Here is a 144,179-nt window from a genome sequence, read left to right as displayed (position 1 = left end):
TTCAAAAATTAGGTAGCAGTGAAATGGTGCTGCCTAAATATATACAAAATTCAACAAAATTTATCAATGTACCTGGTCTGTATTCTGTAGACATGCATTTTGCTGAAGATTTTCAAAATTGGATTTATGAAGATGATTTACCATCAATTCATAAACATGGAGCATATATAATTAAAAAAGAAATAAAAGAGAATTATAAATGTCAAATAACTCACTTAGAAAATTTAAATAAATTCGAGAAAATCACATGGAATAGTTAACAATGCATTCAAAATAGTATAACAAAGAAACAAAAAAATAAATCATTTATTACCTCATTTTGTTCCTCAAACAGATAAAGTAAATTTAAGACCATCCTTCATTCTTTAAAATTATTTGATGATGAATGTGAGTATGATAATTGTTTGATTAGAACTCTGATGAAAAATTTACGAAAACAGTTACACAGAATCTAAAGTAGAGGAGGAGATTAGTGTTTAACGTGCCGTCGACAACGAGGTCATTAGAGACAGAGCGCAAACTCGGGTGAGGGAAGGATGGGTAAGGAAATCGGCCGTGCCCTTTCATAGGAACCATCCCGGCATTTGCCTGAAGCGATTTAGGGAAATCACGGAAAATTTAATCAGGATGGCCAGAGACGGGATTGAACCATCGTCCTCCCGAATGTGAGTCCAGTGTGCTAACCACTGCGCCACCTCGCTTGGTCGAAGATAGACATCCTAAGATAGACATCCTAATTGTGAACAAGTGTTGAGACTTAATTACAATTCACATTCAATCAATTTATACAAAAGAATGAAGGAAACCTTTAGAATTATTTATTGGCACATTTATTTCAATATTATGGATGACTATAAGCAGGAACAATTGATTAATGGTATTAATACACTTCATCAGACTGAATTAATATATGTTTCACCCCATCTATAATATTATATGGTCTTTATTTACCCAACTCTTGTGTGAATTATCAAATCCCAAACATCTGACATAAGCTTTATGTCCTTTTTCAACGAGATATACATCTGGATATTTTGTATTCTGTAACTCATTATCATAAAAATTTCCTTTTATTTCTTCTCTATCCAATGATTTTAATTTATTTGTGATTGTATTAGAATGAATAACACATTTAATTTCAAAAATTTCTGTTGACCAGTTGGCTGTATATCCTTTTTGAAATATTCCTTTAATTTACTACTTCTAACTATATCGCCTTTGTTAAAGTTATTTTTATCGTTAGGTACAATGGTGCCAATCGTACAGTTCTTTTCACTTACTGCTATTGGTTTCATTTCTATAGATGAATGTTTTGTGTTATTGTATTCATCAATTTATTTCGAAACTAAGTGAACCCATGAAGAGCAAATAGCTTCCACATCTTTTCCTTCAATGTTCTGTTAAATCTTTCAACAACAGATGCTTGTTTTGTGTAAAAGTTGCATAGCGATTAATGTTACATTTTTCATTAATTCTTGAAAATCTTTATTATTATTTACCATTAACAGTTTACAATTTTTTTGAATTTCTCTGAGGCAACAACTATTTTCTTTCCTGTTTTATCTTTCACAAGGATAGGCCAAGAAAATTTTGGAAAAACATCGTAACACTCAATAAATATTTTTATGCTTTGTTAATCTCCTTTGAGATTACCAGTGTCCATTTGAACTAGATCTGCTTCCCATAAATCATCTATACCAAAAGAACAATTGTTCATTTAAATCTTTTTCACTATGGTTTATGTAATTCATTAGTAATTTGTTCATGAATATGTTCTTTAGGATGTAGTTCATTTTCAATGAATGTATTTAGACCATCACCTACAATTTTTTTTTACGAATTTACTCTTTGTAGTTTTACAAATTGAACAAAGAGCTTCGATTCTTTGTCTCCCATTTTTAGTTGTCACTCTGTTAGGATTATGTGTTTTAGTAAATTTTTTACTTATTATTACCTTGATGATTCGGATTAATTTTTTCAATACACTGTGCAAAGTGACATAAGTGTCGAACTGCATTGAAACACTTGTGTATTTTGTAAAATATTTTGTATAGTAACTGCATCATAACCACTTACCAGACCTTTTATATCTATGAGTTTTCTACCATTAAAATCAATAGAAGTTTTAATTACTTTAAAATTTTTGTGAATTTTTTTATGTAGATATTTGATTAAACTTTCTATTTTTGGATCAATTTCGCTTTTAATTTTTTCTAGATCTCCATTCTTTAATTTCCCATTATTTAATTCACCTTTAGGCAGTTAATTTCCAAAACTGTCCAATTATTAGATTAAATGTATATTAAAATTATAATTATCGCACACTAGTTTTAAAATAAACAGACACAAATGTCCACATATTACTTCATCAAAATTTTGAATTCGTTCTTCATTATAATACAGTTCATTTGATCCGAGATATTTAACCAATTCTTCAGGAATATTTCAGCCAAATGAAGCAAAAACAAATTTTTTATCATTATTCCTATAATAACCAATCCAGTGAGTACTAACATGATCAGATGTATCTAAATTTACTATTCCAGATTGAAATTTTTTTGGTTTGTAAGGCAATTCAACGCCCCAAAAGTGACTGATTTGTGATTGTTCAACTAAATTTTCTATTTCAAAATTAGATGAGCGAGAATTACATTTTCTGATTATTCTTTCGAAATTTTTTTTGTTTTTTTTTTAGTCTAGCACAAGCTTTCTTATCCATTGCTTCCTTATTTCTTTTTTGTTCTTCCAATGCTGCATCAGCTTTTTTCATTTATATTACAGCATTTGCAGATGCTGCAGATTTGCCAGCAAGTGAACCTATTGTTGCATGATAAGGTAAGGCTGCTGAAAGTAAAGAACGAAAACCACCTTCGTGTTGTGTTAGTCCATTACCTTCTTTCTTTTTTTTAGGTACTCAAGAATCTTTTTCACAATGGGAGTACCCAATGTAATAATTAAACTTCCACCATTTTTTTCTCTTTCTTTCTTTTTTGAACATCAGTTAAATAGCTTCAATACTATTAAACTGATCATTATTCAGTTTAAGTCTATTTGATTTTGGTTTAGTTTTGCCACTTTGTAGCAAAGTATTATCAATAGTTGTGACAATCCCCATCAGCAACATCCGAACCCATTCCCAATTTTCTCTGTCTACACATTATGCCTTTAACTGCAGTTGCTGCTAATTTTTTTCCTAATGAAGCATCACTTGCATGCATTCTCTCTTTTGCAACTAACTGAAGTTTTTCATCTGCTTCATGTCTTTTTTCTAATTCTTTATTACCTCTATAAGAAATATCATGTTATTTAGGTGATTCATCTAATGGATTAATTCCTTGATCTCCTTTAGCTAATCTTTTTTGTAATTTGGTTCCTGGAGAACAAAATCGCTCACCAGCATGATGCATCTCGTATAGTATTTTGTTAATCAAAGTGTTTACTAATCCTTTTCCATATTTTTCACTTTTCCAAAATGTATGTGGCAAATTATTCTAAAATCTAATAAAAAATGGAATTCCTTTTGGATTATAGATTAAAAAATCACTAAATTTCTTTGTCAACATCTACTTTATTCCAACTTTCTCATTATGACAGTTTTTATTTTTTATTTAACCCTTTACCCATGTTTTCAGATGAGCTTATTTCTGAAGTATCTAAAGAACCTCAGTCTGATGATACTTGATATACTTTTGGGAAATAGACATTAACCATTTCTTTTAACAGTTTATTGTATTTTTAAATCAACTTGATTTTGTTTTATTTGGATTAGTTTCCGAATAACGTGCTCCTGAATGGAACAATACTTCAGCATAATTTGATAAATGAACAGAATCAAATTTTCCCCAATATCAACCATAGTAATTTGTTCTTTAGTTACAAGATTCATTAATCCATCTGTTCCTTCCCATTCTTTGCCATCAATTTTTAATTTATGGCCATTGAATTCAATCGCAAAATGGCCAACAAATTTAAATCTGTCAACAGGATTTAGTCCAAAAGTTGGATCTTCACTATGAGTAATATACCTTAACAATCTTTCACTTATATTTATATTTCTGTCAGCTTCCTTTATTTCTTTATCATCACTCATTGCTCGACCGATATTTTTTCTACTTTAAGTTTCTTCTTTTTTTTCTACTTTTAGTCTCTTCTTCATACTCTTTCAATGCATCTTAAATTACTGATTCACTTAATGTATAGTCCTATTTTCCTGAAATATCATCAGACCAATTGTGTAATTGTCTAATTGGTGATAAATCTCGAAAATCTTCTGTGTGATGACGATATGGAATAATCTGTTTTTCAACTTCTCTGTTTTCTTCAATAGTTTCCAAAACATCGTCACCTAATGATTTGATTCCTTGTTCAAATTGTTCAGTATCATCGATAACTTGTTGATCTTCTTTTTTATTACATTTTTCATATTTTGTTTCTGGTTGTTTTTTCCAATGCTGGAATTGTTCGTTCAGTTCTTCAGTTTGCTTTCTACTTTGTTTGACTTCTCTAACAACCTCCTCATCGTATTTTGCAAACATTGATTAAATACGAAAAACATTAATAAACATTTAATGTTTATGTTGAACATTATGTTTTTGTTCCCTTTTGTTGTTATGAAATGTTGTCTTTTATTTCTGAACATCCCTCCATTTGGTTTTCTAGTCATATCTATTGCAAAAAATCCAAACTCGTCATTCCAACATTTAGTACACATTTCTTTGAAATCATCCAACTTTAAATCTCCACCAACAAACTCATTATGAATATGATTTAAATTTGTGTCATCTTATCTAAATATATTTTAAAAATTTAAGTTATCTTAGACTCATTGTTTCGGTATTTTTGAATAAGTTTGACCTAAATAAAAATAATCTATTCCTTTATGTCATCCTCTAGTAACATATTCTCTAGCTGTATCCTGATTTTCAAAAGTAAAGTCGCCGAAAACAACAACTGAATTATCTAGACATTGAATTAGTGGAATAATTGCATCATTATTTTCAATAAATGTAGTAACCTTCTAATTATTTTTATCATCAACTTTTTACACCTTCTTATAAATTCAGAGTATTTTGCCTGATCCAAACTTTATGAATAAACGTGCAAAGATTATTGTTATTACAATTCAGCAATCCTGGAGCTAGAATATAATTCTCAATCAGTAATGTTCTTTCTCCACATCCACTTGGGCCAATTATTGCACATCAAATAGAATTAGTTAAGAGTTTATTGTGTCAATTTTTAAGATTTCTATTCTGGAATTCATTTATTTAAAAAACTTATTAATAAATTATTAGTAAATAATTACCTAATTCAATTGAGTGGTAAGTCATTTTTTCTCAAAAGAGATTGACTGTAACTATATGAGATAGTTATACTAATGTTTCACTTGCTGGTTTACATAGAACTTTTTTAACTCCAAATATAACATCGTAAAATAATAAATTATATACTGAAGGAGAAACGATAGAAATTCCTGTTGGTCAGTTTAGTTTAAAAAATTTAGAAAAATGTATAAAACCAAACACTCACACAAAAGCAGATGAAATTATAAATAGAGGTACTATTGAGAGTGGTGTTAAATTATATATAAATAAGGAAGATTGTGTTAGCTAAGTTCTAAGATTTAATTATCAGATTATTGAGCCTAATGAGAAAACTGTTGCTGAAGATATTCCTAGTAACTCTACCATTTGAATAAATAAATATAAATTTTAATTCAGCTGATTGGATGTTTGTTAAACATACACGTCATTTTCACAGAGAAACAAATATTATTGTTTCATTTAAAGCAAATGCTGACTTTGTTGGACCATTAATTCATGAGCCACATTATCCAGTAAATATTCCAATTTTTTTTCCTATTCAAGATTTAAAAATCACTGTAATTGATGAAAATGGTAATTTAATTGGCATTAATGAAGCTACAGTAACAATTGTTTTAGAATAGTTTTAATCTTCATAATTTTTTCCATAATAAATCATGACTAAAGTCGAGAGATATTAGTTCTACTCATTCCCTGTGAATGAGAAAAATAGAAATAATTTAAATGCACCAAATAAGGATACAGAAAACGAAATTAATATGCTCAACTTTATATGAATTTCTGTATTATTGGAACTGATGGAACAGATTATCCTACAAATTATAACCTTGAAGAAAAGAAATTATATTTTATGTAGAATCGAACACTTTTATTTCCTCATCAGTTTTAGAAGGGCATATTCTTAATAATGGAAAAATAAAGAGAAAGAGAAATGAAGTGATTTATCCATTATCAATGCCTGATGGATTTTTTAAAGATTATAAGGTAATTATGATGGATGGAGATTTAATAATAATTTTTACTAAAAGTTCAAGTTCTGGAGATTCTATTCTTCGATGGTCTGATTATAACGATGCTGGAACTGAAATAAAAGACACTCTTCTAAAAGAAGGTAAAGTTTGTCAGAGAATCGATGGAAATTCATGTACCAATTGTTAAATGTCAACCAAATTACGAGTTAGAACAACAAGAAAATATTCTGAAAAATCCAAAAATTCTGATATCTTTTTATGAACTACAAGCTGTGGAAGTTGCTGAATTAACGGCCAAGAAAATTACAAACTAGATATCATGAATTACTATTACTCAGTGGAATTTGATATGCCATATTTGTATTTGTTACATTTCAGACAAATTGTAAAAATAATCAGCTAATTGATTCATCATTATTAGATCACGTTAAACTATAGAATATCTGTATGAAAAATGGAAGAAACGAATTTTTCCCACACAAGATGTATATTAATCCTCCAGACAATTTTCTTAAAGCATACAATGCTTTTCTTGATTTTAAAAGAGTTACTCTACTAAAAGGGGATGTAAATATTAATCCATTTAGTTTCATAATAAATTATCCGATTTATGTGATTAACATGACTCAAAGAAAAAATATTGTATCTTCACAGGAAATGACTATGAAACTTTGTGCAACTTTTAGTGAAAAAATTCCTCTAGACACTTTAGGACATAAATAAGGGGCATTCAAAAGAAATGAGTTGGAGGCATAATTACAGAAACCAGTACCTGTATCTGTATTGCCCCTGGCTGTTGAGACACGTGTCCAAATGTGACACAAGGCAGTGAATGGCTGTCTCACAAGATTACTAGGGCTGCAATGTTAACCAGTTCTGCATGTACAGCTGGACGTCGTCGTCTGAGGTGAATCGTTTGCCCGTAAGAGCCTTTTTAAGGGGACCAAAAATGGCGTAATCTCAGGGAGAGAGGTCTGGACTGTATGGAGTGTGGGTGGGAACCTCCCAGTTGAATTTCTGCTGGAGTGCCATGACTGTGTTGACCATATGACGCTTTGCATTCTGGTGAAGCAGAATGACCCTATGGGTGAGACTGCCTGGTCAGTTTGATTTGATATCTTGGTGAAGGGTGATCAAGGTTTCTGAGTAATGCTGGGCATTCACTGTTGTCCCATGCTGCAGAAACTGAATCAGAAGGGGTCCATCTTGATCAAAGATAAACATCAGCATAACATTTCCTGCACTCGTGTGGATGGCCTTGGCTTTTTTTGCTGGTGGTGACCATGGATGCTTCCACTGGAGACTTTGTCATTTTGATTCTGTTTCGAAGTGATGACACCATGACTCATCTCCAGACACCACCAGTGCCTGGAACACGTTCCTTTCCCAATCTTAGCACCTCAGATGAGCAGGACAATGGGCCATTCGATACGCTTTTTGGTGTGATTGAAGACTGTCTGACACCCATTGGGAACACATTTTGCGTTCCTTCATGATGATGTGAACACTTCTGACGCTCAATCCGACTGTGGCGGCTATGACTTTCACTGTCAATCAGCAGCCCTGGTTATGACTACATCCACCAGCTGGATGATGTCATCGGTAATGCAGTGTGGTGCTGCAGACCGTGCATCATCAGCCAACAAGACCCATCCTTCCCTGAAGAGCTTGTGGCACATCTTGAACCTTGCAAGGTCATAATAATGTTCACTGTACACATGTGACATTTGTCAATGAATGTCCATTCCTCCCTCCTTACGCTGTCAGAAAATGAACAACACCTCTTTGCTCTCCTTTTGAAGCCTCCATGTTACTGTCTGCAATGTGACTGGCAGCGGTGAACGATTGATCCACGCCACGATATTACCCTCCTGTCACCGGTTTGCGCATTAGAGACTCTGGCTCGTTTCTTTTTGAACATCCCATAAATGTATGGGAAGAAGAATCTCTCATACGATTCACAACATAGAATACTTACTGAAAAGTTTTGAATGGGTCTATATGTTAGCACTTTGAATTTTTAAAATCGGTTAATATTTGGCTAAAAAATCGATCTATTCACTAACGATACCTATCGCACAATATTAACTGAAAATTTTTAATTATATTTTTTCCGGATAGCTCTTTTGGTGTAGATTATGTTAGCACTTTGAATTTTTAAAATTGGTTAATATTTGGCTGAGACATTACCTTGTGATCTGGATGAATAAAATAAGCATGGGTCTTTCTCAATCAGTGGCTTTGAGGCGACTAACAGATGGAGAATGTGTATTCATTGAATGTCTAATTGCGCGTGGCCTCTGACCTCAGATAAAGATATCTGACTATCTCAACGAATGACAAGTGATATCTCAAGATCGAATTCCATCTTTTGTAAACTGGCGACTAGGCAATTAGCGAGCATGAGGAAGTGATTTTAGAAGCCCACAACCTGTTTAGACATTCTGCTCTCCTAGTACAGCGACTCACAATATTCAGTATAAGTTAAAATTAGTTCGAAATTCTGTTAACAGATGGCAAAGCTGTTTGTTTCATTTAAATTAATATGGGAACATTCTTGACTTTAAATTCGAATAACTTTTTTTCTGATGATAATTTGAGTATTTTAACCATCGTTACATTTTATTTACAATTCGCGTCTTCAAATAAAAGTATATTTTGATAAATTAATTCGTGTTTTACTCAAAATAAATTGATGGAAAATGGCACTTTTCGGAAGTACTTTGTCACTTGAATACCAGCTATATATACAATTTGTAAGTAGAATTGCTTTGCCCTATGGGACAAAAAGCTGGATTACTACAGAACTGGTTTGGCTGACCAATACTATTGTAATTTGTTATCGTCGTTCACCACTCGAGCCCATCAATAAGAAGATGCCAACGTCAGTCATCAGTGGTTCTCCTATCTGTTCAAGAGATAGATGACAAGATGCAGCAAAAACAAAAGGAGATGATGGGTGAACAGCGAAGCAACCAAAGTTACAGAACAACAGCAACGTTTGGCGAAAAAACCTGGAGAGTGAATATGAAATAATGAGAGCACCATCAAGAAGAAAAAAATACCTCTAGGTTTCCCTCAGTTGGCGCCGAAGGTTTTGCATTTTTTGAAATCAATTTAATTCATTTTATTTTTTTCTTACTGTATTTAAATTCTTTAAATGGAACAGCTAAAGCAGTGTGGTATGTGTGTAGAATAAGAGAATGTTAGTGAATTTTACAAGGAAAAATATCGAAAAGGTGGATAATGAAGAATGTGTATAGAATGTGATAGAGAATATCAGATAATTAAAGTTACTTGAGAATGTGGTAGAACTGTATTCAAGAAATCACTCAAACAACATAAAAATTCAGCAGTTCTTAAAAATATTATCACTGCTAAAGAAGAAAGAATTAGGAAAATTTTAGGTAAGGAATAGATTGCCATAATTAATTTTCTTACCTTCACCTTTAAATTTTTAAATTTTCCTTCATTTTCTTACATTCACCTTTTATAAAAAATTATATTACATTTATTTTCTTACATTCACCTTTTATAAAAAAATATATTAATTTTATTTTCTTATGTTCAACTTTTAAAAAATATAGTGAATTTGGGCTGAAAAAATATATTATAGTAGCTAAAAAATGCAGGTTCTGGGTAAATAGCTCAATTTTTGGTGAAACCAAAGGTTGAGCCAGAAATTGAGCTATTGGACCAGAACCCGCCTTGTTTCGCTACTGCCCAAATTTAACACAAAACTTGACTACATAACGTTGATCTAAGTTTCTCTGATTCATTTTCGTATACACAACAAGAACACAATTTCACTGACGGTGGTCTCAAAAATCATGTGATGGCTGTACGGAGCTGAAATTGGGACTTTGTATCTGGAAGGGATGAACACACAGGTATACACAAGAAGGAGAACACAGTGTTGCTAGATCGCTTGCAGTGTTGTCGGTCTCATTACTTTTCTAAGACACCTCATATGCCTTTGTCACCTGGTGGCAAAACAGCTCAGTGCAGGTGTGCCATAAATAGGCAGGTACGATGAAACAACAAGCAGGAAAGAGTGCAACGACAGATCTCAGTGTATCTGTATCTTGACTCAGACAGACTCTGCCAGGTAGCCACCAGCCATGCCCCTCAGGGTGCAAAGACTGCCGCCGCCAAGCTGTTCACAGGATTCTGCAAATGCAGTGGGCCATTAGAAGTCGCCACTGGCTCCACTGACCATGCAATTCCTGCCTGTATGTAGGCTGTATCAGGTGGCCAGTACTGTAGACCACCATCAGCGCACCATATGATAGTAGCGAGAGATTCAGGCACGGCCACCTCCACTGCTCTGGCATGAAGACGTTATGGGTTGATGCCAAGCTGTGTGCACCAGGCGAGGGCCTGCACCAAGCTCACTCTAGCTTGATGAATTAATGAAGAGTTTCCAGTAATTATTTATTTCACTGTGGTCTCCCTCACCTTTGACAGAGTCCTGACTCCCTCGCCTGCTGATTAAATCTGCTACAGCTGAGTCAGAGAGAGGTTATGTCATCCTGACAGACCAAAGCAATGCTCCTCAACCTCTCAGCGATAGACAGTGGAACTGGTCCTTTACAACTGGCGTCAGCAGTATCGACGGATTATAGCTTTTATAAGAATGGTTGGCAGACGCCATTATTATTACAACTGGAGTCAGTCTCAGAGGGTCAACAGACGTGGCTTTTACGCAGGTGACAGATGGAGCTGGAACTGCAACGGCCCACATTCATAGGCCTGTAGAGCCTTTTTGTACTTTTCATTGTATTCCTCCTGTTACTTTTCCTTTCCCATCCAGTGCTGGACGACTGCAGCAAGAATTACGATTGATACATAGGACGAGAAAGTGACTATAGTGGAGGGTATCCAGTGCTCCACCCGTTCAGGTTACCCAGATGCAGACAGATAATACTGAGATGGGTAAGGAGTTAGGAAAGTTGTAGGAAGAGAGAAGGGAATGATCTTTTCCTAGTGTTTCCTCATCCTTCATAAGTTGTAGTACCAATACATTAGTTACTCCTTTACAGGCATGTCAAGGAAAGATATTGTGGTGTTCGTGGTCAATGAACACACAGTTGAAAATTAGAAGGATGGGATAATGAACACCTGTTAAATATTGTTCGATGAAAATTAATGGAGAATGGAAAGTCATATGTTATGTGACATTAAAAGCTGCAGGAAGCTCATTCATCTCAGGAATCAGGATGTGCAGGAAGGATTATTGGAGAGCTCCTGGAGGGCAAATACATCTATGTACTATCAGGAACAGCTAAATAGCTCGTCAGAGACAATGGGACTGCTTAGAAAATTTTTTACACTAGGTTAGGAAACTGAATATTACTGTCTATGAGTTTTAGGATAATGGAAGTGCTTATAAAGCCCTACTAGAAGAAATAGATGCTTTCCTGTGTGTTTGTCTGCTGAAGTTCCCCATTATGTACGAGCAGAGTTCCCAAAATTGTTGACTGAAGCTGTGACAACTGTAACAACCATCCAGGAAATAAAAATAGCGATCAGATGTAAAAAGAGGAGGAAAGTGTTTAACGATGAAGTAACATGTTATCAGAGTAACCGGTCTGGTTACATTCTACCTATCTGCAGAGAACCCCAGGTTACTAAATGTAGATAGAGCGACCACATTGAATGGGAATGTCATTAGAAATTTACACAGGAAGAAGGCAGATGGACATGAGGCGCATTTCGGATCCCACTGTTAAGCGAAAATGGGAACACTGTGCGCCGTTCCTTATAAAAGTAAATCCCAAAACCAATATCCAAAATCAGAGTCAAATTACTGTATGCCCAGCTCTGAATGAGGAAGAATATGCAAGTGTTTATTGGGTAGGGGATTACAGGATCTGTCGAGTCAGGATGTGTAGTTGGGGACAGATTTCGTGAGAATCCTCTTCTTTTCGTTATACTGATCTGCATAGATTTACTGTTTGTTACACAACGTAATGGACATGGGGACATAGTGCTACCAATATACTGTCAACTCACTATACCTCAAGTTTACCTTACAGGAATCAAATAGTGATACGCCAATTGGACCAGAGTTATGAGTTCACAAACAACGAATTTTAAGCAAAAATAGCTTTTCAAAAAGGTCAGTTTTCTTCTATCATAACACTTAGAGGGAAAATAGTCATCTACAAATATCACACCCAGTAATAACAACTTTCTTCGCAATGTTCACTTTTTTTAATGACATGTTCTTCAATTTTATTTTTCTCAATTGTTTTAAGCTCTTCACGACTGTCACTTAGATCAAACCAGACAGATGGTATGGACGTTCGGTGGGTTGTTAAGCAACCAATAACGATATATTCAGAAAAGGTTGACACAAAACCTGTGATTATATTGCTTTACTGGAAGTAACATGATTCTATGTCTATATGCAAACCAAGTTATGTCTAACAGTTTTACTCATGTGTGCAGTGCTTGATTGTCAGCTTACTTTCATATAGCAGTCTGCACAACACCAAGGGAAGGCCAGAACTCATTCTCAATGTCGCAGACAGATGTAACGAAATTTTGAGTAAAATTTCATCGTGGACTGAATCATATTCAGCCACATCTAGAATATTACTTAACACTGCAGACTGTACTCACAATTATACCTTGATGAGTCTTATATGAAAATTCTGATAGCCTAGAAGCCATGTCAGTATGAAGTTAACAGAGATTAAATAAAACAATTACTACCAGCTGCAAGGCACTGCATAAAAACTGTGTCCAATATTAAGAATGGTGCTCATCTAAGTATTATTTTGCTTTTTCCCGTCTAATGAATCTGAATAAACCTATTTGTGAGACGTTTTTCGCTTTTACTGCAAAGAAACAGCGGTGGCAGCATTCTTATTAGAATAAATAAATTACTCTAGACTGAACCACAGTTTTACTGATTGATAACACAGTCTAGACAATACGGTCAGTATTTAACATTCCCTTCTACAAATTCTGGGACAGCTGTTACTCCCTTCGTGCCAAACGACCATGGAATAGTATTTGCACTGCACACATTGGTTGGTTCAATTTCTGCATGGGTTTTTGAGGCCTGTTTGTTGGTCATTATACACGGTTTCCTCGCAACATTCACGTTATTGATTTGAAACTTTATGTTATTCATAGCTTTGGGGTAGTGCCAATGGAAGTATTTCTAGCCGGCCGGTGTGGCCGAGCGGTTCTAGGCGCTACAGTCTGGAACCGCGCGACCGCTACGGTCGCAGGTTCGAATCCTGCCTCAGGCATGGATGTGTGTGATGTCCTTAGGTTAGTTAGCTTTAAGTAGTTGTAAGTTCTAGGGGACTGATGACTTCAGATGTTAAGTCCCATAGTGCTCAGAGCCATTTTGAAGTATTTCTAAGAAAAACAAATAGCCAATATAGCAAAAAGTGTTATCTCCTCATAAAGATATACAGGGTGTCCCATTAATCCTGACCACCCTAAATAACCTTTTGTCCAGATACAAATTACAGAGTATTTCTAGCAAATTTTCTTTAACCGTCAGGAGGACATCAATCAGCATGATTGCCTTCGTTGTAACTTTGTTTCTTATAAAAATATGAACAGTGGTATGACTTTTTTAAATGGCACCCTGTATTTTTTATTTGGTAATTCATTTCCTCCCCTAATGACCTGTTCAAAAATGTATCACAGTGTACCATTCACTGAGACAGAACGTTATTAATTACGTAACACAACACTGACGTTGACACTTCCAGCACTTAAAGTGCTGATACTCGAGGTAATGGAACACATTCACGTGCTGGCGTTGACAGAGGACAAATGTAAACGTAAGTAGAATGCACACCCGTCATTCCATCAACCATCGTCAGTTAATGAGTTGTGTGAGTAGAATGTACATCAACGAAGAGAAGGTAGAAATGCTACTCATCTATGGGGAATGTAAGTTAGCAGAACAGTAGTTGCAATACTGTTTTCTTATGTACGGGTACATTTAGTACAGTAGTTTAGTCCTTTTAAATACCGTTGTGTTGAGTAGGCACACAGTAAAGGGTGTCCTTCCTACAAACTGCATCGACATAACGTTTCTTTTTTTGTTCTTGTTGCGAAGCTACAGGAAACGGAAGTTTCAACCCACAAAAACGCAATCGTCGTGGCACTTGCACAGACGAAGCTGCCAAAGTTACTGTTCTCGCTTCTGTTGCTGTGAATCCACATGGGAGCACACGACAGCTTGAACACAAGATTGGCATTCCTAAAACCAGTGTACATTGTATTCTTACACTTCACTGGTTCCATCCTTACCATGTACACCTACACCAAGAATTGCATGGGAATGATTTCCAGAGTCATGTACAGTTCTGTCAGTGGGCACAGCAGCAAATCCTCGCCAAACAGAACTTCTTCTCCAATGTTCTATTTACCGAGGAATGTTCCATCTCAAACAAAGGACAGGTAAATACAAGGAACATGCATTATTGGTTCAGTGACAACCCATGAGGGCTTAGACAGGTGGAACATCAGCATCAATGGAGAGTTAACATCTGGTGTGGGATGCTTGGTACTACAATTATTGGGCCTTATTTCATCAATGGTAGTCTAAACGGCACAGCGTATGCCAACTTCCTCAGATGAATTCTTCCTAAGAACTAGAATGCTTATGTGGTATCAACACGATGGATGTTCAACACACAATGCCTTGCACGCAGGTCGTGTTCTGAACTGAAGGTATTCCGACAGATGGATTGGTCGAGAAGGAACAGTTACTTGGACTTTTTTCTTTGGGGATGCATTAAATACGTTGTCTATCGCGATAATCCAACAACTCCAGAGGACATGCAGGAACGTATCGTGCTTGCCTTTAATTCTCTTCAGCAGGTCACACTGGAAGCAGTAAATAATTCTTTCATTCAACGAGTGCACCAGTGTATCGGTGTCCAGGGTCACCATTTGAGCACCTTTGAATGTTCTACTCCTGGTCAATAATACAGGATAGTCAAAACAATTTTCTGTTACGTTTTTACTTGGTTTTCATTTGTTTTCTGACAACTGGAGCAAGTGGACGAGTTGTGATCCCAGGCTCAAAGTAAGTGTTGTGTTATGTAATTAATATCGTTGTGTTTCAATGAATGGTACACTGTGATACATTTTTGAATAGGTCTTTAGGAGAGGAAATGAATTACCGAATAAAAAATATAGGGTCCCATTTAAAGTCATACTACTGTTCATATCTTTGTTAAAAAGCAAAGCTACAACGAAGGGAATCATGCTGATTCATGTCGCCCTGACAGCTAAAGAATATTTGCTTAAAACATTTTGTAATTTTCATCTGAACAAACGGTTATTTAGAGTGGTCAAGATAAATGGGACACCCTGTGTAACCGTGGAGGTAACGGAAAATAACAAAATAAAGAGAATCACCTCTAGTGAATAAGCCTTTCTGTTTGGAGTACACTGAAGATGGAACAATACAAACAGCTACAGAAGCTACTTCAAATGTAGGCCACCCAAATAATTCCAACTGCTCTTGTTTATGACATACAGGTTGCAGTTAGTGCATCTGAATATTAGTTGCAACTATGCTTTAGCACTGACCACTGGTTATAAAAATGAGAATAGAACTCATTGACATTTTCATTTGGTCTTTTGGCGCTTGATCAACCCAGCAGCTTGCTGCACAGCGTGATTGGTGTGCAAGCTGTGCACCTCTAGAAAGTTTGGCTGTGATAACATCCCTGCCATTCATGTGCCTGGGTTGTGACAAGCCTGTAGAATATATTTGGCAACTCGGTTAACATCTTGTTACTTCCTGGAGTGGCTCAGAATTGTTGTTGTTGTTGTGGTCTTCAGTCCTGAGACTGGTTTGATCCAGCTCTCCACGCTACTCTATCCTGTGCAATCTTCTTCATCTCCCAGTACCTACTGCAGCCTACATCCTTCTGAATCTGCTTAGTGTATTCATCTCTTGGTCTCCCTCTACGATTTTTACGCTCCACGCTGCCCTCCAATACTAAATTGGTGATCCCTTGATGCCTCAGAACATGTCCTACCAACCGATCCCTTCTTCTAGTCAAGTTGTGCCACAAACTCCACTTCTCCCCAATCCTATTCAGTACCTCCTCATTAGTTATGTGATCTACCCATCTAATCTTCAGCATTCTTCTGTAGCACCACATTTCGAAAGCTTCTATTCTCTTCTTGTCCAGACTAGTTATCATCCATGTTTCACTTCCATACGTGGCTACACTCCAATCATATACTTTCAGAAACGAATTCCTGACACTTAAATCAATACTCGATGTTAACAAATTTCTCTTCTTCAGAAACGCTTTCCTTGCCATTGCCCGTCTACATTTTATATCCTCTCTACTTCGACCATCATCAGTTATTTTGCTCCCCAAATAGGCAAACTCCTTTACTATTTTAAGTGCCTCATTTCCTAATCTAATTCCCTCAGCATCACCCGACTTAATTAGACTACATTCCATTATCCTCATTTTGCTTTTGTTGATGTTCACCTTGTATCCTCCTTTCAAGACACTGTCCATTCCGTTCAACTGCTCTTCCAAGTCCTTTGCTGTCTCTGACAGAATTACAATGTCATTGGCGAACCTTAAAGTTTTTATTTCTTCTCCATGGATTTTAATACCTCCTCCGAATTTTTCTTTTGTTTCCTTCACTGCTTGCACAATATACAGATTGATCAACATTGGGGAGAGGCTAAAACCCTGTCTTACTCCCTTCCCAACCACAGCTTTCCTTTCATGTCCCTCGACTCTTATAACTGCCATCTGGTTTCTGTACAAATTGTAAATAGCCTTTCGCTCCCTGTATTTTACCCCTGCCGCCTTCAGAATTTGAAAGAGAGTATTCCAGTCAACATTGCCAAAAGCTTTCTCTAAGTCTACAAATGCTAGAAACGTAGGTTTGCCTTTTCTTAATCTACCTTCAAAATAAGTCGTAGGGTCATTATTGCTTCACGTGTTCCCATATTTCTACAGAATCCAAACTGATCTTCCCCAAGGTCGGCTGCTACCAGTTTTTCCATTTGTCTGTAAAGAATTTGCGTTAGTATTTTGCAGCCGTGACTTATTAAACTGATAGTTCGGTAATTTTCACATCTGTCAACGCCTGCTTTCTTTGGGATTGGAGTTATTATATTCTTCTTGAAGTTGGAGGGTATTTCGCCTGTCTGATACATTTTGCTCACCAGATGGTAGAGTTTTGTCAAGACTGGCTCTCCCAAGGCTGTCAACAGTTCTAATGGAATGTTGTCTACTCCCAGGGCCTTGTTTCGACTCAGGTCTTTCAGTGCTCCGTCAAACTCTTCACGCAGTATCATATCTCCCATTTCATCTTCTAATACATCCTCTTCCATTTCCACAATATTGTCCTCAGACCATCGCCCCTGTATAGACCTCTATATACTCCTTCCACCTCTTTGCTTTCCCCTCTTTGCTTAGAACTGGGTTTGCATCTGAGCTCTTCATATTCATGCAAGTGGTTCTCTTTTCTCCAAAGGTCTCTTTAATTTTCCTGTAGACAGTATCTATCTTACCTCTAGTGAGATAAGCCTCTACATCCTTACATTTGTCCTCTAGCCATGCCTGCTTAGTCATTTTGCACTTCCTGTCGATCTCATTTTTGAGATGTTTGTATTCCTTCTTGCCTTCTTCATTTACTGCATTTTTATATTTTCTCCTTTCATCAATTAAATTCAATATTTCTTCTGTCACCCAAGGTTTTCTACAAGCCCTCGCCTTTTTACCTACTTGATCCTCTGCTGCCTTCACTACTTCATCCCTCAAAGCTACCCATTCTCCTTCTACTGTATTTCTTTCCCCCATTCTTGTCAATTGTTCCCTTACACTCCCCCCAAAACTCTGTACAACCTCTGGTTCTTTCAGTTTATCCAGGTCCCATCACCTTAAATTCCCACCTTTTTGCAGTTTCTTCAGTTTGAATCTACAGTTCATAACCAATAGATTGTGGTCAGAGTCCACATCTGCCCCTGGAAATGTCTTACAATTAAAACCTGGTTCCTAAAACTCTGTCTTACCATTATATAATCTATCTGAAACCTGTCAGTATCTCCAGGCTTTTTCCATGTATACAACCTTCTTTTATGATTCTTGAACTAAGTGTTAGCTATGATTGAGTTGTGCTCTGTACAAAATTCAACCAGGCGGCTTCCTCTTTCATTTCTTACCCCCAATCCATATTCACCTACTACGTTTCCTTCTCTCCCTTTTCCTACTCTTGAATTCCAGTCACCCATGACTATTAAATTTATGTCTCCCTTCACTATCTGAATAATTTCTTTTATTTCATCATACATTTCTTCAATTTCTTCGTCATCTGCAGAGGTAGTTGGCATATAGGCTTCTGCTACTGTCATAGGCGTGGGCTTCGTGTCTATCTTGGCCACAATAACGCGTTCGCTGTGATTTTTGTAGTAGCTTACCCGCATTCCTATTGTTTTATTCATTATTAAACTTACTCCTGCATTACCTCTATTTGATATTGTATTTATAACCCTGTATTCACCTGACCAAAAGTCTTGTTCCTCCTGCCACCAAACTTCACTAGTTCCCACTATATCCAACTTTAACCTATCCATTTCCCTTTTTAAATTTTCTAACCTACCTGCCCAATTAAGGGATCTGACATTCCACGCTCTGATCTGTAGAACGCCAGTTTTCTTTCTCCTGATAACGACGTCCTCCTGAGTAGTCTCCGCCCAGAGATCTGAAGGGGGGACTATTTTACTTCCGGAATATTTTACCTAAGAGGACGCCATCATCATTTATCCATACAGTAAAGTTGCATGCCCTTGGGAAAAAGTACGGCCGTAGTTTCCCCCGGTTTTCAGAATTATCCTGCTGTATTTGTTTTATACTTTCCTGACATTTCCTTTAAAAATTCTGATTTATTCTCAGTTAATCTGTGACACTGAAGTAAAACTTTTAGTTTCTGAGTCTAGGAAGGTCATTCCATGCAGAAATTACAACTAATCTCAGCTTTCATGTAGCAAAATGTCTGTCTAAACTGCCACTGGGTCAATCACAGAGAGTTAAATATTGTAGTTGTTCTGTAATATAGTAGTAACATGCTCGCACAAGGAAAGCCATGCCGCCTCTTGGTTCAAGTCTTGCTGGAGACAAAATTTTTACATCTAATGTGAGATAGCTACAAGTGGCCAGATCGAAAACTAGGAAGAAAGAAAAATCCATCATAAGACATTTCGCTGACACGATTTAGTGCTGAACAGATCAAAAAGTGAAAAACTTGTTGTATTGCTGTAATAAACATTTTTTAATGTTTACATTTTTCTGCATTTGTAAACAAAATTTTTAAGTTTTTTAGGCTACACAATTTTATTGACAAAACTATTGCACACAAATTTGTTGACTAGGTTTCATAAAGTGTCTAGTCCAACTGTCACATTTCCATACCTTTATTTAAATTCAGAAACGCTTCTTCAGTATGATGCAGGAATGCTTTTAAGTCAAAATTTTGTAATAATTTATTAATTCGTGAAAGTTTTGGCATGCTCATGTTACAAATACTTAATGTCTTATAAAAACATTGTTTTGTTGTTAAATTGTCACAAACATTTGTAATTCATTTGTATTAGTACAGTGCATATTTTAAGGAGGTCCTTCATTAGTTTATTGGACACAACAGATAATCATAAGAGAGAAGTTAATCATCAACAATATATCTTTCACATAATGGAAACAGTCTGACAATACTCAGGCAGTTTACTCATTCCATTCCTGTACAAGCTTATTAATTCAGTGTTCCAAATTTGAACCTCATTTTTGCCCAGGAAGTGATTTTCTTCATAGTTGTTCGATAGGCATTATAAAAGGTAAACGTTTTATGGCGGAAGATAAGAAGAACGATTTCCAAAGCAATCTCCTGGACAGATTTTTCTCTGAAACTGGCATAGTGCTGGTAGGCCTTATCATACAACAACAAACTTTGTTGCAATCTTCTTGGTCATTTTCCTTATATAGCGACCAAAAGGAGTCTAAATTATTGCCAACAAATGCCAGATACAGTGCACATACCCTGGGAAGAAACTTGTAGTTTGCAACACCTTTCTCCCATCAAATGTATAACATTATCTTCTGAGGACTTACACAAAACATTGCTTCGGATACGATTTTGTTAGGATTCAACAGTGAATTGGTTTTTCGTCATTGACATAACGTACCATACCTTGTCACTACTAAAGATATTCAACAGGTATGCTTCACAAGGCAGATGATGACATTCAAGTAAAAATGGATAAATGCAGTACCCTAGCACCTAACATTTTATTGGGGCATATAGTGGTGCAAATCCACAGCCTACCTGGATGATTTAGTTCCATCTCTCCACAGTTGTTTGGAAACCACATTAAGCACTATGTGTCCCCTCCACTGTCCACCTGGGAGAAGTCTGTTCAGATCAGACCATGACACAGACAGACATCGCAGCAAATATGAATTTTGTATTTTGCTTACACACGAAATTTACTGTTTGTGTCATTATTGAAAAATAAAAAGTAAAAAATATCGTTATGTGTTATCAAAATTATTATAGTCAAACACAGTTCGTTGATGCACATGTTACATGTCTATTCATCTAGATTTTTTCGATGCTACCGAATAAGATTGTGAATGACCATATGAATTTCGTTATGTTTTTGATCCTGTAGTACTATTAAACATACAAGTTTTCTTTGAAATGACAAAAGCATAGTGAGAACCATATGAAAGTGTAAGTCATGGGCAGAACAGGAGCTTTTGATGTTTCTGTTTTTTGACCAATTGTATGTCAGCTGGTTTGAGTTTTTAAATAAATTCACCATTTCTACAGAACTCGATAGTCTAAGTTTTGGTTTCATACACTCGTACATATTAATATTAGGCACCAATAATCTATTGGATGATTCTTATTAATTGTTTTAACAGAATACGAAATTTGGATCTGTTAGATACGGTTGTAAGCGTGGACCATCGATTGTCAAATTTGTAGTTGTGGGCTTTGATGTGTGGCAATAATTTAAAAAGAAATTACAACATTTGTTTCCCTACTATTTGTGTGCACTAAAGATAATATAATAAAGCTAATGGCCACTGCATTCTGCACCTGAAAGGTTTATTTTTGTTTGGGTGCAGTTAGAACTATTGTTCCAACATTGATTCAGGACATCCAGTAGGTTACTATATCAATTATACATCTATAAAGGAAACTGTCATCAATTTAGTCATAGCTAGCTTGTATTTCTGTTATATGTAAGTTAATATTTTAGTTCTACATTAACCTCAAGTATTAAAACTAATGGCGACAATGCTTAGAAGCTGTCCTAGCGACTGAGAAAACTGATAGACTGTCTGAAAATTATGTGGCTCCTTGGCCTCTAGAGATTCATAGCAAAGAGTGTAAAGCAGTGCCCACTATAACTGTCTGACAAATGAATGAGGGTACAGCAAGCATGCTGATGCAGTGTGTACCAGTTAATGAGCATTTTTGTGCCAAGCGAGATCGATACATCATAAATTTTTCCTGGAAGACGGCATGTGTCGCAACACTTCGAAAGTCAGAGTAGCGACCACAGATATACGTTGGAGTGTATGCATAGTTTAAGATGTTGGTTCATCAGACTGGATAGGCCAAAGTCATCTCGGTAGACTGTGGATCATTTGATCCAATCATGCCCACCAGCCGGTGTGTGAGTCTTGGGTGAACTTGGCACTGGTTATCAGCTTTCAGTTTAGGTGAATGTTTGACATATAGGAACAATAGGAAAAAATTACCTGGCTCCTAATGCAACTCTGAGAACGATCGTTAGACATAACTTGGTTTGCATACATACATAGAATCATGTTATTTATGGTATAGGAATATGCTCACAGGTTTCGTGCGATCCTTTTCTGAATGTACCATTATCGGTAGCTTAGAGACCCACCGAATGTCCATACCCTCTGTCTGCTGTGATGAAAGTGGTGGAAACTTACAACACGAGCAACTGTTGGTGTTTTGTTTCCCATCATTTAATTCACAGAATTACATTCCATTGTGTCTGAAATGCCTGACTAATATGTCTGAACTGCAGCACCTCAAGCTGTCTTCATTCACTGAATTTACGATGACAGGGACATAGGAAAGAATGTGTCAGTCGTGAAGAGCTTAAAATGCTGCGGGAAGAATAAAGCTGCAAACCATTTGAAATTCCATTTACCAGGTCCACATCGTGTCATAAAAAAAACGCCCATTGTCAATAAAGTTGTTATTATTGGCTCCAATATTTGTAGATAACTATTTGCCCTCTACATGCTATAATAGAAGAAAATTGACCTTTCTGTAAAACTATCTTTACTTAAAATTTGTTCGTGAAGACATAACGTTCGTCCATTTGGTATATCACTATTTGATTCCTGTAAGGCACACTTAGGATACATGTGAGTTGACATTATCTTGACACCACTGTCTCCTTGCCTATTAAATTGTGTACAGAGAGTAAAGTTTTGCAGCTCAGCATAATTAAAAGGCAAGGAGGTGTCCCACAAATCCTGTTAATGACTGTACATGAAGTAGGAAATTTGGAATGCCTCATTATAGAGTGAAGGCATGTAGGCACATGTAAGGTGCATTCTCTCAGTTAAGCAAGAGTGAACTTCCAAGTGGTGCAGAGCTTCCTTGAGTTGGTGGCAGCTACAAAGTTATACTACAACTGGATTTTCTGAGTAATCAGGAGTCAGTTGTTGCCCATCAGTGTAAAGGTACTGAAAGAGGAATATTTGGATGAGAAATTAAATACAGATTCCCTTAATATAGGATAGTTAAAAATGTAGCCACCTTGGAGGAGAAAATGTTGCATTTACTTGGAAGCGATAGGGAGTGAAAGGAAAAGTCGTTGGAAGAATGTGCAATATTGTTTAACCATCCTGGACCATTGCCAAAAACTATGATAGTGCAGCGTGGGATTCCCACAAGAAATGAACTCCTGGTGTACAAACTAGGGCAGTGTCGATATTTTATAACATGGATTTGCAAAGTGCGCACCATCAAGATGAAAGCAGCAACAGAAGATCGACCTAAGACTGTATTTACAGTTCCACCCAGTCATTACCAGTACCACCTAATGTTATTTGGATTGAAGGATGCACTGACAACTTTCAAATACATGTTAGATGGGATGCTACAAGGACCGAAACCAAGGCAGTGTATGCTTTATTGGGATGATATTACAGTGCTTTCAAAACACGTCCGAGAGCATGTGTGCAGCTATGGAACGTGTTTGGTTGACTGCAAGCAGCGAAGCTAACACCAGGTTTGAGGAATGCCATTTAATCCTAAATTAAGTTAGCAATTTAGATCGTACTATCATCCATGGTGGTGTGCAATCAGATCCCTAGTTTTGACAAACTGAGAAGGAATTTGCTACTCGTAATACAAACAAGAAACTGAATGCGTTTTCAGGTTTGGCTAACTATCACCGAAATTTGCAGAATTAGTGACACCACTCAGACGTCTGAAGAAAGGGGAAAGGTTTCAGTGGATTCTGGACTACATAGATGTGGAGTTGCAGGAATTATTGACCTTTAGTCCAATTTTCACTTTCCAGATTATCAAGGGCAGTTTATATTGTCATACGATGCCAACAACCATGACTTAAGATGCATATAAAGTCAAGAAGTAAATGGAACAGAGCAGCTGATAGCCCAGGCTTCTAGGTAATTAAAAAAAGACAAGAGAAATTATTCTACTACAAAAAAGAGCCGTTGAGCTTGATTTATAGTATCACACTTTTCTGTCTCTACTTGTATTGCAGATGCTTCAAAGCAGGGATGGATCAGGCAGCATTAAAATGTCTTATGGGCCTGAAGGACTCGAAGAGCCACTCAATATGTGTAATGTCTTAGTGAATTTAACTTTGAAGTTATACATCGTCCCGAGAAAATGCATAGTAGTGCTGATAGCCTCAGTTGAAAACAACACAGAACTGAGTGTGTTAGCACTTCTGTAGATGAATGGCGAAAAGTGCAGGGCGCTGATCCAGACTGTCAGTGATCCCCCAACATAAACACAGTTCTATGTCGATGACAGGATACTGTAGAAACTGACCAAACGTAGAAACAGTATATTCGTACCAGTGGCGTCATCTTACAAAGTGTTGAGATCCACTTACAATTATATCCTGGGAGGACATAGATGGCAGCAAGCAATAGTCCGGAAGGTTGCAGAATGTCTGGGCATTGTGGGATGAAGCACAGCACTTGAGTGATGCCATGTCGATGTTTCAGCTTGTACCTCATAATAGGAAAACATACAACGAAACCTTGGGACAACATAGGATATTGTGACCCCCTTTTGACAATCTTTGAGAGCAACTGCGACAGCCCATGGAACATATACGGCAGACACTGCATTGGCAGAAGAGATGGTGGTTCTATGTGGAGGAGAGATTCCGGCCTTTGAGACACCAGACTTCACAAACAGACACAGAAGCCTATTGTGTAACAGTAGATTTGCGTGTCATCCAACTGTTAGTCTTGAAGAACAGTGTGTTATATGAGATACCTCCTCAGTTTAGCTGCTGCACAAACAGCTCACATTTTGGAGATGACCATCAAAATGAAGCAGGATCTGGTGGTCGTCAGGGTCTGACTGGACATCGTCGATATTCGGCTGTCCATCACGAGGTTTCAATGAATTCTTGTAGACAGCATCTCAGAAACTCCCACTGAAGGATCCGAGCTGTAGGAAGCCCTCCATTGTACTGTCACACAACAGTTAACTCCGACACTGCAGCAATTCCTTGCAGTGTTACAGCTGGAGCAAGAAAGGCTACTTTGGAACTATTATCGGCCCCTTTTCTATCATATGTTTATAGAAGAGATAACCACTGATAGCACAAAGGTGCTGAAACACACAGAATGTCAGTACAAATGTTGTATTATACACTACAACCTGGTTGTATGGCGGATGCTGAAAGAGTCCGTAGTCACAGATGGGAGGAACCACATTAATTACAGCCCAAAATGATTGTAGTGCTGAGCTGAGAGGATGGAGGATGCCTTGCCAAACTTACTTTTACTGTACTGGGATCGTGCAAACGCAACTTATTTCACACCAAAGTTCGCGCTAATAACTGATACTGAGAAAGTCTCGCCAACTGTACCTACCATTTTTAAAAAGTGGGACCATACTAGTTGCAATCTATTGCTATAATCCGTGTTCCAGCGGAACACTGTATAAAGCTGGAGGGCAACGAATTGTTGCTCAGAAGGACTCATTGCGATGTATCTGGACCTACTTATTGGCTACCAGTGGGCATAACGCAGACCACTAAGTAGAACATCACAATTTCCCTGTTCTATTTGCCTGATTTTCTCTTTGAATCTTGCCAGCCAAATATATGACCTTAATACTACCTTAGATTCTACACCTTATGCTCACTGGATCAATTGGCTGCTACAAGGAAGAACTGAATTATCATGGAACACTTATAATAGAATGTGAATCACAATTGCAGGAACCAGCAATTACCTGCTGTTCTGGGAACGGCTACTTTCTTAGTACTACTCATTGCTAGCACAGATTACTTCTGTAATAGACAGAAAGTCACGCAGATGTCTCCCCTGCTATCCTTCCACCAACAAGCCTATGCCACTGACGCACCAACAAATTCCAGCCATTGACTAAAACTCTACCAACTCTGGAGAGAACTGCAGCTTTTTAATATTACTATGTGTCAATATCTAACAATTTCTCAGCGCCACTCTAACTCTGGCAACTGAACTTCTCCAATGAGCCGAGGTAAGTCTTGGAATATCCTGACACAGAGAAATATTGAGGTATGGTGATCCAACTATTGTCGCTGACGGCATGCATCTGATAACACATGTCCACTCCAACTCATTGTGTCAATAAAGAGTTTCATAGTGATCCATCAGTCTCGCTGGGACCATCATCACCTTTGGCTGAGTCCAGACTTTCCTACCCATTCAACAGACCGCAATGCATGGGTGGAAAAGCAGTTACACCACTCTGTAAGTAGGTTGGGAGTGAGGGTCTGCATTGCTGCCAGATTTCTGACGTCATGCATTTTTACCAGATTTTCCCCTTCCCCACCTCATCTGAAAGAGTTCAGTTGCCTTATGTATAAAATGACGGGAAATTCAAAAATGGTATGAAAGTAGAAATAGCCCAATTGTGCTACAGAGGTTGCCCCATTCCTATGATGTGAGTGCAAAATTAGGGCTGTTGTCCTAAGTATAAATTGACGAGAAATTCAAAAATCAAGGCTGGGACAGTGTTCAGCTGGCGTGAAATTAAAAAAAAAAATTTCAACATGGGGATCCAAGATGGCTGATCAGGGATACTGGTGCAACTCTGTGATTGCAGAATTCTAGATGGCGATCCGAGATGGCTGACCAGGGATATTGTCGGAGTCTGCATCATTGGGGGATTTCCTGAGTTTTCTCAAGTCCTTTTGTCAGTCTTAGCCTGTAAGCGCTGATTTTCACATCCAGGGAAAAGGCTGTTTGTTCCTCCTGAGGTCAAAGCCCGCCTGTTGGCTATTTCCAGTACATGTAAACATGTTTTTCACCATACAGGTTGTAACTGGTATGATACAAAAAACCACTTATCATGTACCCTCCCCCCCTGCAGTTATTACTTACTGATATCTGTAGGGATGTGCATGATTATTTTTATAGCAATCAGGTCTCTTAGAGAATCCCTCCCCCCCACTTGATATCACATGCACCATGTCTGCTAAGTTAAAGTCCAGTTCCCCTTTGAGATCACTCTAAGTTTTGATTTACATCTAGATCTGATCCATACTCTGCAAACCACCATGTGGTGTATGGGAGAGAGTATGTTCCATTGTACCAGTTATTAGTGTTTCTACCCATTCCATTCATGTATGGAGTGTGGGAAGAATGATTGTTTGAATGCCTCTGTGCATGTAGCAGTTATTCTAATATTCTCCTCATGATCCCTATGTGAGCAATACGTAAGGGGTTGCAGTGTATCCTTAGAGTAATCATTTAAAGTTGGTTCTTGAAACTCTGTTAACAGATTTTCTCGGGATAGTTTATGTCTGTGTGCAAGTGTCTGGCAGTTACGTTCTTTCAGTACCTTTGCCACACTCTTCCATGGACTAAACAGATCTGTGACCATTTGTGCTGCCCTTGTCTGTATACATTCAGTATCCTCTGTTAGTCCTACCTGGTACAGGTCCCACACATTTGAACAATATTCTAGGATGGTTTGCACAAGTGATTGTAAGCAATCTCCTTTATAGACTGATAGCACTTCCCCAGTATTCTACCAACAAACCAAAGTCTAGCACCTGATTTATCCGTGATTGAGCCTATGAATCATTACATTTCATATCCCTACAAAGTGTTACACCCAGGCACTAATATCAGTAGGCCAATTCCAGCAGTGACTCGTTGCTATTATAATCATAGGACACTATGTTTTTATTTTGGCAAAGTGCACAATTTTACATTTCTCAACATTTAAAGCAAATTGTTAATCTTTGCATCACTTTGAAAGCTTATCAGGATCTGACTGAATATTTATGCAACTTCTTTCAGATAGTAATTCATTATCTGCAAACAGCCTGATTTTACTATTAATATTGTCTGCAAGGTAATTAATATACAACATCAACAAACACACTTCCTGGGGCACACCTGAAGTTACTTCTACATCTGATGATGACTTTCTATCCAAGATAATATGCTGTGTCTTTCCTACTAAAAAGTTCTCAAACCAGACACAAATTTCACTTGATACCTCATATGATAATACTTTTGAGAATACACATAGGTGTAGTACTGAGTCAATGCCTTTTGGAAATGAAGAAACACTGTGTCTAACCTACGTTACGTGAGAAAAGTGTGAGTTGGGTTTCACATGGTTGATGTTCTCGAAATCCATGCTTGTTGGCATTTGGGAGGTCATTCTGCTCTAGATATCTCATAATGTTTGAGCTCAGAATATGTTCTAAGACTCTACAACAAATCGATGTCAGGAATATTGGATGGTAGTTCTGTGGATCACTACTACTACCCTTCTTGTAGATGTGTGACTTGTGCCTTTTCCCACGAACTTGCCATGGTTTTTTGTTCAAGAGACACTAACACAGTTGTAAATTCTGTATAGAGTGTGACAGGGATTCCATCAGGGCCTGGAGCTTTGATCAATTTTAATGAGTTATCTGTTTCTCAACACCACTGACACTAATACTTATTTTATTCATCTCTTCAGTGGTACTAGAATTAAATTGGGGCAGTTCTTCTAGGTTTTCCTTTGTGAAGGAACATTTGAAAATGGAGTATTTTCATGTCATCGAAAAGTCCTCTTGTGCTATGCAGAGAAGGATACGAGTGTTTATGTCTTTCAGTATTTAAACAAACGGCACATCAGTGAAGGGTGCTTCTTGTTCCATGCCACCACTGCTGTTGCCAATGCCATCTTGTGCCATTACCACCACCACCACCAACCCTGCAAGTAAGACGACACTGGATCGTAAGTCGTCAGCCAGACAGGGCCAGGCAGCTTGATGATATGCGCATGCTGATGCTGTCATTGCTGCAACCACTGGCTTGACCGTGACCAAGAAGTACTCCAGCTCATCACAACGCAGCGCAATGCGTTGTGTGACATCACTAATTGCCCTTGTATTTCAAAGGCTGGTGCAGCGAACTTCAATGGTCGACTATCCTGTTATCAACAAGAGGCATCGATATCACACTGCATTAATAGGGGCATGAGACTAGGAAAATAGGTATTCACGTGCGATTGGAATTTTGGATTTATTGAAGCCTGTCTGTTATCTGTGATGCCAGGTTACCCTCTGTTTGCAGCTCACCTACCTGTCCATGCCATGGAAATACTCTTAGAAACGTTGCTATATAGCTAAGGTAAAGAATGCTTTTCTAAACTTGCCGGATATTTCCAGGATTCATAAAAATGTTTTAGACTCTGCACATATCAACCAGTCCGCTATCTACGCCTGCCCTATTCTGCATCATGGAAAAGACTCAGACATATTATTCATTCAGAAATGATATTTAGATAGTAAACAGTCTGTTATACATTGGCGACTACATGAAAATCCTCTTAACATGTTTAGCCCCAAGGAAGAAAGTGCTCAATCCCGTATGGACCTGGAGGGCTGTTTACACCACTCGTTAAGACGTGGAGATCGACTCTATGGAATAATTTTGGCGATATAAAATAGCTGAAGATCGCAGTCCTTCTAAAACCTGAATGATGCTCAGCGCATAACTCACCCAAAAAATGAATAAAAACAAGTTGTTGGTTTAGTCATAATTGTAATCGGTTCCACATAGAAATGTGGTAGAATGTCCATTCCATATAAATTCAAATAGTAGATCTTCTACCCCAGCTAAGAGTCCAACATTAGGTTTCTTCCCCCTCCCTTCACAGATTACTGTCATACATCGAGCACACACTTTTTTCATGTAGTTAACTACACTGCATACCAAAAATAATTCACTGCATATATAACACTGATAAGAAATGATTTTCAGTTAGCAATTTGTGATCGGGGTGTTAACAGTCAACATCCTGTACACATCATCATGTTCTTGTATATATGTGTGTGCTATGTGTGCATGGTTCAACTCGTTTTATTTTGTTGTTTCCAGATGATGCGAAGTATCCTGTGATGAAGATATCTCAGCAGGAGTAAATAATCATTTTGAGTATGTCTTGCACCGTAAACTGAAATGGAAGCATCAGAATGTTGTCTGACTGTGAATTGAACACAGTTGAGATTTTGGAAAACCTACGTTATTGTGGCACGAAAGTAATATTGCGCTCTGTAGACTGGTGTAGGTCATATGACAGTTCAATAGCGATTGCAGTATGTTTACTCATAATAGTCAAACAACACCTACAGTGGTACTGGGTGATAACAACATTTTAACGAAATGGAATCGACTCACATGCAGGAACAAACCTTTAAGAATTTCATGTACAACAGTAACGCCTTACAGAACACATTCGATCAGAGACTGATCTAGCAGTCTGAGGTTTATAGCCTCTACAAAACATTGGTGACCAGTTTACAGGAACATCTGCAGCAAATTCCAAATCCTATGGAATATATTAATGTGTGTTGCTTCTCGATATGCAGGACTTGATGAAGGCATAAATAACGTTCTTATTTGAATATGTATATATACCGAGCTATCTGTAGAAATAATTGGAGTGTGTATATGACATCTGTGTGCTTTTTTCCTATAAAAACCACTATATTCTAGTGTAGTCATATAGTATGAAACACCCTCTTCACAAGGACTTCAGTATGCCTCATTGGTCTGTGAATATACTGCTGGACAGTATCAGATCGATTATTATTGACCCATTTGACTGTGGGAAGGCGAAAGTTCTCATGTCCCTGCAATTGCGTCTCGATGGTTTTCGTTTCGATGAAGTATATGGATTTTAAAAATACTATTGCAGCCCAAATATCAGCTACTTGAGGAAATACAGGACGGAGCAAGTAAAGGTGGCCAAGATAGGTTGTGGCAGCATTAAGGGAGGATGAAAAGATTTACTGTTACTTTCAACACGATGGAGCAAATGCCCATACAGCACACCAAACCTTGGTGCACATTTTCACAATCTTCAAATCTGACAGAGTTGTTAGCAGAGGTCAGTCTGGTTGCGGCCTTAGCCGGCCACCCAGGTCACCTGATCTGTCAGTTTGTGATTGCTTTGTGTGGGGAACCCTCAAGTGTAAGGTGTATCATAACAACCCTCGCAGACTTCGAGAACTACAGCAGAACATTTTGGTGAGATTGCAGCAATTCTAGCAGTCCAGATTCGATTTGTGTTCAGTGAATTGGTGACCAGTGTCTTGGTGACTTGGTAACCTTGGTCACTTTCAATATCTACTATAGTCAGGTTAGTACTGTATTTCCTTTCTCCTCTGCTGTTCTCCTATGTACCCTGGAACTTTGTTCTCTAGGCCACTTTTATTTGCCCCAGCCTGTACTTTCAGATGTTCACAGTATTACAAATAAGACTTTCATCCAAAGTATTACAAATAAGATGTTCATCCAAAGTGAACTGCAAGGGTAAAACTTAATACAGTATTCATATTTGATGATATCACTGTGGAAAATCAAGATCAAAAATGGGAATTTTTTGTTTTGCTCACCACAGAGGCGATAATGTCTTCTAAGTCAGACATTTTACAAGACCCCAAAGCAACTGATATGAGATAATTTGAACCTTATTATTGTATTTGAATGCATGGTGTCTGTTCCTTTGAAAGAACTGACACCACACAGATCACACAACTTGGAATCACTGTATGTATCGTTGTATTCAAACAGGATAATATGAATTTCAAACTCATTTACCAGGCACATGTAACAACTGCCACCGCATTCAATAATTTACAAATTTGCGTAGAGATTGCTGGGATAATTCACAGTACAGCTCTAGTTATCAATAAAACAAGACTGTTGAAAGATGGTTGATACCAGTGGAACTTTCAGAAGGTTTTTAAAAAGATGATGCCATTTGTGTATGCATAGTGAAACAACATGGTAATTACGTCATTGTAGTTTACAGTATGGACAAGTTCATTCATACATTCAGCCACAATCAGTCTGAGAGGGGAAGGCACAACGTTCGTCTGTGCTTTAACTCGAAAATTCAGACACTCAACAAAAGTATTAAAGGTCGTACTACTAGGCATCAATCACTCAGCAAAAGTATTAGAGCATTACATACCTATTTTCAGAAGGTTGATGTAATTGAAAAGATGACAAGTGAGTTAACTGCGCAGGTTCATGTAACTGAAAAGAAGACAAACAAGGTAACTGCACTGATTGGCGTAATTGAAAAGAAGGCCAAGGAGAGTTTATACAATGGCTGTTCAAAAAGTATCTGATCCTATTTTTCATTGTTGAAACTAACATGGTGTCAGGGCACACAGGCCATCTATGTTTGCAGGCGTATGTAGTGTGCATACCTGTTTTATTTCACGATTGTGGGAACGACCAGTCTCTGGATAGCCTTTGACATGTGATATGTGTAAGTGGTAGTCGTGGGATTCTGTGTTGTGAGCAAAATGACAGAAAAAGTGGTACAATGTTACTGTATCAAATTTTGTTTTATGCTTGGTGATTCTCTAGTTGAAACACTCCACAAGATTCGACAAGTGTTTGGTGTCAAAGCAATGGGTATCACACAGATAAAGGATTGGTACAATAACTTCGAAGTTTGACACTCTTCACTGCAGAGTGAAGCGCATTCAGGTAGGCCCCAAACATCTGTAGTCGAGGTTGTTATTGATCACATAAAGACTTTTGATGCAGGATAGATGGTTCAGAATCAGAGGACTTGCCAACAGGTTAAAATTAGTATTGGATCCATTAATTCCATTCTAACAGAACACCCAGACATCAGGAGGATTACAACCAAATTTGTGCCAAAGTTGCTAATAACTGCGGACTAGCAACTTCGTTTGGAGATTGAACATCACACTCTGGACATTGTGAACAGTAATCCCAACTTCCTTAACAAAGATACCACTGTAGGTGAATCCTGGATTTATGTGGACAACCAAGAAACAAAGTTCCAGTCATTGCAATGGAAGCATACCGTACCCCAGAGACCCAAAACTGTGTAGCAGGTTCACAGCAACGTGAAAGTCACGCTAACTGTCTTTTTCGACTCTAATGGCGTGGTTCACCACGAATACACCCACAAAGCCATTAATGTCAATAAGGAGTAGTACCAAGAGATTCTTTGCTGCCTTCACAAAGAAGTGAGAAACAGCCAGACTTGTGGGCAGCGGGCAATTGGCACCTTCTCCACGACAACGCACTCGCTCGTTGTCATCAATGCCATGAATTCAGTGATTTTTAGTCAGACACAACACAGTGAAGGTCTTCTTCAAGATAGTGTTATTCACTATTGCTTCCAACTGCTCATTCGCTTCAGAAAATTCCAATTGCGTGGTGCCTACCCTCTTTCGGACAGTGCAGCTAAGTGCAGCTAGCAATCGGTGGAGGTACGTACAGAAAAAATGTTTCCTTACTTTTAAACAGTATAGTTTATTTATATGTGCTGTGCCTGGTCATCTATAACCCGTAGCCTGTAATGTGTCAGATCCTGAAGCCAGTGAGAGGGTAGTTTCATGTAATGAATGAAAGCGAGAAAATACAATTTGCTTTTAATGCCGATTTCTGTCTTGAGACTGCATGTAGAGTTTAGCTCTGATTGCCGTGAGCAAAGCGAGTGTGATGAATAGTTCTGCCACAAGTTGGTGACTGCAGTTTACTCAGATATATTGTATATGATGAATAGTTCTGCCACAAGTTGTTGACTGCAGTTTACTCTGATACATTGTATATAATGAGGTTGTGGTCACATTAACAGTTGAGTCATTAGTCACTTAAAATCAACTGTCGACAGAGTATCTCATATTCCCATCATATCTCACAGTAGCTGCTGCTAATATTGCTATGCACTACATGCAAGTCATGGGGCCCTCATACATTCAATAATATTGTCAATCCATCAGTATATTGACCGCCTGAAGGCTCATACTGACGTATTGTCAATATTAGAAATACTGACGATCAGGATAGATGGCTCAAAAAATATTCTTAATATTGTCAATGCATATTGAGCATGTGAGATCGAGCATTGATGGTTTGACAGCATTTGCCATTCAGTTGTTTGCAAAATTCGTGAATCAGCCAACCAACATTAGAGTGCAGTGTTTGTATTTTCAATGTGTCATTGAGTCAAACATCTCTCAGTTTCAATTTTTCGAGTAGTCGTTTAACACAAAACAGTTACAATAGCTCTATGCAATAGTAGTTATGTTTGCCATTTTACAGTGACCAGTAGAGGATTCACTACATAAAATATGTTTTTTTTACATTTTGTGCTAATGTTATGAGGCTGAAATGTATTTTGCAGTCATTGCATATTACGAAAATAGTTTATGGTATTTTTTGTTTATGCAGTTATTATTTTATTCAGTAATTAACATACAACAAGTCATTTCTTTGTTCAGCCATTCTCAGACTTATTTTCTCTTTTTCTTTGTTTTCTGTTGTTTACCAGCTATAGCTAAAATAATTACACTGTGCCCTTTCTTTTGGGTGTTCAATATCTAGACCATGTAAAATCGTGTTGCCAACTGACAGTACCAACAATATTATTCATGATGTGAAAGTCGCTTCATTATAGTGGAAGTATAACAAAAAAGTATTGATAATATATATCGAATGTGTGCAGGACATTTACATACACTGTCATACACTGCCTATAACTGAGAGCCACCTGGCAGCCAATGTGGGAACACCGTAGCAGCAAGTGGCAGACGTCAACTATCAAGTAATTTTCATTGGACTATAGTTCCTATTATCATTAGAGATTGCCCCAAATGGAGTGAATCTGTAAAGAGTGGTCCTGTTGATATAATCGTATTGAATATGAAGCCCCTCAGAATTTCACATCAGGTACAGCAGCATTCACATTGTTACTACAAGATGATATCATCAACTACAGCCCATTTACGAGAATTGTGTAGAGACTTATATACATTAATAGGTGTAACACAACAACTGAACCATTTCACAATGGCACCTCAAACTGCTAACATGATAATCGATGTGCAAGGCTTCCTCATCGAAGATGTCGCATTTATCACATTAACGATGAGGGGCAAGTTATCACATCTTTCACAACTGTAACTTCAAATAAACATTCAAAGACGACAGGTGCCTCAAAACTCGTAAAAGAGCTTTATGGATGAGTCGAGATTATCATGACATCAACTGGGAGAACAGCTGAATTATTTTTGAAGATATCGTGACATTATTTCGAAATTTCGATCATATAGACTCGATTGTTTACAAGAAAGGTAGCAATTAATAGAACAACATCGTTTGTATGTGCATTTGATAATGTAAAAATACTGTTTCATTGGATTACAAATAAGTTATTTTTTAAACTATCTCTCATGCCTTCTTATTTTACAAACATGCCTGTAGCACTCTGGCCCAGGAGCCACCATGCCATGCATCCATCTATTCCCTAATGGAAGCTGGATGGTAGTGGCTGAGATGCTAGCCTCATCTATATAAGACTCAGTTTCACTTTAATCTGCCTTCACCCATTCGTCCATCACAATACTACCAGCCTTAGCATCATCATCATCATCATCACCATTATGAAGAGGTCATGCAGGGACACTGGTAGCAGTAGCAACAAGTGCCCTCATTTTCAAGGGAGGGTGATGATGGCAGTGTACCATCATTCCTCTTCGGTGATGATATATATGCGGATTTAATGCATCCTGTTGAGGGGAGTCAGGATCTCGAATATGAGTACCATTCGTTTCTTCTGTGTGTATGTGTCTGTATTTTCAATACTTATTGTCCATTATGTTGTTGTTTTTTGGTACTGATGAATGACTTTACTTTACACCATCCTTTGAAACAGGTGATGATGCTGGTATATAACAATATTTATAAATGTGCAAGTGTATGTATTTTCGCATTTTACTTAGCTAGTATTGTTCTTGCTGTTTCAGAATCGATGAATTATCATATACCACTAACACCATTCAAAGCTTTGACAGTATCAGAGGGTTGGCGTTGAAATGCCATCCGATGTATTGAGATACTGGCTACAACATCACAGGTGAGCCTTCTATATACATGCCTGTGTCACATTTTACTTGGCCAGCATCGTTCTTGCTCTTTCAGGGTCGATTAATGTACTGGCGCTACACTGTTTTCAGCATCATCAGTCGACAGAGCTGGCAGCTAAACATTAACCCATGCACTGGGATGCTGGCCACACTATCCCAGACCTCTAACTATGTTAAGGAATGTATATCTCTTTCTCTACATACATATGTGGGCACATATACATACTGATGCTATTGTTTTCATGTGTACTTAACAAAATACCACTGTTTCGTTATTTCTAGTGAGCCAGATGCAGCAAGACATGTATTCTGTTATGAGACAATGGATTCATGCAGGCCAACACACTGACTGACGATGATGAGATGATTCCCAGAGTTTATGTATCTCTTTTACTTGTGTGTGTGTGTGTGTGTGTGTGTGTGTGTGTGTGTGTGTGTATGTGTGTCTGCATGTAAATTTTATAGACTGCTGTGCTGGTTTTTTCAGAAATGCTTGACTAATAAGAGATGCCACCCCTATCGCCAACAATACAGCTTTTATGATAGGCAGTGTTCGTGTACAGCATGCACCCAGACTTCCACCACTGGCAGTGGCAATGCCCGCACCACTGGTGGCTGAGGCACAACCCACATCCTGACTTCTACAGCTGGCAAAAGTCATGCCAGAGTCTATGGCATCCAGGAAACAGCATGCAACCAAACTGTCTCGAGTAGTAGTGCAATCGACACTTGCATCACCAATGTCATAAGCAGCAGCAGCACCATCATCAACATCTAGACCATCTGAATGGGATCTCCGACGTTGAAAGGTGGCTACACTGAGCCACAGCGCCAGAGATTGCGCCAAAGAGTGTTATTCAGCCGCCTCCACTGGCAGTTCTTGTCGAGAAGTCGTAGTGGAGAGTTCTTGTCGAGAAGTCGTGGTGGAGAGTGCTTGTTGAGATGTGGCAGTGGTGAGTCGTTGTTGAGAAGTTCCCATGGAGAGTGCTTGTTCAGAACTTGTAGTATTGTTTTGATGGGCTAGACACCAGATGTTGTTGGATTAGGGATGCTGTAATGTGCTTTTCGTCAATATATATGAAGGAAAAAAAATTCCTTTTTTTTATTATTTCAATGTCTTAAACAATAATGCCTATTGGTCACAGGTTCAGTCAACAAAGCATCTGGCTTGTGTTCTTGTACTAGACTGTATTTCTGGTTTCTATGTGCAATTATAGTATTTGTGTTTATTTTTTTTAATTACTTCAGTATAAATGGTATTTAAAATATCTTGTCGTATTGAGGAAGAACCGTGCCAGATGTGTACGTTGAATCACACTTCCACATACAGAACAGCGACACTTGTGCCTTGTTGTTTCGTAGGTTTTATAGTTGCTGGGGACTTAATTAATTAATTGTGTTAACAGAAATTTCCTTTCATTCCTTGTTGTTATTCTATGCAGTCAGATTGCGTACAAGTACCAGTCAGGGCCAACCAGTACGAGACTTCGTAATCGGACAGACAACTACTAAAAAAATAAAAAAAATATTTGCATTATAAAATAATTAAGCCCCATGCAACGTATTAACGAAGATCAACTGTGATTCAGCAGTAGCCTCTCTTCCCGTTCTGATTACTTGGAGACAGGATCTTGCTTACCCGCACCTGTAATGTGGTCAGATACAGAGATCTGTCCATTTCATGAAAAGGTGACTGTTAATGGCACTGCTGTGATATGCTGCGAGTTCACAAGTTCACTCTCCCGCCTAAGAAGGATGTCTCGAAGAATGTCTTTATATATAAGCAAGGTGATAATTTCGAAATATTGCAGGGCACTTCAGTTGCTAAGTGATTTGATGAGCTTTCCCTCAAGCCATTACAGGCTCTCTGAATTCCAGCAAAGAGGTTCGGGTAAAGCTCTCTATAGAGTTCTGTAAATGGACATTCACATTCATATACATGATACAGTATGTGATGGGTCCTGCAATATCCTCCTTCCAAAAGAGATAACTGTTATTAACGTCGAAACTAACGACAGGTACTGCCTTCCGTAGTCACCACTGGGTTGCAAGTGTAATCATAAGAAAAATTCACATCGTCCACAACAATATGATGTTGATTTTTTTTCTCGCAATAGGCTTTTTGGTGGTGACCATTCAGCCATCTCAATAGTGAAACGTCAATTATGACGATACAAATGTAACAACAACACAGCACCCTGTCCCCAAGTGGTGAAAATCTCCGACCTGGCCAGGAATCAACACAAGAACCCTTCGCTTAGCAGTCTGCTGTACTGACCAAGTAGCAACCAAGGCGTTTTACCATTTGGATGCTTGTGGATGTTACAAACATTCTGCTATTAAATTCTCCAAGGGCCTTCAGTAGTCAGGAAATTTGAGAGGCAGAATACCCATGTATCTATTCTTGTATGTGGCCTGCAGGAATGCAAGTCAGGTGATGATGTTGTTGCACACAAGATCGTGGGATCCCTTTACTTTTCCAAACTCACTGGTCAACGTTAGCAACATGTAGATTTTCTGTTAATCTCTGAGGGTGAGAGACCATACTTCTGATGGATCAAAAGCGTGCCCCATCAACTCTCCTCCCAAATGTTGAACCATAATGGTAAATGGCACTTTTGCCCTTTAGCCTCATTAAAGTTACTGGTTAATTGACATTTCACGAGTTGGAGCTGGTTTCCTCCAACCAGAGCGTTGAATGTCACTCACAAACCGTATGCCGTTACCAAACTGACAACAATCGGTCACTTAACTTGCAATTCCTAGTTCAGAAGTCTTTTGTGATGTGTTTGCAGCCAGAATCATGGGTCTGGCACCTTTATTTTGTATTTCATCATGCATGATAATCATACTACAAACAAGACACACACATAACGTTGCTAATGAAATTTACACGTTTCACACACAGTACTAACCAAACACTATGGGGCGCTTCTGCACAAGACGCGAATCGGCGTCACATATGTGGTTATTATAGTCACAGAAGTCAGCTTACATAAACTTTGTACAACAATACATGAAACTGAGTCTTTGAAAGCTCCAATTTATCATTGGGCCTGGGTGATTACAGTAAAAAATATACCACTTCATACTGTGTTCTAGTTTAGGTCAGCCAGCATGGTAGCTCAGTGTGTGCGGTCAGAGCGTTAGCTGCCCTCTGTAATAAAAAACTAAACGATGAACTTGAATGGGTGTCCTGGGACGTCCGCCCTGAACAAATGCAACGAACAAACTCAGATAACAAAAAGAAAGGTTAGAATGTTAGCCTACAATGCTGAAGGTTGTAGGTTCGAATATTGTCAATAGTCCTGACATTTTTTGTTTTTAAATCTAATACAAAGAGTTTGGGTATCATTTTTATTTAATTAATTAGTTTAAATGTAATATTAAATTTCTAATTCTTTTCCACAGCATTTTCTTCTTCGTATTGGCTTTTCTATTTGCTCTTATTTTTCTACCTACCATTCTTTTTTCGTCTGGAATCTTCCTATGTCATCTATAACCTTCAACCAAGTTCCAATGAGAACTGCTCATTGGTTGGTAGCATGGAAGTTTGTGTAGCCAGTGAGAGGGTAGTTTTCTCGTCTGGAATCCTCCTATGTCATCTATAACCTTCAACCAAGTTCCAATGAGAACTGCTCATTGATTGGTATCGTGGAAGTTTGTGTAGCCAGTGAGAGGGTAGTTTCATGTAACTCGAGACAGTGAGAAATTACAGTTTGTTTTTAGTGCTGATACCGAACTTATTATGTCTTGAGTTTGGTTGTGGAGATTAGCTGTAATAGCTGTGAACAAAGCGATCGTGATTTTAGTTCTGCTGCAGATTTTTGACCACTGCTTTCTCAGATACGTACACGTCACGAGACGATGGTTGTCTAACGACGTGAGTTTAAATTAGGACTACAAAACGCGTCGTCTGCTGCAGTTTAGTTATTAGTCAGTTAAAATCAGCTGTCGACAGAGCATCTCGCCTTTTCGACACACCTTGCTGGGGCCACTTCCAAAATTGCTCTGTGTTACACCCTAAAAGGGTTTGTAGAGTGACTTGCCGTATTTGTGTATTGCCGAAAGCGAGCGGTAGTCTGTGGACGATGTGGCAACATTGTAGCAGCAACTGACAGATGTCAACTATCAAGTAATTTTAAATGGACTATTGATGCCTGCACTCTGTTATTACGAGTGAGCTGTTAACAATGAATCTGGTAGATTCGTCTATCAAGTACTGGTATGTGAAAAAATGTCTACTAAGGAGAAAAAATTCTTAAAGTTAAACGATTTTCTCCATGAGTAGCGAGTACCCTTTGCCGTACATGCAGACTTTGAATGTAATCTCGCTCCTGTGGTGGGCTGTGAGGGTGATCCCACTGCCTCACATTCTCATCTTATAGGATGGCATGAACCTTTTGTGGCAGCATATCAAACTGTATGCGCATATTATTCTAGTCTTAATAATTTTGGTTCATACCTGGGGATAATTCAGTGGGATGGTTGCTCTCTGAGCTTGTAATCCTGGAAGGAAAGTTGATGAGATCTATAGCACTGCCGTTTCTGTGACCAAAATGCAGGAAGATAAATTACTGTAAAGGAATGCAGACACAGAGGCAGCAACATCACATAGAGATTATTGCTACTTATCGGGCAAATTCCATGGTACTGCACACAATGCATGCAACTTGAATCAACAACTCCCAGGACACATACCTGTTTTCATCCACAATTTGTGGGTATATGCTTACCTCCTAGTCCAGCCCTTGGCTCATTACAGGCTCATCAAAATCAGGGTAGTATCCTGCCTAACAGATAAATTTCATTTTGGAAGAGAATCACAAAAAATGTTAGACTAGATTTACTTGACTCACTGGTATTCTTGCAGGCACTACTACAGAAACTTCTTGAAACCAAGCATTAGGATGGTTTACCTCTCTCGAGCGATGATTTTAAGTTTCAGCTCATAACGGAGAAGGAGGTTTTTCCCATATAAATATCCGGTTTCGAGGGAGAAAATAAAGCCATATTGCCTGACATACCCGCATTCTCCATAAACTTTCAGGCATTTATATAGTAGATGCTTCATCTCTAAATTACAGAAATATGCAGAGTTTTGTGTGGCCACAGACGTGCACTTGCTTGCAGACATTTTTGAACGATTCTATTGTGTATGCCTGGAAACAAACTACCTGGAACCTGTCTACTGCTACGCTTTCATGGGACGCCATGTTGAAAAAGATATGTGTCAACATTGAACTCTTAACTGCTGTTGACATCCTGCTATTTTTCAAATGAGGTATAGTGGGAGACTTTGCCCATGTGTCCATAGGTACACCAAGGCACATAGTCGACAATAGCATGAACAGTTCAGTGCATCTGGCGATATAAGTTACGTAATGTACTTAGATGTAAACATCTTGAATGTACGTACATGCCGTGGAACAATCTCTAGCTACTGAAGAGTTTCTAAAGCTGCCTGATAAAGAAATAGTCAGATTGGGTAAAAAAAATCAAAGATGTGCTGACAGATTCTGAAACGTGTTAAATTTGGAGGTGCAGTTAAGGTATCCTATAGTTTGCGTGTCCAGAGCCCCCAGTTCTGGAAAATGGTTCCCACCTCAACCAGATGACAACACTAGAGGAAACAGCAAGATACATACTACATTATCGTCATCTCCAGCAATGTCTTAAGTTTGTGTCGCTACTGGATACAGTCGCCCACTTCACATCCTTTAAGTGGTGCCCTGGTTGAAGCAATACATTGAATTAAATACCAAAAAAAGGTCTCCGAAATTTGTGTATTTGAGAAAGGGCTTTAAAAATATATGATAATGAGGCTCTTGGCACAACTGTGCAAAATATCCGAGAACATTGTGAAACTCAGTTAGTTATCCATTGAGATGGGCATTGTGATGCAGCAAATTGTATCGCCAGGACAAATTTTAAATGGGCCACAGTGTTCAGTAAAGTTATCGTTGAACTGAGAAACTGTGTGGGGCTCAAAACTGAACTGAATGGGACTTTGCAGTACAAAATTTATTACGTACATCAGACGACGCATATGAAATATGTACTGAGATGTAGAACAACTGGCTGCTTTGCCAGTGGATGAGACATCAGCACTAATGGAGGCTTTTAATGCTGCATTAAAAACATGGGACGAAGCTGATCATGTAGCGAGTCAGATTATTGTCAGAACTATCAAAGGAAAAGTGATGGCATTGTAACAGAAAACAAAGCAAGCTGCACATTCTATTCAGTCAGAATTCTTCAATTTTCACATGCGTTCAGGTGATGATATGATGACACATATCACTCGATTTCAAAACTTGGTTTTGCGAATGCAACACCGCACTGTGAAACCTGATGAATAATGAGTAATGGTGCAACTACATGTCACACTGCCTGACAGTTACGGAAGTGTACGACAGTCATAGAGGGCAAAAAAATGGTTCAAATGGCTCTGAGCACTATGGGACTTAACATCTGAGGTCATCAGTCCCCTTGAACTTAGAACTACTTAAACCTAACTAACCTAAGGACATCACACACATCCATGCTCGAGGCAGGATTCGAACCTGCGGCCGTAGCGGTCGCGTGGTTCCAGACTGTAGCGCCTGGAACCGCTCGGCCACTCCGGCCAGCCCATAGAGGGCAATATTCGAAGATTAACAGATACCAAAACATTTATTGGATGTATTAAATCCTAACGACAGTCGTCGTGCTTAACGGAGAGGGAAATGAGATGAGTTAAATGCATTCTTCACTATCAAGACAAACCTTAAAGAATCGAAAAATGCATACCACACCACTGGCAGGAATGTTATTTCATCAACTAAATACGAATACTCGACTAACAAAAATAAGCTGAAATGTTTCGGTTGTGGTTGATTTGGTCATATAAAAAAATGTGTCCAAATCTCAAACACAAGTAAAAAAACTGTTTATAATCAAAATAAAACTGTAGCTTAGGCAATTACAGCTAAAAGCTTGTATAATGTGAAGGACAATCAAACAATTTAAAATCTGATATGGTAAAATAATCTATATTAAACAGAGTGAGAGTCCAAGAATTTGAACTTCCACCCAGTTTAATAGAGACCATTTTATCGTCTCTGATTTTAAATTGTTTGATTGTCCTTCACATTGTGTAAAAGTGAAATGGCTGAGTAGACCTTCAGTGATGAGGTAATGAGTTCAGAGTAGGATGAGAACTCGTGAATAGCTGATTGTGGAGCAAAATGGCCAAGAAAACTGAGTGGTATACATTGTTTATTAAGTTTGCAAAATCACTGCAGATATGCATGGGGAATGATTTGACTCTGAATACACTAGGAAATGGCACTATTTATTTTGAAGCCTTCATTGAGAACAGAAGTAACGTCATATGGATATGTTTTGTGTACTCCAGAAGGTCGAAAAAAAATCTACTTTCTGTGTAATCTGCCATGGACAAAGGATTAGACTTTTATTCATCGAAACAGAAGTGTGTGTTTCGAAACAATGTGTTGTAAAAGCATGTGGTATACACAGTGGCAGCTTATTGAAGATGCTGACTTGAGTGACAAAACAAATTCATCCTTGTAATCCAGAGATAAATCTTGCATCAAAAGAATCTCTGCTTGGGTCATCAGAATAAACATCATGCCCAACAATTCCTGACACAATGCAGTGTTGAAGGTGAAGACTTTCTGGAAAAAATTTTGTGAGGCAGTAGCATCGATGCAGTTTTCAGTCATGACTGTAGCAAGCCACGCAACGTGGAGGAATGACTAATGCTGATCTGTATTAACTTATGGAGTGTAAGTCATTGGGAGGAGCTGAATGATTTTTCTGCTTTACTTGTGATTTTTCAAGGTAACACTGGTACATTATCTCAAGCAGAAGTCTGAGACTGCAGAGAAATTTGCAGATGTGGTGAGCATTGTGAAGAATTTTTGTTCAACTACCAGAAACATTTCAATGTGATGGCATACGAGAATGTGATAATATTGAAGTTAAAGATTTGATGAAATTAAATAGTATATAACTTATCATCACAAATCCTTGCACTCCAGAGCAGAATGGATGTGGTGAGCATACCGACAGAACTACATCGAACTACATCGAACCATGTTGCCAGCTCGTGGTCCACCCAAGTTTTTGTGGGAAGAAACGATAAACTCAGCTGATTATGCGTTAAATAGACATGGTACAAATTTTGTGAATGGCAGAACAACCTACCAAGTATTCACTGGAAAGATGATACAGTCAAGTAAACTTCATATTTTTGGGACAAAGTGTTTTGTTCATATTCCAAAAGAAAAGCGAAAGAAGTGGGATCTAAAAAGAACACCAAGACCCTTTGCTGGTTATTAGATGGAATTGATGGTTTCCGAGTTTGGATTGAATCAGAAAAAGGGATTACTCGCAGTACGGCTATTTCTTTTGAACCCAAGATAACTGGAAAGTCAATGGTACTGCTGCCAAATGAAATGGGCGATGAAGAATCGAGGAGTAATCTTGAAGATGATGCAAGTATGTTTAAACAACCTGCAGAAGGAAATTCTAGCGAAGGAGAACTGAGGAATAGGCAACAGCCAAAGAAATCAGAATGTCTCATTCAAATTATACTGGGTGAAATAAATGAGCCTAAGAATTATACAGAGGTTTGTTGTCTCATGCCTACCCATCAAATATGGGGTGCCTAGGAAACCTACTTTCTCAGATTGCTAGACAAAAATTCAAGCAAATCGTATTAATGAGCTTTTATTACAGTAAGATGAATGACAATACTTAACTTTGAGAAGCAAGCAAAGGGTGACACGCAAATAATAAAACTCTTCAGTATATAGAATGCTACACAGCAGATGTGAAATGATTGTTCTTGATGCTATTCTTTAAGTCGCTGCTGAAGAACTCGTAGGACTGGTAGTCTTCAAGTGGGCCATGGCGAGGCGCCGCGGTGCATATGACCTCCCCATGTCGTGGGCGCTGCCATTCGGTTGGCGTCCTAGAGAGGGGTCAGTCTGTGTGCAATTGGCTGATGTTGTCTCACAGCCCTTTCTGCTCTAATGTTCCCTACCTGGTGTGCCGGCGCTTGGCTTTACACTGGAACAAGGTTAGTGGTTCTATAGACCATGAATACTGGAGAATAGCAGTGGAGGAAGAAATGGCTTCCTTCGAAGAAAATGCTATGTGGAACCTCTGTCACTAGATCATAAGCCCATTACAGACCTTTGGATTTACACAATTATGCGTAAAGCTGGTGGTAAAATTGATTGCTACAAAGCAAGTCTAGTTGTTCCTGGATTTAGTCTCCAAGAAATTATTGACTATAATTAAATGTTTAGTCCTTTTCCTAGATATGGTATAATTAGTACAATAAAAAAATTTTGAGTGTTGCTGCTAGTGAGCATCTTCAATTGGCATAGTTTGATGTAAAATCTGTTGAGCTTATAGGATGTTTCTTTAATATTAATATGACATGTCATGAAAATGAATCAACAGCGATTAACCAAGAAAATTATGATAAGACATTCTTCAATGGTTTAACATAGGCAAATCCTGTATCACCTCCAGTTGAGCAATATCTACAACCAGATGAGCTGACCAATTGTAAACCAACTTATGCTCAATATCGAGAAGGAGCTGGCTGTCTCATGTATTTATCTGTTGGTACAAGGCCTGATATAGCATTTTTAGTGAGCTATGTGTCGAAATTGTTATGAAGAAAATCGCTGGTCTTTGGTAAAAAGGATTCTGAAGAATATTAAAGGCTCAGTGTCACTGGGTATAAAGTATGATGCTGTCTATGCAGGCAGAAGGCTGGAGCTGCTGATTCTGCCAGTGATAAAGCAGCTCAATGCCCAGTTAGCAGAGTGATGGCAAGATTTTGTGGAGGACGGTTTTCTGGGCTAGTAAGGGGCAACAGTGCATATCACTGTCAACAACTGAGTCAGAATATGTGGCTGCCAATGAATGGGCAAGAGAAGGAATATCACTATCCAAGCTGTATGAAGTAATTTCACCACTGTAGAGTGTTCCTGTTCTCCTTGTTGATAATACAAGTCCCATTAAACTGGCCAAAATCTTGAATTTCACAAGTGATTAAAGCATACTGATGTTTGCATGCACTAAATCTGTGAGAAAATTCAAGGTCAACTATTCATCAAGCAAGTACTGGGCAATAACCAAGCTGCAGATATTCTCACCAAACCAGTGCCATGTGTCCAGCTTGAATATTTAAAATTGTTTATGGGGTTGTGTTGAGCAATATAAGCATTTAGGGGAATTGCTGAAGTGAAATGTTTATATTAATCTCTATTCAGTGCAGCTTATCTCTGTCTTTCGTTGCTGTCCTAATATATGTGTGTCTTATTATAGCAAACATGTTGTGAGTGTGCTCTATACTGTACCCTTTCTTCTTGAAGTTTATGCAATAGTCTGCATAGCAAAAGGCTTTTGACAACTCATGGAAAATTCCAGTAAGTGACGTGTTGTTATTTATTGACTGAAGAATTATATTTGTGAGGGAGGAAATAGCTTGTTCTGTTACATTCCTTTTTTTTGAGACAGAATTGGTCTCTATTGACTATATTGCGAACATATTTGGACAGCATGGTCCAGAGGCATAACAATGATCTGGTGACACAGTTGGGTTAAAACAACAATCTAGTTCGCAATAATATTTTATTGGTGATCAGTTTGGGTTTTACATAGAAGTGAACTTCAAAAAATGAATACTGTAAGAACAACAGTAGCAGAGTTACAGAAAGTTTGGTGTATATGGTGTCAGAGGAGTACAATGAAGTAACGATGTAGCATTCAACCATCTAGCTGCTGCTGGCAGTTCCTTCCATGCTCAAGCAGCACAATCGTAAACTGCTGAGAGATGGCTGCGGGGCCATGGCTTAAATAGTATGCAAACTCACGTCAGACACAGATCACGTCAGCCCCTGCCAATGATAAACACTTCACAAAATGTGAGATATTGATATTATTTAGAATTTACAACGTAAGTTATTGTAAACTATGTACGAATTTACAGACAGATAAGTAGTTACATATCATCAGACAGGTAGAGTTTTTCATGTTAAATTAGTGAGTTTACAGAATGAAAGAAAATGAAAGGCTGCCTAGTACCACTGGTACAAAGTGTGAAGACATCATTCTTAATAGTTTCCAGCTGATGTACAAAAGAACACAACAAAAATTAATTTTATATGCATGTTGGTATAATATGACATACAACTAGCAAATAATTGCATTAAATGATGAAGACATACAGATAACGCTATGTAGCTGCTAAGCAATAGCCTGAAATGTGTATTCGAAGTGACGCCATTGTCAAAGGAAAGCCAAGTTCCCATACCCATGAATTTCTTACATGTGCAACCCCTACCACTATGCTTAGTGTTTCGACGTGTCAGGTAGGAAATGCTAGTTACGCGACTTTCAAGATATTACCAAGTCACATAATCCATATGGAAATTTAGCAGCTTTCAGCTGAAGATCTTATAGCGACGTCGATGGACGAAAATCGGACACGCAAATGTTGGGTATGGAAATGGGCATCTTGTAGGGATTGTTTGGGAACATGCAATAAGCTAATGAGGGAGATATCTGCTGAAGACAACAGTTCATTCGAAAATCAATCTCGAATGAGTAAAATCATCAATTTTGACATCTTTATGAGTTACATTTCTAGGTCTATACGAAAGTCTAACACACATTTGCAAGATGCTGTGCCAGCTCGCATTAAATTACAAATAACACTGAAATATCTGGGTACAGGAATCACTGCAATACATGTACTGTATTTCAAAGAGCACTGTTTCTAAATTTTTTATGTAATCTACAACACACTGAAGGTAGCTTGGAAAGTAACGTTTTTGTCAGCAGTTTAGCTTTATTTTTATTTTCAAGGTTAATCAAGATTCTGATAGGTCACCGGTGCTATAAATATACGTTTCTTTTACTGGTGTAGTACTTAATTTAACAGCCAAATTTTGTACTACTGCGAAAAACAGTCATTGCTCAATGGACACTGTCATACTTGCATAGGGTTATAATGATGGCCAGGAGCAGTTTTAAATCTCTAAAGCTACAAATAAATTTCCATTTCACCATAATATTTACCTCAATGACTAAAGCAAGAAATTGTAATCATTGTACTGAAATGAAATAAATCATCACGGTATTGACTGTACTGCAGTTATATAATTCTCAATAAGTTCACAGTCTCCTTTTTGTCGACTCAAATGATGTTTTGTTACTGTACTATAAGTACCTTTTTATTAAAGAGTTACTTAATGCAAGCAAGGTGTTCCTCTCCCACTGTTTAAGGATATTTTGCCACTTTAGGAAGTATTTATTTACTTAGCTAGAGACTAACTTTCCATAGCGCTAACTTCCCATGTTCATAAACAAACAATTCTAGATCTGTGTGTCAAACTAATCAGAGTAGATTGAGACCAGATCCACCTGTCCTCCTGCTGAGGCTCATAGGCGATGGTGGGGGAAGTGACATTGTGCAGGAAAGTAGGCAAGACAGTGGGTAAGTAGGGTATTACCATATATAAGTTGACACACGAGTGGTGGATGGGGTTGCACATGTAAGAAATTTATGCCTGTTGGAACTAGACTTAACACAATGACCTATCGGGCAGCTAAGAAATCAAAGAAGTATGCAAAGGGACTTCATCTGATATCAGTCTGTAAGCTCACTAATTAACATAAAAAGACTACCTGTCTGATGATCTATAACCATTTATGTTTACATATTCTTACCTAGTTTACAATAACTTATTTTGTAAATTACATCAATATATTTTGTGAAGTGTTTATCATTGGCTGGGACTGACATGATCCGTTCCTGGAGTAAAATTTGCAAAGTATTTAAGCTGAAGCACTGCAGCCATCAGTCAGCAGTTTACCATTGTGTTCTATGTGAGCATCTGAGGACCCACCAGCTGCAGCCAGATGGATAAATGCTACAACATTATTTCATTATATTTTCCTCTGACGCTACACTCACCAAACCTTCTGTAACTCTGCTGTTCTTGTTCTTACAGTGCTCATTTTCTAAAGATGACTTCTACATGAAATCGAAACCAGTCATTAATAAATATTATTGCGATCTAGACTGTTGTTTCAACATAGATGTTGTAAATGTAAAGGTGGTCTACAATTCTTTTGCACATTAGTTTGTCGAATATTTTCGAGAAATGACTTAGCAGAGATATTGGACGGTATTTGGATAAATTAGTTATGTCACTCCTGTTAAAAAGCAAACAATAGCAAACTTTAATCTTTCTTGGGTACCACCTTGCTGCAAAGATCAATTGAGGGATATATATATATATATATATATATATATATATATATATATATATATATATATATATATATATATATATACAGGGTGAGTCACCTAACATTACCGCTGGATATATTTCGTAAAAAACATCAAATACTGACGAATCGATTCCACAGACTGAACGTGAGGAGAGGGGCTAGTGTAATTGGTTAATACAAACCATAAAAAAATGCACAGAAGTATGTTTTTTAACACAAACCTACGTTTTTTAAAATGGAACCACGTTATTTTTGTAAGCACATCTGAACATATAAACAAATACGTAATCAGTGCCGTTTGTTGCATTGTAAAATGTTAATTACATCCGGAGATATTGTAATCTAAAGCTGACGCTTGAGTACCACTCCTCCGCTGTTCGATCGTGTGTATCGGAGAGCACCGAATTACGTAGGGATCCAAACGGAACGGTGATGGACCTTAGGTACGGAAGAGACTGGAAGAGCACATTACGTCCACATGCTAACACCTTTTTATTGGTTTTTTTCACTGACGCACATGTACATTATCATGAGGGGTGAGGTACACGTATACACGTGGTTTCCGTTTTCAATTACGGAGTGGAATAGAGTGTGTCCCGACATGTCAGGCCCATAGATGTTCAATGTGGTGGCCATCATTTGCTGCACACAATTGCAATCTCTGGCGTAATGAATGTCGTACACGCCACAGCACATCTGGTGTAATGTCGCTGCAGGCTGCCACAGTACGTTGTTTCATATCCTCTGGGGTTGTAGGCACACCACGGTACACATTCTCCTTTAACGTACCCCACAGAAAGAAGTCCAGAGGTGTGTGATCAGGAGAATGGGCTGGCCAATTTATGCGTCCTCCACGACCTATGAAACGCCCATCGAACATCCTGTCAAGGGTCAGCCTAGTGTTAATTGCGCAATGTGCAGGTGCACCATCATGCTGAAACCACATACGTCGACGCGTTTCAGTGGGACATTTTCGAGCAACGTTGGCAGATCATTCTGTAGAAACGCGATGTATGTTGCAGCTGTTTGGGCCCCTGCAATGAAGTGAGGACCAATGAGGTGGTCGCCAATGATTCTGCACCATACATTTACAGTCCACGGTCGCTGTCGCTCTACCTGTCTGAGCCAGCGAGGATTGTCCACGGACCAGTAATGCATGTTCCGTAGATTCACTACCCCGTGGTTTGTGAAACCCGCTTCATCGGTAAACAGGTAGAACTGCAACGCATTCTCTGTTAATGCCCATTGACAGAATTGCACTCGATGATTAAAGTCATCATCATGTAAATGCTGATGTAGCGACGCATGAAACGGGTGAAAGCGGTGACGATGCAGTATGCGCATGACACTACTTTGATTCAGTCCACCGGCTCGTTGCAATGTCCCGTGTACTCATGTGTGGGTTCATGGCAACAGCAGCTAACACACCAACTGCACCCGCTTCTCCTGTGATGGGCCTGTTATGGACCCGTCCGGGTACCGTTCTGCATACACCCTGCAGGCCTCCGCTGCATTTCGTCGACACTCGCCATAGATGAGTATCATCTCCGCCTTTTAGAGTTCGAATGCACCATGGTCATAGTTCCTACAACACTACACTATCATAAACGTCTGGTAACATGGTGTACTACAGTTGGTCTGCGTGCGGAGACGAATGCAGAATAACAATAGCAGCAAGCGCTACACGCGAACACTGCGACAGCTAGACCAAACCACAACAGTGTACTACAGCCACACTCGTAAACACGGTCGTCATCGTAAACATGTCCCTGCAGATGCTGCTCGCCGACCGGGGCCCGTGTTTTTTACAACACGCAACTGAACGTCGGAGGTTTCAAGCGTCAACTTTAGGTTACAATATCTCCGGATGTAATTAACATTTTACAATGCAACAAACGGCACTGATTACGTATTTGTTTATATGTTCAGATGTGCTAACAAAACTAACGTGGTTCCCTTCAAAAAAACGTAGGTTTGTGTTAAAAAACATACTTCCGTGTATTTTAGTATGGTTTGTATTAAACAATTACACTAGCCCCTCTCCTCACGTTCGGTCTGTGGAATCGGTTCGTCAGTATTTGATGTGGTTTACGAAATATATCCAGCGGTAATGATAGGTGACTCACCCTATATATATATATATATATCCTTCAATTGATCTTTGCAGCAAGGTGGTACCCAAGAAAGATTAAAGTTTGCTATTGTTTGCTTTTTAACAGGAGTGACATAACTAATTTATCCAAATATCGTCCAATATCTCTTCTAAGTCATTTCTCAAAAATATTCGACAAACTAATGTGCAAAAGATCACTACAATGCTTTAGAACCTGAGATGAAATGTTATCAATACCTGTGGTATTTTTCTATGTTCTTGATTATATGTTTAAAAAGAGCACCAGTTTGATATATCAAAGAGAGAAGTTTATTTTTACAAAAAACACAAACAAAAATCATAAACAGGTGCATATAACCTTTCCATTTCGTGTAAGAAAAATGTGAGGCATATGACCACCTCTATTGCACTGTCATGCAAGAACTTTGTCCATAAAATTCACTATGGCTGCACGACAAGTTTCCACATCTGTTTCACTGACAACTTGTCGAATTTTCTCTTTCAAGTCATGGTTGTTTTGGGTTTTTTTGGTATACATCATTGATTTAACATGACTCCAAAGACAAAAGATCACAAGGAGGTAAGTCACATGACCTTGATGGCCATTGATGATCAGCATTGCACGAAATGAGGCGATCAGGGAACCGGTCATGAAGCAACTGAATTGTTTGGCTGGAAGTATGGCAGTTGGTAATATCCTGTTGAAACCACAACTCTCCAGTGTCCATACCATTGAAATGCCACAACAGCTCCTTTATCATCCATCCTACAGTACTATTAGATATTGACTCCAATTAGTCCTAAGTGAGATTAGAAAGTTGACCTTTTAATCAAATACACAATACACCATATTGCCAGGAACACACACTTTTAGAGACCATTTATTCAACGATGTACATAATGAAGATCAAGGAGAAAACATAAACTACCATACATACAACACACCAAAGAGTAAAATATGAATGTTCCCAACACCCCCACAAGTTCTCAAGATGTCAATTCGTGAACTCTGAAAGTCCCACAGCTTGAGAGCAACACTGATGTTTACATTTAGGCAGTGCCTTTGTCAAAAAATCAGCTTGCTGCTTATCAGTACTTACAGGTTTCACACTGAATTTTCCTGTTTTAATTAAACTGCAAATATAGTGGTGCCTCACGTCAATGTGGTTTGTTAGAGTGTGATGCACACCATTGTGACTCAGTGCAATGACAAACCTCTATTTTCACAGCATACACTTACTGGTGTTTCACTATGTGTAACACACAATTCACGAAGAGCAAACCTTGAAGGTATACCGCTTCTTGCGCTGCTGCTGATAGACCCATATACTCAGCTTCTGTAGTTGAGAGAGCGACGGTTTGTTGTCGTTTTGAAGTCCACGAAACTGCTGTCCCAGCTAACTTGAAGATATAGCCGGTCGTTGATAGCCGCTGATGGAGGTCTGATGCGTAATCAGCGTCACAGAAACCTTCAATTTCAGTTGTACCACTTTTTCGGAAAGTTAGTACTACATTGACTGTGCCTTTAATGTATCGCATAATTCGTTTGACCGCTTCCCAGTGGATTTTCCGATTATTAGAATTCAATCTGCTTTGAGCTAAATACAGTAGTGATCCTATGGCTTGCTGATAAGGAATGCGATGTAACACAAGGTTTTCCTCATCTGTCAATTTATTTTCACATTTTCGCAGCTTTCAACCAGGTTCAAATAGATATGCAACTGGATTACAATGTTCCATACCAAATTACTTGAGTATGTTTGCTGCATATTTGCTTTGATCAATACTGTTGTTGTTGTTGTTGTTGTGGTCTTCAGTCCTGAGACTGGTTTGATGCAGCTCTCCACGCTACTCTATCCTGTGCAAGCTTCTTCATCTCCCAGTACCTACTGCAGCCTACATCCTTCTGAATCTGCTTAGTGTATTCATCTCTTGGTCTCCTTCTACGATTTTTACCCTCCACGCTGCCCTCCAATACTAAATTGGTAATCCCTTGATGCCTCAGAACTTGTCCTACCAACCGATCCCTTCTTCTAGTCAAGTTGTGCCACAAACTCCACTTCTCCCCAATCCTATTCAGTACCTCCTCATTAGTTATGTGATCTATCCATCTAATCTTCAGCATTCTTCTGTAGCACCACATTTCGAGAGCTTCTATTCCCTTCTTGTCCAAACTAGTTATCGTCCATGTTTCACTTCCATTCATGGCTACACTCCATATGTATGCTTTCAGAAACGACTTGCTGACACTTAAATCTATACTCGATGTTAACAAATTTCTCTTCTTCAGAAACGCTTTCCTTGCCATTGCCAGTCTACATTTGATATCCTCTCTACTTCGACCATCATCAGTTATTTTGCTCCCCAAATAGCAAAATTCCTTTACTACTTTAAGTGTCTCATTTCCTAATCTAATTCCCGCAGCATAACCCGACGTAATTTGACTACATTCCGTTATCCTCGTTTTGCTTTTGTTGATGTTTATCTTATATCCTCCTTTCAAGACACTGTCCATGCCGTTCAGCTGCTCTTCCAACTCCTTTGCTGTCTCTGACAGAATTATAATGTCATCGGCGAACCTTAAAGTTTTTATTTCTTTTCCATTGATATTAATACCAACTCCGAATTTTTTTTGTTTCCTTTACTGCTTGCTCAATATACAGATTGAACAACATTGGGGAGAGGCTACAACCCTGTCTCACTCCCTTCCCAAGCACTGCTTCCCTTTCACGCCCCTCGACTCTTATAACTGCCATCTGGTTTCTGTACAAATTGTAAATAGCCTTTCGCTCCCTGTATTTTACCCCTGCCACCTTCTGAATTTGAAAGAGAGTATTCCAGTCAACATTGTCAAAAGCTTTCTCTAAGTCTAGAAATGCTAGAAATGTAGGTTTGCCTTTCCTTAATCCAGAATCTAAGATAAGTCGTAGGGGCAGTATTGCCTCGCGTGTTCCCAGATTTCTATGGAATCCAAACTGATCTTCCCCAAGGTCAGCTTCTACCAGTTTCTCCATTCGTCTGTAAAGAATTTGCGTTAGTATTTTGCAGCTGTGACATATCTAAACTGATAGTTCGGTAATTTTCACATCTGTCAACGCCTGCTTTCTTTGGGATGGAATTATTATATTCTTCTTGAAGTCTGAGGGTATTTCGGCTGTCTCATACATCTTGCTCACCAGATGGTAGAGTTTTGTCTGGACTGGCTCTACCAAGGCTGTCAGTAGTTCTAATGGAATGTTGTCTAATCCTGGGGCCTTGCTTCGACTTAGGTCTTTCAGTGCTCTATCAAACTCTTCACACAGTATCATATCTCCCATTTCATCTTCATCTACATCCTCTTCCATTTCTATAACACTGCCCTCAAGTACATCTCCCCTGTATAGGCCCTCTATGTACTCCCTCCACCTTTCTGCTTTCCCTTCTTTGCTTAGAACTGTGTTTCCATCTGAGCTCTTCATATTCATGCAAGTGGTTCTCTTTTCTCTAAAGGTCTCTTTAATTTTCCTGTAGGCAGTATCTATCTTACCCCTAGTGAGACAATCCTCTACATCCTTACATTTGTCCTCTAGCCATGCCTGCTTAGCCATTTTGCACTTCCTGTCGATCTCATTTTTTAGACGTTTGTATTCCTTCTTGCCTGCTTCATTTACTGCATTTTTATATTTTCTCCTTTCGTCAATTAAGTTCAATATTTCTTCTGTTACCCAAGGATTTCTACTAGCCCTCGTCTTTTTACCTACTAGGTCCTCTGCTGCCTTCACTACTTCATCTCTCAAAGCTACCCATTCTTCTTCTCCTGTATTTCTTCCCCCCATTCCTGCCATTTGTTCCCTTATACTCTCCCTGAAACTCTGTACAACCTCTGGTTCTTTCAGTTTATCCAGGTCCCGTCTCCTTAAATTCCCACCTTTTTGCAGTTTCTTCAGTTTTAATCTACAGTTCATAACCAATAGATTGTGGTCAGAGTCCACATCTGCCCCTGGAAATGTCTTACAATTCAAAACCTTGTTCCTAAATCTCTATCTTACCATTACATAATCTATCTGAAACCTGTCAGTATCTCCAGGCTTCTTCCATGTATAAAACCTTCTTTCATGATTCTTGAACTAAGTGTTAGCTATGATTAAGTTGTGCTCTGCGCAAAATTCCACCAGGTGGCTTCCTCTTTCATTTCTTAGCCCCAACCCATATTCACCTACTACTTTTCCTTCTCTCCCTTTTCCTACTATCGAATTCCAGTCACCCATGACGATTAAATTTTCGGCTCCCTTCACTATCTGAATAATTTCTTTTATTTCATCATACATTTCTTCAATTACTTCATCATCTGCAGAGCTAGTTGGCATATAAACTTGTACTATTGTCGTAAGCGTGGGCTTCGTGTCTATCTTGGCCACAATAATGCGTTCACTGTGCTGTTTGTAGTAGCTTACCCGCATTCCTATTGTTTTATTCATTATTAAACCTAATCCTGCATTACCCCTATTTGATTTTGTATTTATAGCCCTGTATTCACCTGACCAAAAGTCTTGTTCCTGCTGCCACCAAACTTCACTAATTACCACTATATGCAACTTTAACCTATCCATTTCCCTTTTTAAATTTTCTAACCTACCTGCCCGATTAAGGGATCTGACATTCCACGCTCCAATCCGTTGAACGCCAGTTTTCTTTCTCCTGATAACGACGTCCTCCTGAGTAGTCCCCGCCCGAAGATGGGGGACTATTTTACCTCCAGAATATTTTACCCAAGAGGACACCATTTAACCACACAGTAAAGCTGCATGCCCTCAGGAAAATTTACGGCCGTAGTTTCCCCTTGCTTTCAGCCGTTCGCAGTACCAGCACAGCAAGGCTGTTTTTGTTAGTGTTACAAGGCCAGATCAGTCAATCATCCAGACTGTTGCCCCTGCAACTACTGAAAAGGCTGCTGCCCCTCTTCAGGAACCACACGTTTGTCTGGCCTCTCAACAGATACCCCACCATTGTGGTTGCACCTACGGTACGGCTATCTGTATCGCTGGGGCACGCAAGCCTCCCCACCAATGGCAAGGTCTATGGTTCATGGGGGGGAGGGGGTTGATCAATACTAATCGTCCCTTTTTTCCTGTTTCGTTTTATTCTCATGCCAAGACGCCAACTAAGTTAACTAAGATCTCTCATCTTAAACTGAATCATTAATCCTTTCTTCAATTCTTTCTTCCACCTTATTATTTCTATTAGAGAAAATGATCAACTCGTCTACATAAACAGCTATAATGAGTATATTTTGTTTCTCAATTCTGAAGTAAATGCAAGAATCATATTCTGACTTCTTTAGATTCATTTTATGTAATGTAACATCTAATTTTATATTCCAGACGCGTGACGCCTGTTTTAGACCACAAATTGCCTTCTTCAGCTTGCAAACCTTCATCTCCTCCCCCTTCTTCACGTAGCCTTCAGGTTGACGAATGTAAACTTCTTCATCGAGGTCACCATATAGGAACGCAGTTTGAACATCCATATGTTCAATGTCAAGATCAAATTCAGCTGATAAAGCTAACAGGATGCAAAGTAAGAATGACGAACAACAGGCGAGGACGTTTCATCAAAGTCTATTCCTGGTATTTGGTAATAAACTTTCGCTACAAAACGAGCCTTATAACGTTCAATTTCACCATTTGACGTTTCTTTCACCTTGACCACCCATTTCGAATTAATTACCTTCCTGCCTGGTGGCAAATCAGTCTAAATCCATGTTTCATTTTCAAATAAATATTTATATTCATTATCTAAGGCTTCCTTCCATTTTTCACAGTCATCACAATTCATTGCTTCTTCATACGAATTTGGTTCACAAATACGAGCAAGACAAGCAAAATCATCATTAAAATATTTAGTATTTGGTTTTCTTTCACGTGATGATTTTCTAATTTCTGGTTGCATTTCTGGCTGCGCAACTTCCGTGTGTCTATGTACGTTGCTATTTACTGTTTTCTCTGTGTCACTTTGTTCTAATTCAAGATAAACTGCATTTCTGCCAACTTCAGCAGGTTGTGTCAGTTCAGTTGCCTCTTCAATGATGTTAGGTGCTGGCGCTAGTTGACGACTGTCTATACGATGATCGTCAATTGGGTTACTGTTTGGAATACTGTTTCCACAAGTGCACTTTGAGTTTTCGATGAATTGCACATCACGGGCTTTCACAATTGTCTTTGGTGAATTTAGATCAATCAGATGATATGCTTTAGAATCTTCGCAATATCCAACAAAGATAAGTTCCATAGATTTGTCTTCTAATTTCGTCCTTTTTTTCTTTTGGTATATGTACAAATGCTCGACATCCAAAGATTCGTAAATGACTCAGATTTATCCGACGACAACTACATAATTCCTCGGGAGTGACATTCTTAACAGCTTTTGTTGGAGATCGATTCTTCAAATAAATTGCTGTGTTTACAGCTTCAGCCCAAAATTGTCTACTTAGACCTGCATCTGTTAACATTGATCTTGCTTTTTCAATGACTGTCCGATTTAAGCATTCTGCAACACCATTCTGTTCTGGCGTGTAAGGAGTTGTTGTTTCATGTTTAATTCCATTCGCCTTTAAAAATAACTTAATGCGCCGATTGACGAACTGTTTTCCATTGTCTGTTCGAAGTATTTTGATTTTTCGACCAGTTTCATTTTCTACTCGTGCTTTGAATTCGATTGATGTGTGTCAGACTTCTGTTATTGATTTTAGCATATAACCAAAAGATTTTATTGACAGATCATCCATAAAAGTGAGAAGATATCGTGATCCTCCCCACGAAGCCATGCTCATTGGTCCACAAACATCAAAATGCACAATGTCAAGTAGATCTTTTGCTCTTCTACCTGATGTTTTAGGAAAAGGTTGTCGAGACTGTTTACCTTTTATGCAGGGAATACACGGATCTAAATTGACGTTCGTCCAGTTCAGTCCATCAGCCATTTTTTGTTTTAATAAATGAAACCTTACACGCTTCAGATGTCCCAATCTTCGATGCCACAATTCATAACTGTCAATTTCTACAACATTTGCGTAATGATGCACTTCATCTAATCGATACCATACCATTTATTTGAGTTGCAGTTGCTACTGGTGTTCCAGAAACAATTACATCACTTTTATTGTATACACCGCACTGCACATTGTCAAACAATACACACAATCCACGTCTTATCATCTGACTAACCGACAATAGGTTGTAAGCAAGGCTTGGAACATACGCAACATCATTAGCAGTTATCTGTTTATTCTTGTCGTCACAAGTAACACGAAGATGAACGTCGCCTTCTCCAATAGCCTGAAGATTGGTATTATCTGCTACTGTCACTTTAGCAGCTGTGGTCGATTGGAAAGTGTTGAACGAGTCTCTTTGATTCGTCATGTGTCGTGAACACCCAGAATCCATATACCAGCCATCACTGTGATGCGAAGATGCAGTTAGAGCCATTAACACAGTTTCGTTTTCAGTACTCACTGCATTCGCAGAATTTGAAAATTTATTTGTTTTCTTCTTTTTTCTACACTCATTCGCCTTGTAACCAGGTTTCTGACATTTATAACACTGAAAAGGCTTGATATTTCGCACATCACGTTGGATATTCTTCTTCTGGTGTTTACTGTTCTGCTTACTAGCTACCAGCGCCGAACCTGTGGTCTCATTTGTGGATGCAAACTGACATTTCGTCGATTCTTGAATTAATTGCTGACTAACTAAATCACTAGTAATCTTGACACGCAAATTCTCAATTGCGATAATCAAGGTTTGGAAATCTGCTGGAAGTCCACTTAGCATAATTGCAGCTATGAAATCATCGTCCATTTTCTTACCAATGTTTCGAATTTTTTGAGCAAGTGACATAATTTTCGACAAATACGCCTCCATATTTTTCTCAGAAGCCAATCATACATTCATTAAGCATTGTAACAGCCCATTATAACTAGATAAACTCTTATCTTCAAATGCAAATTGTAAATTTTGCCATCCTTCTTTAGCATTCGTTGCTCCACGTAGTTTTGGATACACATATGAATTTACAGATAAACATAATTTTGATATTGCTTTCTGTACATTCTTCTCATCTTCGTTAGTGCCAGCAATTGTGTCCCATAGTCCCTCATGTTTCAGGTACATTTCCATCGTGAATTTCCAGTCGTTTTAGTTTGTCATACTGGTCAACTTTTCAAATTTAAACAGTGATTGTCCACCCAAAGCCATCTTGAATACGTTCAGATAGTTAAACAAATAAATCTTGAGTTTCTCTGCAAAAAGAAAATACGATAGCAACACGTTGAACACTCGCAAAAATTATGTAACCTTGATTTATCAGTTTATTTCTTTGGTATGGAAAGTTCACTAATATCTCCTGGGCCAATAACTTATTAGATATTGACTCTAATTAGTCCTCAGTGAGATTAGAAAGTTGACCTTTTAATCAAATACACAATACATCATATTGCCAGGAACACACATTTTTAGAGACCATTTATTCAACGATGTAGCCGGCTGGTGTGGCCGAGTGGTTCCAGGCGCTTCATTCTGGAACCGCGTGATCGCTACGGTTGCAGGTTCGAATCCTGCCTCGGGCATGGATGTGTGTGATGTCCTTAGGTTAGTTAGGTTTAAGTAGTTCTAAGTTCTAGGGGACTGATGACCTCAGATGTTAAGTCCCATAGTGCTCAGAGCCATTTGAACCATTTTCAACGATGTACATAACGAAGATCAAGGAGAAAACATAAACTACCATACATATAACACGCCAAAGAGTAAAATATGAATGTTCCCAACAAGTACCGTTCCTACTGACTGTCACAGCTTGTCCTGCCTTATCTTCAAAAAATAAGTGCCGATGACACCACACAATCAAAAGCCACGCCACTTGTTATGGATGCGTTTCCCTTTCTTGGATCGTGTAAGGATTTTAAGTGTGCTTTGTCACCAAAGATGATTTTGTTTGGAAAGTTGTCACCGACACAGAACCTAGTCAACAAACTCTCGTCTCTTCTGGTAAATAAATGTAAATGTCGCGACTAGGGCCTTCCGTCAGGTAGACCATTCGCCGGATGCAAGTCTTTCAATTGGACGCCACTTCGCCGACTTGCGCGCCGATGGGAATGAAATGATGATGATTAGGACAACACAACTCCCAGTACCTGACCGGAGAAAATTTCCGACAAAGCCGGGAATAGAACCTGGGCCCTTAGGATTGACATTCTGTCGCACTGACCACTCAGCTACCAGGGGCAGACGTCTCCTCTGGTGATCTGACACTTTCAGCTGCTACATCAAGTGACTTTTATAGGGCCGTTAATGGAGATTATATGGGAGAATTCTCCATACTGAAGAAAAGCTTAAGCCCAGTGTTGGGAACTGTAACGAACTGATTTCATCGGGCTAACAGCAACATTGCTATGAACCACTCAGCCAGAAAGATGACGCCAAGGTCTTTCAAGGTTCAGTGCTGAACCCGTCTCAAAGAACTTTTGCATAAGACTGCGAACTGTTGATTCATTTGGTGCCTCATTACGCCCGAGAATCGCGCGATTTTGCCAAACAGCTGCTGCTTAACTTTGTAAATTCTGATAACACGTTTTCACGATTAGCATACGCTATATACAATTGAATAGCTCCATGGTTAGACACCTAATGCGAGAAATTGAAACCGAGTGAACAGTCAGAATGTTTCCTGGAAATAGAAATGAATCAAAACAATGTAACTAACTGACAAAGAAGAATTTACCAGCCGATTCAAGACTGGGGCTCTTTTTGAAACACCCTTTATTTTTAACTTCATTAATGGTGACTGTGGCTATACAGACTGGGTCATATATTTTATGGTCAGTTCTTTGTAAAAAGTTCATAGCTGTGGTCAAGGAACTCTTACAACCTATGTGTTCTGCTGCACTTAAGGAATGATTGTGTAGAGTCGCTATAGTCAAGAAGGTTACCTATGGTTGTACAGTCCTCATTTCAGTCACTCATACACACTTGACATTAGATCGTGAGGCACTCAGAACAAAAAGAGGAGTATATTGCCACTGATCATCTTTGCTGTATTTCTGTCATTGACAACTTTGGAAACCACATGGTTATTCTATGAAGGTTAGGCCTGAAGCGAAAGGACGTGCTATTGGCCACTGGAACGACGTCAGCATCGAAACAGAGCTGCGAGTGAGGGATGCGAAGTTGTGTGGCGCCGTCACAAACTAGGTTACTCAACAAACAGAATTTACCATTTACGCATTGTTTGTTGGCAGTTACTTACTTCCTTAGATCCCGCCTTCTGGTGAGGAGCACCATCGTCGGGATTTCCGCCTCTGTGATGCTGCTGCTTTCTCTCTTTTTAATTTAATATTGGAGTAGCATACTCTAATAAAAGTTTAGTTGGGTCCATAAAAATATTTCAATTGCCTCCAGCGCCACTTCAGTATATTTCTGCTAAGTCACGTTGGCTAATCTCTTATGAATGTTTTTTTTTCTTTTGACAGTGTGTCAGTTCCATTATCCTTGTTGAACAGGAGCTCAGATTCTGATATATGTTGCATCCACTTGTCAGACGGTACTAACAAACCTCGGAATAGAAATTCTACCCAGATATGGACATTGGAGGAGGTCAAAGTAATTCACTTAACGATGCCCCCAGTATGTTATCACATTCTGCAGCACAACGTACAATATAGCCTGCCAGATATCTGAATCCTTTTGCTGAGCATTCAACATCATCTGTCACAGCAGATGGTGCAGAAGCCTCGCAGCCAAAACTTATATCCTGTGTCTGTTCTTCCCCATCTAGCATGGCCAGTGCTTTAGACATATCAGGCTGGATTCCACAAAGCAAACTCGATGAGAGGAATTGCTGTTCTTCCATTTGAACATACGATATGTTCGACAGTGGAATGTCATGAGCATTCTTTCTCAGAAGCAACAAACGTAGGCGCTGTTTCACTTCTTTCGTAGGAGCATGTTGATAAAAACGACCTACCTCACTAATTTGAGAAAACAAATTTACGAGGCCTTCCTGGTTCAACCCTTCTGTTAAAATGTGCTTACGTCTGAGGTAAAATAAAGAATTAACTGATGTTAACAGTCCTTTCTGGAATATCCGTCGCTGCTTTCTGTTGATAATCTGTATTTTCTCACAGCAAGAATACGTTTTGTTGAGTATTGGTTTTCTGGAGTTACTCTTTAGTTCCGCTAATGTCTTTTTGTCGACCACTGTACGAGAATTCGGAATGTGAAAAGATTCGCTGAAAAGTTGAAGGAAGTCTGCCGTTTCCTCTTCTTCCGGCAACAGGTAATGAATTGCTTCAGCAGTTATATTTGAAAACAGTTGCAAGGCTAGATATACACGTTACCGCTCTCTTATTTTGAATGTTTGACACTGAGAAGAAATTGTGACAGTTTGGAACACATTATAATTACCATTTAACTAATGATAGGAGTTCCTCGATTGGCACTTTCGTAATAACTTTCCCATCGGAAAGCTTTATGCCTTTGTCAAGAAAGTGATTGCGAAGTAATTTGTAAAAGTGAGAGACATCTGAAAATACAATTTTTTCACTGGATCCCGTGGATGTGGGAAACATGAACTGACGTGATTGGGATGCAGGTTGTTCCCCACAAATTGATTTTTCGGCCCAAGGTCACATTATAACCTACATTATGATTTGAGGAAACTGTTGAGTTTAGAAGCGCCTCTGCCATCTGAATGTCAAAGTCATAAAATATCGCATGTTTCTACCCTGGACAAAGTCCATGAAGCACAACAATAAGAACATTACTGTGTGGACATACAACACATTCCTTCACTTCATTAAATGTCACACTTCCATAGACGTTCGTAAAAAGACAATACATACACGTGCTCGATGTCAGAAAATGATCGTCCCTTGGCTTTCATCAAATATAACGCATTAGTCAACACCCCCAGGCTACAATGGAACGACTGTGACTACCATCTCTTCAAAGTTGAAATTTCATGTAGTGGAAAATCGAGTCTGTTCCTCAAGAAGGTATAGCACTTCCTCGGGATAGAAAAAATTGTCACTGATTTGCATATGTCCTCTCTTTTCTTCTTCCCAGAGAGCAAACAGCTGATCTGAGTTTCTGAGAAAATCTTCAAAACATCCTTCACTGTTTTAGATACTAGATTATTAGAAGCCTATTGACTCTCCGTTTGTCTGTGACGAAAGGACTTCAGTTTTTCTCTCATAACTGTGTCTTTCGCTTTTAAAGCGCTGCACATAGTTTCAAGTTTTTAGATTCTATTCTTTAATCTCTTCACTCAGTTTCTGAACTGACACAGTTATTGTTTTTCTGGGTTCGTAGTATCAGTTAACGTGGACTGATGGACTGATCGACCTTCAGTTTCTTGGATGGCAAGTTTCCAAATGTTTCCAGTGCCCTTCTCAGACTCGCTCTCGCCTGATACATGTCTTCCCAGCTTTGTTTCAATTGTCATTCAGCACCAGTACAAAAACATGAACCACCCAGCAGATTCATGCTCGGTACAGCATCCGGTTTCAGAACTTTTCTGCTGGGTATATTCTACAGCTCCACAAGCAACTACCAGGCAAAATCGGCTGATTTAAAACGCTGTGAACAAACAGTAGCATTAGCCACATTAACGCTATCTTTATGGTAACACTTTGAAAACCACATAGTATCATACTAGAGATGAAGGGAGTTTGTTTACACTTGCACTTCTTTTCGACAAACAGAAACGATTTTAATACCTTATTATGCTAGTAACTTGATAAATTTTCATTATTTCTGATAGTGACAGGTTGGAATGTTTTAATACTGTAATTAGATCATAGGTTCATTGGTGCTGTGTATTGTATGTGACTTAATTTGTGGTTATAAGGATTCCAGCATCACCTTACATTTCTTTAAAGCCTGATCTGTAACATTACTCTTATTATGCATACAATATGACTTAATTAGCCTTTCCCCCATGTCCTGTTTCTACTGTTGCAGTCTTCTGTAATTGCATTATTACACTCTTTTTAATCGTGGGTAGAGACACTGTGAAAAATTTACAGACAACATAGGCACGCAATATTTTCTATATCTATAATGCAGTACCATGTATATGAACCACATGATACACTGAACAAGTTTATTTCAGTCCATGACTAGTGATCACATGTACACTGAACCACAAGTACACTGAGGATACATTCATCTGAAACCATCAGTTACACTTATATTTAACATATTTAGTGAACATTCTGTTAGAGTATCCACACAGTAGCTATTAGAGTTGTTACTGATACAGTGGCTTCATTAAAATTTTTCATGTTTCTGGCGTATTTATTTCCTTATTCTGGAATTCCTGTAGAGTCCTGGACTGGGAGATTACATGGGACAAAATAGTTTCCTTATGGTGTCTGTGCATTGTTTCCCTGCACTTCTTTGCCACTTACTTCTGCCCCTCAAGTTACTTTCTAAGTAAACTGAATCGCCCAACCTACAACTAAAGTAACATAATAACACATGGAATGCTTGCAGTTAGCAAACACACAATTAGCTTTTATTTTAGGTACCAAATTCCATTCCCTGTAGTGTTTGGATCTCACTTGTACTATCTACATTATTTCACTTCTACTCATTATGCTTTGTGCTATATCTGTTAAGAACACATTTAATTTTCGTAGTGTGTACTGAAAGTCGTATTAATGCTTCCACCAAAACCGTACACGGTACACAAATATGGCGTGGAAGACAAGAGTACAACAAAGACCATTAGCGAAAAAATCGAATCTTCGTGTGAGGAATGCATCAGCTCGTAACGGCTACTCTCGCACGCATGTGCGATGTTGACTTTCGACCGGCGTTCAAAAAGAAAAAACTAAAAGACTCCGCTATCCAAACAATGAACAGTGTAGAACAGTGGTTCAGCTACAACAAGCTAATTATAAACAAAGAAAAGACAGTAGCACTGAACTTCTATAATGTAAAAGGGAGACACCACCCAAACTTAGGGACAGAGTTCTTGAAAGTGTTGACAGCACTAAATTTCTGGTACTCTGGCTCCAGAGCAACACAAAATGGAAGGTACACATTGAATATTTGCAAAGAAAACTAAGCAAAACCTGTCACATGATACGGATCTTAAAAACTTGTTGCAGCAAAGCCAGCATGTTAAATGTATACTACTCCTATGTGCATTCTGTAATTAAATATGGCATAATCTTCTGGGGCAATACACCAACAAATATTAAACTTTTCAGGGTGCAAAAGAGAATATTAAGAATTATTGAAGGGGTAAACAATACAAAATCATGCAGACCCATATTCAAAAAACTGTCAGTTCTTCCTCTTTCTTGCATTTTTATCTACGAAACATCGGTTTTCATCAAACAATATATCGAGAGACACCCTACATCTACATCTACTTGAATACTCTGCAATTCACATTTAAGTGCTTGGCAGAGGGTTCATCGAACCACAATCATACCATCTCTCTACCATTCCACTCCCGAACAGCGCGCAAGAAAAACGAACAACTAAACCTTTCTGTTCAAGCTCTGATTTCTCTTATTTTATTTTGATGATCATTCCTACCTATGTAGGTTGGGCGCAGCAAAATATTTTCGCATTCGGAAGAGAAAGTTGGTGACTGAAATTTCGTAAATAGATCTCGCCACGACGAAAAACGTTTTTGTTTTAATGACTTCCATCCCAACTCGCGTATCATATCTGCCACACTCTCTCCCCTACTACGTGATAATACAAAACGAGCTGCCCTTTTTTGCACCCTTTCGATGTCCTCCGTCAGTCCCACCTGGTAAGGATCCCACACCGCACAGCAATATTCTAACAGAGAACGATCGAGTGTAGTGTAAGCTGTCTCTTTAGTGGATTTGTTGCATCTTCTAAGTGTCCTGCCAATGAAACGCAACCTTTGGCTCGCCTTCCCCACAATATTATCTATGTGGTCTTTCCAACTGAAGTTGTTCGTAATTTTAAGACCCAGGTACTTAGTTGAATTGACAGCCTTGAGAATTGTACTATTTATCGAGTAATCGAATTCCAACGGATTTCTTTTGGAACTCATGTGGATCACCTCACACTTTTCGTTATTTAGCGTCAACTGCCACCTGCCACACCATACAGCAATCTTTTCTAAATCGCTTTCCAACTGATACTGGTCTTCGGATGACCTTAATAGACGGTAAATTACTGCATCATCAGCGAACAACCTAAGAGAACTGCTCAGATTGTCACCCAGGTAATTTATATAGATCAGGAACAGCAGAGGTCCCAGGACGCTTCCCTGGAACCATATATCTTATTAAAAAATGAAGATATACGTGCACACAATACAAGGCAAAAATCTGACCTTCATATGAAACAGGTGAGAACATCATTGTGCCAAGAAGGCACACTACATACTGGGATAAAGATTTTCAATAACCTACCTAAGCATATTAAATAAATAGGTAAACTCTGTAGTTCTAAGGCTGAAGTAAAGGCATATTTAATTGATCATTGCTTTTACAGTCTGACAGAATATATAAAAGCCAAACAACAAAAATAAAGATGCATTATTAATATTCTACCTTGTATGTAGCCTGTAATGTTTGTTGTATGTATGAATCTTTGCTAAATTACTTCAATATCTAGTCCTTAGTATTGCAATACAAATTGTATTTTATCTTGTAAATACCTAACCATGTCCAACATCCTTGTATATATTCTATACATATGGGATTTGAAGGACTAAATAAATAAATAAATACTATAGACCACAGTCTAACATTAGACTGTGCTATAGACTGTGACGAAGAAGTTTCGAACACCGCTGTTGGCTACCCTGCAAGCTGAGTTGGAACTTGACAGTAAAACAAGTGAACGTGGAGAATTCGCGCGGTGGGTTTTGTGAATTTATGAGTTGGAAATATTTATATTATTATTGAAGGTACGTTTCAGAAAATAAAGCAACGTATTCTTTTGTCATTGTCTTACTCTGGAAATCCGTAAATATTAAAGACTTCGTGTATTTAAATTCACTGCTCTTGGAAAGTCGAGCCATTAGGCGTAAAAGTTTTCGTTGTGTCATATAATGTTCAGAGGATAAAGATTTTACGTATTTATGTGTCTCAGTGACACTTTTAAAGTACCTTATGTAGTGAAAGTCTTAATTACCAACTGCTGTCCACATCACGGAAGCAGGATACTAAATTGATTAAGAGCTGCGAAACGTTGCCGTTCTTGGTTTTTCTGACAGTTTTTGTACCCAAAACATTTCATGTTGACGCGGAGACAATTCAGACAGCGAAGTATTTTCTGACGTTTCCTTCACTGATGTGAAAAGCCTACCGAGTGCTCAGTATTCAGCGACTTGCCTATGGACAGGGTGTTGACCAGAATAAAATACCATTTGGTACTGACTTCAACCAAAAGTTCTCCGATGCATGCCATGCTAGAAAATGCCCTGGGTCTCGTTCCGCAAGCCCCATCCTTCATTGCCGCTCTCACTCTTCGGTACTCTGTTTCAGTAATTTCAGCGACATTTTCTTAAATGTAAGAACAATTGTGCAATACGGAACTGACTTGGTGCATAAGGTTACGGTAACAATTGTTGATTTCTCTTTATGTACATAATACCCATAAAAACTCACATATGTTTCATTTTCTGTGCTTAGTTTTCTGTTAAGCCGTTGTTGTCATGATAGGGATGTGTCCAGTTTTGTATATTTCCGCCATTGTCCCTTCATTCCTGTGTGGTATTCTCTCCACACATTATAATGTTACAGGTTGCTTTGTCTTTTCCCCATGATTCTTAAATCTATCTTCCAATGTCATCTGTATCAGGCATTTTTAACAGCTTGATACTGTGTCGATAAATAGATGGGCTTGAGCTGGGAATTTTCTTATTAACCCCCTCAGATGCATAAAAACTTTAATGTATTGTACTAAAATGGGAAAGTAGGAGTTTTGATCAGAAATGCAGATGTAACTGGAATACTCAAATGTATTATGTCCATTTTACTGGCTTTGCCAACTCACACTAGACTTCTTCATTCCAGCCTGACATAGTCATCTGGCTATGATACAGTTCAGTCTGGATTGCAGGCTTATAAAGGAACATATATATACTTCTAGTGTAGTACATGATCCAAAATATTCTTCCACCCAATGGATCACGATCTTCACTAGATCTGTTTGGGTCTAGTAAACAGCGCTATCTAAGCCACAAACCACAATAAATAAATGGCATACTATAAACAAAATGCAGTACTGACATTTATCACTAAACATACAAACAAAAACAGGCCAGGCAACATTTATGTATCGTATATCAAACTTAAAAGGATTCATCAGTTGCTCACATTGTCCATGAGACCCAGTTTCTCTGTATAGTTTATCAATTCTGTTGTGTACTGTGATCCTTTCAATTTCGTATTCCACATAGGCACCAGCATTAGTAACACATTTTTCCAGTCTGAGTGCATCATTCGTGACAGACCGTTGCAACATATCATTTGGTACCTGCGCATGCTCTTACCTGATGACTGCTTCTGAAGTGGCCAAGTCAGGCAGTTTTCTGGCATATACTTACAACTAACCCCAGAGGAAAAAATTGAGTGGTGTCATTCGACTTCTCGGTGGCCACTCATTTCCACGATGTCCAATACCTGGAAAAGCATTGTCAAGCCATTCTCATGAAATCACTGCAAACAGGTGAGGTGCCCCATTGTACTGATTAGAGCATCATCGTGAATACCACACTACAGTCAATGAAGGACATGCTGCAGTTTTTCAGTCATAACTTCAGGACTGTAGTTACTTAGACTGCAGTAATGGCAGTTATGGCAATTTATGAACCCACCCATATGGAACACTGCTTTGTCTGACCGCAACATCTGGTTTGTCTTCCATCAGTTGTAATGTGGATTCAGCAAACTCCATTAACATCAGTCTTCAAGTGACAATGCTTGGACAAAGTGCGATTTCCACTGTCTCCAGTCAGTCAACCACCTGAACCATATGTTAAACTAGTTTCCCCTCTGATATTGTCTCAGGGACTTTGTTCATATGCTGCAGCATTGCTGGTTTTACCCTCTTCAGTGAAAACTCTCTTTGGGGGTCCATCACCTCTTTGGTGAATAACTGAACCTGTACGCAACAAATTCGCACGCAGTCTCTCTATTGTTTTCACATCCAGAGTTGTGTGTCTCTTCTCTCCCACCTCCACCATCGTTGCACCATTAGAGGTGACTGCCTCCACCCTAACTGCAGTATGGGCATGATCAGAAATTTCTAATCTCTGTGCCATCTTCACTTAATTCGTGGTTAGAACTGCAACAAACAACAGATGTGTAACAATTACATAATGACATACAACAGAGCATAATGTATGGTACAGTGATTGATCTTACATTGCTTGTGATGGAATAGTAGTGAAATAAAATCAGGGATATGATAATGGATCTCCTTGCACATGCTGTTGAATTGCACCATGGTACAAAGCCAGTGTCAAACTGCGGGTCCTGCTATAACTGACTGGGTAAGTCAGTTCATAGATCAGAGGAAGGTCAAGATTTACCACCTCCAAATCAGCACTTGTGTTGTTGTCTGATTTAGATACTATATAAAACTCTAATTGTGTTCTTGTTAATCAGTCCCTTTTTTTCTGTTAGCATGTTATAACGTTGAGAAGATTTATTTAAATTTGAATTATTTTTGTCTTTTCCCCAGAAATGACGTGTGTTGGTAAGATGTACCGTTCAGCATTTCTACTTCTGGTTATCAGTGTAGCTCTGGCCATTCCAAAACCAGAAGACAAAGAAAAAAAAGACAGAGTCTTGAACAATGTAAGTTATATTCACATATAATTTATGAGAATAATATATGTATCTTAATTTCACTAAATGGAAAACTTCCTTTTATTAGGATCTGAGTGATCAGGAACATTACCAGAATGCAGAGCATAATACCCAGTATGACCATGAAGCATTCTTGGGAGAAGAGGCAAAGACATTTGATCAGCTGTCACCTGAAGAAAGCAAAAGGAGATTGGGGTATGGAGCTTCCAGTTCTGGAACTAAGATTAACTACATGATCATTAACACAAACAATATGTAAAACTCGGATACTCTACTGCATGTACTGATTCTGGAACTGGTTTCTTGGTTTCTGTTGTCTTCGTCTGGTAAATTTTGATAACTGGCTACACTGTAGATTAAGGCTATTGATGGTCAGAACACTACCAGAACACAAAATGGAAAAAAAAAACAAAAAAAAAAAAAAGAAAACTGTGGGACACATTTGATAGGTCATAGTAAGAGACTAGATCAGGGGAAGTGGCAACGTGTAGCAGAGCGGTGTTGGCAGAGTTCAGTGTGAGATATGAAAGGAAAGTAAGGTGTGTGTGTGTGTGTGTGTGTGTGTGTGTGTGTGTGTGTGTGTGTGTGTGTGTGTGTGTGTGTGTGTGTGTCCCACAAGAAAGCAGCCGTGATGTACAAAACTACCATCCAATATTCTTGACATCCATTCATTTTATAATCATAGAATGTATTCTGAGTTCAAATGTAATGACTTAATTTGAACAGAATGACCTCCTCCAAGCTAACCAGACAATACTAATAGTAACATCAGCCCTTTTGCAGATGATATAGTTATATATAAGAAAGTGCGCTCAGAAAAAAGCTGCACAAATATTGAGACTGATCTTGCATAGATTGGCAACTTGCTGAAAATTTTCAATAATGTAAAACAGTGTGTTTCACAAAACTAAAAAAAAAGGTAGTATTCTGTGACTAAAATATGAATAAGTCACAGTTGACATCACTCAGCTCAAATACCTAGGTTAACAATTTGTAGGGATATGACCCGGAACAATTGCATAGCCTCATCGTAGGTAAAATGTGGTAGATTTCAATCAATTGGTGGACAGTTAGGAGAATGCAATCAATCTGCAAAGGAGATTCCTTACAAAACACTTTTGCACCGTGTCCTAGAATATTGCCAAGTATGTGGGGTCAGTGCCAGCATCTAACTGAGAATGTTGAACATGTACATGGCAGCACAAATGTTCACAGGTTTGTTTGACCCATGGGAGAGTGTCAAGGAGGTGCTGAAAGAAATCAACTGGCAGACTCTTGAAGATACATGCAAAATGTTCCATGAAAGCCTACTCAGTTTCCAGAACCAACCTAAATTGATGATTTCTGGAATATTGTTAAACCTACCTATTGCTTCCATAGAAACTGTGAAGACAAGAGTAATGTGATTACTGTGGTAACAAAGGTGTTTATGTAATTATCCTTCCCACACTCCATACGTGAATAGGATAAGAAAAAGTCCTAATAATTTGTACACAACAAGCCAAAAACTGTTACATCTTATTCTTGAAAACTCAGGTTTTTAATTTCAAACAAAATCATATAGTGAAAACTCGAATGAGGAACATCAACAATGTAAGGAAAGGAAATATTGCTACGGGGAAGGGTAAGGGATAACAGTGTATGGGTTGGGAGAGAGAAGTGTGCTGTCTGGCAGTGTGGGCTGGGGCTAGACTGCCAACAGGCATAGTGTTGGGAGGTGTGGAGGGAGAGGAGGAACGCAGTGAAAAAGGAGAGAAGGGAGGAAAGATGGGCGGCTGTGTAGGCAGAGAGTGGTGCACACAGAGGGTGGAAGATGAGAACAGTGATAGGACAGACAGAATAGGTGATAGGACAGAGGGGTGGAAACTGTTAGGTTTAGGGAGTGGGGACGTATGTTACCATAGGATGAGGCCGGATAATTTTGGAAGCGGAGATTGTGTTATAAGGATAACTCCCATCATCACAGTACAGTTAAGCTGGTGGTGGAGGGCAGGATCCAGATGGCTCAAGTAGTGAAGCAACCATTGAAATCAAGCATGTTATGTTCAGCTGCATGTTGTGGCGCAGGATTATCTACTTTGCTCTTGGTCACAGTTGGGCAGTGGTTGTTCGTCCTGGTGGACAGCTGATTGGTAGTCATATCAATATAAGAAGTTGTGCAGTGACTGCAGCAGAGCTGGTATATGACATTGCTGCTTTCATACATGACATGGCCTGTGATGGGATAGGATAAGCCTGTCACAGGACTGGAATAGGAAGTGGTGGATGGGCAAGTCTTGCATGTGAGTCTTCCACAGGGATATGATACAAGTGGCAGGGGGTTGGGATTGTGAGTGGCATAGAGGTGAACTAGGATGTTGTGGGGGTTAGGTGAGCAACGGAACATTACTTTTGGAAGGATGGGAATGATCTTGAGTAGTAGTGACTGTCTGTGAAGACCTTGTTCAGACCCTCAGCATACTGGGCAAGGGAGTTCTTGTTACTGCAGATATAATACCATTCCTGGATAACTGGGCTGTATGAGAGGGGTTTTTTTGTTGTAGAAGGGATGACAGCTGTCAAAATTCAGGCACTATTGATGGTTGATGGGTTTAATGTGGATAGAGGTGTGAATGGAACCAGCAGAGAGGAGATGCTAAATGTATGTTGGCAAACTTGAGTTTGGAGAACCAGATGAAGTGGATGGCAAAAAAGATGTTGAGACTGTGAAGGAAAGAAGGGTGTTTTGGCCCTTAGTCCAAACCATGAAGATATCAGCATGAATCCTGAATCAGGATTCCTGATCCAGATTAGGAGTTTGGTGTCTTTGGATGCTAGGAATATCTCTAGATGACCTATAAACAGGTTTGCATAGGAAGGTGTAATGAAGGTGCACATGGCTGTGCCACGGTGTATACCTTCCCGTCAACGGAGAAGCAGTTATGAGTTTGACTAATGTTAGTAAGGCATAAAAGGAATGAGGTGGTGGGTTTGGAGTCTGAAGGATCTTGGGAAAGGTAATGTTCAATAACAATAAGACCATGGACATGAGGGATGTGGGTGTGTAGAGCGATGGTGTCAACAGTGACGAGTAGAGATCCGGAGCTGAAGGGGTGGGGATGGTGGAGAGTTGGTGAAGGTGGTGGTTGGTATCTTTGATGTGGAAGTCTACATTACGGGCGCTTGGTTTGAGGTGTTGGTCAGTGAGAGCTGAAAATCTGTCAGTGGTGGCACAATAACGAGCCACAATGGAATGTCAAGGATTGTTGGGTTTGTGAATTTGGGGAGTGGCCTGAGGATTTAAGCAGGAATTGAAGGTTATGTTGGACTTCTGGTATGGGACCATTCTGGCAGAGTTTATAGATGGATGAGTCAGGCATTCTGCAAGGTGGTCACTGTGATTCATAACATCAGTGGTGGAACCTTTGTCTGTAGGTAACCTGATTATGTCAGGGTTTGTTTTGAGGTTGTGTATGGCTGGTCTTTCTTCTGCTTAAAGGTTGTTGTTCTGAGGAAGGGACCTGGGAAAAGATGGTGAGGCCAAATTGGAGGATGACTATCAGTTGGTTAGGTGGGAGGGGGAGAGGATTATATTTGGATGGTGATATGGACTGCTAGAGGCAGGGTTCAATATTGGGATTAATTTGGCTTTGGCTGGAGGACTGGAAGCAAAGAAATGTTTCCATTGCAAGGATCAGGAGGGGGAGGAGGAGGAGGAGAGTAGGCCTTTGACAGGTCCAGCATGGTTAAATTTGGATGCAGTGTTGAAGGTGAGGCTTTTGGATAGGACCGATACTTCTATGGGGCAGAGGGTTTTGGTGGAAAGCTTAAAAACAGTGTTACAGAAAAGTTTCAGCTCTGGTTTGGTGTAGTGTTGGTAGGGAGTTTAGGGGGATGTGGCAAGTTGAAAAAGTCAGCAAGGGAGGGTTTGGGTGCTGTTGGGGGTTGATGAGGAGGGACACTGTGGGTAGGATAATGATGGCCTGTGCCGGCAGCTGCATGTCAGGAAGTTGGATAACTTATGGATGTGGTGTCTGGAATGATCCTCCAGGTGCTGAAGAGCAAGGCATTCAGTTTCAGAGATTTGATATATGGCTCAGGGATTGCACAATAGCAGTATCTTGTGGAGGGGGCAAAGGTGATTCTGGGGTGCCTGTGCCATGGAGATGTGTCTTTACAGTGCCAGGTCAATCGGAAAATGTGAAGGTCATTGCGGGAAGAAGGGTTGAGTGCAAAGAAAGAAACTTTTTATGGTTAGGTCATTGGGGGAGGGGGGATTCCATGGCTTAGGCAGCATTTAAGAAACAGAATGTGGGACTGGGTCTTAGTTTGGGAAAGGGATACTTTTCTGAACTGATGCAGAAAGATGGAGCAGGAGTCCATTGTTGCAGGGGTGCCATAGGGGAAATGGGAATGACGTGGAAGTGGGCAAACAAGGTGTTGGATGGTTGTGAGGGGAGCTGGATCAGGGAAAGGATGTGTAAAAGTATATAAAGACATTCAAAGACACACAAAAATATGCACAGAAATGTAAAACATACAGAAACATGGGAGAAAAGGAATGGATGATTTATAGGATTATTTGTGTGTTGCAATAAGGGAAGAGAGGGGCAGGGGGATTGATTAGAGAGAGAGTTAAAAGTTCATGTGGTGCAGGTAGGTGTGAAAAATAAAATGCTAAAGTACATAAGGATGAGGGAGGAAGTGGGATCAATATGAATAAAAATAAGTATCGTTGGGAAGAATTTCGGTTATCGGTTCAATAACCTACACAGATGATCATTGATACAGTGTGGCTCAGAAGTTTGTGTGGTGTGGAAAGCGGTGAAAGAAGAGAAAGAACACACACTGATAAGAGTAATGCTATAGAAAATAGTAACAGAGAAAAACATCAGAGGGTTGTGGGATGGAAGAAAAGCCATCGGGCAAAATCAAACATTGGAAACTCCAGGTTGGAATATCAACAATGTAAGGAAAAGGTAGATTGCTATTTACCGTAAAGATGACACATTAGGTTGTAGACTTTGTAATTTGAGCCACAGCACATTTCTTCAAATTCTTTCTGACATTCTAGCAATGTGTGTTTCACATGTTTAATTTCTGTGGCAAAAGGATTCTGAATCCACTCTGATTATTTCTAAGTGTTGGTAGAAAATACTTCTAAAAATGATTTTCCAGACATAACAAGGGATCAGTTACATGCGCACCTAACAAAATCAGATTTAATGTTCGTTTGTTTGGCCATCAACCCCAGAAAGCAGAAAAATGTTATTGTGTGTGTGTGTGTGTGTGTGTGTGTGTGTGTGTGTGTGTGTGTGTGTGTGTGTGTGTGTGTGTAAGAGAGAGAGAGAGAGAGAGAGAGAGAGAGAGAGAGAGAGAGAGAGAGAGAGAGAGAAGGACGGGGGGGGGGGGGGGGGAGGGGGTTGTCAGGGCGAGTTGTAGAATGTGAATGTAACAGCTGTTAGAGACTGGTTGAAAGTTGTAGTGTTCTGCTGATGTTTTGTGAAGAGTTCATGGAAGAGCGAGCAGGAAGGGGTAATTACGATGATAATCCTCTGCTGGAATTTTTCTGTTATTGTATCTATAATTGTACAATCAGTGAGTTGTTTGTCATGCGTACTTGATCATTCAACAGAGTTTTCTGTTGTGCTTTGACTTTTTGTATGTGGTAATTTTCTTGTGGTGTTAAAGGTGTCTTGTACTGTTTGTAATTATTTTCGTGTCTTCTTCTCTGGAGTTTGGCTTGTGATTATGATCTTGTAGGTGCTCTGCAAATGTAGAGTGGTTTGTCCCATACTTCCAGGCTCTCACATGTTTGTATCTGATATCAGACATTTAGCCTGTTTGTGTTGTAATATATATGCCATTAGAGGTGTTACACTTTGATATAAACTTGCTTTCTACTATATGTGTATGTCTCTTGTCAGTTTCCAGGTTTATTTTTGGATAGAATTGTCTGTTGTGTGTGCTGTGCTTGTGCCCTGTCCTTTGAAAATGTTAGTGATTTTATGTGTGAGTTTGTATTTGTATCTCATTGTGTACCATTTTGTCTCTTCTCTTATGTTTTCCTGATTATTCTGTGTAGTTGTTTATGGTACAGAATGTTTGTGATTGTGTTTGGTTCAGTTGTGGTGTTGTCTGTGGTTTTGTGTTTCTTTTAATTTTCTTAGTTAGCTTTGTGACTGTTACTATTGTAACCATTGTTTTTGGCTATCCAGATCATTATGTCAAATTCGTTGTGGTAGTTTTCTTTTTTGAGTTTATGGAGCATGTGTCAGTGCTGCTTGCATTTGTGAGTGTGGGTGCTTCAAGGATTGAGCGGTGATAAGACATTTGCTGTGGGTTTACGGTAAATTTCAAACATGTATGTAGTGTTTTATTTTTTATTGTTATATCCAGAAAGTTAATTTGGTTTCACTTGAGAATATTGTGTTTATATATTTTGTTGACTTCAGTATTTAGTTTATAAATTTTTGTTTGTGGTTCATCTGTTAAGCAGAGGATCTCATCCATATACCTGAATAGTATAATATATTGTATTCATTTGCTGCCATTTTTGTGAAAATTATGCATTCAGTGGGATTTTTAAAAATTCTTGCAAAGGCTCTTGAAACTGGGGATCCCATCGGTAATCCATTTTTTTGTAAGTAAAATTTATTATTAAATTAAGAGTAATTTTGTTTATTAATGCAAATATGTCGTTATTCTATTCATCAGGGAGTTGACTTTGTGTTTTCAAGTTTTTATCTGTGATTATTGTTTCTGGTACTGGTATATTGGTATACATGCTTTCTACATCAGACAAGATACGTATTGCTGCTTGTGGGATTTTTATATCTTTCATTTGTTGTATTAACTGTGTAGTGATTTAATGGTTCTGAAGTCTTGTACTTTGAAGTTTTCAGACAATAATTTTAACATGTGTCTTGCAAGCTTGTAAGTGGAGGATTTTCTGAAATCCATTGTCAGTATCACTGGGATATTTGGTTTGTGGATCTTTGATTGGCTTTGGAGGAGAGGCGCAGCAGGATTATTGTCAGCTTTCTTTTTTCTATATTATTTAGGATGCTGTCCATATTTTTCAGTGTGTTATTTTACGTTTATCTGGAGTCTCTTTTTGGGTCTGATTTTAGTTTGTTATGTTATTTTGACAGATGAATTCTTGTGTTTTTCAGTGTATTGTTCTTTAACTAAAAATACTACTGTGTTCCCCTTATTTGCTTCTGAAATAACAATTTTCATTTTGAAGTTTTTTCCTACGGCTTCTGAGTGTTATGGATTCTGTTTTTGTGTTGTTGTTTTTATGTTGATTATTATATTATGATTTTTTTTACTAGTTCTCTAGTTAATCCAATGTTGACACTGCTGTTTTTATCTCTCAAATTCCCTTCCCCTGTCAATAGACTTTCTGCTTCTATAATTAGATTTTTTTACATAATCCTCATCTATTTTTAATTTATATTATATTTTAATCTTTTCTCTAACAGTTGTCTTTCTTTGCTGTTTTTTGTGTGTCTGTAAGGTTCACTTGAGTTGAATTTGTGTATGTGTTTTTGTTGGTTGTGTTTAGAGTTACTGTGTTGACTGGAATTCTTTGAATTGACTAACCTTTCTCCTATGCACTGTTTCCATTCTTTGTTTTTGTGTGACTTTCGACCTTGCTGACCAGATGGGAGAAAACTGTTGTATTGTTAATGGAGTTTGAAAGTTGCAAATGTGTTCTGTATAACTCGTAATTTAGCTCTTATTTTGTAGAGCAAAGGGATTTGATTTCTAATGAACCGCATTTTTTGGGCAACATTAACTGCTGTTTGAGTGCTGGGTGAATGGTTTCTAATCTTTACATTGATATAAATAGGTACAGTATCATTACATTTGCATATGGTGTTAAATTTTGTGTGTTATATGGTTTTACGAACATTCAGGTGAAGTCTTCTTAATTTATGGTAGAGACTACATGGAAATACCTGGCATAGTCTGAATAACAAGTTTGTTTGCATGGCCATGATCTACAGCAAGCACAAAAGTATTCCTTGTGTGTGTGTGTGTGTGTGTGTGTGTGTGTGTGTGTGTGTGTGTCAAGGTGAGTTGTAGAATGTTGAATGTGCATGTAATAGCTTATTTATTTATACATTTGTCCATAGATCATATTTTGCAATGATATTAGACATGTCATGTTTATAGTTTTATGCAAAATAAAACAAATTTTGTAGAAATTTCTTGTTGACACACAAAAAGATTTTCTTTGTAATAATGCTTTATAGAGAATCAGTACTAACACACAATGATGAAATATATTAATAGCTTACGTAAATTTACGCAACACTCCTGCGTACAAGCAGAGACTACAAAGCTATATGTCTGTGCTATACTGCTGAAAATGCTAATACAGTGACTGTGTAGCAGAAAATGTTTGGACATACACACATAGTGAAAAACATTTAAATCATATCTGCATGCAGCTTTACTGTATGATTAAATGATGATGACGTCCTCTTGGGAAAAATATTCCGGAGGTAAAATAGTCCCCCATTCGGATCTCCGGGCGGGGACTACTCAAGAGGATGTCATTATCAGGAGAAAGAAAGCTGGCGTTCTACAGATTGGAGCATGGAATGTCAGATCCCTTAATCGGGCAGGTAGGTTAGAACATTTAAAAGGGGAAATGGATAGGATAAAGTTAGATATAGTGGGAATTAGTGAAGTTCGGTGGCAGGAGGTACAAGACTTTTGGTCAGGTGAATACAGGGTTATAAATACAAAATCAAATAGGGGTAATGCAGGAGTCTGTTTAATAATGAATAAAAAAATAGGAGTGCGGATAAGCTACTCCAAACAGCATAGTGAACGCATTATTGCGGTCAAGATAGACACGAAGCCCACGCCTACTACAGTAGTACAAGTTTATATGCCAACTAGCTCTGCAGATGACGAAGTAATTGAAGAAATGTATGATGAAATAAAAGAAATTATTCAGATAGTGAAGGGAGACGAAAATTTAATAGTCACGGGTGACTGGAATTTGGTAGTAGGAAAAGGGAGAGAAGGAAACGTAGTAGGTGAATATGGATTGGGGCTAAGAAATGAAAGAGGAAGCCGCCTGATAGAATTTTGCACAGAGCACAACTTAATCATAGCCAACACTTGGTTCAAGAATCATAAAAGAAGGTTGTATACATGGAAGAAGCCTGGAGATACTGACAGGTTGCAGATAGATTACATAATGTTAAGACAGAGATTTAGGAACCAGGTTTTAAATTATAAGACTTTTCCAGGGGCAGATGTGGACTCTGACCACAATCTATTGGTTATGAACTGTAAATTAAAATTGAAGAAACTGTAAAAAGGTGGGAATTTAAGGAGATGGGACCTGGATAAACTGAAAGAACCAGAGGTTGTACAGAGTTTCAGGGAGAGCATAAGGGAACAATTGACAGGAATGGGGGAAAGAAATACAGTAGAAGAAGAATGGGTAGCTTTGAGAGATGAAGTAGTGAAGGCAGCAGAGGATCAAGTAGGTAACAGAAGAAATACTGAATTTAATTGATGAGAGGAGAAAATATAAAAATGCAGTAAATGAAGCAGGCAAAAGGGAATACAAACATCTCAAAAACAAGATCGACAGGAAGTGCAAAATGGCTAAGCAGGGATGGCTAGAGGACAAATGTAAGGATGTAGAGGGTTATCTCACTAGGGGTAAGATAGATACTGCCTACAGGATAATTAAAGAGACCTTTGGAGAACAGAGAACCACTTGTATGAATATCAAGAGCTCAGATGTAAACCCAGTTCTAAGCAAAGAAGGGAAAGCAGAAAGGTGGAGGGAGCATATAGAGGGCCTATACAAGGGCATTGTACTTGGGGACAATATTATGGATATGGAAGAGGATGTAGATGGAGATGAAATGGGAGATACGATACTGCGTGAAGAGTTTGACAGAGCACTGAAAGACCTAAGTCGAAACAAGGCCCTGGGAGTAGACAACATTTCATTAGAACTACTGACGGCCTTGGGAGAGCCAGTCCTGACAAAACTCTACCATCTGGTGAGCAAGATGTATGAGACAGGCAAAATACCCTCAGACTTCAAGAAGAATATAATAATTCCGATCCCAAAGAAAGCAGGTACTGACAGATGTGAAAATTACCGAACAATCAGTTTAATAAGTCACGGATGCAAAATACTAACGCGTATTCTCTACAGACGAATGGAAAAATTGGTAGAAGCTGACCTCGGGGAAGATCAGTTTGGATTCCGTAGAAATGTTGGAACACGTGAGGCAATACTGACCCTACGACTTATCTTAGATTCTGGATTAAGGAAAGGCAAACCTATGTTTCTAGCATTTGTAGACTTAGAGAAAGCTTTTGACAATGTTGACTGGAATACTCTATTTCAAATTCTGAAGGTGGCAGGGGTAAAATACAGGGAGCGAAAGGCTATTTACAATTTGTACAGAAACCAGATGGCAGTTATAAGAGTTGAGGGGCATGAAAGGGAAGCAGTGCTTGGGAAGGGAGTGAGACAGGGTTGTAGCCTGTCCCTGATGTTATTCAATCTGTATATTGAACAAGCAGTGAAGGAAGCAAAAGAAAAATTCGGAGTAGGTATTAAAATCCATGGAGAAGAAATAAAAGCTTTGAGGTTCGCCGATGACATTATAATTCTGTCAGAGACAGCAAACGATTTGGAAGAGCAGTTGAACGGAATGGCCAGTGTCATGAAAGGAGGGTATAAGATGAACATCAACAAAAGCAAAACGAGGATAATGGAATGTAGTCGAATTAAGTCAAGTGATGCTGAGGGAATTACATTAGGAAATGAGACACTTAAAGTAGTAAAGGAGTTTTGCTATTTGGGGAGCGAAATAACTGATGATGGTCGAAGTAGAGAGGATATAAAATGCAGACTGGCAATGGCAAGGAAAGCGTTTCTGAAGAAGAGAAATTTGTTCACATCGAGTATTGATTTAAGTGTAAGGAAGTCATCTCTGAAAGTATTTGTATGGAGTGTAGCCATGTATGGAAGTGAAACATGGACGATAAATAGTTTAGACAAGAAAAGAATAGAAGCTTTTGAAATGTGGTGCTACAGAAGAATCCTGTAGATTAGATGGGTAGATCATATAACTAATGAGGAGGTATTGATTAGGATTGGGGAGAAGAGAAGTTTGTGGCACAACTTAACTAGAAGAAGGGATCGGTTGGTAGGACATGTTCTAAGGCATCAAGGGATCACCAATTTAGTATTGGAGGGCAGTGTGGAGGGTAAAAATCATAGAGGGAGACCAAGAGATGAATACACTAAACAGATTCAGAAGGATGTAGGTTGCAGTAGGTACTGGGAGATGAAGAAGCTTGCACAGGATAGAGTAGCATGGAGAGCTGCATCAAACCAGTCTCAGGACTGAAGACCACAACAACAACATATCTGCAAATGCTTTGTATGTTCTCTTCTGTAATTTCAACACTACACTTCGTTTTCCACTTTCCTTCTTTCAGGAAATTTGGTCCCACACAAAAAAGAAACTGTTTTACTCCATATTCAAGTTTATGTTTCTGCTATGGATGTGCCTGCAGGTATTTCTTACCGTGTACCGATATCCAGAGATGAGATGTGCCTTCAGTTTCTATTTGGAGGTGCTCACTTCCTTTATGCTCTTTATGTTAAGTTACAGTCCATTATAAAATAAGCTTCGTGCATTTATAGGTCCCCTATTTATCATTTTCTAGCTTTTACTGCAGATATTTCTTGTGTTGCAGATATTTCTTGTGTTGTGGTCATGTATATGTCTCAAGGGGATGCAACAATGTTGGAATCACAGATTTATTTCTAGCTTTGTACACCTTTAGTAGGCCGTTGTTTCTGAGAAAATTGTAGGAGAAGTTTTATGTGCCTGTTATGAAACAAGTGAACCTATTTGAAGGGGCCGGTTTTAAGAGGTCATTGTGGTCAAGCAGTTAGTGTTCGCACATTTCAAATGGGTCGTGGAGGAGGCAGTGGTTTGAATCCTACTTCCATGTACTTTTGTTATCAACATTTCTATTATTTAATTTATATGACATTTGAGAGAGAATATAATGAAAAAACACATGTATTCGCATGTAGTTTAATTTGTTTTACATGTCCATATGACAAATATAATCCTGAAACGTGTGATGCGTGGAGCACATCCCAAGTAATTGTACATTACTCTTGTGGTCTGGCACATTGTGACTTAGTATATTACTGATTGTCAATAACATCATTCACATAATTATTTATCGATGTTTGACTTGGGCTTTCCAATCCTGTCCCAAGTCCTTGAAAATTTAGTTACAAAGAGCAAAGAGCCAAATAACATGTGAAATTCACTACTTCATCAAAATTCACATGTTCTTTTTTCATTATATTACCTCTCAAATGTCATATAAATTAAATAATGTGACCAGTAATGAAAAAATATCAATTAAAAAAATCCAGCAGCGTGAGGATTTGAAGTGCCGCCTCCTCCAAGACTAGTTTGCAACGTGTGAATGCTAACTGCTTGATCATGATGACTTCTTACGACTAGCTCCTTTGCTCGGATACATCAGTTACATAATAGATGTGTAATACTTTTCTTGCAATTTTCTCAGAATTCTAAGAGTAGTGCACCTTACTACTTGCACATTGTTGTTTTAATGGCTCGCTAACGGTGTACAAAGTTTGAAGTAAGTCCATGTTCCCAGCGTTGTGGCCTCCTCTTGTCTGTTTAGAGGTGCTGTGTAACTTGGCACAGTTATTATTTCAAATTCTGTGAATTTGTTTTTGTAGGATTTCAATGGTGTTAGTGCAGCTAGGCATCTGATGGCTTTCTTTTGAAGTTTTAAGATTCTCTAAATGTGTGTGTGTACTGCTCCTCCCCATATGGTATACAGTACAGTATGTGCGGGGAGATACATCTATATTTTTATCACAGTTTCTGTGCCCACTGCATAGCACATTCTTTTCAATGAGAATATATTTATACCCCTCTGTGGGTCTGGGAGCTGGAATAGGACCGAGATATTCCTGCCTGTCGTACGAGGCAACTAAAAGGAGTTTCACACGTTTCGGCCTTTATGTGATGGTCCCCTGTAGGGTTTGACCTCCATTGTTCAAAATTTTCCCGAAGAGCGAGCCAATTGGGGAAGGGCGCCTTACAAGGTGTGTCATGTCCATCGTGCATTGAGATCTTTAGCCCACTTTCTCATTGTCGCATTGCAGTCCTGCCCATTCTCCATCTCTTGGGCGAGGACACCTTCATGGGTGCATTTCTGTGTTGACGATGACCATGGACTTCTTTGCACCTGATATCCAGCACGATAGCCAGTCCGTTGTGGTGGGGCCGCCATGTACCCTGTTGGTTGTAGCCCCCTGACCACACAGGGATCGCTCTGCTGATGCCTGCACCATTAACTCCCCACGTATGCCAAGGGGTAGATGCCCATCCACCTGGGGCATTGGGACTCCCGGCAGGTAGCCTTCGCTGCGGCTGGTTGGCGCCTGTGGGGAGGGCCCCTGGTCGGAGTGGATGGCATCAGGGCAGATGACATGCGATGAAGCCTAGTCCATCATCTCTTGCTGGTGGTGAAACACCAGCAGTCTCTAAACGATCACGAGCTCAATTCAGTGCAAAGAAGTATGACCCCAAATCATTCCCCTCCCTGGCCACACCATGTGAGGAATGTCAGGCTAAGGATGGCAGCGGATCTTATTCGCCCCGGTACCTTGTATGTTTGAGAGCTGATGGGGAATGTTTCATGGCGATGAAGCCTCAGTTTTTTGTTGAGCATTTAGAGGACAAGGTTGGGGAGGTGGAAGACTTGTCCAAAATGAGATCTGGGTCAGCCTTGATCAAAACAGCATCCTCTGCCCAGTCATGGGAGTTACTCGATTGTGACAAGCTGTGGGTTGTTTCTGTAACCATCATGTCCCATAAGAGCTTAAATATCGTCCAGGGTATCATTTTTCATAGAGACCTCGTTTTGCAGTCCGACGATGAGCTGCACGCCAATTTCCAGCGACGAGGTGTACATTTGGTCCGGTGTGTCCACCGGGGTCCGAAGGATAATCAGGTTGCCACCGGTGCCTTCATCTTGGCCTTAGAGGGTGATACATTGCCCAAGAAGCTCAAGGTGATGGTCTACCGGTGTGATGTAAAGCCCTATATCCCTCCCTCGATTCGGTGCTTTAAGTGCTAGAAGTTCGGCCATATGTCTTCCTGCTGTACTTCCAGTGTCACATGCCGAGATTGCAGACGGCCATCACATCCCAATACTTCATGTGCCCCACCTCTCACCTGTGTCAATTGTGGAGAGCACCATTTGCCTTGCTCGCCTGACTGCAGGATTCTCCAGAAAGAAAGGAAAATAATGGAGTACAAGACCCTGGACAGAGTGACCTACACCGAGGCTAAGAGAAAATCTGAATGCCTGCATCCTGTGCTTATGACATTGTCTTAAGCTGCTGCTACAACAGTTGTGGCACCATCAGCTCTGCCAACCCAGGTCACCTCTCAGAGCCGGAAGACTACACCTGCCCCCTTGATGGTGGGGGGCATTTCCCTCCCTGTTGCTCCTGCAACACCTACGTAGGGAGCAACAATCCCCTCCCCACCCTCCCCCTCCAACCATCAGGGACATCCGTCCCCACTTCTAAGCCAGAGAAGCATAAGTCTTCTCTCGCTAGGAAGGGGTCCCTTGGGTCACTCCCTTCCCAGGTTTCTTCTAGTGGGACATTCACCAGTGTCTGAAGAGCTCAAAAGCAGCTGGTCATACGGCTTCATGCTCATCTTCAGTCCTGGAGACTGAGCCAGTGAAGTCCTCGCAGCCAGGGAAACCCAAGGAGCAGTGAGAGAAATCCAAAAAGAAAACCACTAAGACCAAGGAAATTGCGGTGGCACCCACACCACCGCTACCTACAAGCTCTGCGGCTGAGGATGGGGTGGAGATTTTGGCGACGCCCTAGATCTCGCCAGACCCTCAAGACACAATGGATATAGATTGCTCAGGCAATAAATCAATGGCAGCAGGTGACTGAGGTGTAAACTGCCTCATTGAATGAATGTTCCGTACCTTCCCAGTCTCACGATGTGATCCTCCAGTGGAATTGCAGTGGTTTTTTCCACTGCCTGGCTGAGCTGTGGCAACTGTTAAGCTTTACACTTGCTATCTGCATTGCCCTCCAGGAAATCTGGTTCCCAGCAGTGCGGACCCCTGCCCTCCGCGGCTATAAGGGATATTACAGGAACTGTAGCGACTATAATAGTGTGTCAGGTGGAGTTTGTGTTTATGTCCTAAACTCGGTCTGTATTGAACATGTGCCCCTTCAAACCCCTCTTGAAGCTGTGGCTGTCAGAATAAGGACGACACAGGAAATAACTGTCTTTAATGTTTATCTTCCTCCAGATGGTGCACTCCCTAAACCTTTCCTACTTCTGGGAGATTTTATTGCCCATAACGTCTTGTGGGGTGATACCATGCTTATTGGCCAAGGCAGAGATGTCTAAACTTAACTGACGCTATTGAACCTCTGCCTCTTAAATACTGGGGCTGCCACATGTTTCAGTGTGACTCATGGTAGTTACTCAGCCATTTGATTTATCAGTTTGCAGCCCAGGACTTCTCCCATATATCCACTGGAGAGCACATGACAACCTGTCACCGCTCCAGTGTCAGGCACACGGACGCCTGCCCAGATGGGCTTTGAACGAGGTGGACTGGGGAACTTTCACCTCTGCTGTCACCGCTGACTCTCCCCCACACAGTAACATCGATGTGATGGCTGAGCAGGTGACTAGCACAGTTGTTTCTGCGGCAGAAAATGCGATCCCTCTCTCGTTAGGGTGCCCAAGGTGTAAGGCAGTCCCTTGGTGGTCGCCGGAAGTTGCTGAAGCAATTAAGGAGTGTCGGCGAGCTCTACAGCGGCATAACCGGCACCCTTTCCTGGAGCACCTCATAGCCTTTAAACGGCTCCGTGCCCGTGCTCACTACCTCATCAAACAATGTGAGAAGAAGTGTCGGGAGAGATACATCTCCACCATTAGGTGCCACACGTCACCTTCCCAAGTCTGGGCAAAGATCAAACGTCTTTTCGGGTACCAGGCCCCAATAGCTGCCCCCGGTGTTACCATAAATGGCGAGTTATGTACCAACGCAAACGCGATTGCCGAGCACTTTGCTCGAGTCTCTGTGTCGGAGAATTATCCCCCAGCCTTTCGCACACTCAGGCGGTGGCTGGAATGGAACGCCCTCTCATTCACCACACGGTGAAGTGAATCATATAACATCCCATTTACAGAGTGGGAGCTCCTCAGTGCCCTTGCACATTGCTCGACACAGCTCCTGGGCCTGATCGCATCCACAGCCAAATGATAAAACATCTCTCATCTGACTACAAGTGACATCTTCTCGTCGTCTTCAACCGGATCTGGTGTGATGGCATCTTTCCATCGCAATGGCGGGAGAGCACCATCATTCCAGTGCTCAAACACGGTAAAAACCCACTTGATGTGGATAGCTATCGGCCCATCAGCCTCACTAAGTTCTCCATAAGCTGCTGGAACGTATGGATATGTCGGCTGTTGGGTTCGGCCCTGGAGTCATGTGACTTGTTGGCTCCATGTCAGGGCGACTTCCGCCAGGGTCGCTCTACCACTGATAATCTTGTGACCATCGAGTCTGCCATCTGAACAGCCTTTTCCAGACAGCAACACCTGATTGCCGCCTTTTTCTGGCTTACATAAAGCATACGACACGACTTGGCGACATTGTATCCTTGCCACATTGTATGAGTGGGGTCTCCAGGGACCACTCCCGATTTTTATCCAAAACTTCCTGCCACTCCGTACTTCCCGTGTCCAAGTTGGTGACTCCCATAGTTCCATCCATATCTAGGAGAATGGAGTCCCGCAGGGCTCTTTATTGAGTGTCTCTATTTTTAGTGGCCATTAACAGTCTAGCAGCAGCAGTCGGGCCCTCCGTCTCACCTACTCTGTATGCAGACGACTTTTTGCATTTCGTACTGCTGCTCCAGTTCTGTTATTGCTGAACGGAGCCTCCTTGGAGCCATCCACAAGGTGCAGTCATGGGCTCTAGCCCACGGCTTCTAGTTTTCAGCCGCAAAATTGTGTGTCGTGCACATTAGTCGGCATCGTACAGTTCATCCAGAACCCACACTTTACCTTAATGATGATTCACTCTCTGTAGTGGAGACACATAAATTCCTAGGACTGGTTTTCAACATTCGATTGACTTGGCTCCCTCATCTTCATCAGCTTAAGCAGAAGTGCTGGTAGTACCTCAATGCCCTCTGTTGCCTGAGCAGCACCAATTGGGGTGCAGATGGCTGCACGCTGCTGCAGCTCTACAGAGCCCTTGTCCAATCCTGAATTGACTATGGGAGTGTGGTTTATGGTTTGGCAGCACCTTCAGCATTGCATTTACTCGATCCTGTGCACCACTGTGGGGTTCAACTGGCGACAGGAGCTTTTAGGACTAGTCTGGTGACCAGCGTAATTGTGCAGGCTGGTCTCCCTCCACTACAGATCAGACGTGTGCAACTGCTCACCAGTTGTGCAGCACACATGCATAGTTCCCCTTCGCATCCGAATAACCATCTGCTTTTCCCGCCCTTGGCAGTCCATCTCCTGCATCTGCGGCCCAGATGGGGGCTAACCATTGCGGTTCGCGTGCGGCCCCTTCTCTCTGAACTGGAGTCCTTCCCTTTACTGCCTCTACTTGCGGTCCGTTCACGTACGCTTTCGTGCTGTACACCTTGGCCGCAGCTTCGTCTGGACCTTTTGCATGGCCCTAAGGACTTCGTTAACCCTGCCTCTCTCCGCTGTCAATTTCTCTTGATTCTTGACATGTTCTGGGGCTCTGAAGTGGTTTACACCAAAGGCTCAATGGCTGAAGGTCACGTAGGCTTTGCATATGTTCATGGAGGACATTTTGAGCAACACTCCTTGCCAGTTGGCTGCAGTGGTTTCACTGCAGAGCTGGCGGCCATATCTCGTGCTCTTGAGTACATCCACTCATGCCCTAGTGAGTCATTTCTCCTGTGTACTGACTTATTGAGCAGCCTACAAGCTATCAACCAGTGCTAGCCTCACCAACCTCTGGTAGCATCCATTCAGGAGTCCATCTATGCCCTGGAACAGTCCCGCTGCTCCGTGGTGTTTGTGTGGACGCCAGGACACGTCGGAATCCCCGGCAACCAATTTGCCGACAGGCTGGCCAAACAGGCGACGCGGAAACCACTTCTGGAGATAGGGATCTCTGAAGCTGACCTGCGTTCTGTCTTATACCACAGGGTTTTCCAGCTTTGGGAGACGGAATGGCATAACAGCATGCATAATAAACTGCGTGTCATTAAGGAGACTATGAATATGTGGAAGACAGAGGGACATGTGCAAAAACTTACATAGAAGTATAAAACCGTTCTCACAGATAAAACGTAAAACTAAAACTGCTGTGGAGGCATTATCGCCCAACACCGAAGGCATAGTGCACGGAAAGTTAGAAGTCTGCTGCAGAGCAGCTAAAAGTGGGCAGTCCAGCAAGAGGTGGACAACCGTCATTTGAGAGCCGCAGCGACACTGAGGTGGGTCCTCGCACCGGAGTAGGTATCCATGCGTTAGCCACATATGGCCAATGCAGAGCCGGCAGAGGACAACTGATTCCCTTCAAGAGGCCCGCATTTCCAAGGGAGTGATGACCTCGTAGTTTGGTCCCTTCTCCCGCCTTTAAACCAACCAACCAACATATTTATATTTATTTTTGAACAAATATCATCAGTGTGGTTTTCTCATGTTATAAATTTGTCTACTTCTATTTCCAGAAACCAATTACAGTCCAGTTCGGTTCCCAATGCTCAGAATAAATTCCTCTGAGCTTTTAGTTATTTGTTTCAAATTTTGAACGCACAGTTTTTTTTACTGTTGATCAGTAAAATATTTTCTCTAATAAACTGTTCCTCCATGTCCAGATTCTCACTGGCTCTCTTTTTCCAAATCTTCCACTGAGTCTCTACATACTAGTAAAGTTGTGTAATTGGCATACATATGAAATTTGTCACTGCAGTCTTAATGGACCTCCCTTTCTAAATCCATGTTGTGCTTTGTTTAAGATGTTTTGTTTCTCAATGAAGTTATAAATCTGTCTTTAATCACTGCTTCTATTATTTTAGACAAAACAGTTCGGATTGTTGTAGGTATACAGTTACCTGGATTTCCTTTCTTCCCTCCTTTAAATAGTGCCACTACCTTGCTCCTTTTTAAACATTTTGGGAATATGCCTTTCTTCATTACTAAATTTATCAGGAATGTCAGAGGATTTGCAAGAGCCACTTACCCACTTTCTCCATGACCCCTCTGAGGATGGATTGTGGCTTCACATCAAATTCCTTTTTATATATGTGTGGTGTCATGCGGTTCTCTTCATGAAATGTTTTGTCCTCCTAGAGTTAAGTACTGAAATTGGAAATTAGCATTTGTGTTGGTTTTGGTGGCCTTTGGCACTACCTCCATGCTGTCCAGTGCCCCCCTCCCTTTTTCTTATGTTTCGTCTGCTCTTTTGTGCCATTTTGTTCACTCTTTCTTTGTGTCTTCTCTTTGTGGCATTTTCCCTGCTGTGTCATGATCATGGTTTTGTGTGAGGATCCAGATGGGTCAGCGGTGGTGCTGTCGCCCTGTTGTGTGTAGAGTGCCTCTGGAGCATCCCATGCGCTTAGCCCTCCCTCCTCCCCCTCCCCCCGTCCCTCTTGTTCTTTGCTCTTCCTGCCACCACAGTGTTCCCTATAGCTCTATGTTTGCTTGTTTTCCTTTCCCATTGACTGGACTGTGCTGTAGGTGTTGTTCCTCTCTTAATTTCTATCAACTTGAACTTTGGGACCAGTGACCTCACTGTTTGGTCACCCTGCCCCCTTCTCCTCTAATCAATTGACCAACCTCAGCATAACAATCCCTGACATATGCCAACAGCTTGAAAAGTTTGTTGTCTGTCAGTTCATCTACCTGAATTTCAAATTTTTAACCTCCTTTAATTCTTGCTCTAAGTTTCACACACGAGCCGGTGCTAATTTCCAAGATACATCTACTTACTTTATCATTTGACACCGGAACTTTGTTTTAATTTATTTGCGAATATTTGGTCCAGAATAATTTCTTTCATCCTTACTTTAATTGTCAACAGTAAACCTTTGCCTGTAGTATCAAGTGATAAAGTAAGAGGCTTCATAGACTGCTTTTAGGAGTTTCTTATTGACCAGTGAATGGTATCTTTCACTTTTTGCGTGTCAAGGCACAATTCCTGCACTTTTATCTATCTTGTCATACCTATTGTTGCTGGATTGTCCTTCTGCTGTAGAAAGTATCGCTTCAGTATTGTCTGTTGTCTTAGTCTTTGAGAAACCAATGTTAGGATACTTGGGATTATTTTTGGCTCTGAAATAATGCCAGCCAATAACTTGACCCAGTTCACTCGCTTGTTTCTTACTTTGGATATAGCATTCTATAAGTAATGCATTAAACTTATAACCAGATAAACATGGTGTCCAAAACTATGAAACTTGCTAGATCACTGAACACAGCGCATCACAAACTGTTACTAGCCATTCACACAATGTTGCCATAAACGTCGACACAGCTAGACCATGAACATGGTTGATGCAATCAGAAGGGAGTTCATCATACACCAATGATCACACATTGGCCAAATTATAGGGAACAGAGTGGGGCCATATGTCACAACAAACAAATCTTAACTTCTGTTGTTATTGATGATGGTGATTGAAATAAAGTGTGAAAATATGTAACCAAGTGGTAAAAGCTTTTCACCTTCTACTGCTCAACAAACAGTATTAACACCTTTGTTGAAAGTGAAGGATAAGATAAAAAAATTAAGGAAACAGCTTTTTCTGTATTATTATGTGATCGCCAGATTTAAGCTTCTGATTGCTGATAACAGCATTGTCTCAGGATGCAGAAAAAAAAAAAAAATGAAAATGGTTTGCATGATGCTTAAAATTTTGTTTCTTCATTGGTATTGTGCATTTGTCTTTTCAGAGCAAGTACTTTTAATAATTTTTAACTGGAAGACAGTGGATACATACTTTTGTGATAATACTTAAATTATTCACAATTTTGTACTTCTTTCAATTGCAGTTTAATAGTGGACAAGATTGACAAAGATAAGGATGGTTTTATCTCTCAAGAAGAACTTAAGGAATGGATACAATTCACTCAGAGGCGATATATTGTTGATGATGTTGAACGGCAGTGGAAGACTCACAATCCAGACAATAAAGATAAAATTACATGGGAAGAATACAAGAAGATGGTTTATGGTTTTATGGATGGTATGCATTTTCTTCAGTTTTAGTTACCATGTAGCACATGTTATTCCTGCAACATTAATTTTATATGACCATTAGCTATTTAGAAACCGTGATTACAAGTCAATGTGCCAATGCGCCAATAGGGAGGGAAAGGGGTGGGGAGGCACATCAGTTGTATTCATTTGATTGTGTGACAGCTCTGTATAAAACTGTTAAGTAACAATTTTTGTGTGCTTTAACTGACATTTATGTGAAAGTGGCACTATTCTGTTCATGGAGCAAAAACCATTGGATTACTCGCAGCACTTATTTTCGGTCGGTCTGAATTTCCCATCATAAGTTAGGATGTACACTGAAACTTATCATACACTAGCTGTGACAAAGCTGCCAGTACAATCCCTTGCCTATAATTTTCAAATCTTTTTTTTTTTTAAAGAAAAAGGGGGGGGGGGGGGGAGTAAGCAAGAAATGGATAGTGTGTTGTTTGTATTCTTTTCCCATATGCTGCATCCTGTTTTTTTCTGTCATAAATGTTAGACAATGAACTGGTAATGTTGTTGTAAACATTGTGGAATGTGTATGTTAGTTGCGTTACAGAATATGATTCAGTTTTCTGTCTGAAATATGTTATATCTCAATCTATTTGTCTTGGCATTAAGTTGTCCTCATACTATATTATGGCACACAAATATGGAAGAAAGGAATGTGGTTTAAAATTTTGTGTAACAACAAATTAAAAGCACGAAGGAAGGCTAAGTTTTTATGTCCTGTCAGCAACAATATCTGTACTGATGGAGCACGAACTAGAGTAGGAAATTGGCAATCATCTGTGCATTTGTGAAAAGTGATTTAGGGAAATCAAAGGAAATCGAAATCTAGATGGGGATTCAAACAGTTCTTGACAAATGTGGGTTCAGTTACTTACCATTGCACCACCTTGCCCTATCCCATCAACTGTAAGTTTTACACACTCTCTCTGTGTGTGTGTGTGTGTGTGTGTGTGTGTGTGTGTGTGTGTGTGTGTGTGTGTTTATATAATTATTTTTTGTTATGTTTTAGATTGTGTCTCTTCTACATTTCAGACATGGACCCATCAGAGTTGGAAAAAGAGGGTGAGGGATTCTCCTACCAAAACATGTTGCGTCGTGACCAAAGGAGATGGGATGTGGCAGATGTAGATGGTGACCGTGCTCTTACAAAGGAAGAGTTCACTGGTTTCTTGCACCCAGAAGAAACAGGACATATGAGAGATATTGTTGTAGTTGAAACCATGGAGGACATTGACAAGGACAAAGATGGAAAGATCTCCTTGTCTGAATACATTGGCGATATGTATAGAGGATCAGAAGGCGAAGAGGAGCCAGAATGGGTGAAAAATGAACGAGAACAATTTTCCCAGTACAGAGACAAGGATGGGGATGGATTTATGGACAAGGAAGAGGTTTGCGAACTTCACTTTTAATGCTAAAAATTGTGGTGCTTTGTTCTACAACAAGTTTTTTTATGAAAATAATTTTTTTCCTCTACATAGGTGAAGAACTGGATAATTCCACCTGACTTTGATCATGCAGAAGCTGAAGCAAGACATCTAATCTATGAGTCAGATTCTGATGCAGACCAAAAACTGACCAAAGAAGAAGTACTTAACAAATACGATTTATTTGTTGGCTCACAGGCTACAGATTTTGGTGAAGCTCTTGCGAGACATGATGAATTTTAATTTATATTTCTTATTTGCTTTTAGCTTAAAAATTTACATTTCTAGATGAGAATATGCTGTCAGAAATGTATTTTCCTAACCAAGCAAATATGTGGACGAGCCTGGAATTTGTGTTGTGCTGTGAAGTACTAAAAATTGTGCATTTCAGAAAGAAGTCATTTGTTTAGTACTTAGTTAAAATAGTTCATTTCTTAATTAACATTTATAGACTTTGAAAATCAGCATTTACTGAGTACTCCTGAGTGAATTATAAAATCATTGCAAGGCATACCTCATTTTTAATGTGCAGGCGTGCCTTGAAATATTTCAGGTTGAGAAGAAATTGCTGTACAGATTGTACTGTACTGCTAACAGGTCCTAAGATGTCTGTATTTGAATCTCAATTTGGTGTGTGAATTGTTACAAACTGGAAAAAATATTGTGAAGCAAGAATTGGAAAATCTTTCTCTAATAATGTTGATAAAATTGTAAAATTGAAACAAATTATTTACAGGACAGCTGAATCTCATGTTAGTAAGTGTATTATTCATTTATAAAATAATACAATTTTGTAAGCCCTTTACAGAAGGAAACTGTCACTAAAGTTGTGGCAGAAAGTATGATTGTAGCAAACGAAATTCCATGTGCCTGAACAATAACAAGTACATGCATTTACATGAAGGTATTCTGAACTTCGTCTTAGTGCCTTGTCTTCCATTTTAAAAGCTTGTTATAATGTTAGTCATATTGACTGAACTGATGACTCTAGTGTTTGGTAGCTATGAAACAATGCTCTACAAATCATAAAAACAACTTCAGGTGTGTTATTTTATTTAGCCATCCATCATTCTTGCACTATATGTTCATTATCATATGAAAGTGATTCTCCTTTAATTGTATGTAAGAAACCAAAAATTGTCCAGAAAATTACTCATCAAATCTTTTTATGATAACCAATCATAGAATATTAAAAAAAAAAGTTAAAATTTGTATACTTTGTAAGGGCAGTATATTGGGATGCATTCACATGACATTGGTGGCTACTGTTTTAGTGCAATTATTGCCTTTCCAATTAAGGAAAGGATGTAGGTGGTAATTTACTATAGTGAGAGAATGGTTGACACTGGGAATGATATTCGCTGTTGGCAAAAGTGCAGTAGTTGCAGGTTAATTCTCAAAGTTATATTACTTTAAATATTTCAAAGCAGAGACAGAGTAAAAGTAAAATGTTTGGAATCCAAACTGACTGGTCTGCATTACCAATGTCAAAATTGGTTGTTGCTCTCCTGTGTGTAAACTGTTATGAAAAGTGAAGTATATTTCATGTCTCTTGTGTAAAGGTTAGCGATGGAAATGTCGTGTGACGAGGGCCTCCCGTCGGGTAGACCGTACGCCTGGTGCAAGTCTTTCGATTTGACGCCACTTCGGCCACTTGCGTGTCGATGGGGATGAAATGATGATGATTGGGACAACACAACACCCAGTCCCTGAGCGGAGAAAATCTCCGACCCAGCTGGGAATCGAACCCGGGCCTTTTGAATTAGCATTCCCTCATGCTGACCACGCAGCTTTACGTAATTTAGATCAACTTTTACCAGATTTGTGAGAGGCTGGTTTAGTTGTCAATTTACTTAAAATTCACACTTGTTAGCCACTGGTAAGTGTTTGATTCTGTACAACATTACAACAATTTAAAATATCCCTTTTTTAAGGAAAAATCTTGTGTAACTTTAACTTCAGGTTTATATTTATTTGTTAAGATATGTTTGTGCCAAAGCTTACAAATAGAGAAAATGGAAGTGGAAGTATGAATGTTATATTGGTGCTGTGTATAATATATTTATAGTTTAATTAGTTACTGTTTTCTACTTTTTTATTTCTCTTTTTATATGTTATGTATCTTGTGCTAAAGATATTGTATAATTTGTGCTTTAAATTTCATTTTATCTGGAAATAAGATTTCCTGTATTACTGCCATTAATGTAACAGATATAATTACAGGAAAATACTTACTATTTTTATTGTGTGTGTGAATGCTGTTCTAAATGTTGTGGAATATTGCCTATTTTCCCCTTCCTCTTGATTACATGCAAGGGCATTCAATAAGTAATGCATCACATTTTTTTTATCTGAAAGCATTCTTTTGGCTTAAAAACTCTGTTTTCCAACATAATCTCCATTCAATGTGACAACCTTATGTCACCTTACTGGGAAAGCCTTTTTGTCTGCATGGACCACTCTACAGCTTGAAGTTGGAGCCAAAGTATTACTGCAGCAGTAACCACCTTATCAACCATGTATTGCTTCCTGCAGAGTGTGTCCTTCATTGGGCCAAACAGATGGAAGTTGGAAGGTGCAAGATACAGATTGTAGGTTGGAGGAAGAACCGTCCCATGACGTTTTGAGTGTCCTCGAGTGCACAGACGTGTGAAGCCTTCCGTTGTCATGAAGAAGGAGAAGTTTATTTGGATTTTTGCGGTGATGAATGTCCTGAAGTAGTTTCTTCAATTTCCTGAGGGTAACATAATACACGTCAGAGTTGACGGTTGAACCATGGGGGAGGTCATCAAACATCCACTCCATGGATTGCTGTTTTGTTTCTGGTTTGAAGTGATAAACCAATGTTTCATTGCCTAAGATGATGATTGGCAAAAAATTGTCATAATCAGACTCATAATGCTCAAGCAGTTCCACACAATTGGTACTTGGTTGCTGTTTAAGCTCTTCTGTTAGGTGGCGAGGAATGCAGCAGGTGCACATCTGTGAGTACCCCAACTGTTGGATAGTGTGTCAGCACTACCGAGACATCCAATTGAGCAGTTAGGTGTTTGATTGTGATCTATTGAATGGGAGTTCCCACAGATTCCATTATTGCAGGAGTCACAGCTGTGTGCAACTGATTGGCAGATGGAAGATTGGACGGATTTGTGTGACCTTGTTGCGATGGTGACGGATGCCTTGCCCAGTGACTCATCGTGCTTGTGTTAACTGCTATTCTCTGCAGACATTCTGCAAGTGCCATGAATATCTTTGATGCTCGTGTTCTTTGCCAAAAGAAACTCGCTGACAGCTCTCTTCTTGGAACACAATTCCGTTACAGACACCTTTTGAATGCCATGTATAGTGCCCACTCCTATTGGAACTTTGTGAAACTGTAGGGGCTAAAGCAGGAATATTCCAAGATGTCCCACATTTAACTCCGCTTCATGTGAAATTGGGGGGGAAAAAAGTATGTGGCATAACTTATTGAATGCCCCCCATAGTAAAGTGATAGAACCAATGCCAACCATGAAGGTTGCTCACCGCATTGTGTTGCATAGCCTTTAACTGGTATATTAATCATAGAAGTAGTAGAAAATGGTATGTAAATAACGTTCTTTAGTCATGTCGGACCTGACCATGCCAGCAGGTAAAAAAAGTAATTTTATATTATTGGGGCAGGTACTGTTTGCTCTCAAATTTGTTTGTCCACTGATTCACTTAATGCGTTCTCCGGAGCCTACCCTAAATGGCCCCCCTATGGATTTGAAACAAATGAAGATCCACATATGCAGCTATTAGAAAATGTTTTGGTATACTGCGCTAACTGATTTTATTTGTGTAACCATATTCTGCTTATGCTTAAAAAGTTTATGTGATGGTGTGATACACGGTGCTCCTTTTCTTGTTTCAAGCAGAGGAAAGTCCAGGTTGGAATAATGACAATATTAGGAAAAGGGTAAATTGCTCCTCACTGTAAAGATGGTACACCGAGTTGAAGATTTTGGCCGGAGCTTTCTTCAGCAAAGACAACACATACACTGACACAAACAAGCACACCTCGTGCACATATGGCCGCTATCTCTGACAACTGTGACGTTGTACAAAAGCAGCAGGTGCAGGGAGAGATGATCACTGTCTGGAGTAATGTGCAGGGTCTACACTGAAGAGGCAAAGAAACTGGTATAGGCATCTGTATTCAAATACAGAGATATGTAAACAGGCAGAATATGGTGCAGCAGTCTGCAACGCCTATATAAGACAAATGTCTGGTGCAGTATTTAGATCAGTTACGGTACTGCCGCCAGAAAGGCAGGTTATCAAGATTTAAGTGAGTTTGAATGTGGTGTTATAATAGACACATGACAATGGGACATGTCATCTCTGAGTTAGCAATAAAGTGGGGATTTTCCCATACGACCATTTGACGAATGTACAGTGACTATGGGAATCCGGTAGAACATCAAATCTCCGACATCACTACGGCCGGAAAAAGATCCTGCAAGAACGGGACCAATGATGACTGAAGAGAATCATTTGTGACAGAAGTGCAATCCTTCCACAGATTGCTGCAGGGGCGTGTCTGTCTGTGAAGGCTTTGGTAAGACCTTCAGCATACTGGTCAAGGGAGGTCTTATCACTGCAGATACATTATCCCTGTGTGGCCAGGCTGTATGGGAGGGATTTCTGGGAGCTCCACAAGACAGCACTCTTCTTTTCCCCCTTACATTACCCACCTATGCCACTACCACCATCTCCTTTGTCCATTCTCCACATTGTTGCTTTCATTCAATGTGACAGCTACATTCTGATTGGAGCTGCTGGAGATAGTTGTCATGTGTATGTGATAGCTGCACGGGGTTTGGCCAAAATCTAAATGCGTAACAGTGTTCTCTTGTTTACTACTCAGCTGGTGTTTGTTACTTCATGCTCAGTATTTGAGACTGTACGGATGAATTTCTTTTAATAGTTATTATGTGCAGTATACATGGAGATACATTTAATTGTTCCTTGCAGTGTTAGGTGTATTGTCAGTTCTCTTCTCATTTGTCTTGTTGTGTCCCTGACCATGCTCCAAGGTGACATTCCTGTGTCACCTTTTTCCTAATAAGAGGGTCTGATGCTCAATGTCCATACCATTTTATAAGCAAACACTTGTGGCATGTATCACACAATTGGTATGCGTCTTCATTGCTCAGGAGTGGTAGTGTGGCAAACTGCAATTTCTGAGGCGGAGTCTGGTTAATACTACAAATTCTGTATTGTCATAAAGTCTGGATATACTTAAAGAGATAGTTTAACTGGCTAGGTAAAGTGTTGAATAAACTTTTATAATTAGCTGGCCAGCTTTAAAGAAAGCTGTGTGCTGTTGGAGTATATGGCTCCTGATGTGGAATAGAATATAGAATTCTTGTCTGGTAATAGTGCTGTGAATGTTTTCCCTGCAATAGAGAGAAGGCACCTTTGCCATTGTAAAGGATGCTATAGCAGATATGTTGGGGTCTGTTAAATGTTCTAGAAATTGTACACTTTTGATGGAAATTGCTACATCTTTACAAACGACAGTGTCAGAAAGCAAAAATGCTTGGTCATTACCCTGTTTGTACACATCTTGAAGTGCAGTAAGGGTACTCCCACAGAAACTTGATGTATATACAGGGTGTCCGTAAAGTTCAAGTTTCAGAACCCTGTGGAAGGAGAACCACTACTCCGAATGACATCAAATTTAAACAGCATACTATTGATGCTGGGGGAATGTCATGGAGGGGGGGGGGGGGGGGGGGGAGGAAGGGAATAATGGAAATTTTACCAGCAGATGGTGCTGTAAGTACACTAATAGACGTGCAGCACACTGCTGTTCCTCAGTTTGCATCTGAGACTCCCAACATGACTGTCTATATGAAAAAATGTGCACCGCTGGTGAAACACTTTTTATAGGAACTGCGACTGTACCAGTAGCCCTGCAAAAGTTCCAGGCATTCAAGGGTATAAAAAAAGCATTGGTCCAATGCCTGCCAAGGGTTTGGTGAAAATGATTACAAAATTTGAAAAAGACAGCTTTTTTTGAAGTACTGTGTGCCAGAGGGGAAAGCGGTAGATCAGACACCTGTTGAAGATTTGGCCACAGCATTGCAGCAGGGATCGAGCGCTGGTGTACAGACCTGCGGTGTATGGTGAATTTCGCTTGCCTGCAAGCACGGTGCATAAAATCCCACAAAACACTCTGGATTGTTGTCCATACAAAGTTACCCACATTCAGGAGTTGCTTCGTGCTGGCTTGCCAGCTAGACAAACGTTTGCTGTGGAATTTGCCCACGTGGAAGTGCAAAATGAACAGCCAAGGAACATTTTGTGGCTGGATGAAGCCCATTTCTATCTCCAAGGACTTGTCAATACACAGAAGTGCAGAATATGAGCAACAGAAAATCTGCACAAACATCAGCCAGTGCCACTTCTGTGAAGGTGACTGTGTGGTGCAGGTTGATGGCATCATTTATTGTAAGACTGCGTTTTTACGAAGAGGTGAGTCCTGTGGGTACCATTACCTGTGCTGTCACCGGTAAATTCTATGAGATCTTTTGCACACCAATGTCATTCCAAACCTTCAACAGCAAGGATGTGTTAGTAGAATCATTTTTATGCAAGATGACTGTCCTCCACACATTGTACAGTTAGTGAATTGGCTGCTGCAGAGGCATTTCGGAAATGCTAGAATTATCAGCTGTAATTTCCCCACCTGATATCAATCTGAGAGACTTAGCTGTGGGGCTGTCTGAAAGGTGTTCAGTGCTACAATTAGAAACATAGCTGAACTGAAGGCATGCATTGTGCAAAGCACTCTGAATGTGACCCTCGAAACCCTCCAATCTGTTGTGGAACATGCTGTTCCTCGATTTAAACTTGTGGCAGAAAATGGTGACAATGTATTGAACATGTTTTGCACCAGTCTCACGACAATTAACAACAAATGTAATTTTGCTTTTTATGCAGATTTTGGCCCAGGACAATTAAAAACTGACGTCTTTTGCTTTTTATGCAGTTTTTGGCCTCAGGACAATTAAAAATCGATTTTTCCTATCGAATATGGTATGGCCTCACCGTGATGAAAGGGCTTACCAACTACAGTGCAACAACTGTTGACTGCTGAACTTGTGCAGTCATGCACATTGAACAGTATGGATGGTGTAATGTGCAACTCAAACCATAGACATCGTACTGCGATTCATCTGTCATTTGTAGTGACCCCATTTATGTTAAAATACACTCCTGGAAATGGAAAAAGGAACACATTGACACCGGTGTGTCAGACCCACCATACTTGCTCCGGACACTGCGAGAGGGCTGTACAAGCAATGATCACACGCACGGCACAGCGGACACACCAGGAACCGCGGTGTTGGCCGTCGAATGGCGCTAGCTGCGCAGCATTTGTGCACCGCCGCCGTCAGTGTCAGCCAGTTTGCCGTGGCATACGGAGCTCCATCGCAGTCTTTAACACTGGTAGCATGCCGCGACAGCGTGGACGTGAACCGTATGTGCAGTTGACGGACTTTGAGCGAGGGCGTATAGTGGGCATGCGGGAGGCCGGGTGGACGTACCACCGAATTGCTCAACACGTGGGGCATGAGGTCTCCACAGTACATCGATGTTGTCGCCAGTGGTGGGCGGAAGGTGCACGTGCCCGTCGACCTGGGACCGGACCGCAGCGACGCACGGATGCACGCCAAGACCGTAGGATCCTACGCAGTGCCGTGGGGGACCGCACCGCCACTTCCCAGCAAATTAGGGACACTGTTGCTCCTGGGGTATCGGCGAGGACCATTCGCAACCGTCTCCATGAAGCTGGGCTACGGTCCCGCAAACCGTTAGGCTGTCTTCCGCTCACGCCCCAACATCGTGCAGCCCGCCTCCAGTGGTGTCGCGACAGGCGTGAATGGAGGGACGAATGGAGACGTGTCGTCTTCAGCGATGAGAGTCGCTTCTGCCTTGATGCCAATGATGGTCGTATGCGTGTTTGGCGCCGTGCAGGTGAGCGCCACAATCAGGACTGCATACGACCGAGGCACACAGGGCCAACACCCGGCATCATGGTGTGGGGAGCGATCTCCTACACTGGCCGTACACCACTGGTGATCGTCGAGGGGACACTGAATAGTGCACGGTACATCCAAACCGTCATCGAACCCATCGTTCTACCATTCCTAGACTGGAAAGGGAACTTGCTGTTCCAACAGGACAATGCACGTCCGCATGTATCCCGTGCCACCCAACGTGCTCTAGAAGGTGTAAGTCAACTACCCTGGCCAGCAAGATCTCCAGATCTGTCCCCCATTGAGCATGTTTGGGACTGGATGAAGCGTCGTCTCACGCGGTCTGCACGTCCAGCACGAACGCTGGTCCAACTGAGGCGCCAGGTGGAAATGGCATGTCAAGCCGTTCCACAGGACTACATCCAGCATCTCCACGATCGTCTCCATGGGAGAATAGCAGCCTGCATTGCTGCGAAAGGTGGATATACACTGTACTAGTGCCGACATTGTGCATGCTCTGTTGCCTGTGTCTATGTGCCTGTGGTTCTGTCAGTGTGATCATGTGATGTATCTGACCCCAGGAATGTGTCAATAAAGTTTCCCCTTCCTGGGACAATGAATTCACGGTGTTCTTATTTCAATTTCCAGGAGTGTATGTACAGCACCACCTGTTGGTAAAGTTTGCGTTAATTTTTTTTTCCCATGATGTTTCCCCCTATGTCAGTAATGTGATGTTCAAGTTTGAGAACGTCTGCTCAGAATGATATCAATCTACAGCATTTTGAAACTGCAACTTTAGTTACTGACACCACATATATTTACAAATGCTGAAGGATAAATGGAAAGTCTGACTGGACTGACATTAAAATGCTATGAAGAGAGTGAGAAGTTAGCCAGTGTTCATTAACTAACACCACAACATGACTTATTCTTAACAACTCGGTGGCTTCTTGCTATATGATTGAAAAATTACGAGGCCGTCTGCAGCTGATCAGCATTCACATTCCTGAAGATCCACACATCCAGTATTCACTGCAGAGAGGTACTGCTCACACTATCAGAGAAGGGCTCAAGACTGGGAATTACCGGCTCAGCATCTCGGAATCACTGTTTTGATGTAGTTTATGTACCCTTGAATAATGTCAACAAAAAAAACCAGCCTGTTGGCTGTATAGTGTACTGTTAGCTTTACTGAATATTCATTCTGGTAGCTTTCTTTTAGGCACTCACACAACCATTAAATGTATTCAGGTTGGGAACTGACCACACTAGGGTACAAATAATTGACACATCGCGCTGGGCAGAGGCGGCCATTGACAGATTGTCTGGGGCGTGTGATGGAGGTCCATAGCATACTGTGAACATTTTATGTCCCCCACAGAGAAGAAATAGTCAGTGAAGCAGTATGACAAGCTCAGTGAAACTTCATTTTTTAGGGGCTCATGTGGTGTCAATTAAAAGGAACAGTTTGTTACTCTATATGGTAAGTGTGCTGCAACAGTTATTGCTAGAAAGATTGTGTCGACGAGGAGATGTAAGTAGTACAATTTGTCTTTGACAAATATGGCTACAGCACTTCCATAACTATCTATGGAGATTGCAGTCATATCAGAATATCTAAAAAGGGTTTCAATAGAGGGAAACATTCCACGTAGGAAAAATATATCTAAAAACAAAGATGATGTGACTTACCAAATGAAAGTGCTGCCAGGTCGACAGACACACAAACAAATACAAACATACACACAAAATTCAAGCTTTCGCAACAAACTGTTGCCTCATCAGGAAAGAGGGAAAGACGAAAGGATGTGGGTTTTAAGGGAGAGGGTAAGGAGTCATTCCAATCCCGGGAGCGGAAAGACTTACCTTAGGGGGAAAAAATGACGGGTATACACTCGCGCGCGCGCGCGCGCGCGCGCGCGCGCGCGCGCGCGCACACACACACACACACACACACACACACACACACACACACATATACAGACACAAGCTTGTGTTTGTTTGTGTGTCTGTCGACCTGCCAGCACTTTCATTTGGTAAGTCACATCATCTTTGTTTTTAGATATAAAAAGGGTTTCATGTAGACGTAGGATATTTTACTATTAATGAGGTCTTGTTTGAGTCTCATCTATGTGATAAACATACAGTTCATAGATGTTTAGGAACTGTTAATTTCACTTTGGCACCTGTACCCCAGGGGATGTGAGTGAGTGTCTTCTCCAGATCTATCAGTCAGGAATGGAGGAGGATGGTGTAGATTACCTTCAGTCATGAAGATTCCCAATAATTAGTAATAAAATGATATTTATTAAATATGAAGAAATACTCAACTGAAATGATGCTGCTTCTTGTGAAATGTCCCACACAATTAGACATTTGAAATTATTACAAGTCCTCTAAAATATTATAGTCCTGTCACTGTCTCAGAATGCTGTCTTCATAGAGTCCAGAGCTGGTCTACAATGCATGAGGAGCATAAGTCTCAGAGATGGCGTGACAACTGGAGACTGTGCATGACTCAGTCAACTGAGCTCAGTGCTCCGGTATTTAATGAGACATTGATCAATTGTTATCCACATTCATGATGCCCATGGGTTGTCAGCTGCAGTCCCTGGCAGACCTTGGTATAGTTCCTACTGCCAACCCATACAGCTGTTGCACTGCAAGTGTTTCGAATGTGGCTTATTACTTTTGGTGCAGTACTTTCTGGAGTCTCCCCTCCCTCCTCAAATTGATGCACATCTTTAGAGGATGTTGGAAGGTGGAAAGGGAAGGGGTGAGCATTGTTGCTGAGGGTATAGCCTGGTGCCCGCAACTGACATCTGCCGTATGAGCATCCTCTGAGAAATTTTTGGCAGCGTTCACACACAGGGCAGGTCTTCAGGTTAGCCAGGAGGTGAAGCGTCCATGGTGGTTCTCGAAGGTAGTTGGCAATGGAGGTGATGTCAGTGCACTCAGGTCCATGGGGGGTAGGGTCGTCCAGTGATGACGGGTCCATGTCCATGTGGGCTGGCAGAGGGGAAGATGGTGCCACTGGTGAAGGCGTGCAGAGGCGACTGCGTCCTAGGGTTGGGGCAGCCAGAGGAAATGCCACAAAGCCAGAGAGAAGCCCTGCTGCCCGAAGGGAGACAGAGCAATCTGCTGAAGCCCTGGATGGTGATCGGTTGGAGTCTGTGGAAGGAAATTTCACTGTAGAATTGCTATAATCATCATAATAAGGGGGGGAGGGGGGCTCAGTTGGTTCTTCTGCCAATGACAGATATGACCAAAAGCCAATGAGACGTCATAATGTGCCTGACCGTGAGTGGTGACCACAGTGCCTGGTTCCCAGGCATGTCGCTGATTTATATGCAGGATTATATCTTGTCTGACACTGTGAACTTTGTAAGAAACTGCTGAGGAGATGACATAGTTCAAGGATGCAGTGAGCTCAAAATAGTACCATGAGGATGTCCACGTAGAGGCTCTGCTGGAGACTTGCAATCAGAAGGCAGAGAGTGATAAGAACTGAGGAACAAGAGAAGAGAATTCTCTTGGAATGTTCTTGGCGGAGCTTTGTCATTTGCATCTTAAAACATTCTTACGAAGTGTTCAGCTTCCCCATTGCTTTGTGGTGAAAAAGGCAGTGTAGTCAAATGATTAATTTTATCGAGGGAACAAAACTTATGAAATTCTGCTGCAACAAATTGAGGTCGATTGTCAGAAACAATCACTTTTGGTAATCCTTATGAACAGAAAATAGTTTTTAGTGCACGAATGGTGCTCGTTGACGATGTAGGGTGCATAGGGCGCAGAATGGAAATCTTCTGTATGTGTCCACTATAGTTAGCCATCTCATATTCCAGAATGGTCCACAAAAGTCAATATGAATACGTTCCCACTGAACAGTAGGACAAGTGCAAACCAAGTACAATATCGACGAGCAAGCTGTTTAGTCTTGACAAGACCCCCAGTGTCCCATATGGAGTTGGTGTAAAACAGAAGCTTGACACTTGCGAGAAACTAGGGCTCAAGTATGTCTGTTTGGTGAGTGAATCAGAGTAACACCTTGTTGTATTGACAGTGCCTGCCGTTGTGGAAATTAACAACCAATGATAGGATCTGTGAACTCCAATCCATTAGTCGGGCATCTATGTTTGACTGAAGCAATGATCCGCACATCGATCAGGAAGGGTTGCAATGTTTCAACTTCACACTGATCCGGTTGACAACAAGAATATTCTGATGAATCAAAAACTGGGTCTTCACCTTCTGGCAGACATGAAAGTGTTTCTTCATTTACATGCTTAGTGGTGGGGCTATAGGCAATATCATAATTACAGTCGGAAAGGATCATTGCCCAATGTCGAAGTTTCTGAGCTGTTCAATCTGATATATTCTTGGACGGATGAAACAAAAAAGTCAGTGACTTACGGTCAGTGATTAAAGTAAACCATTTTCCATAGAGGTACTGTTTAAGTTCAGAGATGCAAAAAATGACGAGCAGTACCACCTCCTCTATCTGGCTGTAATGATGTTGCGTCTCAGTAAGCAACCTGGATGTGAACATAATGGGTTGTTCCAAGGAGCCCAATTTGTGTAACAGCACTGCCACTACACCGACATTAGAAGCATCCATTGCAAGGTTAAATGGCTTCACCAGATCAAAAGGCATGAGGCAAGGGTCACTGAGAGGTGCATACTTAAGTTTTTGGAAAGAACATTGCCCACTGAAAAGGTACATGCTTCCAGCAAAGGCAGTGAGGCGGAGCAACGATTTGAGCTGCATTGAGAATGAATTAATGTAACAAGGCGACTTCTCCAAAATAGTCTGTTGTTCAGATGTATTCTTTGAAACTGGTAACCAACAGATAGTGTCCAAATGCTTTTGAGATGGGTGAATGCCTGATTTATCCAAATATTCCAACTTAGGAACAAAAAATACAAACTTGTCATGATTACATTGAAGCTAAAACATTTCTGAGGTTATTCAAGGGATCCTCAGCTGATCTTCCTGAAAATAAAATATCATACAGATATGTGGCACAAAATGGAACATTACACAATAGTTTTTCTAAGTACTTTTGAAATAATGCAAGAACAGAAGAGCTGCCGAACCGTAAAAGTTGGAAATGAAAGAAGCTAATGAGAGTATTGATCACCATGAACTGTTGGATTTCTTCATCCAGTGGTACTTGTTTTAGATCAGTTTTGAAGAATGTGCCAGATTGAAGTTTATCAGTGAGATCTTCAGGGTGAGAGAGAGGAAAAGTATCAACTATGGTCTGGGCGTTTACAGTAGATTTCAAATCCACAAAAATTTTGATGTCTCCAGTAGGTCTGGTTATTACGATGAGAGGTGATGACCATTGACTTGCTGTAATAGGCTGCCAAATGCCAATGCTTTGCAAAGTGGCATAGTTCTATTACAGATTTGTCACAAAGTGCATGGGGGACAGGATGCGCCGTACAAAACTTTGGACGTACGTCAGGGTGAAGAATAATACCTGCAGCATAATCTTTTGCACACCCCAGAGATCCGCCAAATAAAATTTGAAATTCATTACATAAGGCATGAAAATCAGTAAAAGGTGTATGAGAAGTCAGGTGCGGCACATTGTCCTGTGTTTTCATCCAAACCAAAAACATTCTGACTCAAAGCTGCATGAAGGACAGTAAATGGCACTGATTTTGTGGTGTTCTTACAAGCAGAATTTAAGAGACATGTTCCTAAAATGTCAAGTTTAGCACCATCATAAGCTGTTACACATGTATCTGAAGGAAGCAATGAAAGACTTCCAAGCAATGTGTAAGTATTTTGATTTGGTAATGTAAGAAGTGCGTCTGTGTCCAGTTGAAATAGCAAATTGTGCTGTCTGGTCTTCAGAGAGATGAACAATTTATTCAAACTTCTAGTAACTTTTGATCAGCTCTGGACAGGTTTTGCTTTATAAGCAGTGGCAGACGCAGGTGCAGATTTATGACATCTGCATCGACTTGACATTTTGAGGACATTAATAACATTTATATTCATGTGTTCTACTTGCTGTCTACATGCTGAAGGCTTTTGTGAATGTAATTTATGAGAGCAGACTTGTGTACATGATCAGGTTTGTTACAGAAAAAACATACAGTGTCCTTATGAGGACAATGTTGACATTCTTGGTAGACAAAGCACTGTGGGCATAATTTTAATTTATTTTCGACAGATGCACGTAATGACTGTTTTGGCTCATGTGAGTGTGTCTCTTGTTTACAAGAACACTGTGCCTATGCTGGCCCAAAGGTGCATTACTGGCAGCTGTTTGCTGTGGCACTTTGTCAACAGCAACGATTACAGTAAATGGCATGTCAGTGTTTGCTGAAGATTTGAGAATTTGCACAACATCTGAGAGGGTTGTGTTCTGGTCTGTGATATTTGAGAAGTGATTCTTCCACCAGGAACATTCTGAGTAATTGTGTCATGGAGCATATCATCTCAGCAAAAGATTTTCTACAGGAACAGTCAAATCTGCAGTTTCTAGAAAGATGACGTAGCTCAGGAAGCCATTCCTTGTAGGTTTGCTGTGTTCATTTGGTACAGTGAAAGAATTTGAGCTGAGTGTCAACGACGTGAATTTTGCTGTTCAAAAATGGTTCAAATGGCTCTGAGCACTATGGGACTTAACATCTGAGGTCATCAGTCCCATAGAACTTAGAACTACTTAAACTTAACTAACCTAAGGACATCACACACATCCATGCCCGAGGCAGGATTCGAACCTGCGACCATAGCAGTCGCGCGGTTCCGGACTGAAGCACCTAGAACCGCTCGGCCACTGCGGCTAGCAAATTTTGCTGTCATAGTAACCTGTCAGAGATGTAATAATGTGCTCGTAAGTGCACTTGCCTGGGTCAGACTCAGGAAAAAGTTTAGCAAGGAGACTGAAGGTCTTCTCACTAACTCAGCTTAGAAAAAATGATCGATGATCCTCACCTTTGATATTGTAGGCCATAAAGTGCTGCAGTAGTTGTTGAAGGTAGATTTTTTCATCTCTACCTTCTCGTCAACTATGAAAAGGTGGCACATCGATTTTATTGGTTTGTCCCTCTTGTCAAAGCACCAATGTTCGAAGAGCAGCCATAAGTTGCATCATCTGTTGTGACAGACAAAAATAATTCACATAAATTCACATTATTGTTAGGTGTTAAAATGGTAAATAATGAAACCTACAGATTTACAGAGTGTTTCAAAATGAATATATGGGTTATAAGGCTTTTTCAGATTTATTACATTTAACTTACAATTATAAATAGTACACCAAATGAAACAGCAACTCAAACAGTTTTGTTTGTGTAGCTGTATGAAAAGGAAAGGCAACATCCTTGCCGCAGTGGATATACTGGTTCCCGTCAGATCACCGAAGTTAAGCGCTGTCGGGGATGGCCGGCACTTGGATGGGTGACCATCCAAACCGTCACGCACTGTTGCCATTTTTCGGGGTGCACTCAGCCTCGTGATGCCAATTGAGGAGCTACGTGACCGAATAGTAGTGGCTTCGGTCAAAGAAAACCATTGTAATGACCAGGAGAGCGGTGTGCTGACCACACGCCCCTCCTATCTGCATCCTCAGATGAGGATGACACAGTGGTCGGATGGTCCCGATGGGCCACTTGTGGCCTGACGATGGGGTGATGAAAAGTGAAGAGAATGGAATGACCCAAGAGTGAGAGAGGAATGTGCTGAACCAGTGAGACCCTTTCACGCGCAGCCCCAAGAAATCAGTTCGAATAGCTAGTCGTGAATTAGCATTTCCAGTGACATCTGTGTAGAGACTTTTAAAGAGAAGCTTATTGCAATCATTTGGAGTTGTTACAACATCTAAAGCCTACAGAGTTCGATTTACATGCCAACTTTGCAAACGAAACGTTGCTGCATGACTATGAAGATTTTCTGGATTGTGTTGTCTTCAGTTATGAATTGACATTTCACCTAAATGGAAATGTGAACAGACATAATGTGCACATCTGGGGATCAACAAATCCCTGCAAGATAGTACAATTGAAAAGAGACTACCCTAAGCTGAATTTTTCTGTGCCGTATCGCTGCGGAAAATTTATGAGCCTTTCTTTTTCAGTGAAGCAACTGCGAGTAATGGGTCTTGTCTTGATATGCTAAAACTGTGGTGCTTTCCTTAACTGAAAGAAGCTGAACTACAGAACTTTATTTGGCAGCAGGATGATGCACCACCTCACTGGTATAACAGCATGTGATTGATTAAATGACGTTGCATCTTAACGCCGGATTGGCCGCAAGAGGCTGAAGGACAGAATTTGTTTTGCATGATCTCTACCTTCACACATGATCTGACTCAATGTGATTTTCACCTTTGGGGATTTGTAAAGGACGTTGTGTATATGTGGTCCACTACTGGTTGATCCACCCGACGTAAGAAACAGCGTTGTTGCACCAATTATACCAGGAGCACTGTTGAAGGTCTGGGAAGAGCTCCCATATCAACTCTCTGTGAGATGAATGGTGGTCACATTGAAAACTTGTAAGAATAACTGTTTGAGCTTCTCTTTCATTTGATGTATTGTTTATAATTGTAAGTTGAATGTAATAAATGCTACAAAGCCTTAGAACCCGTACATTCATTTCAAAATGCTCTATATATGATAAATAGGAAATACTGTTAAATTAAGTTGTGCTTTCTGCCTTTCTGAAACAGAAATTTGCCCTCATGCACAGTAAATTATTACAAACAAGCACTACACTTTGTTTTTTCTGCTATCTGCTGGTCACTGTAGAGAAAATGATGTATCAAACAGAAATTGCCTACTGTGCCATTTTGATGGGAATGCAGGAGGATGGTGTAGATTATCTTCAATCAGAAAGATTCCCAACAATCAGTATAAAAATGATATTTATTAAATATGAAGAACAAAATCAACTTAAATACTTCTTCATGTGAAATGTCCAACACAATTAGACATTTGAAATTATTACAAGTCCTCTAAAATATTAAAGTCCTGTTACTGTGCCTCTAAGTGTTGCCTATGTAGAGTCCTGAGCTGGCCTATGATGCCTATGGAGCCTAAGCCTCAGAGACAATGAACGAACAATGCAGCTTCTAGACTCGGCGTTAACTGGAGACTGTGCATGACTCAGTGCACTGAACAGAACTATCCACCGTAGCATAGTGCTCTGGTATTTAACGAGGCATCAACGAATCCGCCCCTGGCAGACCTCAGAATAGTTTGCACTGCCAATCCATACATAATGCGCTATAAGTATTTTGAGCACAGCTTATCGATTTTGGTGCAATACTCTCTGGAGTCATGTATGATGAATGTTGTTTGGTCTGATGGATTTAGTCAGATTTTCCTTTGTGTAAGCTTCTTCAAATGTATCCCCTGTTATAAGTCTGCTTCCTCAATAAGATAGATTTTGTTGAATATCAAGTAAGTATAAATAACTCACAGAATATTGTAGGTCCAAACTTTTGAACTAAATGGAAACGGACTTCTGGAAATGGGTGCCTTGGCTGATAAAGTACTCTGGAGATTTACTGAAGAACTGAAACGATTGTGCAGTATTATAGTCTGACTGGTAGGACCTCGAATATGAACCACTTCTTTGCTGCATGCAGACCCTGTCAGTTTGCTCACTTAAGGCACAACATGTGGTCAAAAGAAGAAAGCACTGCATTAGGGAAATAGACCCTGTGCAAGCGAAATATCAATGGCAGGGAATAAAAAAAGTCCAAATCATTCTCAATAAAATAGCCAAATATTGCTAGTCCACCGGAGGGCTTGTGGTACATGTCAGTGAGCTGAGACAAGTGAGGTCGAGATGGTCCCTGGCAGTGTCCTCTTTTCCCACATGACCTGATGCCAGCAGATGTAACACTCTGTGCTGTGTGTAACAATCTTGCCAGACATATCCATAATTATATTGACTGACACAGTCTGATGTGATGACAAGCTCTAACACTATCAAGAGAAAACTACTTGCATGTGTGATGGTATGCCTACTGCTTCATCTTTTTCCTAAATGTTGTTGTCTTGGTCATTGTACATTCACTAAGGGTCTGATAGTTACTCTCAGCTAGTAGCTGCTCTACCATTAGAGTTTTCTGAAATTTCACCCTAAGCTACCTGTTTCCTGTGAACCAGTTGTAAGCTTCTTATATTGTCTTGGATTTGACTATTATGGTTATGCTTGGATCCTTTATCAGTATACTTGCATCAACAGCAGCTGACATCACAATTTTTAAAGTGTTCCCTGATGTCTGTGTTAAATAATTTATATAGATCAAGAATATTAGTGGGACAAGTACCAAACCTTACCAGATCACATATTTAATGTTTCCATTTCTTGTTGTGCTATCTTTTGTGAATGTCAACCCAATTTATTAAGATATGGCTATCCTGCTAAGTGGTTACTTTAATGCCATGATGATTTAGCCTCTTAGTAGGACTTTGTGATTTATTGGTCTAAGGTCTCAAATCCAATCACTGAACAAGTATCATGTCTATGATGCAGATTTGTATGAGATCTTAAGTACGCTGTAAGAAATGAGAGACATATTTGAATTATGTCCTGCTTCTCTCACTATACTTCAACTTGCATAATGCATGAGCCCAGCAGAGGTACCAGTGCAGCGCAACCAGGGCACTCTCCTCTGACCACATCATCTGAGGAAGAAGGTTCCTGGTAATGTCAAAATCCAGAGCAACAAATTTATGGATCCAACAGCCAAGGAGTCTTACACAGTTACTGCCATATCACAGTGTAACGTCACACTATGTAGCCTACTATAATACTGCTGCTGACAAACAAGGCTATGTATCAGTGGCAGCAGGAGTGACTGAAAATGATGGTTTTTATTTACAGTATATAACTTCAGACCATTAAGATCTGAATATAGATTAATAAAGTTGGAGGAGGCATTAAATAACATATCACATTAACACACTACAACTCTGCAGGAACCAATTAAGATTGGAATAGGACAACATTAAATATTTCCTGCGAGGTTTGGTGTTTGACCCACTATATGATGTCTGTTAAAAAATTCTGGAACTTTATTCACAAAATTTTTCTATGGTTGCATTTTACTTATTATGCATGGTCTCTATCAAATACTCTCCTCCACAATTGAAACACTGCTCCCAATGACGTTTCCACTTCCAGAAGCAGTCTCCGTATGCCTCTTGCTGGATCACGTGAAACACTGTGAATATTCTTTTATCTCATTATTGTAGCAAATCTTCAACATTTGAATGGGGTTTTCATTTTTGGAAATAAAAAGATCTGCTAGGGCCAGGTCTGGAGAGTACAGAGAGTGAGACAGCACAGTGATTTCATTTCTTGTGCAATAGTCACACATCAACAGGGATGAATGTGTGGGTGCATTATCGTGATGCAAGAACCATTAATTGTCTTGCCACATTTCAGGCCATTTCCTTCTCACATTCTCTGACGTGTGTCACAACATGCCCTTATAGTACCAGCAATTAACATTTGTCCATGTGGCATGAATTCATGATGAAATAATCATTCAGAGTCAAAGAAAACTATCACCATGGTTTGACATTTGATCTGACCTGATGAACTTTTTTGGTTTTTGGAGAAACTTCCCCAACCCATTGTGAAGACTGAATCTTTGTCTCAACATCATAACTGTAGACCCACATCTCTTCACCAGTTATGATTCTCTTAAGAAACATGTTGTTCTCATTTATGTGATCCAAAAGCTCTTCACAGATTGTGGGGCAAAGATCTTTCTGGTCTTGACTCATGAGCCCTGGGACGAATTTAGTAGCAACAAGATGCATTCCAAGGTGCTATGTCAGGATTTCATTACATATCCAAGTGAAATGTTGTATTCTTCTGCAATCTCTCAGACAGTCAGTCTTCGATTGCCACCCACAGCTTCATTGAGATTCCTGACATGAGTGTCATCAGTAGATGTTGAAGGATGTTCTGAACAAGGGTCATCTTTAACTTCTGTCTGGTGATTTTTAAACAGTGTGAACCATTCATAGCATTGAGTATGGCTTAAGCGCTCATCATTATAGGCTTCTGCATCATTTGGTGTGTCTCTGTAAAGATATTCTTGAGTTCTTGAAATTCGCAGAGTGTGCGACACAATGTTCTACTCAATGCAGCACTGAACTATAACTAACAGACATAAAACAGTGAAACTTCTGGCAGTTACACATTAAACACAGGCATGTGCAGGGATGTCAACTGCAGTTTGCTCAAACACACCATTAACAGGAAATAACAAATGTTCTGGAACTTTTTGGACAGACCTCGTGTATTAGACTTCTTAAAACATTGTTTTAATGCTTTTCTGAAGATTTTAAAAGTGTGAATACAACATTTGTACTAGTAAAAAAATGAAGTTCTGTCATATCACATCTCAAAATCTGCAGTTCTGATTCTTTTGTGTCCAAGGTACTGGTGGGTACTGCTATATATTTATCAGGAGCACTGGATAATTCTTGAAAACTGTGAAGAACATGTGTGTACTCATAAAGGGGCTCAGCACATGCATACTAGACAGAGCCAATAGAATAGTGAAACAGATTTAAAACTGGTTCCCAGCAAACAGTGCAATCCTTACTCTTAAAAAGACTCGTATGATGCAGTTTCATAAAAATAAAAAAATCTTACAGGTACTAGAAGTCGACATTAATGGGCACACAATGGATGAAGCTCAATGGGGAATTCTTAGGTATCCAGATAGGTAATAAGACGAGATAGCACCAGCAAGTGAGTAAGTTAATGAAAAAGCTCAGTTCTGCCTTCTTTGCTCTTCAAAATATTGGTCATTGCTTTGCCTGGCAGATAGTTATTACAGTATTATGCAGTTCTGTATTGTGGCACAATCTGACTTTGCTTTTAATAAATTGTATCCTGATTAGGTTTTATATTCTAGATTAAATGTCTGGTACAGGTTGCTGACTGATACCTGACTAAGTTTGGACATGGGGATGTAAATTCCAATTAACACTAAAGTCCATATTAAGTAGGATTTTTTAAAGTGACTACGTAGGCTTTCCCGGCGTAATAAGTCTTGAAAGTCTTTTCGGGTTTGCTGCCGGATCCTAAAATCAACTTGACTCGATATTTCGGCGATCCAACTGTTCGCCATCTTCAGGAAATGCTGCTTCTGCTGATGAGTCCCGCTGAGAACTGTTTTTCTAATATAAAGAAAGCTCATAGTGACCTCTGAAATCAGCAAATTATGTCAATGCTTAATACTGAGTAGTAGGTAAAAAATAAAGCAGATGAGTAATGTAAGAGCAGGTACAGTGGCTTTTTTGTGTATGTACAGACACATTCATAAAGTGGTCTAGAAGTAATACACATAATCATCAGTGTGAGTAGATTAGTACTAGTTGCCTGCAGTGACTGCTTCTGTCTGTTATAGTATAAATAACTAATTCATATCACGTCCCTGAAGGACCTTCTTCATGATGAGATTTAACACATTGACTGTTCTGTGGCCGCTAGTGGACACAGCAGAGGTTCATGTCTGATGTCATATGCCCGCTGACTGCCACACACTGCACTATGTTTAGTACAGTGTATAGTGCAGTACTGTATATTAATTTCTAGCTCTTGACTGAGTGGATTGTTGTGTACAGTAAATCAGGTGCAATGTCTTGTTCTATGTTGTGAACTTTGTTTTTTGCAATTCTACACACCATCAAAAGATACACTATACTAAATAGATTAGAATGAGTGGCAACTGGTGAGCATATGGCATCAGGCATGAACCTGTGCTGTGTCCACTGGCGGCCTTGTAGCAGTCAGTGTATTAAGGAACATGAATGAATAAATGAGTGACAGTAACAATATAACCTCAATCCTAGTCATGAATCTGTCATCTACAATATATTTTTCTTTTTTTCCATTCTGGAGGCTTCTTCACTAAATATTTGTGTATATGGGTAAATACAGTTGGTGGCTATGTAGCAGACTTGTCACACCAGTTAACACAGCAACTGTAGATATGCTTTTTTTAAAAAAAATTCTAAGCCCAAATTATGCAGGGAAACAGAAAATAATAATAAAAGACTGGATGCCTAAATGTGTAGTTGAATAAAATAAACAGAGTGAATCAGAAATGGAATGAAATAAATTCTAGTCTGTAAAACTGGAAAAGAGTGGGGCAATCCTAATCAAGAGTTAACTGGTTTAAAGCAGATATTCTCTAATACTTGTGATATTTTACAAGAACTGCAAACAGTGGTTCAGAGCTTCAGAACACAACAGAAGGTTTGTAAGTATATTGTAACAAAAAATTAAATGATGTTTAATAAAGAGGAATAGGAGGACAAAGGGTAATAAAGCATTGTCAACAATTCAGGACAGGATTTATAGCCATTCTCAAAATAACTGAATGTATTATAAAATTTAAATCACAATCTCCAGGCTAGCTACACTAACTATAAAAGCTGCAAATACAATATACACAATAATAAATATGCATTCCCCAATGAATGATAAATATACTAGTTATAAGAAAGAACACAGAGAAGTTGTGGATGAATTTTGGGAGTTCAGACTGCAACAAACAAATGAAAATTGCATCAAAGTTTTAATTAGAGATTTCAATGTCCAGTTAGAAAGAGAAAAGAGATGTAATAGGGAAATGGCCAGCACAAAGAAGATCAAACAGGAGTGCACTAGACTGGTGGAATTCTGCAAAAACCATAACATGATCTCAAACTCAGTGTACTTCTAGAGAAGACCAAATTAACTCAAAACTTGGAAACATCCAGAATGCAATGGAGGAGTATAGCCCAGATTGGACTGGAGGAGAATGGCAACTGCATGATGTCTGCACAGATAAAAATTACCACAGGGAAATCTACAATGTGAATGTTATGAGAGAGACAGGTACTGGATCAGATGAATACAAGATAAAAATAAAAATTCAATTCATCCGATTGACAAAGAAAAAATCCCCCTCTAAAAAGAAGATAACCTACAATCCTGATAAACTGATAAGTTAGTAGGAGTATGAAGAACAAAGAATACAAAAATGACAGATGATTTACAGGGATTAGTTCTCCAGTTGAAACAAATGGATGAACAGGTAGCTCCAATAAATCCAAGGGAAAAACACCAATGGTGGAATGATGAGTGTGGTAAAATAGTGGTAGTTAGACACCAAGCCTGTTTACGGTAGAGTCATAAAACAGAAGAATCACACTTGGAACTCATAGAACAAAGGAAGATAACCACAAAAATGATAAGAAAGGTTAAATGCAAATATCAAAAAGATACACCTCTAATGATGGAAACAAACAGTGAGAAAACCAACTCAAGGGATTACTACAAAATGTATAGTCAGACAACTACAAACATATGACCCTCCAATATTAGCACATTAAAATAATAATATGGCCCATAGCATGAACCTTGGAACTTGCCATTGGTGGGAAGGCTTGTGTGCCTCAGCAATACAGATAGCCGTACCGTAGGTGCAACCAGACGAGAGAGGCCAGACGAATGTGTGGTTCCTGAAGAGGGGCAGCAGCCTATTCAATAGTTGCAGGGGCAACAGTCTGAATGATTGACTGATCTGGACTTGTAACACTAACCAAAACGGCCTTGCTGTGCTGGTTCTGCGAATGACTGAAAGCAAGGGGAAACTACAGCCATAATTTTTCCTGATGACATGTAACTTTACTGTGTGGTTAAATGATGGTGGTGTTCTCTTGGGTAAAATATTATTAAGGTAAACTAGTCCGCCATTCAGATCTCCAGGTGGGGACTACTCAAGAGGACAGGTAGGTTAGAAAATTTAAAAATGGAATGGGTAGGTTAAAGTTAGATATAGTGGGAATTAGCAAAGTTCAGTGGCAGGAGGAACAAGACTTTTGGTCAGGTGAAAACAGGGTTATAAATACACACTCAAATAGGGGTAATGCAGGAGTAGGTTTAATAATGAATAAAAAAACAGGAGTGTGGGTAAGCTACTACAAACAGCATAGTGAACGCATTATTGTAGCCAAGATAGACATGAAGCCCACGCCTACTACAGTAGTACAAGTTTATATGTCAACTAGCTCTGCAGATGACAAAGAAATTGATGAAATGTATGATGAGATAAAATAAATTATTCAGATAATGAAGGGAGATGAAAATTTAATAGTCATGGGTAATCGGAATTCGACAGTAGGAAAAGAAAGAGAAGGAAACGTAGTAGGTGAATATGAATTTGGGCTAAGAAATGAAAGAGGAAGCCACCTGGTAGAATTTTGCACAGAGTATAACTTAATCATAGCTAACACTTGGTTCAAGAATCATGAAAGAAGGTTGTATACATGGAAGAAGCCTGGAGATACTAGAAGCTATCAGATAGATTTATATAATGGTAAGACAGAGATTAGGGACCAGGTTTTAAATTGTAAGACTTTTCCAGGGGCAGATGTGGACTCTGACCACAATCTATTGGTTATGAACTGTAGATTAAAACTGAAGAAACTGCAAAAAGGTGGGAATTTAAGGAGATGGAACCTGGATAAACTAACTAAACCAGAGGTTGTACAGAGTTTCAGGGAGAGCATAAGGGAACAACTGACAGGAATGGGGCAAAGAAATACAGTAGAAGAAGAATGGGTAGCTTTGAGGGATGAAGTAGTGAAGGCAGCAGAGGATCAAGTAGGTAAAAAGACATGGGCTAGTAGAAATCCTTGAGTAACAGAAGTAATATTCATATAATAGAGGGAAACATTCCACGCGGGAAAAATATATTTAAAAACATAGATGATGTGACTTACTATACGAAAGCGCTGGCAGGTCGATAGAAACACAAACAGACACATACATACACACAAAATTCAAGCTTTCGCAACAAACTGTTGCCTCATCAGGAAAGAGGGAAGGAGAGGGAAAGATGAAAGGAAGTGGGTTTTAAGGGAGAGGGTAAGGAGTCATTCCAATGCCGGGAGCGGAAAGACTTACCTTAGGGGGAAAAAAGGACGGGTATACACTCGCACACACACACACACACACACACACACACACACACATATCCATCCACACATATACAGACACAAGCAGACATATTTAAAGACAAAGAGTTTGGGCAGAGAAGAAGAAATATTGAATTTAATTGATGGAAGGAGAAAATATAAAAATGCATTAAATGAATCAGGCAAAAAGGAATACAAAAATGAGATTGACAGGAAGTGCAAAATGGCTGAGCAGGGATGGCTAGAGGACAAATGTAAGGATGTAGATGCTTATTTCACTAGGGGTAAGATAGATACTGCCTACAGGAAAATTAAAGAGACCTTTGGAGAAAAGAGAAACACTTGTATGAATATCAAAAGCTCAGATGGAAACCCAGGTCCAAGCAAAGACGGGAAAGCAGAAAGGTGGAAGGATTATATAGAGGGTCGATACAAGGGTGATGTACTTTAGGACAATGTTATGGAAATGGAAGAGGATGTAGATGAAGATGAAATGGGATATACGATACTGTGTGAAGAGTTTGATAGAGCACTGAAAGACCTAAGTCGAAACAAGGTCCCGGGAGTAGACAACTACTGACAGCCTTGGGAGAGCCAGTCCTAACAAAACTCTACCATCTGGTGAGCAAGATGTATGAGACAGGTGAAATACCCTCATACTTCAAGAAGAAATAATAATTCCAATCCCAAAGAAAGTAGGTGTTCACAGATGTGAAAATTACTGAACTATCAGTTTAATAAGTCACGGCTGCAAAATATTAATGTGAATTCTTGACAGATGAATGGAAAAACTGGTAGAAGCCAACCTTGGGGAAGATCAGTTTGGATTCTGTAGAAATGTTGGAACACGTGAGGCAATACTGACCCTACGACTTATCTTAGAAGATAGATTAAGGAAAGGCAAACCTATGTTTCTAGCATTTGTAGACTTAGAGAAAGCTTTTGACAATGTTGAATGGAATACTCTTTTTCAAATTCTAAAGGTGGCAGGGGTAAAATACAGGGAGCGAAAGGCTATTTACAATTTGTACAGAAACCAGATGGCAGTTAAAAGAGTCGAGGAGCATGAAAGGGAAGTAGTGTTTGGGAAGGGAGTGAGACAGGGTTGTAGCCTGTCCCCAATGTTATTCAATCTGTATATTGAGCAAGCAGTAAAGGAAACAAAAGAAAAATTCAGAGTGGGTATTAAAATCCATGGAGAAGAAATAAAAACTTTGCGGTTTGCCGATTATGCTATTTGGGGACTAAAATAGCTGATGATGGTCGAAGTAGAGAGGATATAAAATGTAGACTGGCAATGGCAAGGAAAGCGTTTCTGAAGAAGAGAAACTTATTAACATCGAGTATTGATTTAAGTGTCAGGAAGTCGTTTTTGAAAGTATTTGTATGGAGTGTAGCCATGTATGGAACTGAAACATGGACAATAAATAGTTTGGACAAGAAGAGAATAAAAGCTTTTAAAATGTGGTGCTACGGAAGAATGCTGAAGATTCAACGGGTAGATCACATAACTAATGAGGAGGTGTTAAATAGAATTGGGGACAAGAGGAGTTTGTGGCACAACTTGACTAGAAGAAGGGATCGGTTGGTAGGACATGTTCTGAGGCATCAAGGGATTACCAGTTTAGTATTGGAGGGCAGCGTGGAGGGTAAAAATATTAGAGGAAGACCAAGAGATGAATACACTAAGCAGATTCAGAAGGATGTAGGTTGCAGTAGGTACTGGGAGATGAAGAAGCTTGCACAGGATAGAGTAGCATGGAGAGCTGCATCAAACCAGTCTCAGGACTGAAGACCACAACAACAGCAGAGAGTACAGAAATTTTAGCTGAAACATCTAACAACTTACCATTCCTTCTCTGTACATCTGCAAAATTTTTATTTTCATATATAAAAAATCAAAATTCACTTGACAATTTTCAGTTCAGCCACAATTACAGTACTCACCACAGATACGGTTTCAAACTTCCTGCTCATAATTTAAAACTTTACGCTTAAACACCAATGTACATGGGATTAAAAATTTACAATAAATTAAATAACACAAATCTGTTAAATATGGAATTTGACCTACTAAAAAGATTGTTATTTAATACACTTGTGGAAAAATATTATTATTACTCAATTGAAGAATTCGTGCAGGACAGTTTGGCAATTTGAAAAGAAAAGAAACAATAAAGATTATGTATTTATCAAAAAACAAAGATGATGTGACTTACCAAACGAAAGCGCTGGCAGGTCGAAAGACACACAAACAAACACAAACATACACACAAAATTCAAGCTTTCGCAACAAACTGTTGCCTCATCAGGAAAGAGGGAAGGAGAGGGAAAGACGAAAGGATGTGGGTTTTAAGGGAGAGGGTAAGGAGTCATTCCAATCCCTGGAGCAGAAAGACTTACCTTAGGGGGAATAAAGGATGGGTATACACTTGCACACACACACACATATCCATCCACACATATACAGACACAAGCAGACAGCTCAAAGGAGAAGTAAGTTCAAAAATGGTTCAAATGGTTCTGAGCTCTATGGGACTTAACATCTGTGGTCATGAGTCCCCTAGACTTAGAACTACACTCCCGGAAATGGAAAAAAGAACACATTGACACCGGTGTGTCAGACCCACCATACTTGCTCCGGACACTGCGAGAGGGCTGTACAAGCAATGATCACACGCACGGCACAGCGGACACACCAGGAACCGCGGTGTTGGCCGTCGAATGGCGCTAACTGCGCAGCATTTGTGCACCGCCGCCGTCAGTGTCAGCCAGTTTGCCGTGGCATACGGAGCTCCATCGCAGTCTTTAACACTGGTAGCATGCCGCGACAGCGTGGACGTGAACCGTATGTGCAGTTGACGGACTTTGAGCGAGGGCGTATAGTGGGCATGCGGGAGGCCGGGTGGACGTACCACCGAATTGCTCAACACGTGGGGCATGAGGTCTCCACAGTACATCGATGTTGTCGCCAGTGGTCGGCGGAAGGTGCACGTGCCCGTCGACCTGGGACCGGACCGCAGCGACGCACGGATGCACGCCAAGACCGTAGGATCCTACGCAGTGCCGTAGGGGACCGCACCGCCACTTCCCAGCAAATTAGGGACACTGTTGCTCCTGGGGTATCGGCGAGGACCATTCGCAACCGTCTCCATGAAGCTGGGCTACGGTCCCGCACACCGTTAGGCCATCTTCCGCTCACGCCCCAACATCATGCAGCCCGCCTCCAGTGGTGTCGCAACAGGCGTGAATGGAGGGACGAATGGAGACGTGTCGTCTTCAGCGATGAGAGTCGCTTCTGCCTTGGTGCCAATGATGGTCGTATGCGTGTTTGGCGCCGTGCAGGTGAGCGCCACAATCAGGACTGCATACGACCGAGGCACACAGGGCCAACACCTGGCATCATGGTGTGGGGAGCGATCTCCTACACTGGCCGTACACCACTGGTGATCGTCGAGGGGACACTGAATAGTGCACGGTACATCCAAACCGTCATCGAACCCATCGTTCTACCATTCCTAGACCGTCAAAGGAACTTGCTGTTGCAACAGGACAATGCACGTCCGCATGTATCCCATGCCACCCAACGTGCTCTAGAAGGTGTAAGTCAACTATCCTGGCCAGCAAGATCTCCGGATCTGTCCCCCATTGAGCATGTTTGGGACTGGATGAAGCGTCGTCTCACGCGGTCTGCACGTCCAGCACGAACGCTGGTCCAACTGAGGCGCCAAGTGGAAATGGCATGGCAAGCCGTTCCACAGGACTACATCCAGCATCTCTACGATCGTCTCCATGGGAGAATAGCAGCCTGCATTGCTGCGAAAGGTGGATATACACTGTACTAGTGCCGACATTGTGCATGCTCTGTTGCCTGTGTCTATGTGCCTGTGGTTCTGTCAGTGTGATCATGTGATGTATCTGACCTCAGGAATGTGTCAATAAAGTTTCCCCTTCCTGGGACAATGAATTCACGGTGTTCTTATTTCAATTTCCAGGAGTGTACTTAAACCTAAGGACATCACACACATCCATGCCCGAGGCAGGATTCGAACCTGCGACCGTAGTGGTCGCGCGGTTCCGGACTGAAGCGCCTAGAACCGCTCGGCCACCATGGCCGGCTAGACTATAGTTGGTCATGGTGCTTGGGAAGGAGCTTGCAGGTTTGGAAGTCAGATGTTGGGAAAGGTAGTGCTCAATAGTGGCAAGACCATGGACATTGGGGATTTTAGTGTAAAGGGAGGTGGCACCAGTAGTGATGAGCAGGGCACCATATGTTAAAGGAGCAGGAACTGTGGAGAGTCAGTGGAGGAAATAATTGATATCTTCAATATAGGAAGGTAGGTTGTGGTTAATATGCTGAAGATGTTCTATGAGAGGAGAGATTCTCTCAGAGGAGGTACAGTAACCAGTCGCAATGGGACATCCTGGATGGTTGGGTTTATGGACTTTAGGAAGCATGTAGAAGGTAAGAGTCTGGGGAATGGTAGGAGTGAGGAAAGAGATAGATTCCAGGGAGAATTTCTGAGATGGGCCTGAGGATACGAGGGGAGACAGGAGAACCTGCTGGGTTTCTGGAATTGTGTCACTATGGTAGGGTCTTTGGTCTTTGGTTGAGTCTGATTCGTTGGACTGGTGGTGAAAAAATGCTTTCACTGCAAGGACAGGGAGAAGGAAAGAAGGCCTTTAACCTCCATCTGTTCAGATACTACCAGTTGTCTTCAACCCTCACCAACATTGTCCTGTTAAACCATGTCAATCAGGCCCTCTCCATCCACAAAATTCTCCTGCTACACCATCTCAAATTCCTGATGACATGTCACACATTGAAACTCTAGCCCTCCAGGAACTACAGGAGCATGCACAGTGCCACCTCAAAAAACTCTCCAACCTATTTACTTCCTACTCCTGCCTTGGACTACCAATATCCACCATCTCTACAACAGCCTCCAAATCTCCCCCACAGCCTTCATAGCTGACAAACCCTTGCCTCATGAACCTAATCATTTAGCCCACCAGCAAAAACTACGTCCCACCACCATACAGTCCAGAAACTAAATAGACCCAAGACACAGTCATGAACCTTATCCCCAAAAGACTTAACCCCACAGAAGTATCAGTCCTTTCTGAAGGCTTTACCTTCTGCCCCATTCCCAAATTCAGTCATGCTGGACTTCTTAAAAGCCTTCTCTCCTTCTCCCAGTCCCTATAATGAAACACTTTTTTGCCACCAAACCTACCAATCAGACTCAACAAAAGACCAATGTTGAACCCTACCTGACCAGTTCATTCCTCCAGCCAATCATGATCCATCCCACTGCCCCAAATCACCACTTGTTAACTTTCCAGAATTACTTAACCTCAAACCTTGCTCACCATTGTTCCCCAAGTCCCTCAACATGCAAGCTAACCTCACAGCCGCAGAAAGAACCACAATCCACCACCTAAAAACTGATCATGTCCTTATAACCCTACCTGCTGAAAAGGGCTCCACCCCTGTTGTTTTGAACTGCAAGGATTATCTGACAGAAGGACTCTGCTGGTTTTCGGATTTGTCCACCTACAAACCCTGCCACAGTGATTCCATTCCAGAAATCCAGCTGGATCTCCAGTTTCTCCTCTAATCCTAGGCCCATTCCAGAACCTCTCATGGAGTCTACCTCATTCCTCACCCCTACCACTCCCTGGATTCCTAACTTCTACATGTTTCCTGAAGTCCATAAACCCATCCACCCAGGACGTCCCATTGTGATCAGTTACTGTACCCCACCGAGAGAATCACTGCTCTTATAGACCAACACCTTCAGCCTATTACTTGCAACCTACCCTCCTACATTAAAGATACCAACCATTTCCTCCACTGAATTTTCACAGTTCCTGTTTCTTTATCACAAAGTGCCCTGCTCATTACTACTGATGCCACCTCCCTTTACACTAACATCACTAACTACTGAACACTACTTTTCCAGACCTACAACCTCTTTCCTGATCAAGATGACCAACAGTAATCACACCCATACTAATTACTTCTCCTTTGAAGGCATCACCAATCAAGCAATCTGGGGTACAGCAAATGGCACCCATATGGTATCATCCTATGCCAACCTATACAAGGACCATCTAGAGGAATTATTCCTAACTCCTCAGAATCCATAACCCCACACCTGGTTCTATTTGGATGATGACATCTTCATGATCTGGACCAAGGTGAGGACGTCCTATGGAAATTTGTTCAGAACCTCAACACCTTTTCCACCACTTGCTTCATCTGGTCCTTCTCAACCCGACAAGCCACCTTCCTCAACGTTGAACTCCACCTCAAAGATTGCTACATCAGTACCTTTGTCCATATCGGCCCTACCAACCACCAGTAGTACCTACACTTTGACAGCTGCCACCCATTCCATACCAAGATGTCCCTTTCATACCTCCCCAACCTTGTACAGAAGCAGATCTCCTGTGCCTTATGTCTCCAGTCATCCACCACCTTCCAAAATCCCACTGTCTGACTACAGAGGGGCATTCCCCTCATGACTCTCTATCATTAAGAACTGGAACAACTGAATCACATTCTCTGCCAGGGTTTTGATTACCTCTCATCATGAAAAATGTCCTACCCACTATCCTTTCCACCCCTCCCACAGTGATATTCCGCTGTCCACCAAACCTACACAATATTCTCATCACCTGTACATAACCCCTGCTCCCAACCCCTTGTCTCATGTCTCATACCCTTGTAATAGACCTAGATGCAAGACTGTCCCATACATTTTCCCACCACCACTTACTCCTGTCTGGACACAAGCATCACTTATCTCATCTATGGCAGGGCCACCTGTGAAAGCAGTCATGTGACACAAGCTGTCTACCTACATGTGGCTATGAAACAGCTTGACCACTTAGTTGGTGAGTGCACTGCATAACACTATGTTCTTCATTTTAATGCCTGGTGGATCCTTCCTACCAGCACCAGCTTTTCTAAATTGTGCAGGTTGGAACACTCCCTGCAATATTTCCTGTAACCTTCCTGGCCTCAACCTTCATTAGTCATTGTCCTTCACTGATGTATCCCCTTATCTGTTTCCAGTCCAGTGCTACACAGCCTTCTATTCCACCAATGCACCCACAGACTTTTTACATCTCTCCTCCCCTCTTCCCCCATCCACCCTTCCGATTGCTCCTTCCTCCATCTAACCTCCCGACTGCACCTAGGTGCCCTGCCCTTTCTCCATCTCATGCCTGTATGCTCCCACAAGCAACAGTTTACCATCCCCCACTCATATCCTGCTATACGTCCCCTTCCCCACCCAAGACTCCTCCTTGCCCCCACCACCCATATTGTTTCTCCCATCGTGTGCACTTGCTCGCAGTATGGCATCAGCAGCTGAACAGTGGTCATGTGTGCATGTGAGTTTTGTTTGCAGGAATATGTGTGTTTATGTTGTTTAATTGAGAAAAAGGACTTTTGGTTAAACACTTAGTTATTTAGCAGTCGTTTGTTGTACCTATCTGCAACTCAACATCTTCACTATGTGGTGAGTAGTGATCTACCCTTTTCATAATATTGTCATTATTCCATTCTGGATTTTGCATTTGCTGAAGTCATAATCCTTGTAGACTGCAAGAATTCTTATGACTGTATCCACAGATCTTCAGTGATGAAGACAGTAAGGAATCTGTCTCCACCCAAAATTAATAAAATGATAACAAATGCCTAATCTAATGTTCAGAGAAGAGGCATCTAAGTCATGTTTGTTAAATGTAGTGTTAAGACGAGTAGATGATCTATTGCTATTACTTTTCAACTGTTCTCTGGAGAATGTGATGAGGGAATGGTACAAGGAAAAATCCTAAAACCATATTAATTCGAACTAAGAAAGCTCAAACAGACTTAAATTATATGGGATTCTCAGATGACTTGGTGTTACTAGCTAAAAACATTCAAGATGTCAGAAATTAAATAACAGGCCTGCAAAAAATAGGACTCCAGATCTCATTAGAAAAGACTGAGATAATGGTAGCAGATCCATTAATAATCAAGCACACAACAGTGAATAACAGGAAAGTAAAAATAGTAAAACCATTTAAATACCTAGGAGAAATTGCAATATACAACCTGTATGTGAAGCCTGCAGGGCAAGAAAAAACTAACAAAATGACAACAGCTCAAAAATTAAGTTAGTCTACATAAAATAAAAAATGTCTATCAATCAAAGCCAAATTTAAACATTACAAGATGGTGGTTGAACCAGAGGTGACTTAAGGAAGCGAAACTCTTTTTCAAAGTCACCCAGAACACTGAATTGACAAAATCCTGAAGTAGGAAGAAGAATAGCTAAAATATGCATAAACAAGAAATACCAAAAAGATGGACAACAATGAGAAATACCAAATGAAGTGGCATACAGCACACTGGAGCCCATTACAGGTACTAGACAGAAAAAAAGGATGTCTTTTACTCTTTTGTTCGTACTTTGAGGACACCAAAAAACCAGATTATGAAGAAAAATGATAGAGAAACTTTGGAACATGAAGTAACAAGTAGAATGGATAAAAGAAATTGGGTAGGATATGAAAGAGGTAGAATCAACCCTGGACAGTTTGCAACACAAATCATAAGATTTAAAGAAACTGAAAAAATGTAAAAATATGATTTAAACCAGAAATAAATGAATGATAAACAATGAAAAGGGAATTTATGAATGAGGAATGCCAAAAAGATCAGAACAAATGAAAAGATACTTGACATTTCAGAAATAAAACCTACTGAAGAAGATGACCAGAAAATGAAGTGGCCACTGAGGCTATAAAAGCAGAACAAGAAAGGCGAAATGTATGTGAAGAATATCAGTCCATGATGTGTGCAGCAGCATTAACTTTAAGTACAGCTACTACATAAGCAGAAGCATTACAGTAGTGGGTGGAGGGTTTTGAATCAGAGCCATTCTGAAATGGTGCATTCAAGAAGGGAGTGAAATACAATCAGTGACTCTTTTTGAAATTATTACAATGTACTTTACTTGACTCATGAAATGATAATGGGATAATTTTATTTATAGTAACTCATTTAGAAGCTTTAAATTATTTTAGAATGTAAAAGATTTTGAGAAATTGTTTAAAAGTAAATGTCGTACAGAATAAGCCCAGAAAAGGCATTGACTACACCATATGAAGTCTAATTCATATGATATATATATTTTTTAAATATATGGAGGAACCAATCATTAAGATCGACTTGATCAGTATTCTGCTGAGAAAGGTGCAAAGTAAAGTGGGAGAAAAGTTCAATGGAAATAGATATAATCTTTATGAGACAGTCTAGAGCAAAACATTGTATTATTAGAAGGTGACAAGATGCATTAAGTAGTTAACCCATTCAGATGTATAGGACATTATAGTGTACAAAAATTTAGAATCAAATAAATTTATGCCAAATTGAGGAAATTGGTATAAAATGCACAACTCTTTTTTTTGACAAAATATTGGTTTTTTACTCTGTGTTGTGATGTCTTCTAGACCAAATTCTGATTTTGAAGCCATTAATGGGCCAAAAACCACCTAAAATTGTGAATTCATAAAACCTCCAAAAATATACTCCTGGAAATGGAAAAAAGAACACATTGACACCGGTGTTTCAGACCCACCATACTTGCTCCGGACACTGCGAGAGGGCTGTACAAGCAATGATCACACGCACGGCACAGCGGACACACCAGAAACAGCGGTGTTGGCCATCGAATGGCGCTAGCTGCGCAGCATTTGTGCACCGCCGCCGTCAGTGTCAGCCAGTTTGCCGTGGCATACGGAGCTCCATCGCAGTCTTTAACACTGGTAGCATGCCGCGACGGCGTGGACGTGAACCATATGTGCAGTTGACGGACTTTGAGCGAGGGCGTATAGTGGGCATGCGGGAGGCCGGGTGGACGTACCGCCGAATTGCTCAACACGTGGGGCGTGAGGTCTCCACAGTACATCGATGTTGTCGCCAGTGGTCGGCGGAAGGTGCACGTGCCCATCGACCTGGGACCGGACCGCAGCGACGCACGGATGCACGCCAAGACCGTAGGATCCTATGCAGTGCCGTAGGGGACCGCACCACCACTTCCCACCAAATTAGGGACACTGTTGCTCCTGGGGTATCGGTGGGGACCATTCGCAACCGTCTCCATGAAGCTGGGCTACGGTCCCGCACACCGTTAGGCCGTCTTCCGCTCACGCCCCAACATCGTGCAGCCCGCCTCCAGTGGTGTCAATAAAGTTTCCCCTTCCTGGGACAATGAATTCACGGTGTTCTTATTTCAATTTCCAGGAGTGTAGATTACTGAGAGTCCATATTTGATGGTGGCCAAAGAATTTGATTCTCTACTTCTAAAATGTTTGTGCCTGGAGGGGTTCAACATGATTCACAAAATGAATTTTCTCATCTTCTTCTTTGGTTCTGGTGTAGCTGGTGGGTTAGGTTCCTCCTCACTGACTTGTGGTTTTGGTTCTACTTCAAAACACAGAACTTCTTTCTATTCCTCTTTGCAATGGATCCAGATGTTTTTAAAAAGATGATCTTTTCATTGCCTTGTCATCCATGCTGGTATTACTTCACCAAGAAACCAATGAGTCCATTTTTTGGGAAATATGCTGCGTGCAACTTCATTTCCATCATTGTCGATTTTGCTATGTCCTCTACCTCTGTAGCTAATGATGAACTCAAAGTAGATGTATTTGGTTATGTGAGGTACTTTGTTAGCATTACTATTCTTCAAGACAAATAGGCAGTCACAAACACTTACAGCAGCTTCGCCTTTTTCATTTATAGCAGCAATAGCAGACTTAACATGGGTTGTAGGTGTAGGATTTTGTTGCTACAGTAACGTCAGGTGTCAGGTGGCATTTTAGGGTTGCCAACTGCAAATTGGTAACATCCATCGGCATTTATAGCTCTCATATAAAAAGGGACCACTTGTCTTGTTTGGCATTATTGTATTCATAACACATTCTTCTTTTATATTAAGCTACTCTAGCTCCTTAAAATGCCAATAAAATTTAGGAGACACTATTTTGCGAAGCACTGCATCTGCAGCCATGAGATTTCTAGCTGGGGGAGTGTTATTTCCCTTTATGGGAACTCTACCTTCAATTGTTATACATGCAATAATGATGGTAGTTATTACTGAATTTACTCACTACACACAAAACAATAACACAGCTTACATAATAGAATATCAACACAGTAGTTGTCATTGAAGAACATACACTGGTCAGCCAGAACAGGTTTTGAGTATGCTGGCTTTAGGTGGTCAACTGACATCATGTCTTGTTTACCATTTGCAATGGAGCCACCCATGTGCTATGTGATCTTGATACAGCTCCATCATTGATCATGTCATTGAATTACAGCTCTGCTGAAGGTAACAAATCAGGAGGCGAGCTTTGAAGTCTGACAGCCAGAAGCTAACCCGGTGTTGTCCTAATATAATGTTGAGTTGAATGACTTCTGTTGCTCTTGGACAACACAGGATCCATCAGCACAGGATAATTATGCAGCAGCTGTTGGCCAAGGTTGTTGCCAATGCACAGGCAGCCTTGGAAAAGGTAGAGGAGAAAGAAGCTGAGCCACTGCTGACTCTCTGGCAGTGCAGTGCAGGTGCTGTAACTGTTCATGTGTGCAGTCCAACTCTTTTTGTGATACAGAAATTTTCCTTCACAGTTAAGTGTTTTCGTCTTGTAATTCATAAGCAGGCGATGTTTCTGCAGAACACACTCCTTGCATCTCAGAAATTTGTGTTCAAGTACCTTGCAGGTCTCTTTCAACCCCAGATGCCCAATTGTTTCATGCAAGTACATGTGTCATGTAAAGCACTCTTGTACACTCTGCATTGAGATGGTAGCAATCTTGACTGCTGTATAACCACTGTGGGTAGTCTGCAATGCTTTGCATGAGTGAAAACAGCAGAGCCATGCAGTGTGTGATTTGACGTGGTGGTGGGTTTGAGGGAAAGAGATATTTGCCCTAGGCATTGGTGCAGTAAATCTGGTACAATCGAAAAATGTCAGAGAAAGACAGCTCCTAAAATTGGTCTAATCAAAACAATGTATTATTAGATGGTGACAAGATGCATTAAGTAGTTAACCTATTCAGATCTATAGCACATTATAGTGTACAAAAATTTAGAACCAAATAAATTTATGCCAAATTGAGGAAATTGGTATAAATTACACAGCTCTTTTTTTGGCAGAATATTGGTTTTTTACTCTCTGGCAATAACAAATGTGTATGTAGGATAGGAGTTTCATCGAGTTCCAGAGTTAGTGTTTTCTCCCTGTATGTTATGACTGCAGAACTGTTGGCCTCGTGTATGTGATGCTGCAATGCATGGGTCATGGCTTCCTGCTGCAGCTGTAGTCACAATGCACGGTCCGGGACCTTCTACAATAATCTTATTGACAGCAAGCAGCACAGGCTGTTTTACCTATAGGGGAGGGTGGGGCAGATTGAACCATAAAAAATATTTCTCCATGTTACTCATCCAATAATTGTATTACAGAATTGTGATTTACAGATGTTACAGTTTAATCATTCATGTATCAAATGGCCTTATATGATTGCACTGTCATTAATTGTTTTTTAGCTGCATGCCTCTGAAGAAAATTTGGTAAATGGTTCATTGTGCCCCACATGTGGGGTACAATGAACCACTTTAAACAGGTTCACTGAAAGAACCTATTTAGCATACAAAATAAGTGTACATGTACATTAAACATAATGTTTACATATATTCAATGTGTGAATCATATAATTAAATCTGTAGGCACAAAATAATGTAACTTATTTTGGAACTACCAAACATCAATGCACTCGAAGCTGATTCCAAATTTGAAATATGATTTTTGCCTCTTTGTCACACCACCAGTAGCAGGTCATGGGAGCACGTAAAGTATGTTGCTAACTGGAACAAAAGCTTCATCTTTTACCTGATGAAAATAAAACTTCCCTCCCATTTTTTCACTTTTTCACAAAAATGATACCTGATAGTCTTGTGCTTCATCTTTTGGTTTCAAAATCTTCCCCACATAGTAAACCGGTGTTTTGTTTTTCAGTTAAAATTTGGTCAAAATGAAATCATCTGTTTCTGGTAATTTGTTCAAGTCTTCAAAGTTGTACTCAGATTCACCAGACACATCCACGTTGGCATCGCTCTCTTCATAATGCGCCTCACTAATGTCATCATCTGATTCCTGGTCATAAAGCTTCCGGCTGACCATTTTATTGGGATGTTTTGTGGCTTGCAACAAATCTTTCTCTGGTGTATCAGTTGCAATTAAACTTCGTCCTCTCTTACGTTTATTGTTCTTCTTTCTGTTCTCTGCTTTTGGATATCCTCGAATTATTTCAGGAGAAACTGCATTAGGAAAAGCTGTTTGGGTGTTAAGCACTGCTGATGGTCCTGCTTGCTGCAGATCTTGTGACTGGCTGACACCGACTGAGGCTTGTCCTGCAGATTGTGCATCATTGATATGATGGAGAGAATTAACATCTGAAGTTGTTCTGTTTATCTCCACGACCCTGTCTGTTACTTCGCTGACCATAAAGTCTTCGGCAGTGAAGATGTCTTCATCAAATGGAAATATTCCACATTTCTTGAAAGCCGAACATTTGTTAGTGGGTGTCACTGATCTGTCATGAGCAATTTTGACACATGCAGCTACATCATAAATAGTGAGAGGTGTGCCTTTCCTGCGTAGGAGTTTTGAATTTAATGGTGAGTAATAAGTTCTATTGAATGAAGAAAACACTCCTACATCTAGAGGCTGCAGTTTGTTTGAGGTATGTGGGGGTACAGTTAGCATAACCACTCCATTGCCCTTTGCTACATCTATTACCTCAATTGACAAATGGCTTTCATGATTGTCTAAAATTAGAAGTGCAGGATTGTCTTTGCTACTACTGGATTTGTTGATGAAATGTTTCATGACGTCCACAAAAAGTTTGCTATTCATCCAGCCAGTCTTTGTTGCTAACCCCAGGGTGCCTGTTGGTGCATTACTTATCATATGTTGTTTTAAAATGTACTCGAGGAAATGTCATTGCTGGGGGCAGGAAAGTACCACCTGCACTGATTATGCAACAGGTGGTCACTAAGACACCACGTTCTCCACTAGTAGCTTGAGAAATCTGTTTACTTTTCTTTTGTGCCACTACCTTTGGAAGTCTATCTGGTACAGTTGAGGTACTGGTTTCATCCAGATTGAAAACCCTTGTAACATCAGCGAAAGTAGGGTATCTCTGGTAAAGGTCTTTCAAGTTTTTGATGAAATTCCAAACAGTATACCGATTAAAGGATGTTGCTCTGGATAAGCTGCAGCCCTCTGGGGTTTGGACACTTAAACTGGGATTTCGTTTCATGAACCCATAGAATCAATCTACACCAGCCATTCCCTCCTTCCAGTTCTCAGGACATTTCAGACCATTTTTCAAAGCCAGCTCACTTGCTAAGCGTTTGCATATTTTAGTGTCAACACCAAAGCATATCTGACAAGAATGCAACAAATGCTCCACTAATTCTTTCTCCTGCTCCACAGAAAATACCTTACAATTGTCATAGTTTGGCATCAATCTTTCACTGGAACCACATTTAATGTTTTGAACATATCGTCAAAGAGTAGGGTAAGGTATTGAATGAGATTTAGCTGCTTGGCGAACTGCCATGCCCTTATTAAGAACATCCTGTACAGCTTCTTGCATAACATCGTGGTCAGTTTTACCTCTGTCTATCTTCCTGCGGTATGAACGAACCATCTTCAAACCTGATAATATAAAACAAGACTGCTGAACATCTATAATTTAAAAGCCTTAAATACCTACACATATGTTTTTACCCATGCTAAGGAAACAAAGTACAGAGTGCTTGTATTGGATAATTAAAAGATTCCTGGGGCATAATGGACCACCCTGGGGCACAATGAACCATGGCTCATTGTGCCCTGGGAGACCTTAGTTCAATGTGCCCCAACAGTATGTATTTCAAACAAAGCTCATGTGAGGTTATGTATGAACATTGTTAATATTTTAAGATCTATATCATTAAAATACAGTATTGATATTGTTACAAAGACTTACTTTCTCTAAAATTTGGTGACAAAGGACTGAACAAAATTCAATCTACCTACGTCTCCAAAAATTACTTCACTGTCGCAAAACCAACATATCACCAGTAGAGCACTAATGGCGGGAACTATATCCTGCAGAAAACAAATGGCAGTTGGTAGAGCAGTACTGACAACATATGCACAGAGGAAAAAATAATTTACCGCCTTATACTGAAATTATGCTACCTGATTCATTTTGCCCCTTGGTTCAGAGTGATCCACTCTCCCCTACATGCAACTGTGACTGCATCAAATTTGTATGGCAATTTGTTAACGGGGAGACATGTAAAAGCACAAAGAATGGCCCTCATGTTTTGTGGCAGACTTTGAAGCCAGAAAAATTGTGAAGACTATTCTGATGGCAGTTTATTATGCAACATTGCATGTATTGTATTGTATTGTATTGTATTGTATTTATTGGTCCAGTAAATCTTACATGTACAGTACAGCACATCAGATATTGGACAGGTCAAAGTATATCTTATAATTAAAACACTTTAGAAACTAGAAAATTATGTTCACAAAATTTTACAGCACTTCATATACTGGGCAAGTCAATGTGTAAGATATAATTAAACCACATTAGAAACTTGAAGTTTACAACTGAATACATGTATAAGCCAATATTAACGATTAAAGTATTTGCATGATCCTCACTTAAGCTCTAAGGATTTTTGAGGAACTCTTCTACACTATGAACTGACATGTACACTAGAGAATTACATTCACAGAATTTTACTTCATATACTGGGCAAGTCGCTATACAACTTATACTTGAACCCCATTATAAACTTGAGAATTACATCTGAATGTATTTATAGGCCAATATTAATGGTTACAGTATTTGCATAATCATCACTTAGACTCTTGAGGATTTTGGAGGAACTCTTCCACATTGTAAAAGCAATGTGTCAACAGATATTCTTTTAATGCTGCTTTAAAATTTTTTACATCTGTCATTACTTTAATTTCTCTTGGCAATTTATTGTAGATAATTTTTCCATGGTGTAATGTTCCTTTTTGGCACAAACTGGTTTTTGTATGGAGTACATGAAAGTCAGTTTTCTGTCTTGTATTATGATGATGAACATTTTCATTTTTGGGGAGGATACTAGGATTTGTTATTGTGTATTTCTTTATAAACATTGCACTTTCAAATAGGAAAATACATGGAAGGGGAAGAATCCCCATCCTTTTAAATAATGGTCTACATGGTTTGTTCCTTTTTATTCCAGCCATGATTCTCACTATTCTTTTTTGCATCCTGAACAGTTTTAGGCAGGATGGCGAGTTACCCCAAAAAGTGATCCCATATTTTAGGACAGAATGTATATTAGAATAGTAAACTGTCATTAGACAGTCCTTATGACAGCAGTTTTCTAGCACTCTCATTAAATAACACATGGTACTTAGCTTCTTTAATATGTTGTCAATGTGAGTTTCCCATCTAAGATTATCCTGTAGCCAGACCCCCAGAAATTTTGTATTAGGCACACTTGCAATATCCGTGTCTGACATCTGAATTCTTATATCCTCTTCAATGTTTCTCTTGATATTATGAAAATTTAATGCTACTGTTTTGCTTTTATTTATTATTAGTTTGTTTTGGTTGAACCAGTTTACAACATTTGTTAATGCTTCAGACAGTCTTGTCTGTAGTATCTCTGCAGTCTTCCCGCTGACTAATATGCTTGTGTCATCTGCAAACTGGATAGTGCTATGGTACTGGTTGGCTGATGTTAGGTCATTTATATATAGCAAAAATAGGATAGGGCCCAGTACCGAGCCCTGCGGTACTCCATATTTTACTGCTTTATAATCAGAATAGTGTCTTGTTGATTTATTTTCTTTGTGAAAATGTATTTCTACTACTTGCTTGCGGTCAGTAAGATATGATCTAATCCAGCTGTTAGGCATACCTCTGATACCAATTCTTTCAAGCTTCTGCAGCAATAGAGTGTGGTCTATGATGTCAAAAGCCTTAGACAGATCAAGGCATATGCCAGTTACTTTTTGTCCACTATCAATTTTTTCGAGTACTTCACCCAGAAATTCATATATTGCTGTTTCTGTTGATCGGCCTTTCCGGAAGCCATGTTGGGTTGTGGATAATATTTTGCACTTTTCTAGAAAATCTAGCAACCTCTTATGAAAAATTTTTTCTAGTATTTTAGAAAATGTAGATAGCAAGGCAATAGGTCTATAATTGGCTATGTCTTCTTTCTTACCCTTTTTGAACAGTGGTTTTAGTTTCACTGTCTTTAAGCAGGAAGGAAAGACTCCATTTGTTAATGAACTGTTGAAAATGTGGGCTAATGGTATTGCAATGAGGTCCCCCACATTTTTAATGACATAATCTGGAATCTCATCCACACCTGTTGAAAATTTTGTTTTTAACTCTCTTATTGATAGTATAATTTCCTTAGGGTTGGTTGGAGTAAGAAATAGGGAGTTGCAGTTTCTATTTTGATTGGATGGTGTTGTAGCAGGATTTTTATTTGAAGATTTTATGTCAGATAGTAATTTTTCACTAATATTTGCAAAGTATGTATTAAAAGCATTGGCTACTTCTTCTGGATTTGTAATTTTTTTGCCATCTTGGATTACCTGGAGATTTACATTTTGGGAGGTCTCGTTTCCTACTTGTTCTCTGACTATCTTCCACATGGCTTTCATTTTGTTCCTGGCCATTTTTATATGGTGATCATTTGTTGTTTTTTTAGATTCTTTTATGACTTTGTGAAGCACTCTCTTATAATTCTTGAAATGCACCAGAAATTCTTCTGTAACATTTTGTGTTTTTGAGATTTCATAAAGTCTCCTCTTTTCAGCACATGATATTTTAATGCCTTTCGTCAGCCATGTAACATTTCTTTTTTTAGTTTTTAATGTTTGGTTTTTAACTGGAAAAGAAATATTGAAATAATGGGAGAATATTTCCATGAACATGTCAAACTTTTTACATGTGTCCTCATAGTTGTCTATATCATTCCATGTTTCTTTTTTCAGTAAGTGCCTTAAGTGTTCTAGGTTGTGCTTGCTAAAATTTCTACCTTTTCTTGTCATTTGTTGTTCAGTATTTCCCGCAGTGTCTACTGGGAATTCAATAAACTGTGCATAATGATCACTGAAACCTGTATTCATATTTCCAGATTTGTATAAATATTTATCTGTGTTTATTAGTATCTGATCTATAGCACTGCTTGACGATTTGGTGACTCTGGTGGGGGATTTGATAGTTGTATGTATGTTGTAGGTTTTTAATAAGGCCTCAAGGTTTAATCTGTCTTTTGAGTTCTTGTTGAAATCTATATTAAAATCACCACATATGATAGTTGTTTTACTAACTATTTTTATACTGTTAAGTGCCTTCTCAAGATTTTCAATGAAAGTAGTTACGTTTCCATCTGGGCTTCTATATATGCAAATAACAATTATATTTAAATTTGTCAGTTCTGTAGCAGAAATTTCGAAGTTTTGCTCTTCCCCTAGCTGGTTAGTGAACTTTAAATTTTCGTGTTTGACGTCCTCTCTAACATATATGCATGTTCCTCCATGCATGGAGGTTTTCCTACAAAAAAAAGATGAAAGGGTAAAGCCCTCTATCCTTGTGTGATGTAACATATTTTCGGATAACCAGTGCTCACTAACACATATAACAGACACTTCTTGTAGTTCATTTGCTAACAATATTTCTATCTCACTAACTTTATTTGATAAGGATTGTACATTTTGGTGCAGGAGCATAAATTTCGACGATGACTTATTTACTAGGTTGTTTTGGCCTACCTTATGTTCGACAGCTGCACATGACATATCATTTTTAACACTTTTACAATTGAAGTTTTCTTTCCAGAGCGATGTTTTAGAAGATGAAATCAACATTTCTCTGGAATCACTTGCCATAAAAAACGTTGTGGTTCTTTCCTGTTTCGTGTTGGGCGAGTTGACTTGTAGTGTGATGGCGTTTCTGCTGTAATTTTTGGAGTTGTAATTTGAGGAACCACAACCAGGCTAGATGGGGATCCTCTTCTTGCCGCTTCAACACTTCCTGAAGTCATTGGAGTGATATTCTCTTTATTTGAAATTGGTGATTCCGTTGCTGCTGCTGCTGCAATTGGAGGCTGCACTAAGCCTGGCTGATTTCGGTTTAATTGTTCCAATGAGTTAAGTACTTGGAATGAGTCATCACTGAAACATGCTTCACTCTCAACAGTGTTTTTGTAACCTTGATTCTGAAGATAGCCCAAAATGATGGAGTACAGAGTCTTTAAACACAACATAAGATTGTTGACTTAAAACATCACCCAGTTGTTCAATCACGTTTAACTCCAACTGTGATATAATCTGTGTAAACTGTTCCATGTCAGGTATAAATACATGTAATTGCAAAATGGTCTCCACCTGTGTCAGCCAAAGTTGTACCCTGGTTAGGCCAGGTGAGCAGAATTTTTATGTTGTAGTTCTTGATGCTGTTGCTAGAGCCTGAGCTGATACTCGGAGCAGTTGTCTACGGCATAGTGACACTCTGTCTGCACAGCAGTGGTTGTGTTGGGATCCACTGTGTTGCATGCCACCTGATTGAATAGAATGCTCTGTGTCATTCAGTATGAAGTCACTACTTCAGGGGAACTCTACTTCCAGTTGTTATATGTGTGATTATGATAGTAGTTAACACTTCACTGCATTTACTCACTACATGTAAAATAATGATATAGCTCACACAATAGAATATCAGTATAGTAGTTGTCACCAAACAACATAATAATGTAAGTCATATTTGTTCTCTATAAAAATAAATCTCATTTTTATATCATAGCTAACTCACAAATCGAAATTTGCACTCACACCATATTGACTGTCTGTTTGTCTACATAACAATATAAGATGGGAAAGCACTGGTAGATAGGCACAATAAAAAAAACACACAAACACACACACAAAATTTCAAGCTTTCGCAACCCACAGTTGCTTCGTCAGGAAAGAGGGAAGGAGAGGGAAAGATGAAAGGATGTGGCTTTTAAGGGAGAGGATAAGGAGTCATTCCAATCCTGGGAGCGGAAAGACTTACCTTATGGGGAAAAAAGGACAGGTATACACTCGCACACACACACATATCCATCCATACATATACAGACACAAGCAGACATATTTAAAGGCAAAGAGTTTGGGCAGAGATGTCAGTCGAGGCGGAAGTGCAGAGGCAAAGATGTTGTTGAATGACAGGTGAGGTATGAGTGGCAGCAACTTGAAATTAGCGGAGATTGAGGCCTGGTGGATAACGGGAAGAGAGGATATATTGAAGGGCAAGTTCCCATCTCTGGAGTTCGGATAGGTTGGTGTTAGTCGGAAGTATCCAGATAACCTGGACGGTGTAACACTGTGCCAAGATGTGCTGGCCATGCACCAAGGCATGTTTAGCCACAGGGTGATCCTCATTACCAACAAACACTGTCTGCCTGTGTCCATTCATGCAAATGGACAGTTTGTTGCTGGTCATTCCCACATAGAAAGCTTCACGGTGTATGCAGGTCAGTTGGTAAATCACGTGGGTGCTTTCACACGTGGCTCTGCCTTTGATCGTGTACACCTTCCGGGTTACAGGACTGGAGTAGGTGGTGGTGGGAGAGTGCATGGGACAGGTTTTACACTGGGGGTGATTACAAGGGTAGGAGCCAGAGGGTAGGGAAGGTGGTTTGGGGATTTCATAGGGATGAACCAGGAGGTTACGGAGGTTAGGTGGACGGCGGAAAGACACTCTTGGTGGAGTGGGGAGGATTTCATGAAGAATGGATCTCATTTCAGGGCAGGATTTGAGGAAGTCGTATCCCTGCTGGAGAGCCACATTCAGAGTCTGATCCAGTCCCGGGAAGTATCCTGTCACAAGTGGGGCACTTTTGAGGTTCTTCTGTGAGAGGTTCTGGGTTTGAGGGATGAGGAAGTGGCTCTGGTTATTTGCTTCTGTACCAGGTCGGGAGGGTAGTTGCGGGATGCGAAAGCTGTTTTCAGGTTGTTGGTGTAATCTTTTGTTTGTTACCTATGATTTGAGTTCTCTTGAATCTATGATGAAGCTCTCTTGGTTTATGTAGCAGTTTTCTAATACAGCTATTAAACCACGCTAGCTCTTCCTCATACCTGAAGACCTTGCTTGGAATATACTTGTATACTTCTCTAAGGCATATTGACTAATGCTTTTGAATTTTTTCCATTTGTGCTCCACATCTTTGTTCTCTGCACTTAATATTTGATGCTCACTTCTCAGATACTCTGCAATTTGTATCCTGTCACTCCTTCTAAGGAAAATATTTTTCTACCTTTCTTAACAACCTTTGTAGAACATGCAGTTACGATTATTGATACCTCCCTCTGTGGTAACTGAGTCAATAAGTTCAGGTCTGTTCATTACTAGGATGTCTAAGATGTTACCTTCATGGGTCAATACTGTAATAATTGTCTGCTCGCAGTAATTTTCAGACACTACAATCATATTAATGCCACAAAAATCCCTGTCTCTGGCACCAGTTTCGATAGCATGACTCTTCCAATCTGTACGTGGCAAGTTGAAGTCACCCCTATTATAGTGGCAAGATCAGGAAAATTATTAACAAAACACTCTACCACTACAGATCCTGACCCGGGTGGTCTATGAAAGCATCTGATTCTGATTTTTGACTGATCTCTGATTCTTAACTTCACCTAGATTAATTCACATTCAAAATCTGTGATAACAGCACTAGATATTATTGTATTCATTCATCATCATCATTTACTGCATTAACAGGCGTTTGAAGCCTACAGCAGAAGAACACTAGGAAAAAAAAAACATTACAAACACAAAAACCCCAATAAAAGGAACGTCTGTCAATCACAAGAGAGGAGGTATTTGCAGCAGGTGGCACTTCATCTTTTTTGGTCTCTAGCATCATCCTCCACGGTCACTGGTTCCACTTCTTGAAGAATCTTGGGTGTCCTCTTGGATGTTTTCCCATGGGTTGAGAGTGGAGGACTCTCTTAGGAAGGGATCTGTCCACTTGTAAGATGTGGCCAAACCACACCTCTGTCCCAATATTCGTCCAATGTGTGGCTTTCCAAACCTCTGGTACAGGTCTTCTTTCTCTCTTCTTTCCCATTTACCTTTCATGTTATTGTAGATGGCTCCATAGATCTTCTGAAGTATCTTTCTTTCAAATGTACATACTGAATCTTCTGTTGTTGCTGATGTTGCCCAAGTTTCACAGTCATATAAAAGTACTGGCCTCATCAGTGTCATGTACACATGGACTTTGTTCTTCTGAGATATGAGATGAAATTTAAAAAGATTGTTCAGATTAAAGAACATGTGATTAGCCCTTGCTATGCGTTGATGTTCTTCTTTTGTTGGTTAATATTGAGCCCACGTACTTGAACTCTTCAACTCATTCGAAGATATGCCCATCTGCAACAATGGAGGGAGAGAGAATTTGATGATGTGATACTCCAAGATATTTAGTTTTGTCGTCATTCACTTCCAGCCCAATTTTCTTTGCATTTTGGAAGAATCGGGAAGTATCAGCACACGTTTGATGTAGAGTATCATCAAGGATCACAACATTGTGAGCAAATGCCAGAATTATGTCTGCTCCCACAACCTCCATTTCTCTGGATCAGCAAGTGTCACAGCTTGCTTTTACCAAGGCCAAGTTAAAAAATATCGGCACCAATGGATCTCCTTGTCTCAATCCATTTTGGATAGTGAAAGGTGGTGATAGTTGGTTGTCACACCATACTTTAGAAGTTGACTGCAATAAATATGCCACCACCACCAGCGACCAGTCTCTTCTTATGATAAATATTCCAATCTGAACTTCAGATTTTGTTGCTATTCACTTCCAGCTGCAACCAATTTTCTGTTCTCAATGTTATCTAGGCATCATAACCTTCAATATACAATGCTAATTCTGGAACCTTGTCTTGGATGCTCCTGCAGTTTACTAATATCATATTAACCTTTCATATATATCCAATCTTACAGGATGAGCCTTCTCTGAGAATGTTGTAGCTGAAGTAACTTTGATTATGGCAGACAATTCATCTCTGATTCTGAAGGGGGTTCCTCAAACCTAAAAAGACTGCCATGTGCATGCCAAATATACTCCACTAACCTAGTAGTCATGTCATGTGTGTTGTTCATGCCAAACCTATTGAGGGGAGCCCTAAAGTTTTCCACCCAATAGTAGAGGTTGAGAAATTCACATCTGAAACTATTGTCAGTCATCTGAACCTCTAGTTTAGACCTTCCACCCTGTTCCAAACCAGAGGATTGTGATCAACCCTGGGTACAATGCTACAAATAGTAAACTTAAGGCTGCAGTCTATGTGTGATGCTAGTTGTCAATACCTCAGCAACCATCCTGGAGTATGGTCTCAGAACCCAGGTGTCAGGTGTCATTTGTGCCTAAATATGTCACTATTGGCAACCGGTTGCATTCAGTGTGTTGGATAGCTGCTGACAGAGCATCCTCCATGTGACAGATGAGATCATTCCCTCCCCCAGCAAACATACTGAGCACACACTGGCATTTCTTCCTGCCCTGCTTGCTATTTCCCTGAGGAGCTCCATTACCTGCCTAATATTGTTGGAATTTCCAATGACTAGCATATCCACTCTCTGCAATTGTCCAGATTGGGCAGGAAAATTGTCCACTGGACCAACAGGAGAGGCATCCTGTGCTGGCTCATAAGTATTATCGACACTGGGTAGCACCTCTTACTTGTTGCGAAGGTGTAAGGAGGCAGCCATGCGACCTGTTCTCTTGTTCACCTTCTGCCCAGTCACACGTGAACCCACCACTGTCTGCCACTCACTCTTGAGTGAAGACAAAATGGTCAGATGCTGCAAATTGGAAGATGCAGTGACAACAAGATCACCATGAGATTCCAATGGCACCGAGGGCGTCACATGTCTCATTACCAGCACCCTGATGTTGTTGCAGCTTTGTGGTATAGCCAGAAGCCTGTCGACCATGGCCAATGCAGTCTCCAGCTGTTTACAGATAGCAGCCAATTCTTTATGTGTCTGTTCACAGTGACCTCTGCCCCAATCTATATTATACTGCATAAAACAGTGAATAAGAACTCAAAAATGCAAACAAACCAGTGAGGAGTAACTGAGAAAATACAAACAGATCCCTGCAAAAGAGAAAATTACCTAACTGTGGCGCTACTGAGGTTGGGATGTACACAATGTATAAAGTAGGAGAATCAACAAATGCTAAAATCTGCTGTGTGGATTTCTCAGCAGAGATGATAAGTTGCAGAGACGCACAACAAAAAGATGGTGAGAAAGTGAGCTTTGAACCAACAAGACCTTCATTGGAAATAGAGAGACAACACACACATGCATGCATGTTAGCCAGTAAGTATGGTGTAGCTATCTCTGTGATAAGAGGCATTATGAAAATTACAGATTCAGTTTTGAAGTATGCCTGCAAACTTGATAGTGAAGAAGGGAATAAACATGTAAAAGTGACAAAAAATGAGAAATGAGCTTTTGCAAGAATCTTTGTATTGTTGGTTTGTACAAAAACAATCACCTAATATGATGTATTAAATGTAGAAAGATAGCTTTATTACAATTACCTGAAAGTAATTATATGTGGGTGATGTAGGTTATCTTTCCAGAGTTACTAATACAAAAATTGCTCTTCTTCATACATTCGGTTACCGTATTTACTCGAATCTAAGCCGCACTCGAATCTAAGCCACACCTGAAAAATGAGACTCGAAATCAAGGGAAAAAATTTTCCCGAATCTAAGTCGCACCTGAAATTTGAGACTTGAAATTCAAGGGGAGAGAAAAGTTTTAGGTCGCACCTCCAAATGGAAACAAAGTTCATGTAATTGTAATATGAAACACAATTTAGGTCGAATGAATGACGATACAGCTGCAGTAGTTTGGTTCGAGTCGTAAGCTTAGCAGTTAAGCTTTAGCAGGTAGCCATAGCTATGCGTCAGGCGCTCCATCCGTATTTATACGGGTACCCTTCCTTTTTCACATGCTTCGTCTGGTTTGAATTGATTGCTTATTTGTCTTTGATCTGATAAGTGCTGTTTTCTTTGATATAGGTGTTTACGTCTCTCTAAGCTGAAAATGTTATCGTTATCAGGAGAAAGAAAACTGGCGTTCTACAGATCGGAGCGTGGAATGTCAGATCCCTTAATCGGGCAGGTAGGTTAGAAAATTTAAAAAGGGAAATGGATAGGTTGAAGTTAGATATAGTGGGAATTAGTGAAGTTCGGTGGCAGGAGGAACAAGACTTCTGGTCAGGTGACTACAGGGTTATAAACACAAAATCAAATAGGGGTAATGCAGGAGTAGGTTTAATAATGAATAGGAAAATAGGAATGCGGGTAAGCTACTACAAACAGCATAGTGAACGCATTATTGTGGCCAAGATAGATACGAAGCCCACACCTACTACAGTAGTACAAGTTTATATGCCAACTAGCTCTGCAGATGACGAAGAAATTGAAGAAATGTATGATGAAATAAAAGAAATTATTCAGATTGTGAAGGGAGACGAAAATTTAATAGTCATGGGTGACTGGAATTCGAGTGTAGGAAAAGGGAGAGAAGGAAACATAGTAGGTGAATATGGATTGGGGGACAGAAATGAAAGAGGAAGCCGCCTGGTAGAATTTTGCACAGAGCACAACATAATCATAACTAACACTTGGTTTAAGAATCATGAAAGAAGGTTGTATACATGGAAGAACCCTGGAGATACTAAAAGGTATCAGATAGATTATATAATGGTAAGACAGAGATTTAGGAACCAGGTTTTAAATTGTAAGACATTTCCAGGGGCAGATGTGGACTCTGACCACAATCTATTGGTTATGACCTGTAGATTAAAACTGAAGAAACTGCAAAAAGGTGGGAATTTAAGGAGATGGGACCTGGATAAACTAAAAGAACCAGAGGTTGTACAG

At 39.9% G+C, this 144,179-nt stretch overlaps 2 protein-coding genes across 2 annotated transcripts; one reads left to right on the top strand and one right to left on the bottom strand.

Moving 5' to 3' along the window:
• The first annotated feature begins 67,247 nt into the window (after positions 1-67,247).
• Positions 67,248-95,336, top strand: LOC126412413 (calumenin). The gene is made up of 6 exons (XM_050082001.1): positions 67,248-67,386; positions 70,170-70,285; positions 70,365-70,492; positions 91,444-91,637; positions 92,699-93,057; positions 93,148-95,336. The coding sequence occupies exons 2-6, from the start codon at positions 70,172-70,174 to the stop codon at positions 93,334-93,336; spliced, it is 984 nt and encodes a 327-aa protein (XP_049937958.1). The 5' UTR covers positions 67,248-67,386; positions 70,170-70,171; the 3' UTR covers positions 93,337-95,336.
• Positions 95,337-103,448: 8,112 nt separating this feature from the next.
• Positions 103,449-133,279, bottom strand: LOC126412182 (uncharacterized). Its single transcript, XM_050081663.1, has 3 exons — positions 133,180-133,279; positions 108,061-108,220; positions 103,449-104,276 (listed from the first exon to the last, which is right to left on the bottom strand). Exons 2-3 carry the CDS (start codon positions 108,077-108,079, stop codon positions 103,675-103,677), a joined length of 621 nt encoding a protein of 206 aa, XP_049937620.1. The 5' UTR covers positions 108,080-108,220; positions 133,180-133,279; the 3' UTR covers positions 103,449-103,674.
• Between the last annotated feature and the right edge of the window lie 10,900 nt (positions 133,280-144,179).

This window comes from Schistocerca serialis, chromosome 7 (assembly GCF_023864345.2).
Source record: "Schistocerca serialis cubense isolate TAMUIC-IGC-003099 chromosome 7, iqSchSeri2.2, whole genome shotgun sequence".
Taxonomy (NCBI): Eukaryota; Metazoa; Arthropoda; class Insecta; order Orthoptera; family Acrididae; genus Schistocerca; species Schistocerca serialis.
Note: the sequence above shows the minus strand (reverse complement) of the source record. Positions and strands in the feature narration are given on the sequence as shown.

Bases quoted from the DNA above. Each gene is read 5' to 3' on its own strand.
- LOC126412413 (XM_050082001.1), top strand. From the start codon at position 70,172: ATGACGTGTGTTGGTAAGATGTACCGTTCAGCATTTCTACTTCTGGTT. The intron at 70,286-70,364 runs GTAAGTTATATT...TCCTTTTATTAG, and splicing joins AAGACAGAGTCTTGAACAAT to GATCTGAGTGATCAGGAACA. The intron at 93,058-93,147 runs GTTTGCGAACTT...TCCTCTACATAG, and splicing joins GATTTATGGACAAGGAAGAG to GTGAAGAACTGGATAATTCC.